This window comes from Toxorhynchites rutilus, chromosome 1 (assembly GCF_029784135.1).
Source record: "Toxorhynchites rutilus septentrionalis strain SRP chromosome 1, ASM2978413v1, whole genome shotgun sequence".
NCBI classification, from domain to species: domain Eukaryota; kingdom Metazoa; phylum Arthropoda; class Insecta; order Diptera; family Culicidae; genus Toxorhynchites; species Toxorhynchites rutilus.
In genome coordinates, this window is record NC_073744.1 from 103,797,138 (window position 1) to 103,918,537 (window position 121,400).

Sequence of the window (121,400 nt, forward strand, 5' to 3'; positions counted from 1 at the left end):
GACCAAATATGTTCCAATCAAGTGCTATTAACAGGTGGTTATCGAGTTGGCATTAACCACTGGTGGGCTTCCAGTATCGAGGAAAATGTGGAAATATCTAATCGTTACTGAAAATAATCTGCCAGTTCCTTTGGGAATTTTCAAAATATATTCATGTGATAGAGTTTAATTGAATGTTTTCTATCCATGTAACACTGTGACCAAATACATTTGGTTTTGTGGTTTTTCAATCAATCGCAATTAACAGGATAGCTTCAGAAGATTATTCTTCCCCATCAGTAGGATATTTCCGTATCCAATATTGTATGCCCCCGCAATCGATTATTGCTCAGTCGCCGAAAGTTCCGAGCTCAGAGAGTTCATTCCCCTCTAGTTTGCCTTCCAAATTGCCATCGTAAACCACACCTTCTCTCGATTCAATCACACACAAAAAGCATACTTAAGCGATATTCTGGTGGTGAGACACATTCATTTTTCGTGAGGACATCGACAAGACAACATCGTTGCCTAACGTGCTGGAGGAGGTGGACGGCGAAGGATCGACACATACACGCGCAGAACTCTTTCCGTTAGGATGCCATTCAGCATCGAGAAAGTTCCGGAAAGATCTAATCATTGCTGGAAAATAATCTGCCAGTTCCTTTGGGAATTTTCAAAATATATTCATGTGAAAGAGTTTAATTGAATGTTTTCTATCCATGTAACACTGTGACCAAATATGTTTCAATCAAGTGCTATTAACAGGTGGTTATCGAGTTGGCATTAACCACTGGTGGGCTTCCAGTATCGAGGAAAATGTGGAAATAACTAATCGTTACTGAAAATAATCTGCCAGTTCCTCTGGGAATTTTCAAAATATATTCATGTGAAAGAGTTTAATTGAATGTTTTCTATCCATGTTACACTGTGACCAAATACATTTGGTTTTGTGGTTTTTCAATCAATCGCAATTAACAGGATAGCTTCAGAAGATTATTCTTCCTCATCAGTAGGATATTTCCGTATCCAATATTGTATGCGCCCGCAATCGATTATTGCTCAGTCGCCGAAAGTTCCGAGCTCAGAGAGTTCATTCCCCTCTAGTTTGCCTTCCAAATTGCCATCGTAAACCACACCTTCTCTCGATTCAATCACACACAAAAAGCATATTTAAGCGATATTCTGGTGATGAGACACATCTTGGAGGCGAATGAACTGCAAAGTTTAAAGCCTCTTAAAAACAAAGAAACGAAATGAGACACATTCATTTTTCGTGAGGACATCGACAAGACAACATCGTTGCCTAACGTGCTGGAGGAGGTGGACGGCGAAGGATCGACACATACACGCGCAGAACTCTTTCCGTTAGGATGCCATTCAGCATCGAGAAAGTTCCGGAAAGATCTAATCATTGCTGGAAAATAATCTGCCAGTTCCTTTGGGAATTTTCAAAATATATTCATGTGAAAGAGTTTAATTAAATGTTTTCTATCCATGTAACACTGTGACCAAATATGTTTCAATCAAGTGCTATTAACAGGTGGTTATCGAGTTGGCATTAACCACTGGTGGGCTTCCAGTATCGAGGAAAATGTGGAAATATCTAATCGTTACTGAAAATAATCTGCCAGTTCCTCTGGGAATTTTCAAAATATATTCATGTGAAAGAGTTTAATTGAATGTTTTCTATCCATGTAACACTGTGACCAAATATGTTTCAATCAAGTGCTATTAACAGGTGGTTATCGAGTTGGCATTAACCACTGGTGGGCTTCCAGTATCGAGGAAAATGTGGAAATATCTAATCGTTACTGAAAATAATCTGCCAGTTCCTTTGGGAATTTTCAAAATATATTCATGTGAAAGAGTTTAATTGAATGTTTTCTATCCATGTAACACTGTGACCAAATATGTTTCAATCAAGTGCTATTAACAGGTGGTTATCGAGTTGGCATTAACCACTGGTGGGCTTCCAGTATCGAGGAAAATGTGGAAATATCTAATCGTTACTGAAAATAATCTGCCAGTTCCTTTGGGAATTTTCAAAATATATTCATGTGAATGAATTTAATTGAATGTTTTCTATCCATGTAACACTGTGACCAAATATGTTTCAATCAAGTGCTATTAACAGGTGGTTATCGAGTTGGCATTAACCACTGGTGGGCTTCCAGTATCGAGGAAAATGTGGAAATAACTAATCGTTACTGAAAATAATCTGCCAGTTCCTCTGGGAATTTTCAAAATATATTCATGTGAAAGAGTTTAATTGAATGTTTTCTATCCATGTAACACTGTGACCAAATACATTTGGTTTTGTGGTTTTTCAATCAATCGCAATTAACAGGATAGCTTCAGAAGATTATTCTTCCTCATCAGTAGGATATTTCCGTATCCAATATTGTATGCGCCCGCAATCGATTATTGCTCAGTCGCCGAAAGTTCCGAGCTCAGAGAGTTCATTCCCCTCTAGTTTGCCTTCCAAATTGCCATCGTAAACCACACCTTCTCTCGATTCAATCACACACAAAAAGCATACTTAAGCGATATTCTGGTGGTGAGACACATTCATTTTTCGTGAGGACATCGACAAGACAACATCGTTGCCTAACGTGCTGGAGGAGGTGGACGGCGAAGGATCGACACATACACGCGCAGAACTCTTTCCGTTAGGATGCCATTCAGCATCGAGAAAGTTCCGGAAAGATCTAATCATTGCTGGAAAATAATCTGCCAGTTCCTCTGGGAATTTTCAAAATATATTCATGTGAAAGAGTTTAATTGAATGTTTTCTATCCATGTTACACTGTGACCAAATATGTTTCAATCAAGTGCTATTAACAGGTGGTTATCGAGTTGGCATTAACCACTGGTGGGCTTCCAGTATCGAGGAAAATGTGGAAATAACTAATCGTTACTGAAAATAATCTGCCAGTTCCTCTGGGAAATTTCAAAATATATTCATGTGAAAGAGTTTAATTGAATGTTTTCTATCCATGTAACACTGTGACCAAATATGTTTCAATCAAGTGCTATTAACAGGTGGTTATCGAGTTGGCATTAACCACTGGTGGGCTTCCAGTATCGAGGGAAATGTGGAAATATCTAATCGTTACTGAAAATAATCTGCCAGTTCCTCTGGGAAATTTCAAAATATATTCATGTGAAAGAGTTTAATTGAATGTTTTCTATCCATGTAACACTGTGACCAAATATGTTTCAATCAAGTGCTATTAACAGGTGGTTATCGAGTTGGCATTAACCACTGGTGGGCTTCCAGTATCGAGGAAAATGTGGAAATATCTAATCGTTACTGAAAATAATCTGCCAGTTCCTTTGGGAATTTTCAAAATATATTCATGTGAAAGAGTTTAATTGAATGTTTTCTATCCATGTAACACTGTGACCAAATATGTTTCAATCAAGTGCTATTAACAGGTGGTTATCGAGTTGGCATTAACCACTGGTGGGCTTCCAGTATCGAGGAAAATGTGGAAATATCTAATCGTTACTGAAAATAATCTGCCAGTTCCTTTGGGAATTTTCAAAATATATTCATGTGAAAGAGTTTAATTGAATGTTTTCTATCCATGTTACACTGTGACCAAATATGTTTCAATCAAGTGCTATTAACAGGTGGTTATCGAGTTGGCATTAACCACTGGTGGGCTTCCAGTATCGAGGAAAATGTGGAAATAACTAATCGTTACTGAAAATAATCTGCCAGTTCCTCTGGGAATTTTCAAAATATATTCATGTGAAAGAGTTTAATTGAATGTTTTCTATCCATGTAACACTGTGACCAAATATGTTTCAATCAAGTGCTATTAACAGGTGGTTATCGAGTTGGCATTAACCACTGGTGGGCTTCCAGTATCGAGGAAAATGTGGAAATATCTAATCGTTACTGAAAATAATCTGCCAGTTCCTTTGGGAATTTTCAAAATATATTCATGTGAATGAATTTAATTGAATGTTTTCTATCCATGTAACACTGTGACCAAATATGTTTCAATCAAGTGCTATTAACAGGTGGTTATCGAGTTGGCATTAACCACTGGTGGGCTTCCAGTATCGAGGAAAATGTGGAAATAACTAATCGTTACTAAATTAATCTGCCAGTTCCTCTGGGAATTTTCAAAATATATTCATGTGAAAGAGTTTAATTGAATGTTTTCTATCCATGTAACACTGTGACCAAATACATTTGGTTTTGTGGTTTTTCAATCAATCGCAATTAACAGGATAGCTTCAGAAGATTATTCTTCCTCATCAGTAGGATATTTCCGTATCCAATATTGTATGCGCCCGCAATCGATTATTGCTCAGTCGCCGAAAGTTCCGAGCTCAGAGAGTTCATTCCCCTCTAGTTTGCCTTCCAAATTGCCATCGTAAACCACACCTTCTCTCGATTCAATCACACACAAAAAGCATACTTAAGCGATATTCTGGTGGTGAGACACATTCATTTTTCGTGAGGACATCGACAAGACAACATCGTTGCCTAACGTGCTGGAGGAGGTGGACGGCGAAGGATCGACACATACACGCGCAGAACTCTTTTCGTTAGGATGCCATTCAGCATCGAGAAAGTTCCGGAAAGATCTAATCATTGCTGGAAAATAATCTGCCAGTTCCTTTGGGAATTTTCAAAATATATTCATGTGAAAGAGTTTAATTGAATGTTTTCTATCCATGTAACACTGTGACCAAATATGTTTCATTCAAGTGCTATTAACAGGTGGTTATCGAGTTGGTATTAACCACTGGTGGGCTTCCAGTATCGAGGAAAATGTGGAAATAACTAATCGTTACTGAAAATAATCTGCCAGTTCCTCTGGGAAATTTCAAAATATATTCATGTGAAAGAGTTTAATTGAATGTTTTCTATCCATGTAACACTGTGACCAAATATGTTTCAATCAAGTGCTATTAACAGGTGGTTATCGAGTTGGCATTAACCACTGGTGGGCTTCCAGTATCGAGGGAAATGTGGAAATATCTAATCGTTACTGAAAATAATCTGCCAGTTCCTTTGGGAATTTTCAAAATATATTCATGTGAATGAATTTAATTGAATGTTTTCTATCCATGTAACACTGTGACCAAATATGTTTCAATCAAGTGCTATTAACAGGTGGTTATCGAGTTGGCATTAACCACTGGTGGGCTTCCAGTATCGAGGAAAATGTGGAAATAACTAATCGTTACTGAAAATAATCTGCCAGTTCCTCTGGGAATTTTCAAAATATATTCATGTGAAAGAGTTTAATTGAATGTTTTCTATCCATGTAACACTGTGACCAAATATGTTTCAATCAAGTGCTATTAACAGGTGATTATCGAGTTGGCATTAACCACTGGTGGGCTTCCAGTATCGAGGAAAATGTGGAAATATCTAATCGTTACTGAAAATAATCTGCCAGTTCCTTTGGGAATTTTCAAAATATATTCATGTGAAAGAGTTTAATTGAATGTTTTCTATCCATGTAACACTGTGACCAAATACATTTGGTTTTGTGGTTTTTCAATCAATCGCAATCAACAGGATAGCTTCTGAAGATTATTCTTCCCCATCAGTAGGATATTTCCTTATCCAATATTGGATGCATAAAACCTTGTGCCTCCAACGTAACGCTCTCGTTTTCGAAGTTCTCCAAATATTCATTCATTCAGAATGAATTCAGATTCAACTTCATACAAATGATCTCTAAATCAACGATAGTCCTACGTCACCCTTGCGGTTATATAGATATAACCCACTTCCTGTTTTTGAAAGGCAAATTGCCTATAATGAATATTTTCACATTCCTCGTCAGGACACACTCGTTAGTTGGCAGCGCATGTGGAGTGAAGATGAGTTCGGTCGTTGGTTACACACGATTATCCCTAAGGTTGGTTTAAGTGCTTGGTTTAAGGGATTGAATGTAGGTCGTGATTTCATTCGCATGATATCTCGGCTCATGTCCAATCACTACAACCTAAACGCGCATCTCTATCGCATTGGGCTCGCAGCAAACAAACTTTGTGATTGTGGCGATGGCTACCACGACATCGAGCATATTGTCTGGTCGTGTATCCGGTTCCATGCTGCTCGCTCTCAGCTCTCTAGAGCACTGAGAGCACAAGGCAGACAATCGGATATCCCCGTCCGGGATATCTTAGGTAGCCGTGATCCTGATCTTCTGCTTCATCTATACCTGTTCCTCAGAAACGCCGATGTCAACGTTTAATGATGTTTCCTTCGTTGTGTCCCCGTTTTATATCCCTCCTATCCGATCGATAAACTTTTACTTAGTCGCGGCAATACATACACATACTCTTTAAAGATGCACGGGCCGAAGGTTGTGCAGTCCACTGATGATTCAACAAGAGCCAAAGGTTGTACCGCTCATGACAACTCTACACGAGCTGATGATTGCGCCGGTTAGTGACCATTCTTTCCTGGATTCCTCGAGTCGAGAAGACGCACCACGCTAGATATGGGGTACATACTAGGGGGGCGTTGCTGATTAATGGTCAGCTGCATCCAAATAGGAAGTATCCCGTGTCGGTCACACGTACAGAGCATTGGAGACAGCAACATCCCAATTACGAGAACACTTGTAATACTAACATCGAGCCGACCGCGAGTAATCGGTTACATATTACTAACATAGATAATAAGAAAAACTGTTAAAATATTGAACTCCGGCCCCGTCAGGCTAACGCCATAGGAGCTTTGATAAAAATATATATTTTGGAAAAAAAACCCGTTCATACAACCTTTGGTTGTTATCCTGGCTTCAGTAAGGCAGCAGGCCATATTCCCAATTTTTTTCCATTGAGGTCCACAAGCTCATATGACGAGGCACCCTTCTTGTGCACAATTCGTGCTGGAAGAAATTGTGGATCATATTTAGCATTGTATTGGTCCGCGGCGCTAGATAAGGCCATGTTGCGGCGATACACGAGCTGTCCTACATCGAAACTTTTACTGAAGTTCCGATGCCGTAGGGCGTATCGTTTTCTCCCTTCTTCGTGAGCAATTTTGAGGTTCTTCTGAACCACCTCACGAATTTTCCCGAACATCTGTTCTTGATGGGACAATCGATCTTCAGAGGCAAGTTCATTATCTCCCAGCCAGCTATGATCTCTACCGGTAGCAAATAGCTCATAACCGTGAGTAACAAAATAAGGAGTCAACTTTGTCGCATAATGAATTGAAGTATTCAAAACCGTTTCAATTTCAGACAGGCGAACGTCCCAAAGTCTCTGGTCCTCCTTGACGTAAGTACGGATGGCTGTATTGACTGTCCTATTCACCCGCTCGACAGGATTTGCCTGCGAGTGGTATTTGGAGTTAAGCCAATGTCGGATCTGGTACTTGTCAAGTAGAGCTTTGAATTCTTTGGATAAGAAGCACGAAGCGTTATCGGTAATCATAACCTCGGGTTGAATTGCGGAAAAACCACTGATCTCGGAGCGTAGCTGAAAGTGACACACTATCGATTCGCCGGAAAGGACATAACATAACCCACTTGCTAAACAAGTCTACGACCGAAAGGATATATTGGTTTTGCTTCTTGCTCCGCGGCAGGGGGCCTATGAAGTCTAGAGCTATAATTTGCCATGGATGATCCGTCATTCGCTGTTCACCTAAGGGAGGAGCCATAGCTATATTTGGCGCTTTAGTTTCCTTGCAGATGGTGCATTTTTGAATATATTCACGTATATCCGCAACCAGATGATGCCAGAAGTATCGTTGACGAATTCTCGATAAGGTTTTGTCGATGCTTGTGCGAGAAATAGGCAATGATCCTCTCCTGGTTCTCTTGCATCTGGGTAAGGATTCCAGCTACCGCTACATCGCTTGCATCGGTCTGTATGGAGAACTCTTTAGTGAAATCAGGACTCAGGACTTTCTTTTATATTAATGAAGACTTTTTCGGCTAACTGATTCCATTTTAAAACCTTAGATTTTGTTTTTAACAATTCTGTCAATGGAGATGTGATACCACTGAAGTCGCATATGAATCGGCGATAATAGTTCGCCATGCCTAAAAATCGGCGCAACTTGGTAATCGTCGTTGGCCGCTCGTATTCGACAATTGCACGAATCTTCTCCGGGTTTGCTCGGAGCCCTTTTGTGGATAGTAGGTAACCTAAGAAGGAAAGCTCTTTCACGCAGAATTTGGATTTATCCAGGTTGATGGAGAGGTTGGCCTTACAAAGACGCCTAGCCACCTCCTTGAGTAAATTTATGTGTTGATCAAATGTTTCGGAAACAACCACCATGTCGTCTAAATACACGAAAACATGGGGTTCTAGTTCACCGTGTCCAAGAACCCTGTCCATCAAACGAGAGAGGATTGCCGGACTGTTGACTAGTCCAAACGGAAGGCGTGTAAAATGGAACATTCCACGTCCTTGGACGCTGAATACCGTATAGCGCCTGGAGTTTTTCTCTAACGGGATTTGAAGGAAAGCCTCGCTCAAATCTATAGTGCTGAGATAGTTCGCTTTAGAAAGTTGTCCCAATATGCGACCCAGATGCGGTAATGGATACGCATCGCGAGCCGTTCGTTCATTAATTTTCCGTGCATCTAGGCAAAGGCGAACCTTTCCTGAGGGTTTTATCACGGGAACCACGTTGGAAGACCAATCGGAGTGGGCTCTCTCAATTATTCCCCCTTTCAATAATCTATCTAATTCTGTCCCTACTTTTTGTTGTATTTTCGGAGACAAAGTATACGGGTATTGTTTAACGGATGGTTTTCCTTTCCATTCATCGGCAATTTCGATACGGTGTTCTAACAAGAGAGTAGTTGATAAATTATTTTTGTCAGCAACCTTAAACAACTGCTTGATGTGTTCTAAATTTTCTATTTCTTTACAGGACAATTTTATTTCATTTTCACTGGAGTTTTTCGATTCGGATTCAACCGTTGAACAACTTTGCACGGTAGGCTTGATATTATATTTCTGCCAAAAATCCATGCCTAAGATACAGTTGACCGACAAATGTTCGACTACCAGAGTGCGCACAATTTTGACGCGTCCATTAAAACTGAATGGGATGTCTAATTGACCGAGAATATCCAATTTCGTTCCATTAGCTGAACGAAGTAGAATCGGACGACTTAAAGATTTTAGTTTAGGTGAGCGGAGTTTTTGAAATATATTTTCGCTAATCAGTGTAAGTTGGCTTCCGGAATCTAACAATCCCTTCGTCTCGAGCCCGTAGATCATAATATCGGCGTAGGGGCGATTATCATTTACTTCAGAAATTGAAATTTTCAAAATATCAGGAGAAACAAAATGGTACATATCATTCGTCACTGGTTCCCAGAAACGAACATCGGTTGTGTTTGCAAGGATCGATTTTACGCCATTCAGTTGGACGATCGGCGATTTTCGATCGCCTGTAATGCGTTTTTTTTTGGCAATAAGGACAATTTTGCGTATCAAATCCTTTAAAACCACAAACCATGCATAGAAGGCCTCTATAGTTGCGGCACTGTTCTAGGGCGTGATTCGTTTCTCGGCAGTAACTCATAGCTTCGCGGAGGACAGTGAGAATCAATCAACATTGCTAGCGTTCGAGTTGGTTTCGATGGACCCTCTCTAGGGTTTTCCATTCTGAGATTATTATCGAATGAATTAAACTTTGTACCTTTTTTCTGGGTTTCATTATTCGTGAAGCGGCTTTCTTTTGATTTCGTGTTATTTGTTCTCGCTATCGGAACTTTTTGGGGAACTTTTGTAAAAGGATTTGGATGTTCGTGATTCGTCGGGGTAATTTCATCTACTGCGTTTGTTGTTTTTTCTGCACCAAATAACTTCGAGTATAGTGAAAAGTTGGATGCATCGATAATATGGCCAGCATCCAAAAGTTCTGGAAGACTATGTATGGGCTTCCAAAGAAGCGCTTTCTTATAGTCTATTCCTATATTTCTCTTGAGGACGTCAAGCTTTTCGGCATCACTCATAGAAACTATCATCGAACGGAACATGCTTTCCACGTCGTAATAAACTTCCTGGAATGATTCATTCCGTTGTTGTCTTCGTTGATATATGCGGGTTCGTACTAGTGAAACTAATTCGGGATGGGCAAAATTTACCAGTACCAGGAATTCATTCAGTTTAAGACAGTGTCTTAGAATATCAACAAATATTCACGAGTAACGAATATGATTTTATTTCAGTGTAAATGACTTTTTTTGACGTAGGACTACGTCTAACCGGAAGATATAGGGGGTGAAATGGAAATCTAGGCACTGAACAAGTAGGAAAAAATGCAAGATTTGGAACGCTTATAACTCGAGCATTTCTCAATAGATCGCAAAGGTTTTTGCATCAATTGATAGGAAATATATCTACGCATCTATCATAACGAATAACATTTCATTTTTCTTGAGATAAATAATTGAATAATTGTGAAATATCAAGCATTGTCAAAATGCACTATGTGCCCATTTTTGATTGGTCCATTTTGTGCTCCTGAAATCGTACCGACCAAAACGGGCAACCAGAGCAGCAGCGAAACAGAATGAAGCACGATTGGAAAGGAAAAAGAAAAAAATGAACGAAACATTGGTCGCAGTCTCACACATGCGTAATTCTCGAGCCAGCCAGTCAGCTTAAAAATCCCCGCTCCGCTGCCGTAACGATCCACGGTGCTTCTGACATTCAACCGAGATGGTCATGTTTTTAGCGCCCCTTTGAAAAGAGTAGCAAAAAATAGAAGTTTTCTCCTCACACAACTGGTTCTATGCTAAAGGAAATTCCTTGAGGCTCTAATCAGTCCTAAATAAAGTTTTTCTCGCAGGTGTACAAGACGAGGACAAGGAGGAGGCCACCGAATAGCCTAGACGGTTGGTGGCTTTCGATACCGGCAGTTTTCACTGCCCCTAGCGTCGGTCCCTGTTTTTGGCGCGTTTTTTGCAGCTCACTTATATATATCCCACATTATTATTACTGGTTACTTATCTCTGGTGGTGGTTTTTATTTTCAGCTGGTGTTTGATCCTGGACTGCAGAGTGGTGGTGTACCCACACTACCGTTTCTCCGGTGCGGGGGCGCACCCCCCCAGCAGCAGTACATAGTGTTAGTGATATTTATAACAGTTTTTCTTTAAACCTCATAGACATTATAGTAGTGTTTCATTGTATTGAAAGTAGTGTTTCTAGTGAAATTTAAAAACTTTTTTGAAACAAGCTCCGAAACTGTTGAGCCTTTTCTTTTTTTTATTCTGCATTAGTGCCATTTCTAGTGTGTATCTCTACATCAACCTTCCTGGCTGTACCTCCCGGGAATAGCCAGCCTTTACCATGGCTTCCAGCAGTGCCGGTAAGTCAACAAATCTTTATAATGGCGTGCCCACCACACGCACCTCTCCTCTCTGGGCTGACCCCCTATGCGGGGAGCTTCAAATTTTACTCCTCAAAGCATCAAATGATAACCCCCCAACCATCAAATCCGTTTGTAGTATCAAAAACCATCCAAGCTGTTACGGATCGCGATTTCAAGGACGCGAGACCACAGCGTGATGAAAACAATAAGTTGCAACACGTGATCCATATTCGTAACAAGGAATATGTAGATGCACTCCTGGGTCATTAATTGACAAAACCCCTGTGGAGATAACTTATCACCCTACCTTGAACCAACGCAAATGCGTGGTATCCTGTAGGGATGTGATTGATATGGCAGAAGCTGTACTTTTAAAAGAGGTTGCTGACCAAAGAGTTATTGCGATCAAACGAATTTCCCGTATGGACCCAACCAAGAAGGAATTAATTCCAACTCCAACCCTGATTTTGACCATCAGAGGTACTGTAATTCCGGAATATATTAACTTTGGCTTCATCCGCGCCCCCACGCGCAATTTTTATCCGAATCCGATGCAGTGCTTCGGCTGCTACAAATTCGGACATACTTCAAAAAAATGTAGAACCAAGATCCAATTATGCCGTAACTGTGGACAAGCACACCCAGAACTAGGCAATGAAGAAACAGCCAAGAACTTCATTTGCAACGCTCCTGCCTTCTGTGTAAATTGCAGTGGCAACCACCCTTCTACGTATAGAAAATGCCCTGCATGGGTCATGGAAAATAACATCACCAAAGTGAGAGTTGACCAAGGCATATCCTACAAGGAAGCCAAACTAAGCTTCCAGGCCAAGGTAAATGGATCCTCTTACGCAAGCAAAGTCCAAGAGAGACTTAATGTAGCCCAAAGTACAGGATGCAATCGCTGCAAGTGCAACTGCACGCAGCCCAACCCTACCCCAATCATCCAAACGGTTTCCACACCGATAGTTAACCAGCCAGACATTGAATATACCATCTCCACTTCCGATTCCCAAACTGATTCAGAAATTCCCATGGAAACTGAATCAGCAAAATTAAATAAACGTAAGATCAAAAATTCAAAAACTTCAACTTCAGATGATTTGAAATCATCTGAAGATGAAAATTTCCGCGTTAATGATAAAACAAGGAAAAGATATAAAAACCAACAACCAGAAATCTCTCAACCGGCCGCCCCACAACAGGCCGACCCTCAACCATCCACTTCATACAAAACAGTACCCAATACGAATCGAACAATACCAAATTATTTAAAATTTGACCATAGACTGAAGACCAAGACTTCCAAAGGTAACAAACAGTTCAATGGAATTTGCGTGGGCTTAGTAGGTCAATGGATGAAATTAAATTAATGTTAGCTGAGGAGAAACATCTCCCACTAACACTTGCATTCCAAGAAGCCAGAGTGACTAAGATTACACCCGATTTTAAACTTTCACTACAAGATAAATACAAGTGGTACTTCCGTGAGGGACTTACCTCACGCCAGGGTGGAGTATGCCTCGCTGTTTTGAGCCATCTCCCACATACCCTCATCCAAATTTCATCACAGTTACAGATATGCGCAATCCAACTCACGGGACCGTTACGGTTAACCCTCGCTTCTATATACATTTCCCCAACGCATAGTAACAGTAATTTGGAAGCAGAAATGAACAATGCCATTCAACAATTACCACACCCTTTCATAATCATGGGTGATTTTAACGCCACCATACTGTATGGGGTGGCCAAAGATGCAATTTAAGAGGTAAAATTATTTTAAAAATCCTTGAACAACTCAACCTCATCATCCTGAACGACTTCCAACATACTCGTATGGATGAACACTCTGGCTCTACTTCTTCAATTGATTTAACGATTACCTCATGGGACCTTGCGCCCAGAGTCAGATGGTGTGTCGATGATGATCTAAGAGGAAGTGATCATTTTCCCATTCACATCCGAACACTGACCAGTAATCCAAAAATCCTCCTGCGAAGGAGATGGTTGTACCAATTTGCCGACTGGGATGGTTTCGAATCAACCATTTCGCATCTGTTACCTGCACAGGGTAACTATTCAGTAGAGGAGTTTTCCCAAGCCGTTTTCGCAGCTGCGAAAGCTAATATACCCCGCACTAGTGGTATCTCCGGCCGGAAGGCAGTCCCATGGTGGAATAATGATGTCAAACAGGCCATTAAATCCAGAAGAAAAGCGCTAAGGAAGCTTAGAAGACAACTGGACGGTAGTGAGACAAACGTACTTGCCCTAGCTGATTTTCAATCTGCTAGAGCTAGAGCAAGGAAAATTATAGCGGAAGCTAAACAAAATAGCTGGCCTAAATTTCTTGATAGCTTTTGCCCTCAGACAACTTCTAGTGAACTGTGGAGCAAGGTTAATGCAATCAGTGGCAAAAGAAGATCGCGAGGCTATTCCATTACGATCAATGGTACCACTACCGATGATCCCGGAACCATTGCTGAACATTTAGCTGACCATTTTGCTAGTACTTCTGCCACCTCCAACTACAAAAGCGACTTCAAAGCTCGTAAAACTGTCGCGGAGACTACAGAGTTTCCCTCGGACTCAGGGGAACCTCATATTTACAATATCAGGTTCTCTATGAAAGAAATGTTGTGGTCCATTAGTAAGTCCAAAGGCAAATCAGCCGGACCAGACGAAATAGAATATAGCATGTTAAAACATTTACCTTTCCACGTCAAAACGTCGCTGCTCCAAATTTATAATAACCTTTGGGCTAGCAAATGTTTCCCCGACTCATGGAAGAAAGGCCATTCCCATCCTTAAACCGATGGAGAAAAAACCACTAGCCACTAGTTTTCGTCCCATCACCCTTCTCAATTGCCTAGGTAAGGTCTTCGAGAGAATGATCAAACGGAGATTGATGACGAACCTTGAAGAACGTCATCTCCTGGATCCTCGACAACATGCTTTTCGTCAAGGCAATGGTACCAATACGTACTTCAGCCAACTTGATCAACACCTTCACGTGATCACGCGAGACCACCTCCACGGGAAACTCGCTCTGTTGGACATATCCAAAGCCTACGATACAACCTGGAGATATAATATCTTGGACCAACTCCATCAATGGGGTATCGAAGGTAATTTGTTCGAGATAATTCGCAGTTTTCTACAAAATCGTAGTTTCAAAGTTCTTCTCGGAGGAGCCACTTCCACCAGTAAACTGCAAGAAAATGGAGTGCCACAGAGTTCTGTGCTATTGGTTGCTCTTTTCCTGATAGCGATGCAATCATTATTTGATGCCATACCCCAAAATATTGACGCTTTGCTATACGCAGATGATATTCTGCTAATTTCAAAAAACTCATTCCCAGAACTAGCAAGAAGAAGACTTCAGGAAGGAATCTCGTCTGTTAATAACTGGGCGAATTCCGTGGGATTTAGGATCTCAGCTGAAAAATCTCAAGTTCTTCATTGCTGCAACAATAAGCGTCACAGGAAAAAACTACGTTCTTATCTTCTGAACGGTAGTTCCATTAAACGAGTCAATTCTGCACGAATTCTCGGTGTAATGGTGGACAAAAAACTCACGTTCAATAAACATATTAAGAGTACAATATCGGACATTAAAAACCGCCTTAATTTAGTTAGCGTTATAAGCGGTCGAAGCCGAACAGGATCCCGCAAAACTATCTTCAACATTGGAAGAAGCTTAGTCTATTCCAAACTTACTTACGGTATTGAACTCTTCAGCCGTACCACTTGGAAAACGCTTGAAGAACTGAGGCCTAGCTATCAAAAGATAATAAGACTAGCATCAGGGGCCTTTAGAACTAGCCCAAGTAAAGCGTTACTCGCTGAGTCAGGCAATTTACCCTTCAAATTGTTCCTCACGAGATTCTACAGCACGCGCGCGATACGAACGCTTGAGAAACATCCAACAGTTGAATCCTCTCTTGTGAGAGTGAATAACTGGTTGCAGGATACATGCCGAACCACTCTTCCAACGATTGTACAAATTCCCATTATTAACCTTCGACCGTGGTATAAAAGGGAACCTCAGATTGATTGGTCAATTAAAAACTCTGTGCGAGCTGGTGAAAACAGCAGCATAGTTTTGGTCTTTTTCAACGACCACATCCACAATAAATACTTTATTCACCACAAGATCTTTACAGATGGATCCTTTGATGGTTTACAAGTAGGTATAGGCATTTTTGCTAATAACCTGCAAGTTAAGTTCCAACTCCCAAGTATCTGTTCGGTATTTTCAGCTGAATTAGCGGCACTTCTTATCGCTATATCAAAGTGCGAACACAACAGAAAGACGGTTATTTTCACCGATTCTGCTAGCGCGCTTCTTGCTCTTGAGAGCGGAAGTAGCAAACATCCATGGGTACTCGCAATTGAAGAGAAAACTGCCCAAAATGATATCACCTTCTGCTGGATCCCAGGTCACTGTGGAATCGAAGAGGCTGATCGCCTAGCCAAAGAAGGGAGAACATCCGAACCATGGAGCACAAGCGTCCCATCTGATGATATAATCAGATGGGTAAACTCATCTATGATGACGTGCTGGGAGAACGAATGGAACATCTGCAGAGATACTTTTTTGAGAAAAATTAAAAACACTACCCATCCTTGGATGGATAGAAACCAAAGATCTTTTCAAGTATGTCTAACACGTCTTCGTATTGGGCATACCAAATTAACGCACAGGTTCTTGTTTGAAAAAACCGAACCACCCATTTGTAGTACCTGTAACGTCAGGCTGACCGTAGAACATTTTCTACTTGTCTGCCCACGTTACAACCTTATGAGAACTAAGTTTCAGATAGCTGACAACCCAAGGACAGCCCTAGCAAGAGATAACTTGGAGGAGGACAAATTACTGCATTTCCTGAAGGAGACGGATCTTTTGGAGCTTATTTAACCACTATACGATTATTTGCTATATGTTACCGACTTAATCACATCATACATACTAACACCTAATGCTTGTGAGCTAATATATGTGTTACCAACGTATTACATATGTTAGGTCACACACATTTTATTTATCAAAAAAAAAAAATAAATAAATATATAAAATACAAAAACAAAAGACGGGTGGGTAATGTCGGGGACATAACCGGAGTGACGTAGGACTATACAAAGGGGACAGCTTTTGTTAAATATATATTTTAAATATATTGTTTTATTTTCTTCTCCTACGTGAATACCTACCTATCTACCTTAAAAATGGATTAGTTTACTGTTTACTCTTCATGAATATGTTGATGGTTCTGAAAAGAACCTTTGGTGTTGTGTTTTTGTTATCACTCGATATTCCCATCTTGTTCGGTTAAACCTTCCTGTTTAGCTATTGCGTTTGCCACTCGCCACAGCTTTCACAGTTGGAAAATTTCTTCCCATCCAGCTTGTGACATGTTGTTCAGTAAATTACATTTGATGCGACGTGCCGGAGAAACACTTTGCCACTCACTGAAACTAATTGTTGCCTTGATGAGCGCCGAACCGAAGCTGCTCTGTTCTTGATGCGGGTTTTCTGATTGTCGTGAGCAGCTTTGCAAGCCAACTCGAGCACTCCGACGGCCGAAACTCTATAATAGCTGTTAGGTATACTGGTGCTCCGGCACCAATCCGTTCGGCCTAGTTACCCTTGCCGAGCAATCAGTGAATGCGACCAACAGGGAACTGGAGACTTGCACGGTTCGAGTGAGACTTTGCCTTTCCCTTAACTTGTCCTCCTTTGTTACGTCCACGATGCCGATGCCGTACAACCACACGGGTTTACGGTTTGAAAGAAAATAAGATATTTTTTTGGGGTTCGTGTGTTTTATACTTTAGCGGTACACAGGATAGAGACAAATCGGCAGACTCAGCCAGAGGGGCGAGTCCAACGAGACGAACGAATGAGCGTTAAAAGGGAGCGATGGCAAAAAAATACATTCATTACGATTTGTTCGCTCGTTGGATTCACATGCAGGCTAAAAAGGGTCCTTTTCAGGATCACAAAATTATCTTCAATCTAAAGAGTTTATTGTTTTGTTATCACTCGATATCCCCATCTTGTTCGGCTAAACCTTGCTGTTTAGCGATTGCATTTGCCACTCGCCACAGCTTTCACAGTTGGAAAATTTCTTCCCATCCAGCTTGTGACATATTTTACAGTAAATTACATTCAATGGCACGTCGCATTACCACCACTCAGTATCGGATTGGAGGTAATTTTAACCTGTAATTGAACATTTGCGATGACAGTGGTACAGTGTCGACCTTCAATGTGGGGTCATAATTTGGACCCCGAACTCTATGTTTACAAAAATGTCCAACTAAATATGTCGCATTACTGGTCCGACCAATTAGCTAAATGTCGAGATAAGTGTAAATTACTGTACTTTCAATCTAGAAGCAATTTAAGAATTGGTGAAAATCAATAAGCTCAGAACAACTGCCAAATTCACATACTCATCATATCCTGGCAAACAAATTATAAAAAAATCAATTTGTGTTTTATTATTATTTTGGATATTGTTTTAGAAAGCATTGAACTGTATTTCCTAAACTCTTTTTTGGAAGGTTTAATGGCCCTGAAAAGCGCCTTGTTTTATGGAATGGTTCAAATTTAGAAAACTTAGTACTCGTGGTTTTGAAAAAAAGTCACAGGAGGGTTGTGTCCAAGACACGACCGCGTAGTTGACGTAGGATTCCGTTAGGCTGATTTTGGATATGTTTGAAGAATTACATTGTTAAACACTTCGAAAATGATTTGGGTCCGTTTTGACTGGTTGTTAGGTATTGTTTGTTCACTCCACCAGTGTCCATAACCGAGTGATAATGATAGAAGAATGGTGATTAGTCATTAGATGGTGCGTATCACGTACCAAAGCCGCCCTCTGTGGTCCTGGACGAGATGGCTCTTGTGTTATGTATGGATGAAATAAAGAAAAAAGCTGATCAATGTAATATAACATAATTATCATCATCGAACACAAGTTTTCTCACCAGAAAAAAAGTGTTACTTTAGTATAGAGAAAATATATTTGAAATGGAAAACGTAATTTCATCTATAATTTTTTTATTTTCTGAGTGTTTATTCAACCCATTTCCTTTTCGCTTTAAACCCAACGGAAAACGATGCTACATCCCTCAAGGTGATTGGGCTAATCGCCTTGAGGTTCAATTGGGGCTAACAGCACCCAATACGATATGTAGAGCATATGCGAAATCACTTTTTCGAATATTCCTTCATTTTTCCAATTTTGCTCGTCGTATGAACTTTTTTTGGGGGAAAAAAAATCGTTTCACATTTCAAGTCATTTTAACACAATAGCTACCATATACAATTTTACGCTTACAGTTGTGCTAAAAGTTTTAGAATACATGATCGGTCATTGATATGAAACTTCACGAAGCAACCAACATAAAAGTTTCAAATTTAAATTTTATTTATATTCTATCAAGCATAAGTTCTTTTCAGTTCATTGAAACATCATTCTTCAATCAACCCATCGATAGATTCTTATTGGATCGAAAATAACAAAGAAAACACTCGTTCATCACTCCCAACTTATTCGCCAGCACGTATGCAATCAGCAATGCCCACGCTAGTTACAATGAGCACTATCCATTTGTGCGCGTAATTAGTTAAACTATCGACCACGAGGGTATTTACATGCTGATTTCTCCCAGACACCTTGGATTTGAAATCTCTGTTAGGGAATACATGTCGGTGGGAAAAAAAGCTCCCCCTACTTTCATGTGTTTGCAATGTCGATTTCACCCAGGCAGCTTGGTTTTGATGTCTCTGTTAGGGAACCGCCACATGTGTCGTCAATTTCGACCAATCAGAAGTGGGTATTTCCATTAGGATAGGGGTTGAGATTTTACAACTGTTTATTAGTTAGTTTCATGACATATATTATTTTATTCAATGTAAAAAATTGTTATGGAGTGCCGAAATTGATTGACGCAAAAATTTCATCAATCCATCATGCAATGACTGAGCAATAAGCATTTGAAATTGGACAATTTTCACGGTGCGCTCGATTTTCAATTTTCAATTTGTACCCCAATATGTTCCCGAAAGACGTAATCCTACGTCAAAACCATTTCGAACGCCCTCGATGCCGCCTTGTTCTGGATTTGCCACCAAAGCAGTGTGTATAAAGAACAAACTTTTTTCTTCTGCTACCTGATGCCGTTTTGCGATTGCGTTTGCCACTCGCCACTCGCTGCAACTGCCTGTTGTCTTGATGTCCACAGAACCGAATGTGTTCTGTTCCGAATGCGGGTTTTCTTATCGTCGCGAGCAGCTTTATCACCTAACTCGATCACTTCGGCGGCCGAAACTATATAACGCCGGCTAGGTGGACTGGTGCACTGGTACTAACGCGCTCGGCCTAGCTACCCTTGCGGGGAACTCCAGATCAACACGGTTCGAGCCGGATTTTGCCTTTCCGTTCACTTTTCCTCCTTTACCATGTCCTGACATGGCTGCTTGGGTTGGTTTGTTGATGTGTTGTGATGCGAACCGATGTGGTGTACGGTTTGAATGAGAATGATCGTTACGGCAGCGGAGCGGGGATTTTTAAGCTGACTGGCTGGCTCGAGAATTACGCATGTGTGAGACTGCGACCAATGTTTCGTTCATTTTTTTCTTTTTCCTTTCCAATCGTGGTTCATTCTATTTCGCTGCTGCTCTGGTTGCCCGTTTTGGTCGGTTCGATTTGAGGAACACAAAATGGACCAATCAAAAATGGGCACATAGTGCGTTTTGACAATGCTTGATATTTCACAATTATTCAATTATTTATCTCAAGAAAAATGAAATGCTATTCGTTATGATAGATGCGTAGATATATTTCCTATCAATTGATGCAAAAAGCTACCCTTGCTGCGCAATTGGCGGATACACCTACGGCGAACTGCACACTTGCACGGTTCGAGTGGGACTTTGCCTGTCCCTTAACTTGTCCTCCTTTGTTACGTCCGCGATGCCGATGCCATACAACCACACGGGTTTACGGTTTGAAAGAAAATAAGATATTTTTTTGGGATCCGCGTGTTTTATACTCTAGCGGTACACACTCACAGGATAGAGACAAATCGGCAGACTCAGCCAGAGGGGCGAGTCCAACGAGACGAACGAATGAGCGTTAAAAGGGAGCGATGGCAAAAATATACATTCATTACGATTTGTTCGCCCTTTGGATTCACATGCAGGCTAAAAAAGGGTCCTTTTCAGGATCACAAAATTATCTTCAATCTAAAGAGTTTATTGTTTTGTTATCACTCGATATCCCCATCTTGTTCGGCTAAACCTTTCTGTTTAGCGATTGCATTTGCCACTCGCCACAGCTTTCACAGTTGGAAAATTTCTTCCCATCCAGCTTTGTGACATGTTGTACAGTAAATTACATTCAATGCGACGTGCCGAAGCACCACTCAGTGTCGCATTGGAGGCGATTTTAACCTGTAATTGAACATTTGCGATGGCAGTGGTACAGTGTCGACATTCAATGTGGGGTCATAATTTGGATCTCTATGTTTACAAAAATGTCCAACTAAATAAGTCGCATTACATGTCCGTCCAATTAGCTAAATGTCGAACTAATTGTAAATTACTGTACTTTCAATCTGGAAACAATTTAAGAATTGGTGAAAATTGAATAATCTGGAAAGTCCCCAACTCAGACTGCCAAATTCACATACTCATCAGATCCTGGCAAACAAATTATGAAAAAATCAATTTTTGTTTTATTATTGTTTCGGATAATGTTTTAGAAAGCATTGAACTGTATTTCCTAAACTCTGTTTTGGAATGTTTAATGGCCCTGAAAAGCGCCGTGTTTTATGGAATGGTTCCAATTTAGAAAACTTTTACTCGTGGTTTTGAAAAAAAAGACGGGTGGGTAATGTCGCTGACATAACCGGAGTGACGTAGGACAAAGGGGACAGCTTTTGCTAAATATATATTTTAAATATATTGTTTTATTTTCTTCTCCTACGTGAATTCCTACCTATCTATCTGAAAAATGGATTAGTTTACTGTTTACTCTTTATGAACATGTTGGGGGTTCTGAAAAGAACCTTTGGTGTTGTGTTTTTGCGTTTTTTTACAAACTTGATTCTTGATTTTTTTCTGAAGGCTTTGTACTTATTAAATGTTCAACGTCGGGCATCTTTCGGCGTATACACATATCGTACAATCAAAATGATGGCTGTGATAGGGAATGCATAGATGGTCATCAGCTCGTTCACTATCATATATTTCACTATTGAGCACATTACCGTACCTTAAACTGTGGTTTCGGAGACGAATGAATTGTAAGATTTGTAGTCTCCGCAAACAAAGTAAATAAAAATGAAAAAGAACTGAGATTTTGGAGACGAACTCTACGATCTGTCGAGAAATAAACGAGCTATAAGCGTTCTGAAAAACCAACAGTAAATACAGGGACGGATGACCTTCGGATTAAAGTCCTTTAAAATAAGAACAGAGCAGCAGGAAATACATAGCTCATCGTGTTGCTCCTTAGTTATTTCTCTATGCAATGCAGATATAACGTCAGTCAATTTTCAACATCAGTTATCATCAGTTATCTCTATAATCGCTGTTAGGTATACTGGCACCAATCCGTTCGACTTAGTTACCCTTGCGGAGCAATCAGTGAATGCGACCAACAGGAAACTGGAGACCTGCACGGTTCGAGTGAGACTTTGCCTTTCCCTTAACATGTCCTCCTTTGTTACGTCCACACGTCCACGTTGCTGCTTGTTTTCTTTTTATGATGTGATGCGATGCGATGTTAAACGATGCCGTACAACCACACTGGTTTACGGTTTGAAAGAAAATGAGATATTTTTTTGGGATCCGCGCGTTTTATACTCTAGCGGTACACGCTCACAGGATAGAGACAAATCGGCAGACTCAGCCAGAGGGGCGAGTCCAACGAGACGAACGAATGAGCGTTAAAAGGCAGCGATGGCAAAAAAATACATTCATTACGATTTGTTCGCTCGTTGGATTCACATGCAGGCTAAAAAGGGTCCTTTTCAGGATCAGAAAATTATCTTCAATCTAAAGAGTTTATTTTTTTTGTTATCACTCGATATCCCCTTCTTGTTCGGCTAAACCTTTCTGTTTAGCGTTCTGTTTAGCGACTTTCAATGTGGGGTCATAATTTGGACCCCGAACTCTATGTTTACAAAAATGTCCAACTAAATATGTCGCATCACAGGTCCGTCCAATTAGCTAAATGTCGAGATAAGTGTAAATTGCTGTACTTTCAATCTAGAAGCGATTTAAGAATTGGTGAAAATCAATAACCTCAGAACAACTGCCAAATTCACATACTCATCAGATCCTGGCAAACAAATTATGAAAAAATCAATTTGTGTTTTATTATTATTTTGGATATTATTTTAGAAAGCATTGAACTGTATTTCGTAAACTCTTTTTTGAAAGGTTTAATGGCCCTGATAAGCGCCTTGTTTTATGGAATGGTTCCAATTTAGAAAACTTTGTACACGGGGTTTTGGAAAAAAAAACCATTTCGAACGCCCTCGATGCCGCCTTGTTCTGGATTTGCCACCAAAGCAGATTGTATAAAGAACAAACTTTTTTCTTCTGCTACCTGATGCCGTTTTGCGATTGCGTTTGCCACTCGCCACTCGCTGCAACTGCCTGTTGTTGTCTTGATGTTCACCGAACCGAATGTGTTCTGTTCCGAATGCGGGTTTTCTTATCGTCGCGAGCAGCTTTGCCAGCTAACTCGATCACTTCGGCGGCCGAAACTATATAACGCCGGCTAGGTGGACTGGTGCACTGGTACTAATGCGCTCGGCCTAGCTACCCTTGCGGGGAATTCCAGATCAACACGGTTCGAGCGGGATTTTGCCTTTCCCTTCACTTTTCCTCCTTTACCATGTCCAGACATGGCTGCTTGGGTTGGTTTGTTGATGTGTTGTGATGCGAACCGATGTGGTGTACGGTTTGAATGAGAATGATCGTTACGGCAGTGGGGATTTTTAAGCTGACTGGCTGGCTCGAGAATTACGCATGTGTGAGACTGCGGCCAATGTTTCGTTCATTTTTTTTTCTTTTTCCTTCCCAATCGTGCTTCATTCTATTTCGCTGCTGCTCTGGTTGCCCATTTTGGTCGGTACGATTTGAGGAGCACAAAATGGACCAATCAAAAATGGGCACATAGTGCATTTGGACAATGCTTGATATTTCACAATTATTTAATTCTTTATCTCAAGAAAAATGAAATGTTATTCGTTATGATAGATGCGTAGATATATTTCCTATCAATTGATGCAAAAACCTTTGCGATCTATTGAGAAATGCTCGAGTTATAAGCGTTCCAAATCTTGCATTTTTTCCTACTTGTTCAGTGCCTAGATTTCCATTTCACCCCCTATATCTTCCGGTTAGACGTAGTCCTACGTCAAAAACCATTTCGAACGCCCTCGATGCCGCCTTGTTCTGGATTTGCCACCAAAGCAGTTTGTATAAAGAACAAACTTTTTTCTTCTGCTACCTGATGCCGTTTTGCGATTGCGTTTGCCACTCGCTGCAACTGCCTGTTGTCTTGATGTCCACCGAACCGAATGTGTTCTGTTCCGAATGCGGGTTTTTTTTATCGTCGCGAGCAGCTTTACCAGCTAACTCGATCACTTCGGCGGCCGAAACTATATAACGCCGGCTAGGTGGACTGGTGCACTGGTACTAACGCGCTCGGCCTAGCTACCCTTGCGGGGAACTCCAGATCAACACGGTTCGAGCGGGATTTCGCCTTTCCCTTCACTTTTCCTCCAATCAAAAATGTCCAGACATGGCTGCTTGGGTTGGTTTGTTGATGTGTTGTGATGCGAACCGATGTGGTGTACGGTTTGAATGAGAATGATCGTTACGGCAGCGGAGCGAGGATTTTTAAGCTGACTGGCTGGCTCGAGAATTACGCATGTGTGGGACTGCGACCAATGTTTCGTTAATTTTTTTCTTTTTCCTTTCCAATCGTGCTTCATTCTATTTCGCTGCTGCTCTGGTTGCCCGTTTTGGTCGGTATGATTTGAGGAGCACAAAATGGACCAATCAAAAATGGGCACATAGTGCATTTTGACAATGCTTGATATTTGACAATTATTCAATTATTTATCTCAAGAAAAATTAAATGTTATTCGTTATGATAGATGCGTAGATATATTTACTATCAATTGGTGCAAAAACCTTTGCGATCTATTGAGAAATGCTCGAGTTATAAGCATTCCAAATCTTGCATTTTTTCCTACTTGTTCAGTGCCTAGATTTCCATTTCACCCCCTATATCTTCCGGTTAGACGTAGTCCTACGTCAAAAAAACAGGAAGTGGGTTAATTCTATGGTATAACCGCATGGGTGACGTAGGACTATCGTTGATTTAGAGATCATTTGTTTGAAGTTGAATCTAAATCTATCCTGAATGAATGAATAAATAAATATTTGGGTGGCTTCAAAAACGAGAGCATTACGTTCGAGGCTCAAGGTTATATGCATCCAATATTGGATACAAAAAACCTTGTTCTGAAGAATAATCTTCAGAAGCTTTCCTGTTAACTGCACTTGATTGACAAACCACAAAACCAAATGTATGTGGTCGCAGTATTATATGGATAGAAAAAATTAAAATAAACTCGCTTGAATGTAATTTTCAATTCCATGGGGAACTGGCAGATTATTTTTCAGCAACGATCATTTCTTTCCAGGTTTCTTCTCGATAACCAGCAAACGAAAAGAGTTGCGCGCGTGTATGTGTGTGTTTGTGTGGCGGCTGCTTCAATGTCTTCCCGAGGAACCGTATTTCAATGCTGATTTCGATGCTCTCTTGGTCACCTTTTCTTCTCCTTCTGATCGATCGGCTTTTCTGCGCTCCCTCACAGTTAAAACAAACTGATTGCATTTCAGGTCAGGTCAGGCCAGGTAATGAATCCCTCGATCCCTCGCCGTTCAGCTCGTTCTGTAACGATGTTGTCTTGTCGATGTCCTCAGGCGTCGTGCACAAATTACGTAACGCTAAAAATCCGGATCTTGAACCCCCTTTCCCCCCCCCCTTACGTAACGGAATTTCCTATCTCTAATAAACAGAAAGTAACGCAACATCTACCCCCTCCCCCCTTATCGCGTTACGTAATTTGTGCACGACGCCTCACGAAAAATGAATGGGTTTCACCACCAGAATATCATTTAAGTATGCTTTTCGTGCGTGAATGAATCGAGAGAAGGTGTGGTTTACGATGGCAATTTGGAAGGCAAACTAGAGGAGAATGAACTCTCTGAGTATGAAAATTTCGGCGACTGAGCAATAATCGATTGAAAATTATATAATTTTCGCGATACGAAACATTTTCCGTTGCGCGCACATACAATATTGAATACGAAAATATCCTACTGATGGGAAAGAATAATCTTCCGAAGCTTTCCAGCTAATTACACTTGATTGAAAAATTACGAAATCAAATGTATTTGGTCGCTGTGTTATATGGTTAGAAAACATTAAAATAAACTCTTTCGCATGAATGTATTTTTCAATTCCTAGGGAACTGGCAGATTGTTTTTCAGCAACGATTAGATCTTTCCGGAATTTTCTCGATGCTGTATGGCATCCAAACGAAAATTCTCGTTTCAGTTTGGCCTGCAAAAAACTTTTCTGAACTCTAATCCATCAAATTTGGAGCCCTGAAAAGGGCCGTTGATTATATGCTAAGCTAATATAGCACCCTCTCCTTGGATTCGACGGGCCAGCTGAATGTCCTTGGGCATGATGTGACGCGTTTTGCGTGGATAGCACACAAATTTGTATCTTCGAATAAGCCTCCTGCAGCGTCATAACTGCGGAACTTTGGGAGCGCAAGTCGGTTTTGAAGTCCTGAGCAATTTCACGAACCAAATGCTGCAAAGGTAGCTTGCGGATCAGCAATTCGGTCGACTTCCGATAGCGATGAATTTCACGCAAAGTTCCCGGTCGATAGCGATGTGGCTTCCTCACCTATCCTGCGGCTGGTGCGCTTATCCGAGCTGCTTTCGTGTGCCTTAACACCGAAAGACTAACGAGCTGTCTGCTTGGTCCCAAACAAACGAGTCGTCACGGTGCAAGAGTAGAGTAAGAAATGAACGAAAGCAAGGGAAGTGTCATTTTATAAAACATAAAAGTATCGAATGTAAACCCCACCCTCTTTATTATATAAGCTTACTGTATACTTACGAATATAATAAGGGTGGGGTTTAGATTCTATACTTTTATGGTTTATAAAATGACGCTTCCTTTGCTTTCGTTCATTTCTTACTCTACTCTCGCACCGTGAGGACTCGAGCTCGTTAGTCTTTCGCAGACAGCTCGTTAGTCTTTCGGTGGTAAGGCACATGAAAGCAGCTCGGATAAGCACACCAGCAGCAGGATAGGTGAAGAAGCCACATCGCTATCGACCGGGAACTTTGCGTGAAATTCGTCGCTATCAGAAGTCGACTGAATTGGTGATCTGCAGCTACCTTTGCAGCATTTGGATCGTGGAATTGCTCAGGACTTCAAAACCGACTTGCGCTTCCAAAGTTCCGCAGTTATGACGCTGCAGGAGGCTTATTCGAAGATACCAATTTGTGTGTTATCCATGCAAAACGCGTCACATCATGCCCAAGGACATCCAGCTGGCCCATCGTATCCGAGGAGAGCGTGCTATATTAGCTTAGCATATAATCAACGGCCCTTTTCAGGGCTCCCAATTTGACGGATTAGAGTTCAGAAAAGTTTTTTACAGGCCGAACTGAAAGGAGCATTTAGCGAAAATCGTGGTGTCGATGATAATTCGATACCGATAGGTGCCATGGATATGGATTTCATAATGAAGAATATGAAATATATGACATGATGTAGTGAATATATCCGAAGAAATCACTTTGGTGAAACTGCATTATAAAATTATTTGTGTACGAATGCCGCAATCGATAGTCGACTCTAATTTGCGCTGGGTAATTTCCTCGGAGGACTCAATTCCTCCTTTGAGCATTAAGAAACTCTTTCTGGTAAAACGAAGTGGTATGAATCACATTATTTGAATGATAGAATGAAGAAGTTTTCTGCCAATTTCCTTCAACCTCCAAACATATCTTTCTCCCGTTTGTCGTTTTCGTGTTCGCTAATCTTTTCTCACAACACCCATTTCTCGTTTGAGAAATTGTTGAGTAAACATTGTTTGCCAGTGCGCGTAGAGCGGGAATTCCTAAAGATTTATTGCACCTCTAATAAATTGCCGAAAGACGTGGTCTTAGGTTGATCGCACTTGATTGAAAAAATCCAAAACGAAATGTATTTGGTCGCAGCATTATATGAGTAGAAAGCAAATAATCGCTCGAAAATGACTTGATTTTAGCGATGATGTTTCACGTTTTTCATGTTACGCATCCAATATTGGATACGAAAGTTTTCCACTGATGGGAAAAAAATATTCAGAAGCTTTCCTATTAATTGCGATTGATTGAAAAATCACAAAACCAAATGTATTTGGTTGCAGTGTTATATGGATAGAAAACATTAAAATAAACTCTTTCGCATGAATGTATTTTTCAATTCCCAGGGGAACTGGCAGATTATTTTTCAGCAACGAGAATTCCGCGCGTGTATATGTGTGTGTGGCGGCCGATGTTTCAAGCGGAACCGTGGCATCACTCTCCTCCTGATGGATTCCCTTTTGGCCTTAGGTGCACATACAGGCTCTTGGTGACACCGTTCTTTAGCGCTTTCATGATAAACGAAAATAGCTTCACAACACAGCGACAACATGCTCCAATCGCTGTTCAATCATAACTGAGGGGGTTTACGAGCAGCGCTCGCTTATATACCGATTGGTGATTTCAATAGCCTGTTTTGAAAGCAATTTTAAGATTATTGAAACAAGTTTTTGGATGAAAAAGTAACAAGTATATGACGCGTAGACCTTTTATCTTTCGAATGAAGTGTTTATCATACCATTTCGTTCAGTTATTTAATAGCTATTTACGCTCAAAATCTCGGTCTCCGGCTTTCATTTTCGAAACTTTGGTTTTACACCCCGGTATAAAAATGAAAGACGTAGTCCTACGTCAAAAAATTTGTTAGATATGTAGTTGGATATCACAAATCAAACACACCCACACACACACACTTAGACACCCACTCACAACAAAATACACAGATTTTGATTTTGACGTAGGACTACGTCTAACCGGAAGATATAGGGGGTGAAATGGAAATCTAGGCACTGAACAAGTAGGAAAAAATGCAAGATTTGGAACGCTTATAACTCGAGCATTTCTCAATAGATCGCAAAGGTTTTTGCATCAATTGATAGGAAATATATCTACGCATCTATCATAATGAATAACATTTCATTTTTCTTGAGATAAATAATTGAATAATTGTGAAATATCAAGCATTGTCAAAATGCACTATGTGCCCATTTTTGATTGGTCCATTTTGTGCTCCTGAAATCGTACCGACCAAAACGGGCAACCAGAGCAGCAGCGAAATAGAATGAAGCACGATTGGAAAGGAAAAAGAAAAAAATGAACGAAACATTGGTCGCAGTTTCACACATGCGTAATTCTCGAGCCAGCCAGTCAGCTTAAAAATCCCCGCTCCGCTGCCGTAACGATCATTCTCATTCAAACCGTACACCACATCGGTTCGCATCACAACACATCAACAAACCAACCCAAGCAGCCATGTCTGGACATGGTAAAGGAGGAAAAGTGAAGGGAAAGGCAAAATCTCGCTCGAACCGTGTTGATCTGGAGTTCCCCGCAAGGGTAGCTAGGACGAGCGCGTTAGTACCAGTGCACCAGTCCACCTAGCCGGCGTTATATAGTTTCGGCCGCCGAAGTGATCGAGTTAGCTGGCAAAGCTGCTCGCGACGATAAGAAAACCCGCATTCGGAACAGAACACATTCGGTTCGGTGGACATCAAGATAACAGGCAGTTGCAGCGAGTGGCGAGTGGCAAACGCAATCGCAAAATGGCATCAGGTAGCAGAAGAAAAAAGTTTGTTCTTTATACAAACTGCTTTGGTGGCAAATCCAGAACAAGGCAGCATCGAGGGCGTTCGAAATGGTTTTTTTCAAAACCACGAGTACTAAGTTTTCTAAATTGGAATCATTCCATAAAACAAGGCGCTTTTCAGGGCCATTAAACCTTCCAAAAAAGAATTTAGGAAATACAGTTCAATGCTTTCTAAAACATTATCCAAAATAATAATAAAACACAAATTGATTTTTTCATAATTTGTTTGCCATGATCTGATGAGTATGTGAATATGGCAGTTGGTCTGAGCTTATTGATAGTTGGGGACTTTCCTGATTATTCAATTTTCACCAATTCTTAAATTGTTTCCAGATTGAAAGTACAGTAATTTACAATTAGTTCGACATTTAGCTAATTGGACGGACATGTAATGCGATTTATTTAGTTGGACATTTTTGTAAACATAGAGATCCAAATTATGACCCCATATTGAAAGTCGACACTGTACCACTGTCATCGCAAATGTTCAATTACAGGTTAAAATCGCCTCCAATGCAACACTGAGTGGCACTTCGGCACGTCACATTGAATGTAATTTACTGTACAACATGTCACAAAGCTGGATGGGAAGAAATTTTCCAACTGTGAAAGCTGTGGCGAGAGGCAACAAATCGCTAAACAGGAAGGTTTAGCCGAACAAAATGGGGATATCGAGTGATAACAAAACAATAAACTCTTTAGATTGAAGATAATTTTGTGATCCTGAAAAGGACCCTTTTTTAGCCTGCATGTGAATAAAACGAGCGAACAAATCGTAATGAATGTATTTTTTTGCCATCGCTCCCTTTTAACGCTCATTCGTTCGTCTCGTTGGACTCGCCCCTCTGGCTGAGTCTGCCGATTTGTCTCTATCCTGTGAGTGTGTACCGCTAGAGTATAAAACACGCGGACCCCAAAAAATATCTTATTTTCTTTCAAACCGTAAACCCGTGTGGTTGTACGGCATCGGCATCGTGGACGTAACAAAGGAGAACAAGTTAAGGGAAAGGCAAAGTCTCACTCAAACCGTGCAAGTCTCCAGTTCCCTGTTGGCCGCATTCACTGATTGCTCCGCAAGGGTAACTAGGCCGAACGGATTGGTGCCGGAGCACCAGCATACCTAACAGCGATTATAGAGTTTCGGCCGTCGGAGTGCTCGAGTTGGCTTGCAAAGCTGCTCACGACAATTAGAAAACCCGCATCAAGAACAGAGCAGCTTCGGTTCGGCGCTCATCAAGGCAACAATTAGTTTCAGTGAGTGGCAAAGTGTTTCTCCGGCACGTCGCATTAAATGTAATTTACTGAACAACATGTCACAAGCTGGATGGGAAGAAATTTTCCAACTGTGAAAGCTGTGGCGAGTGGCAAACGCAATAGCTAAACAGGAAGGTTTAACCGAACAAGATGGGAATATCGAGTGATAACAAAAACACAACACCAAAGGTTCTTTTCAGAACCATCAACATATTCATAAAGAGTAAACAGTAAACTGATCCATTTTTCAGGTAGATAGGTAGGTATTCACGTAGGAGAAGAAAATAAAACAATATATTTAAAATATACTCGATACTGGAAGCCCACCAGTGGTTTATGCTAACTCGATAACCATCTGTTAATAGCACTTGATTGAAACATATTTGGTCACAGTGTTACATAGATAGAAAACATTCAAATAAACTCTTTCACATGAATGTATTTTTAAATTCCTAGAGGAACTGGCAGATTATTTTCCGGATCTTTCTCGATGCTGAATGGCATCCAAACGGAAAGAATTCCGTGCGTGTATGTGTGTGTGTAGCGGCTGCTTCGATGGTCACCTTCTCTTCTCCTGAAGGATCGGCTTCTCTGTGCTCCCTCACAGGTTCAAACAAACTGCCTGCGTTTCAGGGCAGATCTCGATCCTTCGCCGTCCAGCACCCTCAGCAACGAAGTTGTCTTGTCGATGTCCTCACGAAAAATGAATGCGTCTCACTTTTTTTTTTTTTTTTTACTTAAATTCTTTTTATTTCTTAATTTGGTTTACATTTTAATATAATACTACATTTCAAGTGATCAACCTAGGGTTCTACATCTTTAAGTTGCAATGTCAAGTTCTGTAATGATTTTCATCATACACATTATCCGATTGTTTCATATTCCTATTGTAAAATCATGCCTAAACTATTCTAGTTTTTTTGTTACCTCTTTTTTTATACCTAAATCTAACTTATAAGATACCCTCCCCAAATTATTTACATTGTCCCAACTTAAACTACTTATCTAACTGGAAATAAATATATCTACCCTAATCCAAAGCCGTTACCTTGAAAGGTAACGACTAGAAAGTCAGGTAGCCTAATCATACAGATTTTGTATTATTCCGTGTATTGAGAGAGCGCAACTCTGTTCAAATTTCATGCAATTATTATTGATAATTTCATCCAAGGTTTTAATCCCGGCCAGTTGATGTATCTCCGAATTTCGCGTTCTGGGAGAAGAGTTTAGAATCATACGAAGAATTTTGTTTTGTATGCGTTGAAGTTTTAATTTGTGTGTTGGAGCACAGCACTCCCAAACGGGCATCGCATATGCGATAACTGGAAATATTATTTGTTTATATACTGCAAGTTTATTCGTTAGAGATAATCGAGAGTATCTATTGATCAGGGGATACAATGACCTGATTAAAATGTTGCATCTTGTGTCTGTTTTGTCAATGTGTGCTCTGAAGGTAAGCTTTCGATCGAAAGTTAGACCCAGATAGACTATTTCTGAAGACCATTCAATACTATTGCCATTAAGACTGACTGTCATATTTTGAGGAGGAACAAGCTTTGGAGTGTTCTTGTGGGGAAACAATATGACTTGTGTCTTTGCTGCATTTATGCATATTTTCCAATTATTGAAATATCCAGACAAAGCGTCTAATCCTCTTTGAAGTTTAAATCTTAGTTCTGTAATACTTCTGCCCTTGTAAATGATGGCAGTGTCATCTGCAAATAATGACAGTTTCCCATCAGATGGGAGAGCGGGAATATCTGAAGTGTAGATATTGAAAAGAATTGGTCCCAAGATAGATCCTTGAGGAACACCTGCATTCACGATGAATTTCTCTGACGAAATATTGTTTATAGAAACATTGAATGCTCTATCAGAAAGATAATTTTTGATAATTTTTATCAAGTATGTAGGAAAACCAATGTTCTGAAGCTTGTAAATGAGACCATTATGCCAAAAATTATCAAATGCTTTTTCAACATCAAGAAGTGCCATGGCAGATAATTATGAAACTGACTTGTTTCGTCTGATTATATTGTATACTCTACGAAGCTGGTGAATGGTAGAGTGGCCTTTTCGGAATCCAAACTGCTCATCCAAAAATATATTGTGCTCGTCTGCAAAAGCAAGAATGCGCGTTAATATAAGTTTTTCGAATACTTTCGAAAATGCTGAGAGAAGGCTAATTGGTCGATAGCTCTTTGAAGAAGAAGGATCTTTTCCGGGTTTTAGTATCGGGATCACTTTTGCCAACTTCCAACTCGAGGGGAAGTAACTAAGTGATAGACATCTGTTGAAGACAGAAGTCATAATATCATATAAGTTGTTACTAAGATGTTTCAACTCAATGTTAAATATACTATCGAAGCCGGGGGCCTTCATATTCTTCAACGAGCGTGTTAGATATGAAGTAGAATTTTCCAGAAATGTAGAAATCTAGTAACCTAGCAGCTTAACAATCTAGCCATCTAGTAATCTTGCGATTTGTGCACCCTAGCAACCCAATGTTTTTCGCTCCTATAGCAATTTAAACAGGTTCGAAGGACACTTCTTACAGCTCTCCGGCCATGCAATGGCCAGAATTCATCCCTGAGAACTGCGAGGGTTACGTTATTGCCACCATGGGCAAGCTTCTTATGGTGGTGCATAATTAGCAGTTTTGTGAACGGGTGAAAACCTGGGATGACCATTTGATGTTGAATGTTGTAGGGTTCAGAAGATAGCTGTAGCCGGCCACCAACTCGAATCACACCTTCAGGATCCAGAAACGGACTGAGGAGCCGAAGTTTGGAATGTTTCGAAACTGGAAGTCCTTTGCGCAGAGCCTTTAACTCATCGGGGAATGATTCTGATTGCACTAGTTTCGTCAGATACAACTTAGTAACGTGTAGTTCCTTGACGAGAAGCACTCGGTCCGGGATTCGAATATTCTTTGAGCGTGTATTTTGGATGAATCGGAATGCCCATCCCACCACATTCAGCAACATATTGTATGATGAGAATCGCAGGAACAATTCGTGGGGAGCAGAAGTTTGGAGAGTCAGCACAGCTGCAGTACGTTGTTCCAATTCTTCCACTGGGAGCTCGGTGCGCGGGAGATTTTGAGTGGGCCACACTTCCTTGGGTCCGTGTAGCCAGCTTGGTCCGTGAAGCCATTTGTCACAGGTGACTAGTTCGTCAGCAGGGAAACCGCGGGACAACAAATCAGCGGGATTTTCGATCCCTGCAACGTGCAGCCAAGGGAATCCATGGGTTGTCGCTTGTATTTCAGAAAAAACGGTTGGCAACAGAAGTTTTCCAGGTCCGCGGTGGCGCCTTCATCCACTGCAGGACCACTGTTGAGTCTGACCAGAAGTACTTCCTAGAGGAAATCTGATCAAGAGCAGCAACTACTTTTTCAAACAAACGGGTAGCGAGGAGAGCTGCGCACAACTCGAGCCGGGGAATGCTGATTGGTTTCAATGGGGCTACCTTCGATTTGGAAGCCAGCAAACTCACTTTGACGTTGCCATGGGCGTCTTCGGATCGGATGTAAATACATGCTCCATATGCAGCTTTTGATGCGTCTGCAAATGTGTGGTATTCGGCGACTTGATAATTCCGAATGAATGCATTTCGATCAATCCGAAATTTTGAAAGAGTGGGAAGTTGTTGGCAGAATATTTACCACTTACGGTGAAGATCTGGAGTAATTTCATCATCCCATTCTAAGGACAGAAGCCAGAGTTGTTGCATTAGGATCTTTGCTTGAACGATGACGGGGGACACGAGCCCAAGTGGATCGTACAGCTGGGCAATCGTTGACAACACTTCCCGTTTAGTTGGTACCGGATTTATTACGTTGACGGCAATATTAAAACGCAGTTTGTCGGTCTCTGGTTCCCAGCAGATGCCGAGAGTTTTAACTGTTTCCTCGGGATCGAACTTCATGGGAGATCGGGTGCCTTGGAGTTCTTCAGGAATTTCTGATAACACTTCGAGGGAATTGCTAACCCATTTTCGCAAACGAAATCCACCTCGCTTCAGTAGTTTCATCAAATCATTTTGCAGTTGAATAGCTCGTTCCACAGTGCTTTCGCCGGAAATTAAATCGTCCACGTACACGTCTTTTCTCACTACTCGGCTGGCCTCGGGAAAATGTGCACCTTCATCTTCTGCCAATTGCTGCAGAGTTCGGGTCGCCAAGAACGACGACGGAGCAAGACCGTACGTAACGGTGGAGAGTTCGTAAGCTTTGATGGGTTCAGTGCTGTCGAATCTCCAGAATATTCTCTGGAGTGGGCGATCGGTTGGATGTAGCAAAACCTGGCGGTACATTTTTTCAATGTCCCCCACTAGCGCAATTGGAAACTGTCGGAAACGCAGAACAATAGTGAGCAATTCGTCTTGAACGACTGGTCCGACAAGGAGGGCTTCGTTGAGAGAATGTCCGGAACTCATTTTCGTTGAGCCGTCAAATACGACACGAACTTTTGTCGTCGAACTGTCCTCTTTTACGACTGGATGGTGGGGAAGATAGCAAGCATCTGGGCGATCTACATCTTCATTAGGTACTTCCTTCATGTGCTTAAGAGCTATATATTCCTTGATGAAATCATGATACTGCGGTTTGAGATCTGGCTTTTTCTCTAGCATTCGTTCTAACCAACGGAATCGTTGAAGAGCTGTCAATTTTGAGCTTCCAAACATTTGTTTGAATTGAGGATGTCTGGGCATTCGTACGATGTATCTACCAGACTTTTCCCGAGAAACGGTTTCACGATAAAAATTCTCACAATTCTGCTCATCTACAGAATAGTTCGTTCCGCTTACCTCTTCAAGTTTCCAAAAACGTTCTAACAGATCTTCGATCGACGGGATTTGAGCCACATGACAAGTTACTGTTTCTCTTGAATCGCCGTGCTCCATTTGACCAGTTACGATCCAGCCAAAGACGGTTTCTACCAGCATGGGAAGATTATGGGTCAAATGGATTCGTCCATCACGCAAAAGAGTGTAAAAATGACCTGCGCCAATTATGAGGTCGATTCTTCGGGAAATATTAAATTCAGGATCGGCTAACAAAATTGATTTCGGGATTTTCCAATGGACAGCAGAATATGAAACTGCTGGGGTATGGCTGGTGACTTTTCGTAGGACGAGAAAATCCATTTGCTGCTTGAAATCGTTCACTCTGGATCGAAGCTCAGTAGTCACCTGGTGCTTAGCGCTCGTGAGGGTGCCATCTACACCCGAGATGGGGACGTTGACTGTTGTGCGTGTAAGATGCAACTGCTGACACAACCGTTCACTGATGGCATTTGGCTGCGAACCTGTGTCCAACAAAGCTCGAGCCAAGTGTTCTTGTCCATATGTATCTACGATTATTAGAACCACGGTAGAAAGAAGTACACTTATTTTGTTCCCTTCTACAGCTGCGTTGGATGTTACTATTTGAGTATTATTGTCGGCAGCCAGAGTCTCGGTGGTGGCAATGGCAGTTACTATGCGGGAGGGACCAGGCATGGGCTTGTTTCCCAACAAGATTGTCTCTGACTTAGGTTCCGGATGGGATTGAGTTTCGATATAGCCGGGGTGTATCATCGAGTGGTGCCGCTTAGTACAATGTTTGCACACAAACTTTGAGCGACAAGCACGAGCAAAATGGTCGCTACGAAAACAATTACCACATAACTTTTTGTCGTTTACGACCCTTAGACGATCTTGAACATTCATTTCGTTGAATATGGGACATTTCATTAGCAAATGCCTCTGCTTCTCACAGGCAGGGCACATCGGATAGACTTTGCTGTCAGTTTCACTCATAGCATTGGAACTGACACGGGTAACATTTTTCTTTTTGATTCCAGAATTCGGATTCTCGGTTTTTGATTGAGATGGATTGGGGCGGTTGATCATAATCGTCTCCAGTACTCGAGTCCTTTTCTGCAGGAACTCAACCATTTTTTCGTAGGCCGGATTTTCATCTGATGCGATTGATTCCTCCCATGCGCTGTGGGAGGCGTCATCTAATTTGTCTACCAGCAGCTCTATCAGAATGGAACTAAATTGTTCGACAGGTTCTCCTAATTGCTGCAGTACCTTGGTGTGCCGTTGAAAATCATCAAGAATGCGGTGGAGCGCCTCCACTGAATTATTCGAGATTTTTGGGTATTTCAGGAGCGCTCGTATGTGCTTCTTCCGTAATAGACGCTTATTGGAATAACGCTTGACAAGCGTGTCCCAAGCAACAGAGTAGTTCGCAGCCGTGATGGTGATTGATTGAATGAGATTCGCTGCTTCTCCCTTTAGAGCAGCGCGGAGATAGTGAAACTTCTGCACACTTGATATCTCCGTGGACGAGTGTATCATGGAAAGGAAAGTGTCATGGAAGGTGAGCCAACCATTAAAATCACCATCGAACTCAGGCAGCGTGATCGTCGGCAGTTTAACGTTCAACAGCGGGGTGGGAAATGGTAATCGAGGGGGCATAGCTTGAGTAGAGGTTGATGCCACAGACGATTCATGAGTGGGGCGCTTCGCCAACAAACCAGCTTTCACTTGAAAATATTTTTCCTCGATATTGGCTCGCATTTCGACATTTTCTAGTGCAAAGTTTTCATCATCGTCCAGCTCTTCGTACTGTGATTGTACTGTTTCGAAAGACTCCATCAACTTATCGATACGCTCCAAACGTAGTGGAACTTCGTGGCCATGTTCATCAGGATCAAAATTCCGTAAAAATGTCTCCAAACGGGTAATCGAGTCAATAATGTTCTTCCGCTTCAGCTCGACATCTTGACGGTAGCTCCGAATACAAATGGACAGCTAAAACGGTCGAAAAAGACCCAGCAGTACCGAAAAATTGAGTAAATCTTATTGGAACGGTACTCACCTTGTACCTCTTCCAAAGAGGCCTTGTATGATTAATTCTATCAGCAACTAACGGGAAATAACAGGTTGAGATAACTGGACAATGGGCAGATATACACGGGTAATGTGGGTGGCAGCATTAACGAATTTTTCCAATTTCGTTAGAAGTTCGGGCAACGGGGTTTATCTCTGTTAATCTTCTTGATATCGTGCGGATACCGGATGCTCTGGGTAGTGTCGGTTTTCAGGTTATGTGACCGTACGTCTTCTTGTTTGCGGGGCGAATTGTGTGACCTGTATCCTGGTCACGGCACCAAAATGATGGGGTTGAACACTAATGGGGCGGGATTTCTACAACGGGTTAATCACTGGGATTTCTTCGTGCAAATGGGGGACTCCAATCTCGATCGCTAGATGGACCGCAGATGGTTTCGACGGGGAACACTCGGGGAACACTCGGGGGACACTCGGGGGACACTCGGGGAACACCTCTATTACAGCAGTAGCGTTGAACAACGAACGACTCGTTGAACTATTTCGGGATATTCATAAAAAAACTCACGGAGTTTTTAACAAAACTTCAGTCCCTTTAATACGTCTTCCATTCTTGAAGGTTCGATACAAAGTAACAAACTGGGTGAAAAAACGTTGCTATAGGAGCGAAAAACATTGGGTTGCTAGGGTGCACAAATCGCAAGATTACTAGATGGCTAGATTGTTAAGCTGCTAGGTTACTAGATTTCTACATTTCTGGAAAATTCTACTTCATATCTAACAGAGCGTATAACCGAGATAACCTCTTCAGTGGAGATGATTTCATTCTCTTGAGGTGCAGAATGGATATTGCCAATATCCCTTACAGTATCATTCACCGAAGCTTCAAATGGACTTGTAATGTCCTGGCCAAGATTGTGTGAACTAGCGAAATGGTTGCCAATTGCATTAGCCTTTTCGGCAGGTGTTATCAATCGTTCTGAATTATCAGGTTGAAGAAGAGGAGGAATAGGATTAGACTTGGTCTTGAGGATTTTAGCGAGCCTCCAAAATGGCTTGGAGTTGTTCGGAAGTTTACTAATATCTTTTGCGAATTTTTTGTTACGGAGACCAATCATTCTGGCCTGGATAACCTTGGTTAACTGATTATACTGTCGTTTCCTCTCTCGAATACCAGTACGTTGGTACTGCCTTCGATAGAGGTTTCGAAGTCTAATCAAATGTTTAGTAATTGGATCAATTTGAACAGAGTCACTCACCTGAATCATTTCTGGGATGTGGTTTTGGCGAGCCTGAATAACTGCAGTTCTAATAGAGCTGACTGTTGCTTCGATATCTTCGGGAGATTCAAGAAGCTGATCGAAATCAATGTTGTTGTCAATAAGCTGCTGAAATTCCACCCAATTCGCACGGTGATAGTCCCGTCTACATTGTGGCCTCCTGACTACGACATTCACTCCCAATTCAACCATCACTGGGAAGTGATCCGAACTCAACTCGTTAAGGGCAATAGGATCACCGATGTGGCGATCCATGTTGGTAATAAAGAAATCAATGATGGAATGTACTCCAGAACGAGAAATTCGAGTGGGGGTTGCTGGACTAAGAATCCTGTAGTGCCCACACTGTAGATCATCGTTTAGAGTCACTCCATTTTGATTCCACCTTTGGTTTCCCCAGGACTGATGTCGAGCATTAATGTCCCCGCCGAAAACGTATTTCGACTGCCTTCGTGTTAGCTTGATGATATCGTTTTTAAGAAGCAACGCCGAGCCATCTCTGATTGACGTCTGCTTGGGATAGTAGACCGCAATCACGATAATAGGCCCAATCGATGTTGTGATTTCCGCTCCTATAGCTTCGATGATGTTGAGTTTCAGAAGTCGATATCTGAAGTCGATATCTGATGTTATTTCTGATGGCTAGGGCAACACCTCCTCCACCAGAACTAGTACGATCCATTCTCAATAGACGATAATTCGGAACCCGAAGGTTAACATTCGGTTTAAGAGGCGTCTCGGTAATGATAGCTACGTCGATGCTGTTTGTCACTAAAAAGTCAGTGAATTCGATGACCTTACTCTTGAGAGAGCAGGCATTCCAATTAATTAGCCTGAGAGATGACCGATCCATGGTTGTAATAAAAGTGTAGCATGACTTGCACTTGTTCCTGTTGGTTGCGACAACTTCTAGTCTGTCGATCTAGTTCAAGAAACAGGGTTGTAAGTTCCTGCATGCTATAAAGCTCCTCAGTAGAAGAGGAATGGGATGAAGGTTTTGGTGTAGGTGGTAAACCAATAGCCGCAACCTTACTATAGCTCGGTTGCTCCTTTTTTGGCTTTTCGCTAGAAGAGGCCGTTTGGGGGCGACCTGTAGGAAGTGGAAGAGGAGGAAGAACAGGAATCGTGCGAGAAACCATTGGAGGGAACTCTTTGTCAGTAAGTTCTGGAACCTTCTTCCTAGTAGCTTGCTTCCGGATACGTTTAAAATCCGCACGTTTTGTGCAGCTACGGCTGGTGGCTTGGTGACTTTCGCCACAGTTAACGCACTTGCGAGGTTCTTTTTCTGGAAGGCTTGTTAGGTGGTCTGCAGCACACTTGCCACAGCGAGTTTTCATGTGACAGTTTCTTGTTCCGTGTCCGAAACCAAGGCAATTTGAACATTGCGTTACATCTCGATGTTGAGGCTTGTATCGGTCCCATTGTACCGAGATGTTGAAGATCTCACTGATTTCTTTTAGGCGAGTTATGTTGGCTGATCCTTTCTTGAAGTGGATCAGATATAAGACATTGGAATACCCATTGTCTGGTGTTTTATGCCGAGTCATCCGATATACAGCCAACGGCTGAATATTGTATGATTGTTCCAGATCTTTTTTAATATCCTCCAACTCAATAGCAGGAAGACCTCGCAACACCACCTTAAATGGTTTTTCAGACGGCGTATCGTGAGTGTAAAACTCATGATTTTTTGATTTCAGGTATGATCCAATTATTTTATATTGGTCTAGGTTGGGACTAGTGATTTTAATCCCGATGCTGCATATTTTAAAAACTGGCTGCAATTTCAGCGCCAGCAGTTCCGATCTCAAAGTTCCTATTGGCGTTTTGCAAAAGTTTTGGAAAGGATGGATCAATACTTATACACTGCTTTCGGGGCCACATGTATATATTAAACAGTGGTCGGTAAATGGCTGAATACAGCGAACATAGAACTCATTATGATGATCCATTTATGATGGTAGCCTATGATTCAGCAACTCCTATCTCTACCTCCCCGTGGTACCGACTGGGATACGAGCAACCTTCGGAAAGATCGAGTAACCAACCTCGGTGGGACCTTAGGTCGTATGCAGACAGAGAAGGGGGCACTCGGGCCCCAAAGCTTAAGGTGTGTATACGATCCGTGCCGATAGTTGAATGGTGGAAGGGGCGATACAAATATGAAGCCGCGAACGGACCCTGTGGGGTATCGGGGCAAACCTCACAGTAATGTTGCCCTTGCTGTGGTATGGCAGGGTAGTCCACAGTCGACCATATATTTTCCCTAGCGACTCGTGGGAACCACATGAAAAGCAAAACCAACCCAATGCGAAGATCGAAGCGTATTCGTCACCCTAAGAAGTGTCCTTGTTGTGCGAACTCAGTGGCATCGTCGTCCTCATCGTCATCATCGTCCTCATCATCATCGTCCTCATCATCATCGTCCTCGTCCTCGTCCTCATCGCTATCCCCTTCTCCGGTTATAGATATAAATCCGGATGAAGAATCGAAGAGCGAGCAGCAATGGTCTGACCACCCATTAGCACCGTCATCGCCATCCGAAAGGACACATAACCCACTGTACGAAGAATCGAAGAGCGAGCAGAAATGGTCTGACCACCCATTAGCATCGCCATCGTCATCCGAAATGACACAAGACCCACTACACGTGGAATCGAATAGTGAGCAGCGCCATCGTCATCTGAAATGACACAAGACCCACTACACGTGGAATCGAATAGTGAGCAGCAATGGTCTGACCACCCATTAGCAACGCCACCCTTATCAGTATCATGGGAACCACTAGCATCGTCATCCAGAGTGATGCTAGAGCAACTACCCCAGTCCCCTTCTGTAGACATAGAGTCGTTTGATACACAGCAGACGATCCAATTAGACTCTCCGAAAGAACTCAGAGTTGTCCTAGAGCCGATAGATGCTAGTCAATATGATATACAAACCATAAGACTATCTAGAACTGAAACAAGAACGTTCATCTTGCACCACTACGACATGGGTGATTCAGTGTCGGACACCCTCTTGGCATTGAATTCCACATATGGACAAACTGTTACTCGTAGAACGGTTACGATGTGGTACAAAAGGTTCGATACCGACAGGAACTGCGCGGATCGTCCACGCAAAGGCCGTCCGAAGGCAATCGATAACACAGCAACACTGCTTGCTGATGTGAAACAAAACAGCCAGCAATCTACGAGGTCTATGGCCCAGAAATACAACTGTTCGGCAGCGACTGTTATGCGATCGTTGCATAAACTAAACTATGTGCCCAGAAGAATGGGATACCACCCACACAGGCTAGACCCAGTCAACCTTGCAAAGCGGGTGAAACTAGCCCAACGACTATTCAGACAAAGTGAACGAGACCAGGGTATGCTCGATAATTTGGTCACTTGTGATGAATCGAAGATACCCATGTTTGCGCCTTACAGAGGCATACTACATTAGATCGAAAAAGGCGCCATGGCGAAGACAATCGCCAAAGACAGGATGAATCGCAAGTGGAACATGCTCTGTGTGTTTTGGGATCGACGAGGCATTATACACTGGGAATTGCTAGACAAGGGTGTATCTGTTAATCGTAAACGATATCAGAAGCAGCTGGAAAAGGTGGCTGGTATACTGGGAGTGAGTAAACATAGGCCGGTACCCCTACTACACGATAACGCTCCGTGCCATAGGGCACATGAAACGATAGATAAGGCGAGGAGCCTGGGATTTAACATATTGAACCATCCTCCTTACTCACCAGACATCAGTCCATCGGACTACCATTTATTCAGGTCATTGAGTAATAAGCTTAGGAATAAACTCTTCAAGACTAAGGATGAGATGAGCGCATTCCTAAAAGAGTTCTTCGAGAGCAAGCCTCCTACGTTCTATGCCCGAGGCATAGATTCCCTACCTGCGAGGTGGAAGCGGGTCATCAAGTACGGTGGTAAATACTGCTTCTAGGTCAGTGTTATGTCATGTATGTTGTGTGGGCTTCCCTAAATGTGTGGGGCTTCTCTCTTTTTTATTAAATTCCCCTGCGCCTTAATCTATGCAACACGCATTACATCTGGTTCTAAGTCCCAGAAACGAGGTCATAAGTCGAAAAAATTCTAAGTCCGAACAATATTCTAAGTCCAAGAAATATGTTCCCGGATCGCCCCCCATCGGAATCCGATCCACACCCGGCACTGGTACTGATTACGGTGTCCCAAGTTGCCCCGATCGAACGAGGTGTCTCTGCTAGCGGTATAAGCTGTGCACCATGTCCTGGAATGCAAAGTAGCATGTTTTGGAAAAGTACCCCCCCCCCCCCCCCAGCACAGCACAGCACAACAGTTTGTTCAATTTCTCACTGCGCGACCCAGCACGCAGTACGTGTAACAATGCCCCATCAGCATCGGCGCGGCACAGTGGCTTGTGCAGTCTTGCCCTTGCGATGCGCTATGTGATGGGCGGGTGCGTCGTGTCCCGTAAGAGAGAAGTCCCACCGTGGTAGCTTAGTGCTGCCCGTGCTGGCGGCTTCTCTCTTTTTTCATTAAATCGCATTGCGCCTGGTAGTATGCAATCGTGCGTGTGTGTGAAATCATCCCATGGCCTGGAATAACAACTGTCAAGTGTTGTCCCCCAGCACAACACAGCACACAACAGTCTGCGCGAGCCAACCCCCGCAGTACGCAATGTGTAAAACACTGCCCCGCCGACAATAACACTAAGTCTCAGAAAGCGTCCAAATCCCCCCAGCATACAGCACGCAACAGTTTGTTTTATTTCTCACCCGCAGTACGCAGTGTGTATAACATCGACATCGGCGCGTACATGACTATTGAAAAAAAAAACACGTTCACACATTGGTCACACATCATCATCTTTACCTACGGATCAACTATTGGAAAAAAGTTCAACTATTGAAAAAAGTTCAACTATTGAAACAAATAACCAACTATTGAAACAACCAACACCTTAGGCACGGGCCAAGTACAAGTACGAGTTCAATAGTAGGGTTACCCCCCATCGGAATATGACCGACACCCGGCACTGGTACCGATTGCGGTGCGTGAACATTTCCCGACCCAGCATGGTGTCTCGGCTAGTGGTACAAGTCTATCCAAGGCACCCCTATAACGATGCCCCCAGTGCGGTATATACCCATGCCGAGGCAACGTTGGTATGACCATGTTTTACACTATTGTGGGGAAAGTTGGTGAGTGAAAAGTTTGAGGCATAACTTGCGAAGCTTGTTTGGATGTTCGGTAGTACGATGCCGTACGGGTGGGGTCAAGTTACTGTCGGTAGGGTCGTACGTCTATCGAATCCAGTGAGTCGGATGACAACCATCAAGGGGGTTAACCTCGGCGGTGAGCCTCTTCTGACTCTAGTAGCTGGTCGGCACCCGGAAGGGTAAACCTTTTGAGCTTGTATCGAATTCAGTGAGTTTCGTGTGTCGAACCCCTACCCTCATTACGGGGTGAAACGTACGTACTCCAGTGTGTGGTGTCGTGTCGTGCGTTGAACGTCGAAGGGGCATAAGGCGATTGTGGCTTTCTCGTGTGCCATGCGAACCCTGTGCAGTACGGTGTGTCGAGCATTGAAATACCTCCCATGTAAGACGCATCGCATCAGTGCAGCTAGTAGCACCACACGGGTAGTTACCGCTCTCTCGCTCCGAGTTTTTTTTCTCCCTTGTTATGCCTCCTCAGCCTATGCTGTAGGTATGCAGTAGGGGAAAAAAGACGGGTGGGTAATGTCGGGGACATACCGGAGTGACGTAGGACTATACAAAGGGGACAGCTTTTGTTAAATATATATTTTAAATATATTGTTTTATTTTCTTCTCCTACGTGAATACCTACCTATCTACCTTAAAAATGGAGTAGTTTACTGTTTACTCTTCATGAATATGTTGATGGTTCTGAAAAGAACCTTTGGTGTTGTGTTTTTGTTATCACTCGATATTCCCATCTTGTTCGGTTAAACCTTCCTGTTTAGCTATTGCGTTTGCCACTCGCCACAGCTTTCACAGTTGGAAAATTTCTTCCCATCCAGCTTGTGACATGTTGTTCAGTAAATTACATTTGATGCGACGTGCCGGAGAAACACTTTGCCACTCACTGAAACTAATTGTTGCCTTGATGAGCGCCGAACCGAAGCTGCTCTGTTCTTGATGCGGGTTTTCTGATTGTCGTGAGCAGCTTTGCAAGCCAACTCGAGCACTCCGACGGCCGAAACTCTATAATAGCTGTTAGGTATACTGGTGCTCCGGCACCAATCCGTTCGGCCTAGTTACCCTTGCCGAGCAATCAGTGAATGCGACCAACAGGGAACTGGAGACTTGCACGGTTCGAGTGAGACTTTGCCTTTCCCTTAACTTGTCCTCCTTTGTTACGTCCACGATGCCGATGCCGTACAACCACACGGGTTTACGGTTTGAAAGAAAATAAGATATTTTTTTGGGGTCCGCGTGTTTTATACTCTAGCGGTACACACTCACAGGATAGAGACAAATCGGCAAACTCAGCCAGAGGGGCGAGTCCAACGAGACGAACGAATGAGCGTTAAAAGGGAGCGATGGCAAAAAAATACATTCATTACGATTTGTTCGCTCGTTGGATTCACATGCAGGCTAAAAAGGGTCCTTTTCAGGATCACAAAATTATCTTCAATCTAAAGAGTTTATTGTTTTGTTATCACTCGATATCCCCATCTTGTTCGGCTAAACCTTGCTGTTTAGCGATTGCATTTGCCACTCGCCACAGCTTTCACAGTTGGAAAATTTCTTCCCATCCAGCTTGTGACATATTTTACAGTAAATTACATTCAATGGCACGTCGCATTACCACCACTCAGTATCGGATTGGAGGTAATTTTAACCTGTAATTGAACATTTGCGATGACAGTGGTACAGTGTCGACCTTCAATGTGGGGTCATAATTTGGAACCCGAACTCTATGTTTACAAAAATGTCCAACTAAATATGTCGCATTACTGGTCCGACCAATAAGCTAAATGTCGAGATAAGTGTAAATTACTGTACTTTCAATCTAGAAGCAATTTAAGAATTGGTGAAAATCAATAAGCTCAGAACAACTGCCAAATTCACATACTCATCATATCCTGGCAAACAAATTATAAAAAAATCAATTTGTGTTTTATTATTATTTTGGATACTGTTTTAGAAAGCATTGAACTGTATTTCCTAAACTATTTTTTGGAAGGTTTAATGGCCCTGAAAAGCGCCTTGTTTTATGGAATGGTTCAAATTTAGAAAACTTAGTACTCGTGGTTTTGAAAAAAAGTCACAGGAGGGTTGTGTCCAAGACACGACCGCGTAGTTGACGTAGGATTCCGTTAGGCTGATTTTGGATATGTTTGAAGAATTACATTGTTAAACACTTCGAAAATGATTTGGGTCCGTTTTGACTGGTTGTTAGGTATTGTTTGTTCACTCCACCAGTGTCCATAACCGAGTGATAATGATAGAAGAATGGTGATTAGTCATTAGATGGTGCGTATCACGTACCAAAGCCGCCCTCTGTGGTCCTGGACGAGATGGCTCTTGTGTTATGTATGGATGAAATAAAGAAAAAAGCTGATCAATGTAATATAACATAATTATCATCATCGAACACAAGTTTTCTCACCAGAAAAAAAGTGTTACTTTAGTATAGAGAAAATATATTTGAAATGGAAAACGTAATTTCATCTATAATTTTTTTATTTTCTGAGTGTTTATTCAACCCATTTCCTTTTCCCAACGGAAAACGATGCTACATCCCTCAAGGTGATTGGGCTAATCGCCTTGAGGTTCAATTGGGGCTAACAGCACCCAATACGATATGTAGAGCATATGCGAAATCACTTTTTCGAATATTCCTTCATTTTTCCAATTTTGCTCGTCGTATGAACTTTTTTTGGGGGAAAAAAAAATCGTTTCACATTTCAAGTCATTTTAACACAATAGCTACCATATACAATTTTACGCTTACAGTTGTGCTAAAAGTTTTAGAATACATGATCGGTCATTGATATGAAACTTCACGAAGCAACCAACATAAAAGTTTCAAATTTAAATTTTATTTATATTCTATCAAGCATAAGTTCTTTTCAGTTCATTGAAACATCATTCTTCAATCAACCCATCGATAGATTCTTATTGGATCGAAAATAACAAAGAAAACACTCGTTCATCACTCCCAACTTATTCGCCAGCACGTATGCAATCAGCAATGCCCACGCTAGTTACAATGAGCACTATCCATTTGTGCGCGTAATTAGTTAAACTATCGACCACGAGGGTATTTACATGCTGATTTCTCCCAGACACCTTGGATTTGAAATCTCTGTTAGGGAATACATGTCGGTGGGAAAAAAAGCTCCCCCTACTTTCATGTGTTTGCAATGTCGATTTCACCCAGGCAGCTTGGTTTTGATGTCTCTGTTAGGGAACCGCCACATGTGTCGTCAATTTCGACCAATCAGAAGTGGGTATTTCCATTAGGATAGGGGTTGAGATTTTACAACTGTTTAATAGTTAGTTTCATGACATATATTATTTTATTCAATGTAAAAAATTGTTATGGAGTGCCGAAATTGATTGACGCAAAAATTTCATCAATCCATCATGCAATGACTGAGCAATAAGCATTTGAAATTGGACAATTTTCACGGTGCACTCGATTTTCAATTTTCAATTTGTACACCAATATGTTCCCGAAAGACGTAATCCTACGTCAAAACCATTTCGAACGCCCTCGATGCCGCCTTGCTCTGGATTTGCCACCAAAGCAGTGTGTATAAAGAACAAACTTTTTTCTTCTGCTACCTGATGCCGTTTTGCGATTGCGTTTGCCACTCGCCACTCGCTGCAACTGCCTGTTGTCTTGATGTCCACAGAACCGAATGTGTTCTGTTCCGAATGCGGGTTTTCTTATCGTCGCGAGCAGCTTTACCACCTAACTCGATCACTTCGGCGGCCGAAACTATATAACGCCGGCTAGGTGGACTGGTGCACTGGTACTAACGCGCTCGGCCTAGCTACCCTTGCGGGGAACTCCAGATCAACACGGTTCGAGCCGGATTTTGCCTTTCCCTTCACTTTTCCTCCTTTACCATGTCCAGACATGGCTGCTTGGGTTGGTTTGTTGATGTGTTGTGATGCGAACCGATGTGGTGTACGGTTTGAATGAGAATGATCGTTACGGCAGCGGAGCGGGGATTTTTAAGCTGACTGGCTGGCTCGAGAATTACGCATGTGTGAGACTGCGACCAATGTTTCGTTCATTTTTTTCTTTTTCCTTTCCAATCGTGGTTCATTCTATTTCGCTGCTGCTCTGGTTGCCCGTTTTGGTCGGTTCGATTTGAGGAGCACAAAATGGACCAATCAAAAATGGGCACATAGTGCATTTTGACAATGCTTGATATTTCACAATTATTCAATTATTTATCTCAAGAAAAATGAAATGTTATTCGTTATGATAGATGCGTAGGTATATTTCCTATCAATTGATGCAAAAAGCTACCCTTGCTGCGCAATTGGCGGATACACCTACGGCGAACTGCACACTTGCACGGTTCGAGTGGGACTTTGCCTGTCCCTTAACTTGTCCTCCTTTGTTACGTCCGCGATGCCGATGCCATACAACCACACGGGTTTACGGTTTGAAAGAAAATAAGATATTTTTTTGGGGTCCGCGTGTTTTATACTCTAGCGGTACACACTCACAGGATAGAGACAAATCGGCAGACTCAGCCAGAGGGGCGAGTCCAACGAGACGAACGAATGAGCGTTAAAAGGGAGCGATGGCAAAAATATACATTCATTACGATTTGTTCGCCCGTTGGATTCACATGCAGGCTAAAAAAGGGTCCTTTTCAGGATCACAAAATTATCTTCAATCTAAAGAGTTTATTGTTTTGTTATCACTCGATATCCCCATCTTGTTCGGCTAAACCTTTCTGTTTAGCGATTGCATTTGCCACTCGCCACAGCTTTCACAGTTGGAAAATTTCTTCCCATCCAGCTTTGTGACATGTTGTACAGTAAATTACATTCAATGCGACGTGCCAAAGCACCACTCAGTGTCGCATTGGAGGCGATTTTAACCTGTAATTGAACATTTGCGATGACAGTGGTACAGTGTCGACATTCAATGTGGGGTCATAATTTGGATCTCTATGTTTACAAAAATGTCCAACTAAATAAGTCGCATTACATGTCCGTCCAATTAGCTAAATGTCGAACTAATTGTAAATTACTGTACTTTCAATCTGGAAACAATTTAAGAATTGGTGAAAATTGAATAATCTGGAAAGTCCCCAACTATCAATAAGCTCAGACTGCCAAATTCACATACTCATCAGATCCTGGCAAACAAATTATGAAAAAATCAATTTGTGTTTTATTATTGTTTTGGATAATGTTTTAGAAAGCATTGAACTGTATTTCCTAAACTCTTTTTTGGAATGTTTAATGGCCCTGAAAAGCGCCGTGTTTTATGGAATGGTTCCAATTTAGAAAACTTTTACTCGTGGTTTTGAAAAAAACCATTTCGAACGCCCTCGATGCCGCCTTGTTCTGGATTTGCCACCAAAGCAGTTTGTATAAAGAACAAACTTTTTTCTTCTGCTACCTGATGCCGTTTTGCGATTGCGTTTGCCACTCGCCACTCGCTGCAACTGCCTGTTGTCTTGATGTCCACCGAACCGAATGTGTTGTGTTCTGAATGCGGGTTTTCTTATCGTCGCGAGCAGCTTTACCAGCTAACTCGATCACTTCGGCGGCCGAAACTATATAACGCCGGCTAGGTGGACTGGTGCACTGGTACTAACGCGCTCGGCCTAGCTACCCTTGCGGGGAACTCCAGATCAACACGGTTCGAGCGGGATTTCGCCTTTCCCTTCACTTTTCCTCCAATCAAAAATGTCCAGACATGGCTGCTTGGGTTGGTTTGTTGATGTGTTGTGATGCGAACCGATGTGGTGTACGGTTTGAATGAGAATGATCGTTACGGCAGCGGAGCGAGGATTTTTAAGCTGACTGGCTGGCTCGAGAATTACGCATGTGTGGGACTGCGACCAATGTTTCGTTCATTTTTTTCTTTTTCCTTTCCAATCGTGCTTCATTCTATTTCGCTGCTGCTCTGGTTGCCCGTTTTGGTCGGTATGATTTGAGGAGCACAAAATGGACCAATCAAAAATGGGCACATAGTGCATTTTGACAATGCTTGATATTTCACAATTATTCAATTATTTATCTCAAGAAAAATGAAATGTTATTCGTTATGATAGATGCGTAGATATATTTCCTATCAATTGGTGCAAAAACCTTTGCGATCTATTGAGAAATGCTCGAGTTATAAGCATTCCAAATCTTGCATTTTTTCCTACTTGTGCAGTGCCTAGATTTCCATTTCACCCCTATATCTTCCGGTTAGACGTAGTCCTACGTCAAAAAGCGTGCGCTCGCTCGCTCGTCTGTGTGTGTTGGATCGTTTACATCAATGTGGTGCAACTACCTCGTGATAAGCGAGCGTGGACATGTGCACAATACCCCCTCTCACGCTTTTATGCGTTTATGCGTGCTAGTACTTGTATGGGAATCTTTTGGCTATTGTATGGCTATCGTGTATGCGAACGAGGAACGAATTTACCGAGGATGAACGTTGTGGTGATGTTGTGCGAAGTTAATATACACCCCTATCGAATTGTTTGCGGGCCGGCGTGCCGCGCATCCATCAGTAGATAGTGATAGTGAATTCTGGTTGATCCTACCAGTAATATACGCTTGTCTCAAAGGTTAAGCCATGCATGTCTAAGTACAAACAGATTTAATGTGAAACCGCATAAGGCTTAGTATAACAGCTATAATTTACAAGATCATACAACTAGTTACTTGGATAACTGTGGAAAATCTAGAGCTAATACATGCAAAATGCAGGGACCTCGCGGAACCTGTGCAATTATTAGGCAAACCAATCGTCCCCCTTCACAGGGCCGTGACGCTTGAGTTGAAATCTGGATAATTCCGCTGATCGTACGGTCTCGCACCGACGACGGATCTTTCAAATATCTGCCCTATCAACTATTGATGGTAGTATAGAGGACTACCATGGTTGCAACGGGTAACGGGGAATCAGGGTTCGATTCCGGAGAGGGAGCCTGAGAAATGGCTACCACATCCAAGGAAGGCAGTAGGCGTGTAAATTACCCAATCCCGGCACGGGGAGGTAGTGAAGAGAAATAACAATATGAGATTCTTGAATGATGTCTCATAATTGGAATGAGTTGAGCATAAATCCTTCAACAAGGATCCAGTGGAGGGCAAGTCTGGTGCCAGCAGCCGCGGTAATTCCAGCTCCACTAGCGTATATTAAAATTGTTACGGTTAAAACGTTCGAAGTTCATTCTTGTCCAGCACGGGTGCTACTCCTAATGTTGGCAGTAGGTCACTGGTATTGCTGCGACTATAAGACTGGGTTCACATACACGGTGGCACTTTGTGCCCTTTATCGGGTGTGGTGTTTCCACCTGCCCAGCTGCGATTACCTTGAACAAATTAGAGTGCTCTAAGCAGGCCACACAACGGCCGAGAATGATCTTGCATGGAATAATGGAATATGACCTCGGTCCTAATGGCTGGTAAAGCCAGGGTACAGCGCAATCCAGTGCCAATTATTGGCCCTTCAGCTTCCCCCTGGAACTCCTATCCTTACCTCCCCGAGGTACCGGCTGGGGTATGAGCAACCTTAGGAAAGATCGGGTAACCAACCCCGGTGGGATCTCGGTGGGTACGCAGACAAGGAAGGGGGAAAACGGGCCCCAAAAGTTAAGGTGTGATGCGACCCGTGCCGAGAGTGGTGGAAGGGGCGATATAAATGAGAAGCCGTTAACGGAGCCTGTGGGGCACCGGGGCGCACCCCACAGTATGCAGCCCTTACCGTGTTACAGCAGGGCACTGACGCGGAGGACCCCACCTTTCCCTAGCGACTCGTGGGAATCACATGGAGAACAATAAACAAAACCAACCAAAACAAAAAACTGTATCGACGATGAGCGGAGTAGGAGGTAAAACTTACCTCAGCCTTACGGCAGAAAAAACCGATGGAAAGATAACAAGAAACCCCTTCTTGATATCAAAAACGCTATCAAAACTAACAAAAGACATATTAGAAATAAAGTACATAAAAAGAGACACAAGCTTTCTGATTTTTCTAGAGAACAACAGAAACGCGGAAAAGCTACTAATGCTTAAAAGCTTAGTAAACGGAGAAAAGATAAAAGTAGAATACCACAAGAACCTGAACATTTCAAAATGTGTGGTCTACAGCGAAGAAATGATGGAAATGGAAACGAAAGAGATACAAGTTGAGCTAGCAGACCAAGGTGTGCTAAACGTACACAGAATCACTAGGAAAAACGAAAAGAGAGAAAGGGTTAACACTCCTCTTCTTATCATTACGATCAATAGATCAGAGCCTCCGGAGCATCTGAAATGTGGTTTACTAAGACTTAAAACTAGACACTATTTCCCGAAACCAATGCAATGTTTTAAATGCTACAAATATGGGCATACACAGAAGAAATGCCAAAGAGAAGAAGCAAGGTGCAAAAAATGCACGAAAGACCATATCAACGCATCTTGTGAAGAACCACCATATTGCATCAATTGCAAAGGGAATCATGGGCCTGGCGACAGAAACTGCCCATTTTACAAACGAGAGAACGATATACTAAAAATTAAAGTATCAAGAAACATACCATATGGGGAAGCAAAAAGAACGTACGTAAACACACAAAGACAAACAAAAAGTTACGCTGATGTAGCCAAAAGCCAAGTTCAGCAAAGATTGGTGGTAAACAATGAGGTCATAAACGAGAATAACGCTCTTAAGGCCCAGATCCAAGAACTGAAGCAACAGATAGAAGAATTGAAATCAATCATTACAGAGATGCAGAAGAACAACATGATAAACAAAATTGTTCAAAACGAAGCCGATCTGATAAAACCTTCAACCAGCCATAGCGCTACTGAGGGCATGAGAACGAGCGAACCTAATAACAAAGCGAACAAAAAACAAAAAAAGAGGAAAGAGAAAAGATCCTCTGACTCCTTGCCTCCGTCAAGGAAAAACAAGAAAAGCGGAAACTTTTCCGATTCCGAAATGTCACAAAGTGACACAACGGAGCTATAGTGAAACTTTTAATATTCCATAATGAGCTATCACAAATTCACAAACGAAACACTAATACTACAATGGAACATCTTTGGCTTCCGAGGCAGACTACACGAGCTACAGCTACTAGTAAACGAACACTATCCATCCATCATTGCACTTCAAGAAACAATGGTACCCAAAATACCGCAAAATGTACTAGGTGGTCAATATGACTGGAAAGTATACAATGATCACAGTCACCCAAACAAAAACGGGGTTGCATTGGGAGTACTCCACGACTCACCTCATAAGTGGATAGATGTAAGTGGGATCGATAAGGTGCAAGTCGTAGCAGTAACTATACACCTCCCACTAAAACTTACGATCGCAAACATATACATATCGCCACACTATACAAGCATCGAATATGAAAGGGCCATAATTGCAGAAATAACACACATTGCGAGACAACTCCCACAACCGTACATACTAGTGGGCGATTTCAATGCCCACAACGAAAATTGGGGATCATACAAAAACGATACAAGAGGCAATCTCCTCCTTGAGGAGACAGATAAACATCGATGGAAAATACTAAACGAAGGTAATCCGACTAGGATGCACCCAACCTCTGGTAAACCATCGGCAATAGACCTGATGATAGCCTCGCATAATTTGCCCAACAGCTATTTATGGAGAACTGACGAAGACACAAGAGGAAGCGACCACTTCCCTATTTTACTACAAAAACATAGCCAAACAATAGTACTTCCTACAAGAAGGAAAAGATGGGTAACAGAAGCAGCTAACTTGAACAAATATGAGAGTGAAATAGAACGTGCCTTAACAGGTATTGAAAGTATAGACCCCATGGGACTAACAGATATCATAACAACTGCGGCTAGCAAAAGCATGAGGAAAACAACCGGCTACAAGCCAAAGAGAGAGGTCCCATGGTGGACCTGCGAAGTACACCAAGCCATAAAAAGCCGTAAAAAGGCACTCAGGAAGTTGAAGAACTCCAACCCTTCCTCACCTGAATACCAGGAAAACGCGAAAAAGTTCAGAATAGAGAGAGCAAAAGCAAGAACCATAATAAAGGCGGCAAGAAGAAAGAGCTGGGAGGAATACCTAGCAAGGATCTCCCCAAACACAAGCAGCTCCAGCATGTGGGCTAAAGTTAGAGCATGTAAAGGAGAATACAAATGTGAAAGAATAATAATGAATATTGACCAAAAAATAACAGATGACAATAACATCATAACAGAAGAACTTGCCAAGCACTTCACTAAAGTATCGTCAGATGAGGTCTACGAGACCTCCTTCAGAAACTTCAAAGAGAACGAGGAGAAAACAGTGGATATAAAAATAAGTGTAAATAATGAAATTTACAACAGAAGCTTCGACATGAAAGAACTCCTATGGGCACTGAACAGTGCCACAGGAAAATAACCAGGTGAAGATAATATAACTTATCCACTACTACAAAATCTTCCAATTAAGGGTAAAGCTATACTACTAAAAACACTTAACGAAGTATGGCATACCGGCAAAATACCAAGAAAATGGAAAGAAGGTATTATCATACCCATTCCCAAAGTAGGCAGCAACACCATGAACCCAGATGGATATAGACCTATAACCCTCCTTAGTTGTGTGGGAAAAACATTAGAAAGAATGGTCAACAGATGACTCATTGATGAGCTAGAGTACAGAAACCTGTTAAACGAAAGACAACATGCTTTTAGAAGAGGCAAAAGTACAACCACCTACCTAGCACACGTCGAGAGTATTATTAATACAGCCACAAGGCAAAATGCCCACCTAGACATGGTCTCGCTGGACCTGTCCAAAGCATTCGATAGGACGTGGAGACTACCAATCTTAAAGCAAATGAAAGTATGGGGTTTTGACGGTCGCATTCTGAGCTTCGTTAAAGACTTCCTGACCGATAGGAAAATTAAAGTGTTTTGCAAAGGAGCATTGAGCTCATCTAGAACCCTACAAAACGGCATACCGCAAGGTTCAGTCATCTCAACAACGCTATATTTAATAGCTATGGAGTCCCTCTTCGAAAGGGTATCATGGTCTCATGGACGTGTCTCTGGTGGTATACGCAGAAGACATTACACTTATTAACTACGGTGAAACGCCAGGCTGGAATAGAAGGAAAACTCAAAGAGCGATCAACCACATACAATGTTGGGCCGATGAAAGGGGATTCAAGATTAATCCCCTGAAATCAAAACTAGTACATATATGCAGAAGACGACACCATATAAAGGCCCCCTCGCTCCATCTGGGAGAATGCATAATCCCCCAAGATATAAAAATGAAAGTACTGGGAGTAACAATAGATTCAAAATTAACCTTCAGACAACACTTCGAAGACGTTAAGAGAACAACACAAGGTTATATAAGAGTAATGAAAATAATAGCAGGAAGGTTCAAACCTAGCAACAGATATACCCTAATAAAGGTAGTAAACGCTACAATATTAGCCAAAATATTACATGGAGCTGAGCTGTACTCAAGAGCAGGCGATAAAGCTACTAAAGCTCTAGAATCTGTATACAACGAAGGAATCAGAATAGCATCAGGTGCTTTTTGCACCAGTCCAGTACTATCAATTTATGCCGAATGTGGAGAGCTCCCTCTCAAATACCAAATCACTAGAAACATTTGTACAAAAACATATCAACTGAAAGACAGGCTTACATCAGACCAATGGGAAACCCTCCCTCTATTGGAAAGAGCAAACTTCAGCTTTAAACAGCTTACAAATCAAGATCTACCTGGAACCGTAACAAGTGTACCAACCAAACAAAGAACATGGGTACACCAATGTCCAATTATTGATTGGACAATAAAAGCCAATACTAAGGCAGGATGCCCAAATAACGTCGCAAAAACGAATTTCAGAATGTACACATACAATTACCCAGGAAGAAGCCTAATATACACTGATGGTTCGAAAACAAAAAATTATGTGGGGTATGGTATAACGATCCCCAACACAAACGTGTGCATAAACGGTAGACTACCAAAACAGTGTAGCATATTCTCCGCTGAGGCATATGCTCTCCATAAGGCAACCCAGGCTGCCAGAGAAGGTTCAATAATATTCACGGACTCGGCAAGCTGTCTGGCTGGGCTAGAAAGTGGTAACTGCGACCACCCATGGCTGAAGCAGGCCAAAGCAACAGCTTGGGAAAAAGGTATAAGGTTTACATGGATTCCCGCCCATACTGGGATTGAAGGCAACGAGAAAGCGGACTTTTTAGCCAACGAAGGTCGATCCAAGCCACTTGAAGACAGAACCATACCTAAGGAAGATGCCATCAGGTGGATCAAAGAAGCAATAAAGGACGAATGGAACAAAACCTGGTTCCACTGCAGAGAACAGAAACTCAGGAAAATTAAAGGCAGCGTAGAAAAATGGACCGAAGCAGACAACCCTAGGGACCAGAAGTTGCTTACTAGGCTCAGGATAGGCCACACCTGGATGACGCACAGCTCAATCATGAGCCAGAGACACCAAGATGGACCCACGTGCGAAACTTGTGGAACAGCTTTAACAGTAGAACATATCCTTGTGGAGTGTAGAAAGTACGACACTGAAAGACGGAAACATGGACTAGGAGACAACATCCAAATAATTCTGAAAAATAGCACTGAGAACATAAAAAGAACGTGTGATTTCATAAGAGACTGTAATTTGACTAATATGATCTAAGTTAGGGGCTAGAGATAGGCCCACCATATCACGAATACTCAAAAAATGAAAAAGAGTGAACAGAGCAAAAAACGCCCGCTCAAAGTGATGGTGAACAGGAGTATAGGGAATATAGGGAATAATGTAAAAGAGATAAACTTAGGCGAATGACAGAGCAGCTAGTTACTGTAGAACAAATGTTAAAGCCTAATAAACAAGATATACAAACACACACCTCGGTCCTAATATTCATTGGTTTGTAACCGGATCCGGAGGTAATGATTAACAGAAGTAGTTGGGGGCATTAGTACTACGGCGCGAGAGGTGAAATTCGTAGACCGTCGTAAGACTAACTAAAGCGAAAGCATTTGCCATGGATGCTTTCATTAATCAAGAACGAAACTTAGTGGATCGAAGGCGATTAGATACCGCCCTAGTTCTAACCGTAAACTATGCCAATTAGCAATTGGGAGACGCTACTGTATGGTGCTCTCAGTGGCTTCCGGGAAACCAAAATCAGGTTCCGGGGGAAGTATGGTTGGAAAGTTGAAACTTAAAGGAATTGACGGAAGGGCACCACCAGGAGTGGAGCCTGCGGCTTAATTTGACTCAACACGGGAAAACTTACCAGGTCCGAACTTATTGAGGTAAGACAGATTAATAGCTCTTTCTCAAAACTAAGGGTAGTGGTGCATGGCCGTTCTTAGTTCGTGGATTGATTTGTCTGGTTAATTCCGATAACGAACGTGACTCAATCAAATTAACTAGAACGCTATCAGCAGTCAGACGTAGAAGCTGTCGTCCGGTTGCGATGTGTGCGTGTGGGGTTGGCTTTCGGGTCGGCTTCCGCGCGCGCTCGCTGGCGCAGTGTAGTATGACCTGATGACACGTCAACTCATCGAGGTTGACTTCTGCTTAATGGAACAACTTGTGTTAAGCAAGGTGAGATTGAGCGATAACAGGTCCGTGATGCCCCAAGATGTTCTGGGCTGCACGCGCGCTACAATGTGGGCAGCAGCGTGTACCCTATTCCGAGAGGAACGGGAAATCACTGAAATGCCCACGTAGTCGGGGTTATGGACTGAAACGGTCCATATGAACTTGGAATTCCCAGTAAGTGCTGGTCACTAGCCAGCGTTGATTACGTCCCTGCCCTTTGTACACACCGCCCGTCGCTACTACCGATGAATTATTAGGTGAGGCCTTTGGAGGCGAGTAATTTGCTGGCTCCTCGAGGGCTGCATCTGACACGCTGAAGTTGACCGAGCCTGGTTATTTAGAGGAAGTAAAAGTCGTAACAATGTTTCCGTAGGTGAACCTGCGGAAGGATCATTATTACGTCTTATGATGACCTTTGTCGAACAGAAGACCGAACGCGTTGGGGTCTTGGTACATAGACACGCGTTACCCAGTGGTTGTTTTGCGAGGACTAGGAGTGGCGCCGTACTCGTACCTTTGTTGTGCGAACGTACGTTCCCATTAAAAATGCTCTCCTGGCGAGTCCGTTATGTTTCAATTCATACAACAAACCCTTTCATCTCGGTCTTCAGATCGATAAAAGGATTTACACTCCCTTACTGCACTAAAGGTATTACTACTTGGATGAAGGGCCGGGGCCTTCGAACTTTCATCCTATTGTAGGGGCCATACCTTGCAGTGTGTGCGCGGCTCGAAACTACTAGACCCGGCGTTATAGAAGGTCTCAAAATGAACGCCATCCTCTCATCTGTTGGACTAGGTGCGGTGTCTCGTACTTCGCATGTGCGCATATGAACGTACAGATGCCCCCTAGCGAGTCCCCATATTAGTGAGGTGGAAATGGAAGGAAAGGGTTGATCGTCTCGGTCTTTGGATCGATGATGGGATTCCCATTCCTTACTGCACTAAAGGTATTACTACTTGGATGAAGGGCCGGGGCCTTCGAACTTTCATCCTATTGTAGGGGCCATACCTTGCAGTGTGTGCGCGGCTCGAAACTACTAGACCCGGCGTTATAGAAGGTCTCAAAATGAACGCCATCCTCTCATCTGTTGGACTAGGTGCGGTGTCTCGTACTTCGCATGTGCGCATATGAACGTACAGATGCCCCCTGGCGAGTCCCCATACTAGTGAGGTGGAAATGGAAGGAAAGGGTTGATCGTCTCGGTCTTTGGATCGATGATGGGATTCCCATTCCTTACTGCACTAAAGGTATTACTACTTGGATGAAGGGCCGGGGCCTTCGAACTTTCATCCTATTGTAGGGGCCATACCTTGCAGTGTGTGCGCGGTTCGAAACTACCAGACCAGTCGTGTGGGAAAGTCTCAAAACATAAGCCACACCGTAGCGGTTCGAAAAAGCTAAAGGTTAAGCCGATCACACGGTCTTTGGACCAATGATGACAAAATACGTCCCAAGTGATGAAATCCGGCGTGATGTTCATTCTGCAAGTGCGATGGGTTCTAAGAACCTAGGAGTGGCCTGTACATCGTATGTTTACATGCGAACGTACTCTCCAAGTGTGTGTTTCAAATTTCAACCCGTGTTTCAATTTCAATAAATCCATATACAACAAACCCTAGGCAGGGGATCACTCGGCTCGTGGATCGATGAAGACCGCAGCAAATTGCGCGTCAGAATGTGAACTGCAGGACACATGAACACCGACAAGTTGAACGCATATTGCACATCGTACAATCATTGTGCGATGTACACATTTTTGAGTGCCTATATTTACCAATTTAACTATATGCGCTGCTTAGGTAGCGCATATGCGTAATGGTGTTTTTCGGCCTTCAGTGGTGGAAAAACATTGAAGATAGTCAAACGTGCGAAGGCCCCGGCGCACGGCTTGATGAACACACGTCACAAGATGAAAGTCTTTGTGTGTTCCATCTTCTCCATACATGAGATAGTTCTTATAGGCCTCAAATGATGTGTGACTACCCCCTCAATTTAAGCATATTACTAAGGGGAGGAAAAGAAACTAACAAGGATTCCCTGAGTAGCTGCGAGCGAAAAGGGATGAGCCCAGCACGTAGAGGTGATGCGCGTTTGCGTGTCCACCGTGTTGCGTGGCACCTGGACACCTGAGACCTCCTACAAACGATAGGTTTACAGGCTGGGAGTTGCGAGTTGCAGAGAGGTGTACATTTCGATCCTCTCAGACTACCCTTGCTTGGAGGTTGGCCTTGTACGTGTACGGTTGTTGTGTTTAAAAGAGAAGTCCTTCTGTAGCTTAGTGCTGCATGTGGTGATTTCTCTTTTTTTTATTTAAACATTTTCGGGCGCTTGAAGGTCCATGCCGAGTGTCGGAGATAGGCATGTGGATGGGGTACGTGTACGGTTGTTGTGGTTAGAAGAGAAATCCTACTGCAGCTTAGTGCTGCATGTGGTGACTTCTCTTTTTTTTATTAAAAAATTTTCGGATGCCTGAAGGCATGTGGATGGGTCACATTCGACTGCAACGTGGTGCGTGAGCGATGATATGTGCGGGTAGTCACACTGATCGCGCATAGGATGGTTTCTATTGATTTGTTTCAAAAGAACCTTCCTCGAGGTGCACGAACTTTCTCAACACTTGAGATGCCTTATGCTAGACATAAGATAGGCATGTGGATGGGTCACATTCGACTGCAACGTGGTGCGTGAGCGATGATATGTGCGGGTAGTCACACTGATCGCGGATAGGATGGCTTCTATTGATTTGTTTCAAAAGAACCTTCCTCGAGGTGCACGAACTTTCTCAAAACTTGAGATTTCTTATGCTAGACATACGATAAGCATGTGGATGGGTCGTATTCGACTGTAACACGGTGCGTGAGCGATGATAGGTATGGGTGGACATATCATTCGCGTGTAGGATAGTAGATGCTGAGCAAATCATAAACTTTTGAAACAGCCCAATATATCTCTCGATGTTGTAAAATAAGGTGGTACTTTCACCTTTTTCTCAACATTTACTTCCCTGGTAGTTGGTTCCTCCTCGGTATGGCCATCCAATAAAGCATAGCGGTTCCTTTCTAATATTGGCTCCTTGCCGGTGTCCGATCGATGTCGTTTGTTGGTGCCATGTGGTATGCCTGGGTCGGTTGACCGGGTTTTCCCCATTGTTGTAGTCCTCAAGGGCAGACAGGTAGTTGATAAATCGCAGGTAGACAATCTGAAAAGAGAAATAAATAGCTTTTTAAAAATCAGGTAATGAATGGAGCTCCAAACACGTCCGTCTCTGTCGACGGTCGGAGTGGAATGAATGCGTCTCACCACCAGAATATCGCTTAAGTATGCTTTTTGTGCGTGATTGAATCGAGAGAAGGCGTGGTTTACGATGGCAATTTGAAAGCCAAACTAGAGGGGAATGAACTCTCTGAGCTCGGAACTTTCGGCGACTGAGCAATAATCGATTGCGGGCGCATACAATATTGGATACGGAAATATCCTACTGATGGAGAAGAATAATCTTCAGAAGCTATCCTGTTAATTGCGATTGATTGAAAAATCACAAAACCAAATGTATTTGGTCAGTGTTACATGGATAGAAAACATTAAAATAAACTCTTTCACATGAATGTAATTTTAAATTCCCAGAGGAACTGGCAGATTATTTTCAGTAACGATTAGATATTTCCACATTTTCCTCGATACTGGAAGCCCACCAGTGGTTAATGCTAACTCGATAACCATCTGTTAATAGCACTTGATTGAAACATATTGACGTAGGACTACGTCTAACCGGAAGATATAGGGGGTGAAATGGAAATCTAGGCACTGAACAAGTAGGAAAAAATGCAAGATTTGGAACGCTTATAACTCGAGCATTTCTCAATAGATCGCAAAGGTTTTTGCATCAATTGATAGGAAATATATCTACGCATCTATCATAATGAATAACATTTCATTTTTCTTGAGATAAATAATTGAATAATTGTGAAATATCAAGCATTGTCAAAATGCACTATGTGCCCATTTTTGATTGGTCCATTTTGTGCTCCTCAAATCGTACCGACCAAAACGGGCAACCAGAGCAGCAGCGAAATACAATGAAGCACGATTGGAAAGAAAAAAGAAAAAAAATGGACGAAACATTGGTCGCAGTCTCACACATGCGTAATTCTCGAGCCAGCCAGTCAGCTTAAAAATCCCCGCTCCGCTGCCGTAACGATCATTCTCATTCAAAGCGTACACCACATCAGTTCGCATCACAACACTGTGGAAATATGCATCGCCTACCACTACACACATCCGAGACAACTGTGCGCACTTTCGTGCACTGTATACCTTGCGTCTACACCGAACGAGAGAGGCAAAGCAGTGTCCATATTTCATTCTAAATCTACCACTCCCCGCGATAAGTCGTATTTCTATTTTCCTTAGAATAAACGAGTGTAAACGTATTTCTCGCGTGTTAATTTATTTCTGCTGGTTCCACTCCGAATCCATTACGCTATTTCCCTAACTTTGCCGTCAGGTTATGGGCCCAGAAAGGATCGGTGTGAAGTTTTTGTGATCGTTTGGTTTTTAACGGTGCAATTTTTACGAGAAGCGGAAAATAAAAAATGGGTGGGTTATATCTATGATATTACCGCAAGGTTGACGTGGGACTACCTTAGCTTAGTAATCATTTGTTTGTATTGATTAAATTTTTGATTGAAAAAAACAATTTCCGAATTCAATTGAATTCAATATATTCGCGTTGTGAGAAAAAATTTGAATAAATGCAATGTCTCTAGTGTCTACACGATCTTACCAGGTACCTAAGTTTAGAAGACCGTGTTAGGGAAACGCATTCTAGTCTGTACAAAGGTGAGCGAGTACAAAAGTACTCGCAGTTTGCATGTATTTTCAATGCCGATTTCCCCAGACACCTTGGTTCAGAAGTCTTTATAGGTAATCAGATTTCAGTCGGAACAAAAATACTCCCGACCTGCATGAATTTGCAATCCCAATTTTCCTAGACACCTTGGTTTTGAAGCCTGAGTTGAGGAAACATATTTTAGTCGGAACAAAAATGCCCTCGACTTGCATGTATTTGCAATGCCAATTTTCCCTCGCTTCATGGATTTGAAGTCTGTGTTAGGGAAACACATTTCAGTCGGAACAAAAATGCCCCAGAATGCATGAATTCGCAATGCAAATTTTCCCAAGCTCCTTGGATTTGAAGTCTGTGTTAGGGAAACACATTTCGGTGGGAACAAAAGCTCCCCCTACTTTCATGTATTTGCAATTCCGATTTCCCCAAGGCTACTTGGTTTTGAAGTCTGTGTTGGGGAAACCGTAGAGCGGGCCAATCAAAACGAGGTAGTAAGGGCGTTTAGATAACGCTTAACATTTTACAGTTATTCAATTCTTTACCTAATGGAAAATAACACATTACTAATTGCGATAGATGCGTAGAAATATTCCCTATCAATTGATGCAAACATCTTTCCGATTCAGTAGAAAATGTTCGAGTTATAAGCATTCGAAATCTTGCATTTTTTCCTGCATGTTCAGTGTTTATGTTTTCATTTTACCCCCCATATATTCCGGTAAGACGTAGTCCCACGTCAATATCGCGAAAGGCTCGTGTTCGGACGGGCACCATTTTGTGAAAAGTGAAAACGTGTTCAGACATGGTGGATGCAAAGTTTGCAATTCCCAAGCTCAATGGGACGAATTGGGCTACTTGGAAAGTGCGCGTGGTAAACTTATTATGTCGAGAAGACTTATGGGACGTTATCGCGAGTGATATTCCCGTTGAAGAAAACCGTACTGTGGCGTGGAAAGCGTTCGATCGTAAAGCGAAAGCGACGCTAGTGTTGTTACTCGAAGATAGCCAACTTCCCCTGGTGAAAAATTGTGTTCACGCTCGCAATGTTTTTGATGCGCTGAAAGCATATCATCAGAAGACTTCCCGTTCAGTGCGCGTTTCGGTATTAAAGAAATTGTGTTCGACTAACCTCGTGGAGCGCGGTGACTTGGAGCAGCATTTGCTCGAGATCGATGAATTGTTCGATCGGCTGGACGCTGCCGGAACGACACTCGATTCAGACACGAAAATTTGTTTACTTCTTCGGAGTTTGCCTCCTTCTTTTGATGGACAAGTGACAGCTCTCGATAGCTGATCTGGTGATGACATTTCGTTAGACGTAGTGAAGTCCAGGTTGACGGACGATTACCACCGACGGCTAGAACGTGATAACGTTATATCGGGTAGTTCGCGAAAAGGGGAAAGAGCGATGCGGTCTGCCGAGAGCAATTCCGAAAAGGAGACCCGGATTTGCCACTTCTGTAAGAAAGTTGGCCATCTGAAGCGAAATTGCAGGAAGTTCGAAGCTGCGAAGAAAAGCGAAAGTGCGAAGGCTAAAGTGGTCCAGAGTGACAGCAAAGGCATTGCCTTCACTGTGAGTGGCGAGAAAAATCTAATGTGGGTGATTGACAGTGGTGCAAGTGCACATATGACAAACGATAAAACGTTTTTCGCATCTCTGAAAGAGTTCGATGGTGGGTGGATAACCCTCGCCGACGGGAAGAAAACGCAAATCCTCGGCGAAGGTAGTGGTGTTGTGTACGGAATTGATGGCAACGAAGAGCCTATCAGAATCGACATTGGTGAAGTGAAATACGTTCCTGGATTGTCGACCAGCTTGATTTCAGTGGAAAAACTGGCGCAGAACAATTTGGAAGTGTGCTTCAATAGTAATGGCTGCCGAGTAATTGACTCGAAGAGATCTGTCGTAGCGACGGGTGTTCGTTACGGTGGTCTGTACCATCTTCGTCAAACCGACAAACCAACCATTATGAAAGAAGACAACCAAGGATGTCTAGCATTCGGGAAGACCGAGAGGATGAGCCGTCGGTCGAAGCATATCGACACCAAGTAGAGGTTCGTTCAAGAACTGTGTGAGAACAATCAGATTGAGTAGGAGTACTGTCCAACTGAAATTATGGTGGCAGACATCATGACCAAGCCTTTGGGACCCCAGAAGCATAAGCAGTTCTTTCAGATGCTGGGGTTTGTAAGGGACGTGTGAAGCGGATACCCGATGAGGAGGAGTGTGGAAATATGCATCGCCTACCACTACACACATCCGAGACAACTGTGTGCACTTTCGTGCACTGTATACCTTGCGTCTACACCGAACGAGAGAGGCAAAGCAGTGTCCATATTTCATTCTAAATCTACCACTCCCCGCGATAAGTCGTATTTCTATTTTCCTTAGAATAAACGAGTGTAAACGTATTTCTCGCGTGTTAATTTATTTCTGCTGGTTCCACTCCGAATCCATTACGCTATTTCCCTAACTTTGCCGTCAAACACATCAACAAACCAACACAAGCAGCCATGTCTGGACATGGCAAAGGAGGAAAAGTGAAGGGAAAGGCAAAACCCACTCGAACCGTGTCGGTCTGGAGTTCCCCGCAAGGGTAGCTAGGCCGAGCGTGTTAGTACCAGTGCACCAGTCCACCTAGCCGGCGTTATATAGTTTCGGCCGCCGAAGTGATCGAGTTGGATGGTAAAGCTGCTCGCGACAATAAGAAAACCCGCATTCAGAACACAACACATTCGGTTCGGTGGACATCTAGACAACAATAGGCAGTAGCAGCAAGTGGCGAGTGGCAAACGCAATTACAAAACGGCAGCTGGTAGCAGAAGAAAAAAGTTTGTTCTTTATACAAACTGCTTTGGTGGCAAATCCAGAACAAGGCGGCAACGAGGGCGTTCGAAATGGTTTTTTTCAAAACCACGAGTACTAAGTTTTCTAAATTGGAACCATTCCATAAAACAAGGCGCTTATCAGGGCCATTAAACCTTTTAAAAAAGAGTTTACGAAATACAGTTCAATGCTTTCTAAAATAATATCCAAAATAATAATATAACACAAATTGATTTTTTCATAATTTGTTTGCCAGGATCTGATGAGTATGTGAATTTGGCAGTTGTTCTGAGCTTATTGATAGTTGGGGACTTTCCTGATTATTCAATTTTCACCAATTCTTAAATTGTTTCCAGATTGAAAGTACAGTAATTTACAATTAGTTCGACATTTAGCTAATTGGACGGACATGTAATGCGACATATTTAGTTGGACATTTTTGTAAACATAGAGATCCAAATTATGACCCCACATTGAAAGTCGACACTGTACCACTGTCATCGCAAATGTTCAATAACAGGTTGAAATCGCCTCCAATGCGACACTGAATGGTGCTTCGGCACGTCGCAATAAATATAATTTACTGTAAAACATGTCACAAGCTGGATGGGAAGAAATTTTTCCAACTGTTAAAGCTGTGGCGAGTGGCAAACGCAATCGCTAAACAGAAAGGTTTAGCCGAACAAGATGGGGATATCGAGTGATAACAAAACAATAAACTCTTTAGATTGAAGATAATTTTGTGATCCTGAAAAGGACCCTTTTTAGCCTGCATGTGAATCCAACGAGCGAACAAATCGTAATGAATGTATTTTTTTGCCATCGCTGCCTTTTAACGCTCATCCGTTCGTCTCGTTGGACTCGCCCCTTTGGCTGAGTCTCCCGATTTGTCTCTATCCTGTGAGCGTGTACCGCTAGTGTATAAAACGCGCGGATCCCAAAAAAATATCTCATTTTCTTTCAAACCGTAAACCAGTGTGGTTGTACGGCATCGTTTAACATCGCATCGCATCACATCATAAAACGAAAACAAGCAGCAACGTGGACGTGTGGACGTAACAAAGGAGGACAAGTTATGGGAAAGGCAAAGTCTCACTCGAACCGTGCAGGTCTCCAGTTCCCTGTTGGTCGCATTCACTGATTGCTCCGCAAGGGTAACTATGCCGAAAGGATTGGTGCCGGAGCACCAGTATACCTAACAGCGATTATAGAGTTTCAACCGTCGGAGTGCTCGAGTTGACTTGCAAAGCTGCTCACGACAATCAGAAAACACGCATCAAGAACAGAGCAGCTTCGGTTCGCCACTCATCAAGGCAACAACTAGTTTCAGCGAGTGGCAAACGCAATCGCAAAACGGCAGCAGGTAGAAGAAAGAAAAAGTTTGTTTATACAGACTGCTTTGGTGGCAAAACCAGCCACCGTAAAACACCGCGCTTTTCAGGGCCATTAAACCATTCAAAGAAGAGTTATTAAAAGTTTTTCACAATACCAATGCATTCTAAAGTGACATAATATGACATATAATATAAACTGTTTTGTTTTGTTTATGCTTGTTCTTGAACTTATTGGTGGTTGGGGTTTTATAAATTGATCATTCAGTTTTCACAAACCCATGTATGGTTTCCGAATGAAAAGTGGCTTCAAATTACAACACATTGTATGCAGGATGGCATTAACGAAATTTCTCGGTAGCAAGAACTGCTTTCTTTAGTTGATAACTGATGTTAAAAATTGACTGACGTTACATCTGCATTGCATAGAGAAATAACTAAGGAGCAACACGATGAGCTATATATTTCCTGCTGCTCTGTTCTTATTTTAAAGGACTTTATTCCGAAGGTCATCCGTCCCTGTATTTACTGTTGGTTTTTCAGAACGCTTATAGCTCGTTTATTTCTCGACAGATCGTAGAGTTCGTCTCCAAAACCTCAGTTCTTTTTCATTTTTATTTACTTTGTTTGCGGAGACTACAAATCTTACAATTCATTCGTCTCCGAAACCACAACTTAAGGTACGGTAATGTGCTCAATAGTGAAATATATGATAGTGAACGAGCTGATGACCACCTGTGCATTCCCTATCACAGCCATCATTTTGATTGTACGATATGACTTCTGACCCCTCAGGAATAAAACTTTCTGATCGTTCGACCACAGAGACTCCCTCAATGACGTCATGCTCGTGAGGACTGATGATGTTATGCCCGAGGTTGTGAGACGACACAAACTGTTGCACAAACGCATTCGTTTTTTCTATGGGTGTTAATAAAATGTTACCTTCATGTGGACCTCCAGATGAGAAAAGCGGAGACACAGGCTTTGGTTTCTTTTTTAGAACTTTAGTCAAAGACCAGAAGGGTTTCGAATGAAGAGGAATTTGACGGAGTTTATCACGAAATTCTCTATTTCGAAGCTCTCGAATCCTATCCTGGATTACCCTAGTCAGATTGGTATACGTTATCTTTTTGTTCCGATCGCCAGTACGCTGGTACTGACGTCGATACATATTTCGTAAACGAATAATGTGTTTGGTTGTGCTATCTATTTGGAGAGAGGTACTCACCTGATGTTGTTGAAGCGGAACCGCCCTGTCACGAGCTGTGGTAATCGCTCGTTGAAAGGATTCCAGCGCCAGGTCAATATTCTCCGGAGAATCTAAAGGCTGATTAGGAGTGATGTTGTTATCAACAACATGTTGGAACTCGCCCCAATTTGCTCGGTGATAGTTTCGTCGGGAATGATTGGCCACCGTATCAACAGAGGCACCCAACTTAAGCACCACCGGGAAGTGGTCGGATGACAGTTCCTCGAAGACGAGTGGATCCTCGGAAATGGCCATGTTGGTCAGGAAAATGTCCAGAATAGAGTGAACTCCCGATCTGGAAATTCTTGTTGGACTGTTCGGCGCCAAGATATTGTAATAACCACTCTCCAAGTCCTCCGCAAGGATGATCCCGTTCCGGTTTTGCCTTCGGTTACCCCAAATCGCATGCCGAGCATTCAGGTCTCCTGCGATGATGTATTTCGCCCGCCACCGTGTAAGCTTGGCCAAGTCGTTCCGTAGCAGTGCGGCTGAACCGTCCCTGATGTTGACTTGCGTAGGACAGTATGCCGCAATGATGATGATTGGCCCAATCGATGTACGAGCCTCGATACCGATGGCTTCGATGGTTTTGAACTGAATGTTCGGCAGCAGGCGGCAGTCGATGTTTCGTATCACAGCAACGGCCACTCCTCCTTTATCTGCACTGGTTCTGTCGAGTCTTAGGAGCCGAAACTCCGGAAGAAAGATGTTGATTTCCGGTTTAAGGTGCGTCTCGGTGATGACAGCAACATCGATCTCCTTGTTATTGAGGAAATCTAGTAGCTCGATATGCTTGCTTCTCAGCGAGCAAGCGTTCCAATTTGCAATGCTGACAGCTTCACGGGACATATTTGCTAATCAGTGAATAAGCCGCTTGCAGCTGCTCAGGTATAGTTTTGCAGGTACGCATTATTGTGATGACTTCTGACACGAGAGTTAGCATTTCCTGTGTGGTGAATAGCGTACTGTCCGTGGTTGCACCAGCGGCCACATCAGCGTATGACATACGAGGGAGTGCCCTTGATTCGGTTGAGTGGCAGCAGCTGCGAGGCGGGGCTGTGCTGAACGACGATTGCGAACTGCTTCATCGATTTGATTAGTAGCAGGAGATGTATTGGTGTTACGCTGACTGTTGAGGGGAAGCGGGTGTAAATTTGGGACCTGATGGCGTTGCTGGAAAGCTGGATACTCCGCATCCGAGGTAATCGGTGGGGGACGAACGTTACGCTTGCGTCTACCAGGCTGGTTGGATGTTGTCGCCTTTTGTCGGATGGTCGATATCGCTTAGGGCATCGATGGTCTCGCTTAGGGCAGAATCGGTCGGATGCTTGATGTTCACCGTCACAATTAGCACACTTCGACTTTTGGTCATCAGCCAGACCACAGGACGGATGGAATGATTCCCAGCACATTTACCACAGCGAGCCTGCATGAAGCAATTTTTGGTACCGTATCCGAACCTTTGGCAGTTCGTGCACAGTGTGACATCTCGGTGCTGGGGACGATACAGCTCCCATGATACAATGACGCGGAATAAATCACTGATGTTTTTGAGCGAGCTGATGTTGGTGGTGCCCTTGGCGAAGTGTACTAGGAACAGCTGGTTCCACGTGTTGTTGTTTGGGCGACGAGTCATCGCGAAGACGTTCTCCGGTTTCAAACCAAGATTGGATAGCTCAGTTTTAACTTCCTCCGGGCCGACAGGCGGTAGTCCACGTAAAACCACCTTCAGAGGTTTCGCCGCTTGCATATCGTGTGTGTAAAACTGCACGCCTTCGGTTTTCAGGTAGGCCCCGACTTGTTGATACTCCTTTAGGCTGGAGCATACGATTTTGATGCCCACGCTACACAGCTTGAATCGCGGCTTGATATGTTGTTGGGAAAGCTCAGACTCGAGTTTCACTAAGTCCATCCTAGATGTGAACAGCGGGGGAACGCGCTCCTTTTTGATGACGGCATCGTTGCTTCCAGTGTCCTCTGGGAGCACCGAATATTGGTTGGTCTGTAGCAGCTGATTTGTTTCTGCATCCGCTGGGGCAGCGGACTGAGTCCGGACCTTTTTCGAAGGGCCGTCTGTGGCTGAAGTACTGGAACGCTGACGCCCCATATTCCTTTTCTTGGCGATATCCACCAAGCACGCCAAAGCGTGTGACGACGATTCCACCTCCAATGCGGGTAAAAAAAAGAATGGAAAAAAAAACAAAAATTAAAAACTACCTGTCTTTAGCTATAAGCGAGAGTGGCAAAAATCACGTGTTGTCGAAACGAATGACATACACAGAATGAATGCGTCTCACTTTCACTTAAATTCTTTTTATTTCTTAATTTGGTTTACATTATAATAAAGTACTACATATCAAGTGATCAACCTAGGGTTCTACATCTTCATATTGCAATGTCAAGTTTTGTAATGATTTGTATCATACACATTATTCGATTGTTTCATATTCCTATTGTAAAATCATGCCTAAACTTTTCTAGTTTTTTGTTACCTTTTTTTTACCTAAATCTAACTTATAAGATACCCTCCCCAAATTATTTACATTATCCCAACTTACACTACTTATTATTTTTTTTTTTTTCCAATTCGTTTATTTGTATGGCTCAATCGCATAAGCTTTGCGGAGCCGCTAACTCAAGTTTTGTTTATACAAAAATTTCATCTTAAATCTATGTTTAGTAGGTTTCGACCGATTACTCGCGGTTTACTCGAGGTTAGAGGGGCAACAATTTTTGTGGGACGGGTCAGGTTAGGGATATGGATATGAGGTATCATTGTCTCAACCGAGGGTTGCCGCACGCACTGTAGCATTGTGCATAATGACCAGGGATAGCATCTGGTGTTCGACTAGCTGTCGAGGGTGGGCGACGGTGAGATGAGGGGACAATACAAACAAACTAATAACGAAAAAGAAAAAAAACACAAAAGCATTAAATTCTTATACTAGACCGTTTCACAAACATATAGATCAACTGCATATAGCAGATGTCGCGAGTTCCCAACACGTCTCTAACAGGAACATAGGGTTGTCTTCCTTGGACCTCAAGGGCATTCAAAAGGTACTCTCTGGCTGCGTAATTATCCGTACATTGCCAAACTGCGTGATCGATGTCATCGTAACCGTTTCCACACCGACAGACATTGTTTTGAACAAGATTTATTCTGTGGAGGTGCACATCTAGCGAGTAGTGGTTGGACATAAGTCTACTCATTACACGAATGAAGTCACGACTTACGTCCAAACCTTTGAACCACGCTCTCGAAGAAACCTTTGGAATAATTGAATATAACCACCGCCCAAGACTTCCAGTGTCCCAATCGGTTTGCCAACTCAAGAGGGAACTCTGACGCAGTAATTGGAAAAATTCATCGTATGAAATCTGTCTATCAAACAATTCGCCTTCCTGGGCACCCACCTTTGCTAGAGTGTCCGCCTTCTCATTGCCAGGAATTGAGCAATGAGAGGGGACCCATACAAAGGTTATCTTATAAGATCTTTCGATCAGTGCACTCATCTGCAGCCTCACTTTTGTGAGGAAATAAGATGGGTGCCTACTAGTTCTCATCGACTGGAGAGCCTCAAGCGAACTGAGACTATCCGAGAAAATGAAGTAATGGTCTGCAGGCTTGTTGGAGATCATCCCCAATGCGAAGTCGATTGCTGCCAGCTCAGCAACATAAACGGAACAAGGTTCCTGCAGTTTACGGAAGGCGCTCGAATTTTCATTGAAAACACCGAAGCCAGTGGATCCATTGAGGCGAGACCCTTCAGTGAAGTATCTTTTCATGCAATTGACTTTTGAGTACTTTCGGTTAAAAATACGGGGAATGTAAGTTGATCGAAGCTGATCTGAGATTCCAAGTATTGCTTGTTTCATCGACAGATCGTATTCAATTGAGGAACTGCTGATGGTGAAGTGAGCACGGTCTGGAGTAAACGATGGAAGACAAATATCTGACGAAATATAGTGGTGGTAAATTCTCATAAACCGAGATTGTATATTTAGATGAAGAATTTTTTCAAAGTTTTCAATCAAAAGTGTGTTCGTGACTCCGCATTTCACCAGTATTCTGAGAGAAAGTTCCCAGAATCGGTTCTGTAGAGGAGTTACTCCTGCCAGAACCTCGAGACTCATGTTATGCGTTGAGTGCATACAGCCAAGAGCTATACGCAGACAATGATATTGAATTCGTTCCAGTTTTAGAAGGTGACTTTTAGCTGCTGAGAGAAAGCAAAAAGAGCCATACTCCAGAATGGATAGAATAGAACAGAACAGAACAGAATGGATAGAATAGTATGTTATAGTGTTATGAGATCTCCCGGATTAGCTCCCCACCACGTGCCGCAAATCGAGCGGAGGAAGTTGACCCTCTTTTGACATTTTTGCTTCAAATACGTAATGTGGGTATTCCAAGTGCATTTTGAATCAAACCAGACACCAAGGTACTTGAAAGTCAATGATTGGGTAATGCTTCTGCCCAAAAGCTTAAGTTGCAATTGGGCTGGGAACCGCTTTCGAGTAAACACTACCAGTTCGGTTTTCTGCGGCGAGAATTCGATCCCTAAGTTCCTTGCCCAAGAAGACAAGTTATCTAAGGAATTTTGCAATGGTCTTTGCAAATTTTCGGCATGGAGACCTCTGACGGAAACCACATCATCATCTGCAAGCTGTCTAAGCGTGCATTGTTCTGCCAAACAACTGTCAATATCTTTCACATAAAAATTATAAAGAAGGGGGCTCAGACATGAGCCTTGGGGTAGACCCATATAACTATTTCTGGAAGTTGTCAGTTGTCCAAGGGTGAAGTTCATTCGCTTTTCTGACAACAAATTGTACAAAAAGTTATTCAAAATTCCAGGAAGTCCACATCTGTCCAGATTGTCTGACAGAATTTCTATGGTAACCGAATCAAAAGCTCCCTTAATATCCAAGAATACTGAAGCCAATTGCTCCTTGTGCGCAAAGGCCAGTTGAATATCTGTAGAAAGCAACGCTAGACAATCGTTTGTTCCTTTGCTCTTGCGAAACCCAAATTGTGTACTTGATAGCAAATTATTTGTCTCGATCCATTGATCGAGTCTTCGAAGGATCATTTTCTCCAACAATTTTCTAATGCACGAGAGCATAGCAATCGGACGGTATGAGTTATGGTCAGACGCTGGTTTGCCAGGCTTTTGAATTGCTATTACTTTGACCTGTCTCCATTCGGGTGGCACAATGTTGTTTTCTAGTAGGGTATTGAATAAGTCTAGCAAGCGTCTTTTCGCGATATCGGGAAGATTTTTTAGAAGAACGAATTTAATCATATCGCTTCCGGGTGAAGAGTTGTTCGATGAAAGAAGAGCCATAGAAAATTCCAGCATTGAGAATGGTCCGTCCAGAGGTCCACTGCTCGGAGACGTTTCTCGAAGAGTATGTTGGGCTGGAACTGAGTCTGGACAGACCTTTTTCGCGAAATCGAATATCCATCGGTTGGAGTATTCTTCACTCTCGTTGGTAGATGAGCGGTTACGCATGTTGCGAGCTACCCTCCACAAGGTACGTATTGAGGTTTCACGAGAAAGACCTTCAATGAAATTGCGCCAGTAACCGCGTTTTTTTGCTTTAATTAATTGTTTCAGCTGTATTTCAAGCTTTGAATATTCCTCGAAGTGTGTGGATGTTCCATGTCTACGAAAAGCTTTGAAAGCATCAGATTTTGACGTAGGACTACGTCTAACCGGAAGATATAGGGGGTGAAATGGAAATCTAGGCACTGAACAAGTAGGAAAAAATGCAAGATTTGGAACGCTTATAACTCGAGCATTTCTCAATAGATCGCAAAGGTTTTTGCATCAATTGATAGGAAATATATCTACGCATCTATCATAACGAATAACATTTCATTTTTCTTGAGATAAATAATTGAATAATTGTGAAATATCAAGCATTGTCAAAATGCACTATGTGCCCATTTTTGATTGGTCCATTTTGTGCTCCTCAAATCGTACCGACCAAAACGGGCAACCAGAGCAGCAGCGAAATAGAATGAAGCACGATTCGGAAGGAAAAAGAAAAAAATTAACGAAACATTGGTCGCAGTCTCACACATGCGTAATTCTCGAGCCAGCCAGTCAGCTTAAAAATCCCCGCTCCGCTGCCGTAACGATCATTCTTTGTGTGGACACCGACTGGACAACATCGTTGCTGGACGAGCTGGACGGCGAGGGATCGAGTGCCTTTCTCAAGGCAAGAGGGCGGAGGTGGTAGCGCTGGAGTAGAGTAGAGTTTTCAAAGGGCCTTTCTCAAGGCGAGAGACGAATGAACTGCAAAAGTTTAAAGTCTCTATAATACAAGACCTTCCTTCCTTCCTTCCGTAACGATCATTCTTTGTGTGGACACCGACTGGACAACATAGTTGCTGGACGAGCTGGACGGCGAGGGATCGAGTGCCTTTCTCAAGGCAAGAGGGCGGAGTTGGTAGCGCTGAAGTAGAGTAGAGTAGAGTTTTCAAACGGTCTTTCTCAAGGCTAGAGACGAATGAACTGCAAAAGTTTAAAGTCTCTATAATACAATACCTTCCTTCCTTCCGCAACGATCATTCTCATTCAAACCATACACCACATCGGTTCGCCTAGCAGGCGACATATAGTTTCGGCCGCCGATGTTATCGAGTTAGCTGGCAAAGCTGCTCGCGACGATAATAAAACCCGCATTCGGAACAGAACACATTCGGTTCGGTGGACATCAAGACAACAGGCAGTTGCAGCGAGTGGCGAGTGGCAAACGCAATCGCAAAACGGCAGCAGGTAGCATTAGAAAAAAGTTTGTTCTTTACACAATCTGCTTTGGTGGCAAATCCAGAACAAGGCGGCATCGAGGGCGTTCGAAATGGTTTTTTTCAAAACCACGAGTACTAAGTTTTCTAAATTGGAACCATTCCATAAAACAAGGCGCTTTTCAGGGCCATTAAACCTTCCAAAAAAGAGTTTAGAAAATACAGTTAAATGCTTTCTAAAACATTATCCAAAATAATAATAAAACACAAATTGATTTTTTCATAATTTGTTTGCCAGGATCTGATGAGTATGTGAATTTGGCAGTTGTTCTGAGCTTATTGATAGTTGGGGACTTTCCTGATTATTCAATTTTCACCAATTCTTAAATTGTTTCCAGATTGAAAGTACAGTAATTTACAATTAGTTCGACATTTAGCTAATTGGACGGACATGTAATGCGACTTATTTAGTAGGACATTTTTCCAACTGTGAAAGCTGTGGCGAGTGGCAACAAATCGCTAAACAGGAAGGTTTAGCCGAACAAGATGGGAATATCGAGTGATAACAAAACAATAAACTCTTTAGATTGAAGATAATTTTGTGATCCTGAAAAGGACCCTTTTTAGCCTTCATGTAAATCCAACGAGCGAACAAATCGTAATGAATGTATTTTTTTGCCATCGCTCCCTTTTAACGCTCATTCGTTCGTCTCGTTGGACTCGCCCCTCTGGCTGAGTCTGCCGATTTGTCTCTATCCTGTGAGTGTGTACCGCTAGAGTATAAAACACGCGGACCCCAAAAAAATATCTTATTTTCTTTCAAACCGTAAACCCGTGTGGTTGTACGGCATCGGCATCGTGGACGAAACAAAGGAGGACAAGTTAAGGGAAAGGCAAAGTCTCACTCGAACCGTGCAGGTCTCCAGTTCCCTGTTGGTCGCATTCACTGATTGCTCCGCAAGGGTAACTAGGCCGAACGGATTGGTGCCGGAGCACCAGTATACCTAACAGCGATTATAGAGTTTCGGCCGTCGGAGTGCTCGAGTTGGCTTGCAAAGCTGCTCACGACAATCAGAAAACCCGCATCAAGAACAGAGCAGCTTCGGTTCGGCGCTCATCAAGGTAACAATTAGTTTCAGTGAGTGGCAAAGTGTTTCTCCGGCACGTCGCATTAAATGTAATTTACTAAACAACATGTCACAAGCTGGATGGGAAGAAATTTTCCAACTGTAAAAGCTGTGGCGAGTGGCAAACGCAATAGCTAAACAGGAAGGTTTAACCGAACAAGATGGGAATATCGAGTGATAACAAAAACACAACACCAAAGGTTCTTTTCAGAACCATCAACATATTCATAAAGAGTAAACAGTAAACTAATCCATTTTTCAGGTAGATAGGTAGGTATTCACGTAGAAGAAGAAAATAAAACAATATATTTAAAATATATATTTAACAAAAGCTGTCCCATTTGTATAGTCCTACGTCACTCCGGTTATGTCCCCGACATTACCCACCCGTCTTTTTTCAAATACAATTTTGTGCATTCATCGTCCCAGCCAGGAGTGGCTGGTTTTCTTTTAAACGGAGCACTTGGAACTTTTCTTTTTGTGCTTCCAGTGAGCTTTTATACATCAAATCGACAAAGAATCGATATTCTTCCAATGGTGGAAGTATATCTATTGATTCGACACCGATTGTTACCGCCGTTGCAAATTTTTGCCAGTCGATGTTCCTTGTTAGATCAAATGGAACTCGAGATGGTTCAGTGGATTGCGGGCTACACTTGATTGATATACTGATTGGCAAGTGATCGCTACCATGGGGATCATTGATGACCTTCCACTGGCAATCCAATGATAACGAGCTTGAGCAAAAAGAAAGGTCGAGACGACTTTCTCGAGCCGGAGGTTTTGGAATTCGTGTCGCTTCACCAGTGTTCAAGATAGTCAAGTTGAAATCGTCACATAAATCGTAAAAAATAGCCGCTCTGGCGTCATCATAAGGATCACCCCACCCAGTACCATGAGAGTTCATATCACCCAGAATTAGAACTGGGGATGAGAGAATCGAGACAAGATTCCAAAGATGACTACGGCTAATGTTAGTATTTGGAGGAACGTATACTGAAGCTATGCAAAGTTCTTTACTCTTTGCAGTTATTTGACACGCGACAATTTCGACGTCTGATAGAGCTGGGAGAGGAATTTTATAGAAAGAGTAGCACTTTTTGATCCCCAAAAGTATTCCTCCATAAGAATCATTTCTATCCAGGCGAATAATGTTAAAATCGTGGAAGTTGAGTTCAGTGTCAGAAGAAAGCCATGTTTCAAAGAGGGCAAATATATCACAATCATAATTTTGAAGTAAAAATTTGAACGAATCTAGTTTTGGCACTAGACTACGGCAGTTCCATTGTAGCACATTGATCATATCTTCTACTACGCTAGGGGAATTATCCATCGAATGATATGATTGATGCAAGGAGGGGCCATGAAGCAGTCAATTGCTTAAGATAAGACTTTAAAGATGGAAGCAAGGCAGAAATAAAGCTTCTGAGGGGGTCTTGAATTTTTAACGTGTTTAGTATGAAGTCCACAATGTCCGAAAAACCTATCAATCCTCGATTAGACGCGAATTTTCTACGAGAAGTTCGAGGAGCAGCGTTTTTATTTCTCTCTTCTCTGGGTAATGACGTAAAATCATTGCTGCAACCAGGAACTGGCTGAGAAGGAGCCTTCGGATTCGTTTTTTTATTACTATTACCCTTGGAATTAGACAATCTTCCGAGGGTCACTTTAGGTTTCTTACGGTGCACCGTTGGTGAAGAGAGCTTTCTTTTTGATGATTCATCCTTTATTGAAGATTCTGGTGCAGCCGTAATATGACCCTCATCAGAATCAGAGTCCGATTCTTGAGATGACAAAACCGAAAATTGGTTTTCATCTTGAGCGGCTGATGCGGTCTTTAGCATTTCAGCATAAGTCCGCTTGGAGCGTCCAGCGATAGAACGCTTCACTTTATCGGAGTGCTGTTTGTACCTCGGGCACTCCTGTAGAGGGTGAGGATTCTCGCCACAGTGGATACATTTTTCCACTGTTTGTGTGCAAGAATCCTCACTATGTTTCTCGCCACATTTACCGCAACGAAATTTGTTGCCGCAGTGGCTAAACGAGTGTCCCAACTTTTTACAGTTGGTACAATTATAAACCCGTGGTACAAACAGGCGCACTGGGAAAAAAATATTTTCTACTTTCACATAGTTTGGGAGAACAGAACCTGCGAAAGTAATCCGAAAAGAGTGCGAGGGCTTATAAACTTTTTTGTTTTCTTCCAAAGATGCTGAATGCAGGTTTCTAACATCCAGGATCTTTACAAGATCACCTATCATCGAGTTTTTGAAAGAACCCGAAGCTTTTTTCAATTCATCGACACTCAGACTCGCGTCGGTTACTACGCCTTCTATCTCCACCTCTCGAGAAGGGATGTAGATGTGATATTCCCTGTTAAAAGCTTCATGGTCAACAATCTTGTTGGCCACATCAAAAGTCAGTGCTTCTACACGCAGTTTATCCGGTCTCTCTTTATGTATCGAGACGCCCGAAAATTGACGCAGCAAATCTCTTGAAATATCAAGAGTTCTCAACGATTTTCCCTTGGGCCGAAAGAAAACAACCCATGGTCCCTTTGAGGTCGATTGATAATAGCGCGTCCGCGCAACAATGGCATCGGTAGATGTCATAACGGTTGCGCAAACGGTGCGCAACCGTCTATGAAAAAAAACACACACGCACGCGCGCTCAAAAACTCAACTTAAAACTAACTTAGACTAATAATTAACTTAAATTTAAGAAAAATATATAAATATATATATATCTCAAAAAAAAAAATTCTTCCAAAAAAAAAGACGGGTGGGTAATGTCGGGGACATAACCGGAGTGACGTAGGACTATACAAAGGGGACAGCTTTTGTTAAATATATATTTTAAATATATTGTTTTATTTTCTTCTCCTACGTGAATACCTACCTATCTACCTGAAAAATGGATTAGTTTACTGTTTACTCTTTATGAATATGTTGATGGTTCTGAAAAGAACCTTTGGTGTTGTGTTTTTGTTATCACTCGATATTCCCATCTTGTTCGGTTAAACCTTCCTGTTTAGCTATTGCGTTTGCCACTCGCCACAGCTTTCACAGTTGGAAAATTTCTTGCTATCCAGCTTGTGACATGTTGTTCAGTAAATTACATTTAATGCGACGTGCCGGAGAAACACTTTGCCACTCACTGAAACTAATTGTTGCCTTGATGAGCGCCGAACCGAAGCTACTCTGTTCTTTATGCGGGTTTTCTGATTGTCGTGAGCAGCTTTGCAAGCCAACTCGAGCACTCCGACGGCCGAAACTCTATAATCGCTGTTAGGTATACTGGTGCTCCGGCACCAATCCGTTCAGCCTAGTTACCCTTGCGGAGCAATCAGTGAATGCGACCAACAGGGAACTGGAGACCTGCACGGTTCGAGTGAGACTTTGCCTTTCGCTTAACTTGTCCTCCTTTGTTACGTCCACGATGCCGATGCCGTACAACCACACGGGTTTACGGTTTGAAAGAAAATAAGATATTTTTTTGGGGTCCGCGTGTTTTATACTCTAGCGGTACACACTCACAGGATAGAGACAAATCGGCAGACTCAGCCAGAGGGGCGAGTCCAACGAGACGAACGAATGAGCGTTAAAAGGGAGCGATGGCAAAAAATACATTCATAGAGGCGAATGAACTGAAAAGTTTAAACCCTCTTAAAGCCAAAAAGAAGAAGTAGAAGAAAATACATTCATTACGTTTTGTTCGCTCGTTGGATTCACATGCAGGCTAAAAAGGGTCCTTTTCAGGATCACAAAATTATCTTCAATCTAAAAAGTTTATTGTTTTGTTATCACTCGATATCCCCATTTTGTTCGGCTAAACCTTTCTGTTTAGCGATTGCATTTGCCACTCGCCACAGCTTTCACAGTTGGAAAATTTCTTCCCATCCAGCTTGTGACATATTTTACAGTAAATTACATTCAATGGCACGTCGCATTACCACCACTCAGTATCGGATTGGAGGTAATTTTAACCTGTAATTGAACATTTGCGATGACAGTGGTAAAGTGTCAACTTTCAATGTGGGGTCATAATTTGGACCCCGAACTCTATGTTTACAAAAGTGTCCAACTAAATATGTCGCATTACATGTCCGTCCAATTAGTTAAATGTCGAGATAAGTGTAAATTACTGTACTTTCAATCTAGAAGCAATTTAAGAATTGGTGAAAATCAATAAGCTCAGAACAACTGCCAAATTCACATACTCATCATATCCTGGCAAACAAATTATGAAAAAATCAATTTGTGTTTTATTATTATTTTGGATATTGTTTTAGAAAGCATTGAACTGTATTTCCTAAACTCTTTTTTGGAAGGTTTAATGGCCCTGAAAAGCGCCTTGTTTTATGGAATGGTTCCAATTTAGAAAACTTAGTACTCGTGGTTTTGAAAAAAACCATTTCGAACGCCCTCGATGCCGCCTTGTTCTGGATTTGCCACCAAAGCAGTTTGTATAAAGAACAAACTTTTTTCTTCTGTTACCTGATGCCGTTTTGCGATTGCGTTTGCCACTCGCCACTCGCTGCAACTGCCTGTTGTCTTGATGTCCACCGAACCGAATGTGGTCTGTTCCGAATGCGGGTTTTCTTATTGTCGCGAGCAGCTTTGCCAGCTAACTCGATCACTTCGGCGGCCGAAACTATATAACGCCGGCTAGGTGGACTGCTGCACTGGTACTAACGTGCTCGGCCTAGCCACCCTTGCGGGGAACTCCAGATCAACACGGTTCGAGCGGGATTTTGCCTTTCCCTTCACTTTTCCTCCTTTATCATGTCCAGACATGGCTGCTTGGATTGGTTTGTTGATGTGTTGTGATGCGAACCGATGTGGTGTACGGTTTGAATGAGAATGATCGTTACGGCAGCGGAGCGGGGATTTTTAAGCTGACTGGCTGGCTCGAGAATTACGCATGTGTGAGACTGCGACCAATGTTTCGTTCATTTTTTGACGTAGGACTACGTCTAACCGGAAGATATAGGGGGTGAAATGGAAATCTAGGCACTGAACAAGTAGGAAAAAATGCAAGATTTGAAACGCTTATAACTTGAGCATTTCTCAATGGATCGCAAAGGTTTTTGCATCAATTGATAGGAAATATATCTACGCATCTATCATAACGAATAACATTTCATTTTTCTTGAGATAAATAATTCAATAATTGTGAAATATCAAGCATTGTCAAAATGCACTATGTGCCCATTTTTGATTGGTCCATTTTGTGCTACTCAAATCGTACCGACCAAAACGGGCAACCAGAGCAGCAGCGAAATAGAATGAAGCACGATTGGAAAGGAAAAAGGAAAAAAGAAAGAAACATTGGTCGCAGTCTCACACATGGGTAATTCTCGAGCCAGCCAGTCAGCTTAAAAATCCCCGCACCGCTGCCGTAACGATCATTCTCATTCGAACCGTACACCACATCGGTTCGCATCACAACACATCAACAAACCAACCCAAGCAGCCATGTCTGGTCATGGTAAAGGAGGAAAAGTGAAGGGAAAGGCAAAATCCCGCTCGAACCGTGTTGATCTGGAGTTCCCCGCAAGGGTAGCTAGGCCGAGCGCGTTAGTATCAGTGCATCAGTCCACCTAGCCGGCGTTATATAGTTTCGGCCGCCGAAGTGGAAAAACTGCTCGCGACGATAAGAAAACTCGCATTCAGAACAGACCACATTCGGTTCGGTGGACATCAAGACAACAACAGGCAGTTGCAGCGAGTGGCAAACGCAATCGCAAAACGACAGCAGGTAGCGGAAGAAAAAAGTTTGTTCTTTATACAATCTGCTTTGGTGGCAAAACCAGAACAAGGCGGCATCGAGGGCGTTCGAAATGGTTTTTCTTAAAACCACGAGTACTAAGTTTTCTAAATTGGAACCATTCCATAAAACAAGGCGCTTTTCAGGGCCAATAAACCTTCCAAAAAAGAGTTTAGGAAATACAGTTCAATGCTTTCTAAAACATTATCCAAAATAATAATAAAACACAAATTGATTTTTTCATAATTTGTTTGCCAGGATCTGATGAGTATGTAAATTTGGCAGTTGTTCTGAGCTTATTGATTTTCACCAATTCTTAAATTGTTTCTAGATTGAAAGTACAGTAATTTACACTTATCTCGACATTTAGCTAATTGGACGGACCTGTAATGCGACATATTTAGTTGGACATTTTTGTAAACATAGAGTTCGGGGTCCATATTATGACCCCACGTTGAAAGTCGACATTGTATCACTGTCATCGCAAATGATCAATTACAGGTTAAAATTACCTCCAATCCGATACTGAGTGGTGGTAATGCGACGTGCCATTGAATGTAATTTACTGTAAAATATGTCACAAGCTGGATGGGAAGAAATTTTCCAACTGTGAAAGCTGTGGCGAGTGGCAAATGCAATCGCTAAACAGAAAGGTTTAGCCGAACAAGATGGGGATATCGAGTAATAACAAAACAATAAACTCTTTAGATTGAAGATAATTTTGTGATCCGGAAAAGGACCCTTTTTAGCCTGCATGTGAATCCAACGAGCGAACAAATCGTAATGAATGTATTTTTTTGCCATCGCTCCCTTTTAACGCTCATTCGTTCGTCTCGTTGGACTCGCCCCTCTGGCTGAGTCTGCCGATTTGTCTCTATCCTGTGAGTGTGTACCGCTAGAGTATAAAACACGCGGACCCCAACAAAATATCTTATTTTCTTTCAAACCATATACTCGTGTGGTTGTACGGCATCGGCATCGTGGACGTAACAAAGGAGGACAAGTTAAGGGAAAGGCAAAGTCTCACTCGAACCGTGCAGGTCTCCAGTTCCCTGTTGGTCGCATTCACTGATTGCTCCGCAAGGGTAACTAGGCCGAACGGATTGGTGCCGGAGCACCAGTATACCTAACAGCGATTATAGAGTTTCGGCTGTCGGAGTGCTCAAGTTAGCTTGCAAAGCTGCTCACGACAATCAGAAAACCCGCTTCAAGAACAGAGCAGCTTCGGTTCGGCGCTCATCAAGGCAACAATTAGTTTCAGTGAGTGGCAAAGTGTTTCTCCGGCACGTCGCATTAAATGTAATTTACTAAACAACATGTCACAAGCTGGATGGGAAGAAATTTTCCAACTGTGAAAGCTGTGGCGAGTGGCAAACGCAATAGCTAAACAGGAAGGTTTAACCGAACAAGATGGGAATATCGAGTGATAACAAAAACACAACACCAAAGGTTCTTTTAAGAACCATCAACATATTCATAAAGAGTAAAAAGTAAACTAATCCATTTTTCAGGTAGATAGGTAGGTATTCACGTAGGAGAAGAAAATAAAACAATATATTTAAAATATATATTTAACAAAAGCTGTCCCCTTTGTATAGTCCTACGTCACTCCGGTTATGTCCCCGACATTACCCACACGTCTTTTTCTTCTTCCTTTCCAATCGTGCTTCATTCTATTTTGCTGCTGCTCTGGTTGCCCGTTTTGGTCGGTACGATTTGAGGAGCACAAAATGGACCAATCAAAAATGGGCACATAGTGTATTTTGACAATGCTTGATATTTCACAATTATTCAATTATTTATCTCCAGAAAAATGAAATGTTATTCGTTATGATAGATGCGTAGATATATTTCCTATCAATTGTTGCAAAAACCTTTGCGATCTATTGATAAATGCTCGAGTTATAAGCGTTCCAAATCTTGCATTTTTTCCTACTTGTTCAGTGCCTAGATTTCCATTTCACCCCCTATATCTTCCGGTTAGACGTAGTCCTACGTCAAAAACAAAATACTAATTTGCGGTGTCCGAACAACCTTGAACACCCCTATTCGAAGCTATACAACACCGCACGCTACGAGGTAAACACAATAGCGTGACGGCAAAAGTTGTTGTTGATTATACTTCTCTATGATGAAATCGATGCCGCTGGAACCAATTCACAGATCGCCGGTCCGGCGTTGCCGGAGAGGTGCTGCTTCCTCGCTGTTCCGGGTATTAACGGCACTTATCTTGCCACGAACGGTCAAAGAAAAAAAAAACCAAAGGCACTTTGGCGGAGGGGAAAAAAAACTTCACCAGCTTCGATTTGTAGCAGAGACGCGAACAATAAGCGTCCGGCTCTTTCAACTATCGATTGAGGAATGATACACTACTTATCTAACTGGAAATAAATATATCTACCCAAACCCAAAGCCGTTACCTTGAAAGGTAACGACTATGAAGTCAGGTAGCATACTCATACAGATTTTGTATTATTCCGTGTGTTGAGAGAGCGCAACTCTGTTCAAATTTCATACAATTGTTATTGATAATTTCATCCAAGGTTTTAATCCCGGCCAGCTGATGTATCTCCGAATTTCGCGTTCTGGGTGGAGAGTTTAGAATCATACGAAGAATTTTGTTTTGTATGCGTTGAAGTTTTAATTTGTGAGTTGGAGCACAGCACTCCCAAATCGGCATCGCATATGCGATAACTGGAAATATTATTTGTTTGTATACTGCAAGTTTATTCGTTAGAGATAATCGAGAGTATCTATTGATCAGGGGATACAATGACCTGATTAAAATGTTGCATCTTGTGTCTGTTTTGTCAATGTGTGCGCTGAAGGTAAGCTTTCGATCGAAAGTTAGACCCAGATACACTACTTCTGAAGACCATTCAATACTATTGCCATTAAGACTGACTGTCATATTTTGAGGAGGAACAAGCTTTGGAGTGTTCTTGTGGGGAAACAATATAACTTGTGTCTTTGCGGCATTTATGCATATTTTCCAATTATTGAAATATCCAGACAAAGCGTCTAACCCTCTTTGAAGTTTAGATCTTAGTTCTGTGATACTTCTGCCCTTGTAAATGATGGCAGTGTCATCTGCAAATAGTGACAGTTTCCCATTAGATGGGAGTACGGGAATATCTGAAGTGTAGATATTGAAAAGAATTGGTCCCAAGATGGATCCTTGAGGAACACCTGCATTCACAATGAATTTCTCCGATGAAATATTGTTTATAGAAACATTGAACGCTCTATCAGAAAGATAATTTTTGATAATTTTTATCAAGTATGTAGGAAAACCAAAGTTCTGAAGCTTGTAAATGAGACCATTATGCCAAACATTATCAAATGCTTTTTCAACATCAAGAAGTGCCATGGCAGATGATTTTGAAACTGACTTGTTTCGTTTGATTATGTTGTATACTCTACGAAGCTGGTGAATGGTAGAGTGGCCTTTTCGGAATCCAAACTGCTCATCCAAAAATATATTGTGCTCATCTGCAAAAGCAAGAATGCGCGTTAATATAATTTTTTCGAATACTTTCGAAAATGCTGGGAGAAGGCTAATTGGTCGATAGCTCTTTGAAGAAGAAGGATCTTTTCCGGGTTTTAGTATCGGGATCACTTTTGCCAACTTCCAACTCGAGGGGAAGTAGCCAAGTGATAGACATCTGTTGAAGACAGAAGTCATAATTTCATATAAGTTGTTACTAAGATGTTTCAACTCAATGTTAAATATACTATCGAAGCCGGGGGCCTTCATATTCTTCAACGAGCGTATAACCGAGATAACCTCTGCAGTCGAGATGATTTCATTCTCTTGAGGTACAGAATGAATATTGTCAATAGCCCTTACAGTATCATTCGCTGAAGCTTCAAATGGACTTGTAATGTTCTGGCCAAGATTGTGTGAACTAGCGAAATGGTTGCCAATTGCATTAGCCTTTTCGGCAGGTGTTATCAATCGTTCTGAATTGTCAGGTTGTAGAAGAGGAGGAATAGGATTAGACTTGGTCTTGAGAATTTTAGCGAGCCTCCAAAATGGCTTGGAGTTATTCGGAAGTTTACTTATATCTTTTGCGAATTTTTTGTTACGGAGATCAATCATTCTGGTCTGGATAACCTTGGTTAACTGATTATACGTTTCCTCTCTCGAATACCAGTACGTTGGTACTGTCTTCGATAGAGGTTCCGAAGTCTAATCAAATGTTTAGTAATTGGATCAATTTGAACAGAGTCACTCACCTGAATCGTTTCTGGGATGTGGTTTTGGCGAGCCTCAATAACTGCAGTTTGAATATAGCTGACTGTTGTTTCGATATCTTCGGGAGATTCAAGAGGCTGATCGAAATCAATATTGTTGTCGATAAGCTGCTGGAATTCCACCCAATTCGCACGATGATAGTCTCGTCTACATTGTGGCCTCCTGACTACGACATTCACTCCCAATTCAACCATCACTGGGAAGTGATCCGAACTCAACTCGTTAAGGGCAATAGGATCACCGATGTGGCGATCCATGTTGGTAATGAAGAAATCAATGATGGAATGTACTCCAGAACGAGAAATTCGAGTGGGGGTTGCTGGACTAAGAATCCTGTAGTGCCCACACTGTAGATCATCGTTTAGAGTCACTCCATTTTGATTCCTCCTTTGGTTTCCCCAGGACTGATGTCGAGCATTAATGTCCCCGCCGATAACGTATTTCGACTGCCTTCGTGTTAGCTTGATGATATCGTTTTTAAGAAGCAACGCCGAGCCATCTCTGATTGACGTCTGCTTGGGATAGTAGACCGCAATCACGATAATAGGCCCAATCGATGTTGTGATTCCCGCTCCTATAGCTTCGATGATGTTGAGTTTCAGGCACGGCAAAAGTCGATATCTGATGTTATTTCTGATGGCTAGGGCAACACCTCCTCCACCAGAACTAGTACGATCCATTCTCAATAGACGATAATTCGGAACCCGAAGGTTAACATTCGGTTTAAGATGCGTCTCGGTAATGATAGCTACGTCGATGCTGTTTGTCACTAAGAAGTCAGTGAATTCGATGACCTTACTCTTGAGAGAGCAGGCATTCCAATTAATTAGCCTGAGAGATGACCGATCCATGGTTATAATAAAAGTGTAGCATGACTTGCACTTGTTCCTGTTGGTTGCGACAACTTCTAGTCTGTCAATCTAGTTCAAGAAACAGGGTTTCAAGTTCCTGCATGCTATAAAGCTCCTCAGTAGAAGAGGAATGAGGTGAAGGTTTTGGTGTAGGTGGTAAACCAATAGCTGCAACCTTACTATAGCTCGGTTGCTCCTTTTTTGGCTTTTCGCTAGTAGAGGCCGTTTGGAGACGACCTGCAGGAAGTGGAAGAGGAGGAAGAACAGGAATCGTGCGAGAAACCATTGGAGGGAACTCCTTGTCAGTAAGTTCTGGAACCTTCTGCCTATTCTGTGTTTTATCAGTAGCTTGCTTCCGGATACGTTTAAAATCCGCACGTTTTGTGCAGCTACGGCTGGTGGCTTGGTGACTTTCGCCACAGTTAACGCACTTGCGAGGTTCTTCCTCTGGAAGGCTGCAAATGCTTGTTAAGTGGTCAGCAGCACACTTGCCACAACGAGTTTTCATGTGACAGTTTCTTGTTCCGTGTCCAAAACCAAGGCAATTTGAACATTGCGTTACATCCCGATGTTGAGGTTTGTATCGGTCCCATTGTACCGAGATGTTGAAGATCTCACTGATTTCTCTTAGGCGAGTTATGTTGGCTGATCCTTTTTTGAAGTGGATCAGGTACAAAACATTGGAATACCCATTGTCTGGTGTCTTATGCCGAGTCATCCGATATACAGCCAACGGCTGAATATTGTATGATTGTTCCAGATCTTTTTTTAATATCCTCCAACTCAATAGCAGGAAGACCTCGCAACACCACCTTAAATGGTTTTTCAGACGGCGTATCGTGAGTGTAAAACTCATGATTTTTTGATTTCAGGTATGATCCAATTATTTTATATTGCTCCAGGTTGGGACTAGTGATTTTAATCCCGATGCTGCATATTTTAAAAACTGGCTGCAATTTCAGCGCCAGCAGTTCAGACCTCAAAGTTCCTATATCTCTCGATGTTGTAAAATATGGTGGTACTTTCACCTTTTTCTCAACATCTACTTTCCTGGTAGTTGGTTCCTCCTCGGTATGGCCATCCAATAAAGCATAGCGGTTCCTTTCTAATATTGGCTCCTTGCCGGCGTCCGATCGATGTCGTCTGTTGGTGCCATGTGGTATGCCTGGGTCGGTTGACCGGGTTTTCCCCATTGTTGTAGTCCTCAAGGGCAGACAGGTAGTTGATGAATCGCAGGTAGACAATCTGAAAAGAGAAATTAATAGCTTTTTTAAAAATCTGGTAATGAATGGAGCTCCAAACACGTCCGTCTCTGTCGACGGTCGGAGTGGAATCATTATGCGTCTCACTACCAGAATATCGCTTAAGTATGCTTTTTGTGCGTGATTCAATCGAGAGAAGGCGTGGTTTACGATGGCAATTTGGAAGGCAAACTAGAGGGGAATGAACTCTCTGAGCTCGAAACTTTCGGCGACTGAGCAATAGTCGATTGCGGGCGCATACAATATTGGATACGGAAATATCCTACTGATGGGGAAGAATAATCTTTAGAAGCTATTCTGTTAATTGCGTTTGATTGAAAAATCACAAAACCAAATGTATTTGGTCAGTGTTACATGGATAGAAAACATTAAAATAAACTCTTTCACATGAATGTAATTTTAAATTCCCAGAGGAACTGGCAGATTATTTTCAGTAACGATTAGATATTTCCACATTTTCCTCGATACTGGAAGCCCACCAGTGGCTAATGCTAACTCGATAACCATCTGTTAATAGCACTTGATTGAAACATCTTTGGTCACAGTGTTACATGGATAGAAAACATTCAAATAAACTCTTTCACATGAATGTATTTTTAAATTCCCAGAGGAACTGGCAGATTATTTTCCGGATCTTTCTCGATGCTAAATGGCATCCAAACGGAAAGAATTCCGCGCGTGTATGTGTAGCGGCTGCTTCGAGATCTTCCCAGGGAACAGTTTGTGGCATCACTCTCCTCCTGATGGATTCCCTTCTGGCCTAAGGTGCACAAACAGGCTCTTGGTGACACCGTTCATTCGCGCTTTCATGATAAACGAAGAGCTTCACCACAACAGCGACAACATGCTCCAATCGCTGTTCAATTAGAACTGAGTGGATTTCCGAGCGGCGCTCGCTTATATACCGATTGGTAATTTCAATAGCCTGTTTTGAAAGCAATTTTAAGACTATTGAAACAAGTTTTTGGATCAGATAGTAACAAGTATAGAACGCGTAGACATTTTATCTATCGAATGAAGTGTTTATCATACCATTTCGTTCAGTTGTTTAGGAGCTATTAACGCTCAAAATCTCGGTCTCCGGCGTAACGCTTTCGTTTTCGAAACTTTGATTCTACACCCCGGTATAGAAATGAAAGACGTGGTCCTACGTCAAAAACTGAGGTTTTGGAGACGAACTCTACGATCTGTCGAGAAATAGACGAGCTATAAGCGTTCTGAATAACCAACAGTAAATACAGGGACGGAAGACCTTCGGATTGAAGTCCTTTAAAATAAGAACAGAGCAGCAAGAAATACATTGCTCATCATATTGCTCTTTAGTTATGTTTCTATACAATGCAGATGTAACGTCAGTCAATTTTCAACATCAGTTATCAACCAAAGAAAACAGTTCTTGTTACCGAGAAAATTCGTTAATGCCATCCTGCATACAATTTGAAGCCACTTTTAATTCGGAAACCATGTATGGGTTTGTGAAAACTGAATGATCAAGTTGAAAGACCCCAACCAATAAGTTCAAAAACAAGCATACCCTAAATAATTCAGTTCATATTATATGTCATATTATGTCACTTTAGAATGCATTGGTATTGTGAATAACTTTTAATAACTCTTCTTTGAATGGTTTAATGGCCCTGAAAAGCGCCGTGTTTTACGTTGGCTGGTTTTGCCACCAAAGCAGTCTGTATAAACAAACTTTTTCCTTCTTCTACCTGCAGCCGTTTTGCGATTGCGTTTGCCACTCGCTGAAACTAGTTCGCCGAACCGAATGTGCTCTGTTCTGTAGGCGGGTTTTCTTATTGTCGTGAGCAGCTTTGCAATCCAACTCGAGCACTCCGGTGGCCGAAACTCTATAACCTCTGTTAGGTATACCGGTGCTCCGGCACCAATCCGTTCGGCCTAGTTACCCTTGCGGAGCAATCAGTGAATGCGACCAACAGGGAAATGCAAACCTGCACGGTTCGAGTGGGACTTTGCCTTTCACTTAACTTGTCCTCCTTTGTTACGTCCACACGTCCACGTTGCTGCTTGTGTTGCTTTATTGATGTGATGCGATACGATGTGAAACGATGCCATACAACCACACTGGTTTACGGTTTGAAAGAGAATGATATATTTTTCAGCGGGTCCGCGCGTTTTGTACTTTAGCGGTACACGCTCACAGGATAGAGACAAATCAGCAGACTCAGCCAAAGGGGCGAGTCCAACGAGACGAACGGATGAGCGTTAAAAGGCAGCGCTGGCAAAAAAATACGTTCATTACGATTTGTTCGCTCGTTGGATTCACATGCAGGCTAAAAAGGGTCCTTTTCAGGATCACAAAATTATCTTCAATCTAAAGAGTTTATTGTTTTGTTATCACTCGATATCCCCATCTTGTTCGGCTAAACCTTCCTGTTCAGCGAATGTGTTTGCCACTCGCCACAGCTTCCACAGTTGGAAAATTTCACCCCATCCAACTTGGGACATGTTGGGTCATAATTTGGACCCCGAACTCTATGTTTACAATTAAATATGTCGCATTGCAGGTCCGTCCAATTAGCTAAATGTAAATTACTGTATTTTCAATCTAGAAGCAATTTAAGAATTGATGAAAATTGAATAATCGGGAAAGTCCCCAACCATCAATAAGCTCAGAACAACTGCCAAATTCTCATACTCATCATATCCTGGCAAACAAATTATGAAAAAATCAATTTGTGTTTTATTATTATTTGGGATAATGTTTTTGAAAGCAAACTGTATTTCGTAAACTCTTTCTTGGAAGGTTTAATGGCCCTCATAAGCGCCGTGTTTTATAAAATTTTTCCAATTCAGAAAACTTAGTACTCGTGGTTTTGAAAAAAACATTTCGAACGCCCTCGATGCCGCCTTGTTCTGGATTTGCCATCAAAGCAGTTTGCATAAAGAACAAACATTTTTCTTCTGTTACCTGCTGTCGTTTTGCGATTGCGTTTGCCACTCGCCACTCGCTGCAACTGCCTGTTGTTGTTTTGATGTCCACCGAACCGAATGTGTTCTGTTCTGAATGCGGGTTTTCTCATCGTCGCAGCATGGCCAGCCAACTCGATCACTGTTCTGTCTGTTCTGTTCTTATTTTTAAGGGACTTTAACCCGAAGGTCATTCGTCCCTGACTCGATCACTTCGGCGGCCGAAACTATATAACGCCGGCTAGGTGGACTGGTGCACTGGTACTAACGCGCTCGGCCTAGCTACCCTTGCGGAGCAATTGGCGGATACACCTACGGAAAACTGCAGACCAACACGGTTCGAGCGGGATTTTGCCTTTCCCGTCACTTTTCCTCCTTTACCATGTCCAGACATGACTGCTTGTGTTGGTTTGTTGATGTGTTGTGATACGAAACGATGTGGTGTACGGTTTGGATGAGAATGATCGTTACGGTAGAGGAGCGGGGATTTTTAAGCTGACTGGCTGGCTCTAGAATTACGCATGTGTCAGACTGCGACCAATGTTTCGTTCATTTTTTGACGTAGAACTACGTCTTTCATTAAGGGTGCCAAATCAGAAAACAGGTCACGTTTTTATGAAATAAAGTTAACGTTAATAACTATTTTTGCCGCGAACGGATTTTGGCGATCTACATAGTAAACGAATCGGAAATTCCCTAAGATTTGTTTAATATGCTATACATTAGAATCTCCTGGTTCGTAAATGGTAAAAATACATGAAAACTTTAAGCGTTTCAATTTTACCATACATTTGTTCTGTCCATTTGTGTGCTTTTCCGAACAGAGCTGTCAATAACGAGCAACTAATAGACGAGCAGCGAAGGGGAAATCGTAGGATTTAAAGTCTCCGTGAACAAAGAAAAAGAAGAACAATGAAGGGGAATACTTGCCTAGAGTATAAACAGTGGTTCTCACTGAGGCAAACTTTCAAAAGTGTTCCCTCGCGCTGGACGTCGACGTCCCCATGAATCAAGCCGCAGGCAAAACGCGCTCTGGCGCAAGTGGTAGCAGCAACGGGAAGCGCTCCCGGTCTACAAACGTCGCCGAACAATCGGGCGAATCCCCTGATCCGTCGGCTAAGAAGCTGCTGGCGAACAATCGATATGCTGTTCTCGAGAATGGTGACGAACCGAAATTAGGAAAAAAGGAGAAACTGCCGCCGATCTATGTGAAAGGCTTCCCGGAGGGGCTTCATGCTCGAATTGCCTTTTTCATCGAGAAGGGTTTGAGGTGCACCATCCGTTTGCCACTCGCTGAAACTAGTTCGCCGAACCGAATGTGCTCTGTTCTGTAGGCGGGTTTTCTTATTGTCGTGAGCAGCTTTGCAATCCAACTCGAGCACTCCGGTGGCCGAAACTCTATAACCTCTGTTAGGTATACCGGTGCTCCGGCACCAATCCGTTCGGCTTAGTTACCCTTGCGGAGCAATCAGTGAATGCGACCAACAGGGAAATGCAAACCTGCACGGTTCGAGTGGGACTTTGCCTTTCACTTAACTTGTCCTCCTTTGTTACGTCCACACGTCCACGTTGCTGCTTGTGTTGCTTTATTGATGTGATGCGATACGATGTGAAACGATGCCATACAACCACACTGGTTTACGGTTTGAAAGAGAATGATATATTTTTCAGCGGGTCCGCGCGTTTTGTACTTTAGCGGTACACGCTCACAGGATAGAGACAAATCAGCAGACTCAGCCAAAGGGGCGAGTCCAACGAGACGAACGGATGAGCGTTAAAAGGCAGCGCTGGCAAAAAAATACGTTCATTACGATTTGTTCGCTCGTTGGATTCACATGCAGGCTAAAAAGGGTCCTTTTCAGGATCACAAAATTATCTTCAATCTAAAGAGTTTATTGTTTTGTTATCACTCGATATCCCCATCTTGTTCGGCTAAACCTTCCTGTTCAGCGAATGTGTTTGCCACTCGCCACAGCTTCCACAGTTGGAAAATTTCTCCCCATCCAACTTGGGACATGTTGGGTCATAATTTGGACCCCGAACTCTATGTTTACAATTAAATATGTCGCATTGCAGGTCCGTCCAATTAGCTAAATGTAAATTACTGTATTTTCAATCTAGAAGCAATTTAAGAATTGATGAAAATTGAATAATCGGGAAAGTCCCCAACCATCAATAAGCTCAGAACAACTGCCAAATTCTCATACTCATCATATCCTGGCAAACAAATTATGAAAAAATCAATTTGTGTTTTATTATTATTTGGGATAATGTTTTTGAAAGCAAACTGTATTTCGTAAACTCTTTCTTGGAAGGTTTAATGGCCCTCATAAGCGCCGTGTTTTATGAAATGTTTCCAATTCAGAAAACTTAGTACTCGTGGTTTTGAAAAAAACATTTCGAACGCCCTCGATGCCGCCTTGTTCTGGATTTGCCATCAAAGCAGTTTGCATAAAGAACAAACATTTTGACGTAGGACTACGTCTAACCGGAAGATATAGGGGGTGAAATGGAAATCTAGGCACTGAACAAGTAGGAAAAAATGCAAGATTTGGAACGCTTATAACTCGAGCATTTCTCAATAGATCGCAAAGGTTTTTGCATCAATTGATAGGAAATATATCTACGCATCTATCATAACGAATAACATTTCATCTTTCTTGAGATAAATAATTGAATAATTGTGAAATATCAAGCATTGTCAAAATGCACTATGTGCCCATTTTTGATTGGTCCATTTTGTGCTCCTCAAATCGTACCGACCAAAACGAGCAACCAGAGCAGCAGCGAAATAGAATGAAGCATGATTGGAAAGGAAAAAGAAAAAAATGAACGAAACATTGGTCTCACACATACGTAATTCTCGAGCCAGCCAGTCAGCTTAAAAATCCCCGCTCCGCTGCCGTAACGATCATTCTCATTCAAACCGTACACCACATCGTTTCGCATCACAACACATCAACAAACCAACCCAAGCAGCCATGTCTGGACATGGTAAAGGAGGAAAAGTGAAGGGAAAGGCAAAATCCCGCTCGAACCGTGTTGATCTGGAGTTTCCCGCAAGGGTAGCTAGGCCGAGCGCGTTAGTACCAGTGCACCAGTCCACCCAGCCGGCGTTATAAAGTTTCGGCCGCCGAAGTGATCGAGTTAGCTGGCAAAGCTGCTCGCGACGATAAGAAAACCCGCATTCGGTACAGAACACATTCGGTTCGGTGGACATCAAGACAACAGGCAGTTGCAGCGAGTGGCGAGTGGCAAACGCAATCGCAAAACGGCATCAGGTAGCAGAAGAAAAAAGTTTGTTCTTTATACAAACTGCTTTGGTGGCAAAACCAGAACAAGGCGGCATCGAGGGCGTTCGAAATGGTTTTTTTCAAAACCACGAGTACTAAGTTTTCTAAATTGGAACCATTCCATAAAACAAGGCGCTTTTCAGGGCCATTAAACCTTCCAAAAAAGAGTTTAGGAAATACAGTTCAATGCTTTCTAAAACATTATCCAAAATAATAATAAAACACAAATTGATTTTTTCATCATTTGTTTGCCAGGATCTGATGAGTATGTGAATATGGCAGTTGTTCTGAGCTTATTTATAGTTGGGGACTTTCCTGATTATTCAATTTTCACCAATTCTTAAATTGTTTCCAGATTGAAAGTACAGTAATTTACAATTAGTTCGACATTTAGCTAATTGGACGGACATGTAATGCGACTTATTTAGTTGGACATTTTTGTAAACATAAAGATCCAAATTATTACCCCACATTGAAAGTCGACACTGTACCACTGTCATCGCAAATGTTCAATTACAGGTTAAAATCGCTTCCAATGCGATACTGAGTGGCGCTTCGGCACGTCACATTGAGTGTAATTTACTGTACAACATGTCACAAAGCTGGATGGGAAGAAATTTTCCAACTGTGAAAGCTGTGGCGAGAGGCAAACGCAATAGCTAAACAGGAAGATTTAACCGAACAAGATGGGAATATCGAGTGATAACAAAAACACAACACCAAAGGTTCTTTTCAGAACCATCAACATATTCATAAAGAGTAAACAGTAAACTAATCTATTTTTCAGGTAGATAGGTAGGTATTCACGTAGGAGAAGAAAATAAAACAATATATTTAAAATATATATTTAACAAAAGCTGTCCCCTTTGTTTAGTCCTACGTCACTCCGGTTATGTCCCCGACATTACCCACCCGTTTTTTCTTCTGTTACCTGCTGTCGTTTTGCGATTGCGTTTGCCACTCGCCACTCGCTGCAACTGCCTGTTGTTGTTTTGATGTCCACCGAACCGAATGTGTTCTGTTCTGAATGCGGGTTTTCTCATCGTCGCAGCATGGCCAGCCAACTCGATCACTGTTCTGTCTGTTCTGTTCTTATTTTTAAGGGACTTTAACCCGAAGGTCATTCGTCCCTGACTCGATCACTTCGGCGGCCGAAACTATATAACGCCGGCTAGGTGGACTGGTGCACTGGTACTAACGCGCTCGGCCTAGCTACCCTTGCGGAGCAATTGGCGGATACACCTACGGAAAACTGCAGACCAACACGGTTCGAGCGGGATTTTGCCTTTCCCGTCACTTTTCCTCCTTTGCCATGTCCAGACATGACTGCTTGTGTTGGTTTGTTGATGTGTTGTGATACGAAACGATGTGGTGTACGGTTTGGATGAGAATGATCGTTACGGTAGAGGAGCGGGGATTTTTAAGCTGACTGGCTGGCTCTAGAATTACGCATGTGTCAGACTGCGACCAATGTTTCGTTCATTTTTTGACGTAGAACTACGTCTTTCATTAAGGGTGCCAAATCAGAAAACAGGTCACGTTTTTATGAAATAAAGTTAACGTTAATAACTATTTTTGCCGCGAACGGATTTTGGCGATCTACATAGTAAACGAATCGGAAATTCCCTAAGATTTGTTTAATATGCTATACATTAGAATCTCCTGGTTCGTAAATGGTAAAAATACATGAAAACTTTAAGCGTTTCAATTTTACCATACATTTGTTCTGTCCATTTGTGTGCTTTTCCGAACAGAGCTGTCAATAACGAGCAACTAATAGACGAGCAGCGAAGGGGAAATCGTAGGATTTAAAGTCTCCGTGAACAAAGAAAAAGAAGAACAATGAAGGGGAATACTTGCCTAGAGTATAAACAGTGGTTCTCACTGAGGCAAACTTTCAAAAGTGTTCCCTCGCGCTGGACGTCGACGTCCCCATGAATCAAGCCGCAGGCAAAACGCGCTCTGGCGCAAGTGGTAGCAGCAACGGGAAGCGCTCCCGGTCTACAAACGTCGCCGAACAATCGGGCGAATCCCCTGATCCGTCGGCTAAGAAGCTGCTGGCGAACAATCGATATGCTGTTCTCGAGAATGGTGACGAACCGAAATTAGGAAAAAAGGAGAAACTGCCGCCGATCTATGTGAAAGGCTTCCCGGAGGGGCTTCATGCTCGAATTGCCTTTTTCATCGAGAAGGGTTTGAGGTGCACCATCCGCCGTTGTGCGGAGGGCTTCAAGTTGATGGTTCCTGCCATGAGTCACTACAAGGCCGTGTTGGAGATACTGAAACAGCGGAACTGTGAGTATTTCTCTCACGACATCGAGGCTGAGAAACCGTTCAAGGTGGTGCTCCGCGGTCTCCACGATATGGACGCTAACGAATTGTCGGCTGAAATCGAGAGAAACGGAATCAAGCCAGTTCAAATTTATAAAATGAAGCGGTACGACCAGACCCGCACGTATCGTGACCAACTTTATCTCATCCATTTCGCCAAGAACTTGACATGCCTGAAGGACCTCCAGAATATCCGAGAGCTGTTCCATATCGCGGTTGTGTGGGATCGTTACAGACCGGTTCACAGAGACGTTACCCAATGCTCGAATTGTTTCATGTTTGGGCATGGTACACGAAACTGCCACATGGCATCCCGCTGCGTTAACTGCGGCAAAACCCACGACGCTGATGCATGTGAACATATGGAAGACGGTGTCCCTGTCTGCGCGAACTGCGGAGCTGGTCACAATCCCACCAGCAGTGCGTGTCCGAAGAGGGCAGAGTACATTGAGATCCGAAAGCGTGCCTCCGTCAATAACCAACCAGGACGAAAGCGCAACCCACGTCCACCAGCAGTCAACGACGTGCCATTTCCCGCGCTTCAACAACGCCGTGCAGCTCCAAATCTGTCCCCTCTTCCACTCAACAATCTACGAAATCGTGGTGAGCCCGCCGCCCCCATCGCAAGCAACCAAGTGATCCCTAGCGGCTCTTCAGTGCAGAATCGGCTCATGGACGCAGCGTCGCAGCAGAATCAAACCCCCCTCCCGGGTCTGTCGTACTCACGTGTAACATCCGGCACGACCGCCGAGGGCGCACCTTTGAATGATAAGGAGCTCGTTCTGCTAGTCTCCGAGGTCATTAGGATTCAACGTACATGCAAGACATTGAATGAACAGCTTGAGGCTGTTCTCGCCCTCATCTCCAAGTATGGACCGTAACATCTTACGAATAGCAAATTGGAACGCTTGCTCGCTCAAGAGTAAAGCCATTGAGCTCGTTGAATTTCTCAACGAGAACGAAATTGACGTAGCTATTATCACGGAAACACACCTTAAACCCGATATAAATGTCTTCCTTCCTGATTTCCGCCTCGTGAGGCTCGATAGAACCAGCTCTGTGGGTGGTGGCGTGGCCATCGCACTCAGAAGAAATATTTGCTGTCAGCTGCTTCCAAGCTTCGAGCTGAAGATCATCGAGGCCGTTGGGGTGGAAGTTTCAATCCCAGTCGGTCCCATTACTATAGTCGCAGCTTACTGCCCCAAACAAACAAACATACGGGACGGCTCGGCAGCATTTCTTCGAAACGACATCATTCAACTGACTCGGCGGCGGCAGCAGTTCATCATCGGTGGCGACCTAAATGCGAAGCATCAAGCGTGGGGCAACACCCGCTGTAACCGAAACGGTATGATCCTGCACGATGACTTCCAAGAAGCAGAGTACACCATTCTAAGCCCGGATGGTCCCACTCGTTTGAGCCGATCCGGTATCCACGCAACCATCGACATATTTATCTCAAACACGACAAATATCTCGGAGCCTGTCGTCTACCAAGAGCTCAGCTCTGATCACTATCCGGTGGCGATTGAAGTAGGATCATCCGTCAACAGATTCCTGGCTTCGAGACGCAACTACCATCGCGTCGACTGGTCGCAGTTCCAGCAGTGCGTCGACATCGATATCGATTATGACATTGTACCTGAGTCAACCGACGACATCAACCGTTCCCTTCAGGCCATAGATGAGGCGATCTCCCGGGCCAGAGACCGACACGTTCCGGCTTCAAGAGTGGTGAGTAACTCCCTGAATCTAGACAGGTTAACTAAAAATCTAATTAGACTTCGCAACACTATCCGTCGCCAGTATCAACGGACTGGTCTCCTCCACCTGAAGGCTAATTGCAATCGTCTAAAGAAAATCATAAATGCCAGGATTGTGAATCTCAGTAATAAACAATTTTCAGATCATCTTCGCTCGCTCCCAGATTGTGCAAAACCGTTTTGGAAAACTGCCAAGCTCCTTAAAAATAAACCGCGACCCATTCCTCCACTCAAATCACCGGATTCGTTCCCGTCTCTGCTAATTACATCTGCCGAAAAAGCAAATGCGCTTGGTCAACACTTCGTGGATTCTCACAATCTTGGTCGCTCCATGGTGAGTCCCCACGAGCCTATCGTCGAGGAGGTTCTGGTTAGTGTCGCTGATACCCCCATCGTTCTACCCGAGGAATCGAGAATAACGGCTGATGAGGCGATAGCTGCGATCCGTAGTACAAGAAACATGAAGGCCGCCGGGTTTGACGGAGTGCTCAATCTCGAGTTAAAAAACTTGAGCGTTGGTTTCTTCTAGCACTTGGTATCGATTTTCAACAAGTGCTTGGAGCTTGGCTACTTCCCGTCTCGCTGGAAACTAGCCAAAATAATACCAATCCACAAGCCTGGTAAAGACCCTACCAGTGCCAAAAGCTATCGCCCCATCAGCCTCTTGTCGTCAATCTCAAAGCTGTTTGAAAAACTGGTTCTTAGTCGATTACTAGAGTTTGCAAATCAGAATAACATCTTCCTCCGTGAGCAGTTTGGGTTCAGGAAAGGTCACTCCACTATCAGCCAGCTTGCGCGTGTCACGAACATCATTAGGCGGAACAAGTCCATGTCCAAAACATCTGCCATGGCATTGTTGGACGTCGAAAAGGCGTTCGACAATGTCTGGCACAATGGTCTTGTGTTCAAGCTACGACGTTTCAACTTCCCGATCTTCCTTATCAAGTTCATCGGGAACTATCTCTCGGATAGGACTTTTCAGGTCTCTCTAAACAACACGCTCTCCGATATGTTCAGCGTCATAGCGGGAGTTCCGCAGGGTAGCCTCCTAGGTCCTATCCTGTTTAACATCTATACATCTGATGTTCCTCCCCTACCTGGTGATGGCGTGCTGTCGATGTTCGCTGATGACACCGCTATCATCTACAAGGGTCGAATGATACGTCCGTTAACTAGAAATTTGCAGAGTGGCCTGGATGTTCTTTCTGACTACCTAAAATCATGGAAGATATGCATCAACGCGGCGAAAACACAAGCCATAATATTTCCACACTCCAAATCACCACGACTTGTTCCGCCTAATGACGTGAAAGTCCACCTCAGCAGCACTCCCATAAATTGGTCGAATGATGTAGTCTACCTGGGCCTCACCCTGGACAGGAATTTGAACTTCGCTTCCCATGTGAACAAAACATCCACGAAGTGTTCCAAGCTTCTCAAGTCGCTTTACCCGCTCATCAATCGAAAGTCTACTTTAACGCGGAAAAATAAACTTGCGATATACAAGCAGATCGTTTTACCGGTGATTGAGTATGGTCTGCCAATCTGGGAGAGTTACGCCAATAGCCACCACCGTAAACTTCAGGTCATCCAAAACAAGATCCTTCGAATGATCCTGGACAGTCCACCTAGGACACGAATTTCAGAGATCCACCGGTTGTCTGGTCTTCAGGTGCTGGAAGAGCGAAAAAATATAATCCTGACTAGATTCAGGGAGTCTTGCCAGCGGTCCCCGCACGTATTCATTCGGGACCTAGTCCCATAGTTTTATTTATTTTTGTAGTTAGGTAGGTTATCAAATTTTTCCCAATTAAAAATTTTATATTTCCCTCCTTCCGGGTTCATATGTAAATTAGATTACAAACGATGCATTGTTATAAACATTCATAAAAACAAAATTCAATCTGAACGAAGTTGCCGGGCCCAAAAGGCTGATCAATTGACATGTAAACTAAAAATTGTACTAGATTTAAGAATACTTGAATAAATATCTTTTAGTAGTAAAAAAAAAAAAAAAAGCAAACTTTCATTCGGCATCGGACTGTTGAGCAATCCAGTTCACTTTGCTTTCGCTGCGCTTCGATCTAAGATTGGACCCCACCTGTGGTAATCCAACTTGGATATCGTCGTGTGGTTTTTTCATTTCGTTTTTGGCGTTGTTCGCATCGTGTGTTTTTCTTTCTGCGTCATAAATTGGACGCTTCGCGTAATGTGTGATGAGCAAGAAGAAGAGGAAGGCTGGCTCAAGCACAGCAAAAAGCGAACGTATTGCCAGGGGCAATCAAATTTCGAGGCAAGCGTCATCTAGTGAAGCACGCGATGTTGGTGCAGTGAAAAGCGCTCGCACTGAACCGTGTCTTCGCGAGTGTGACACCGCATCGAACAACAGCGAAGTATGTGATTTCGGTGCGTCGGTCGAAAATGAAAACGCCTTTACCCAGGCAGCAACCAAAATCAATCTCGCCCCGCTGGTGGTGAAGGCGGTCGCTCTAGACGAACTCATCAGCGAATTCGCATCGATGGGTGTTACAGCAAAGTACAAGCCGTGTGGCATAATTCAGTATTTTTCCAAGCAGTTAACATTGTTTGTTTTTCGTCATCATAAGGGCTTCGTTGGTGCCTTTGACATTGCATGAATGCATTAAACTGACTTTATAGCGAAGCAGGCATCAAGTTTGTGCGCCAATAAATCATTTGGGGAATACCAAGCATCTTGAATGTCGTACTGGAATGTTATAAGTTATTTGGGTTCGTGAGCCAGTCGCAAACTGCCTTCAACTAGGATTGCGCTAATTTTGATCATAATAAAGCAATGCTACTGTTTTCGAGGTTGTTGATAGTAACAAAAAGAGTTTATTTAGCATGTTTAGACACCAAGAAAGTAAATGTCGTTCTGGAATGTTGTATGTGATTAGATTTCGCTTGCTAGTAGCAAAACTTCCTCCACTAAGGGTGGCAGCTGCGCTTATCTCGAGCATGAGAAAGTAATGCAACTTTTTTCGAGGCCAGTAATATAAACAGAATCGTTTCTTTTGAGAATAACGCAAAATGTTGAGAAGTGTCAATATTCTCAGTAGTTTCAAGCCACCGATATATGGCTCTGAATGCGTGCTATAGCGAACGCTTGTTTGGCGCTTGGTTTACGTTGTACGAACGATGCCTAGAGGTGTAATTCCACTGAGGCAATACTAAATAACATGTAGCATGATATTTGATACTTGCATGTGTTGTCATTGTTGTTGTTTCCTCGCAGCGCCAAAGACATATTGATGTAGTTATGAGATGTGGAATAATGGTGCTGGTGCAACATGTATATTGACTGTAGCCGAGTCTATGTCAATTGCGAAAAAGGCCACCGGAATAGCGTTCGACGTAAATTTTCAATACATTGACATGATATTAATTGCGACATATGATCAGCTAGTGTATTGTTCTGCGAGGGCAAGAATGAATCATGAATGAATTATAGTCAACTGATTCTACAATGAAAAAACATTTCAGAGATTATTCTACTAAGCAGTTGTTTCTAAAATTTCACAGCACTATAGAATAATATCCGAAGGTATAAACAAGCGACTTATATAAAATAACAGCGTAGTTCTATGTCAACAATGCGGTTGTATCTTGGACACAACCTCCTATAACTTTTTTCTTTTGCCTTTCCAATCGTGCTTCATTGTATTTCGCTGCTGCTCTGGTTGCCCGTTTTGGTCGGTACGATTTGAGGAGCGCAAAATGAACCAATCAAAAATGGGCACATAGTGCATTTGGACAATGCTTGATATTTCACAATTATTCAATTATTAATCTCAAGAAAAATTACATGTTATTCATTATGATAAATGCGTAGATATATTTCCTATCAATTGATGCAAAAACCTTTGCGATCTATTGAGAAATGCTCGAATTATAAGCGTTCCAAATCTTGCATTTTTTCCTACTTGTTCAGTGCCTGGATTTTCATTTCACCCCCTATATCTTCCGGTTAGACGTAGTCCTACGCCAAAAATGTTCCAATAAAATTTCAACGGTAATGAAACCAAGGAAAAATAGACACCCCTAATTCCAACGTTTGCCGATTTGGTTAACACACAGATGAACAATTGTGTAAATCGAGCACAGATGGTAGAAGGAATGATAGGAGGACAAAAGAAAAATAAACTTATACTTGCCGCTGCTGTGTGGCGTGTGTGATGAATCTATCTGAATTGTATCCCCAGCGTCTCGGTCGCGCACCACTTTGAGCTTCGCTCTACTCGCAAGCGCAACCGATGAAAAAAAAATCACAGTCTAATTCAATGTGGAAAAAAAAACACCTTTGTTGGATCGTTTCGAAAACTTGTCCGATCTACTTGCAAGTTGTCGAACGAATGCGGCAACTATGAAAGGCCTCATTCGTTGAAAGCATTACGCAGATTCCTCGGAATGTGTAATTATTACAGAAGATTCTTGGCTAACTTTAGCGAAGCGAAGCGGTCTCTTGAAAAACAATCCAAAATCCATTCATTGGAATGATAAGTCGGAAGCCGCTGTGCAACTCACCTTCTCGAGCGTTAATCCAAGAATGAGGAGATGTGGAGGAAAGTCGCTCACGAGTGTGTGTGTGCGCGAGGACGAGTTCGGCTCGATGTATGTGTTAAGACATTGTCCGTTCTGCCGCTGTTTGCTCACACGATAGCAACGGGAGACAAGTTCTGAATTAAGTTCTATTTACTCTATATGCCACACATCTCCCTCTCTCTAAAAAAAAAATGATGTAAATAAACGAGTCAGTAAATCCAAATAAAAGGATTCCTATCCCCCATTTTTGCAGTCACTGAAGTGTCTTACCCTATCTTACCGCAATACGACTTTGCACCGTTTTTTCGGTTCGTTTCCAAATTAGGTGGTGTAATTAGTGGTGATGTAATTGTATGAGTCCACAATTTGCAATTCGCCTTTAGACATTTGACGGTAAACAGCGAGAGGAAGAATGAAAATAAAAACAACACGGATTGTAATAGCTGATTTACACATTGATCAGTAATTGGCGCCAGTTACTTGAACGTCAACGGCACGCCATATTTAGATCACCAGTTGACTGGTGCTGTGCGTTTATACACATTTTCAGCAACTGGACAGCTTGGCTGTCACTTTATCCTCGATGACGAATGACAGTGGCGACATCTGGTGGCGATAACCATTTTGGGAGGCAAATTAATCTTTATCGGTTTTGTAGGCCCGGAAGCAGTTTTAAATTGTCAAAATTTGTATGAAAAATTCTACTTCTTGTTAATTTACTAATTAAAACACGTCGTACTGAACCTTCATCAGCTGTTTTTATATAAATTTCCTGATATTTCCATGATTTCATTGTCTATTATCATTTTCGCTTCACAAATCGAACACATGAAGCACAATGCCGTCAACGCGAATGGAGATTCTTCCATGTATACGTTGAGGGAATTCAATTTGATGTTCCTTGTACCGTCAAACCATCCAGTGTTGGCAAATATACAGATTTATCCGGAAAGGTATATTTTTTCAGTTTTTTTTATTTTGTTCTGTACAGTAAGATCACAGATTTTTCTCATAAAGTACCGATAGGAACTGTTTTTAAACGGTTTTATTTAGCTTGCCCTGTAATTTGTATGTTTGTATGTTTGTACGTTTATATGTTTGTAACATGTTTGTCTGTAGTGCATTACCACATCGATAGAAATTTGACCGATTGATCTGAAATTTGGAACACACCTTTATCTCTGCAGTCATTATAAAACTGAGAATTTCATGATTTTAAAACTCCAAGATGGCTGCGGCTACAAAATGGCGGATTACATATTCTCCCAAACTCCTTCAATATGGGTATCAAATGAAAGGGCTTGGCTAGTAGAACACAATTATTCATGAGGAATGCAAATCCAAAATGACGGATTACATATTTTCTCAAAACCCCATCAATATGGGTATCAAATGAAAGGGCTTGACTAGTAGAACACAGTTATTCATGAGAAATGCAAATCCAAAATGGCCGCCACCACAAAATGGCGGATTACATATTTTCTTTAAACCCGATCAATGTGGGTATCAAATGAAACGGATTGACAGTTATTTATGAAAAATGCGAATCAAAAATGGCTGCCACCACAAAATGACGGATTACATATTTTTTCAAAACCCCATCAATATGGGTATCAAATGAAAGGGCTTGACTAGTAGAACACAGTTATTCATGAGAAATGCAAATCCAAAATGGCCGCCACCACAAAATGGCGGATTACATATTATCTTTAAACCCGATCAATGTGGGTATCAAATGAAACGGATTGACAGTTATTTATGAAAAATGCGAATCAAAAATGGCTGCCATATGGGTATCAGATAAAAGAACTTAACTAGTAGAACACAGTTATACATGAGAAATGCAAATCCAATATGGCGACCACTACAAAATGGCGGATTACAGATTTTATCAGAACCCCATCAATATGTATATCAAATGAAAGGAATTGGCTAGTAGAAGACAGTAATTTTTGATAAATGCAAATCCAAAATGACCGCAGTCCCCAAACAACTAATTACTTTTTAAATGGTTTCATTCAGCTTGACCTGTTTGTATGTATGTTTGAATGTTTGTAGGGTTGCACCATATTAATAGAAAATTGCCCCGTTCCTATTGACTGATTAATCTGAAATATGGAACATACTTTTAATTCTACTGCAATTATCAAACTACGTATTCTATGACCATGAAAAATTTATTTTGGCCTTCGCTAAAAATGGCTGAATGACTTGGCATGAAGAACACGAAACATAATAAACAACATAAATTCAAAAAGGTCGCCGCCACTAAATGGTCGAATATGTATTTTTCGCAATTCCCTCAATATCGGTATCAAATAAAATGATTTGACTAATAGAATACAATAAATCATGAGAATATTCCGAAGAAAATTAGGTAAGAAATAAACGTTGGATTTCCATTATCCATTATCCATTATCTCATCATTGCCCTAGATCAATGAAAGAACGGATGTGATAATTACTAACAGCTACTTGTCAAATTATTTTCTAGCTCTTAGTACATTAAACCGTTTAACTTAAAAATGTTTTTTTACTTATTTTATTTCCTAGTTTCTCTACATTAAAACCATTAAAAAAATTTATGTTTTTTCAATTTTTGTTTCTTACCTAACTTTCTTCAGAATATTTCGATGGTGTACTGTATTCTATTAGTGAAATCATTTCATTTGAGACTAATATTGAGGGGATTGCAAAAAATACATAGTGGACCATTTTATGGCGATGAGCTTTTCGAAATTATGTTGTTCATAGTGTAGTGTATTCTCCAAGTCAAGCCATTCAGCCATTTTTTAGCGGCGGCCAAATCAAATTTTCCATGAACATGGAATACGCAGTTTTATAATGACAGTAGGACGATGTGACAGCAAAAGTTTTGGATCGAGGTGCTTCGGGTGTGATGTCAATCACATGTTTTCGACCGAGGACGATGGGGGAGCAAAATTTTGTCTCGAGGTGCTTCGGTGGTGTTGCCAATCAGGTGTTCTCGACCGAGGACGATGGGAGAGCAAAAGTTTTGGATCGAGGTGCTTCGGGTGTGATGTCAATCACATGTTTTCGACCGAGGACGATGGGAGAGCAAAATTTTGTCCCGAGGTGCTTCGGTTGTGTTGCCAATCAGGTGTTCTCGACCGAGGACGATGGGAGAGCAAAAGTTTTGGATCGAGGTGCTTCGGGTGTGTTGCCAATCAGGTGTTCTCGACCGAGGACGATGGGAGAGCAAAAGTTTTGGATCGAGGTGCTTCGGGTGTGATGTCAATCACATGTTCTCGACCGAGGACGATGGGAGAGCAAAAGTTTTGGATCGAGGTGCTTCGGGTGTGATGTCAAGCACATGTTTTCGACCGAGGACGATGGGAGAGCAAAAGCTTTGGACCGAGGTGCTTCGGGTGTGATGTCAATCACATGTTTTCGACCAAGGACGATGGGAGAGCAAAATTTTGTCTCGAGGTGCTTCGGTTGTGTTGCCAATCAGGTGTTCTCGACCGAAGACGACAGATGATGTCAATCACATGTTCTCGACCGAGGACGATGGGAGAGCAAAAGTTTTGGATCGAGGTGCTTCGGGTGTGATGTCAATCACATGTTTTCGACCGAGGACGATGGGAGAGCAAAAGCTTTGGACCGAGGTGCTTCGGGTGTGATGTCAATCACATGTTTTCGACCAAGGACGATGGGAGAGCAAAAGTTTTGGAAAGAGGTGCTTCGAGTGTGATGTCAATCACATGTTTTCGACCGAGGACGATGGGAGAGCAAAAGCTTTGGACCGAGGTGCTTCGGGTGTGTGTGCGATTAAAAGTATGTTTCGATGTTTGTTGAGGTTTTTCATGATCTACTGTGTTCTACCAGTCGAGCATCTTCATTTGATACCCATATTGATGGGCTTTGAGAAAAACATGGCGCCATTTTATGAGGGCGGTCATTTTGGATTTGCATTTTTCATAATTCTCCATAAATTTGTGAAAATATGTAATCCACCATTTTGTAGTGGCCGCCATTTTAGATTTGCATTTTTCATAAATAACTGTATTCTACTAGTCAAGCCCTTTCATTTGATACCCATATTAAAAGGGTTTTGAAAAAATATGTGAACCACCATTTTGTGGTGGCGCCCATTCTAGATTTGCATTTCTCATGAATAACTGTGTTCTACTAGTCAAGCCCTTTCATTTGATACCCATATTGATGGGGTTCTGAGAAAATATGTAATCCGTCATTTTGTAGTGGCCGCCATCTTGGATTTGCATTTTTCATGAATAACTGTATTCTACTAGTCAAGCCCTTTCATGTGATACCCATATTAAGGGTTTTGAGACAATATGTGATCCGTCAATTTGTGGTGGCGGCCATTTCGGGTTTGCATTTCTCATGAATAACTGTGTTCTACTAGTCAAGCCCTTTCATTTGATACCCATATTGATAGGGTTTTGAGAAAATATGTGATCCACCATTTTGTGGTGGCGGCCATTTTGGATTTGCATTTCTCATGGATAACTGTGTTCTACTAGTCAAGCCCTTTCATTTGATACCCATATTGATGGGGTTCTGAGAAAATATGTAATCCGTCATTTTGTAGTGGCCGCCATCTTGGATTTGCATTTCTCATGAAAAACTGTGTTCTACTAGTCAAGCCTTTTCCTTTGATACCCATGTTGATGGGATTTTGAGAAAATATGTGAACCGCCATTTTATGGTGGCGGCCATTTTGGATTTGCATTTCTCATGAATAACTGTGTTCTACTAGTCAAGTCCTTTCATTTGATACCCATATTAGAAGGGTTTTGAGAAAATATGTGATCCGTCATTTTGTGGTGGCGGCCATTTCGGATTTGCATTTCTCATGAATAACTGTGTTCTATAGTCAAGTCCTTTCATTTGATACCCATATTGATAGGGTTTTAAGAAAATATGTGATCCGTCATTTTGTGGTGGCGGCCATTTTGGATTTGTATTTCTCATGAATAACTGTGTTCTACTAGTTAAGCTCTTTCATTTAATACTCTTGTTGATGGGATTTTGAGAAAATATGTAATCCGCCATTCTGTGGTGGCGGCCATTTTGAATTTGCATTTCTCATGGATAACTGTGTTCTATTAGTCAAGTCCTTTCATTTGATACCCATATTGATAGGGTTTTGAGAAAATATGTGATCCGCCATTTTGTGGTGGTGGCCATCGTGGACTTGCATTTCTCATGAATAACTGTGTTCTACTAGTCAAGCCCTTTCATTTGATACCAATATTGACCGGGTTTTGAGAAAATATGTAAACCACCGTTTTGTGGAGGCGGCCATTTTGGATTTGCATCCCTCATGCATAACTGTGTTTTACTAGTCAAGCCCTTTGATTTGATACCCATGTTGATGGGGTTTTGAGAAAATATGTAATCCGCCATTTTGTAGCAGCCGCCATCTTGGATTTTTAAAATAATTAAATACCCAGTTTTATAATGACTGCAGAGATAAAGGTGTGTTCCAAATTTCAGACCAATCGGTCAACAGGAAGGGGGTTAAATTTCTTTCAATGTGGTAAAGCGCTACAAACATGTTACAAACATACAAACATACAAATTACAAGCAAGCCAAATAACACCGTTTAATAATTGTCTTCACCATAGCCGAAAAAGATTTTTCCCCTTCCAGTACAAATAAATATATGGCACCACTGAAACTGCCTGGCATTTCGATTTCACACAAATGTCTAATATGACGCACTGTTTGGGAGAAATTGTCATTTATCTATTGGCGCCAGTATCTAGAAAATTTTCTATTCGCTGGCGTGGCCAATTACTTGTGCGATACTTGCGCAAGTAACTGGAGCCGGGTGTTTACATGGCTCTAATAACTAGACTCTAGTGATTGGATTCTTCTACTAGCGCGTTGACTGGCACCGTCTAAATCAGCCTTAAGTATGTAATGAGCCTGATTCTCGAATACACTTCACGAATTGTTCAGTGAGTAAATTATTCTATTGTACAGCTACAGAACTTCAATTGATCCCGAACATCAGCCGTGTAAAACGATACATTCCGTTTTCTGTGAGAAAGGTTGTAAGATCCCTTGATTCTTCGCTTAGTTCCAGATGATAGAACGCATTTTCCAGGTCCAATTTCGTGAAATATTTTGCGCCATGAAGTTTAACTCGCATTTCATCTACCAGGGGCAGCCTGAAGTACTCTCGGTTTATGGCCTTGTTTGGCGCCCTCATGTTAACCACGAGACGGAAGTCTGACTTGCCTTTCGCCACGGCAGACATGCCACTTATCCAGAGCGGCGCTTTCGATACTCGATTATCCCGCTTTCTTCCATCTCATGTAATCGGTTGCGGGCGGCCTCCCTAAAGGCTGCTGGGACATTATAATATGCGTTCTTTGTCGGGGGCGATCGACTTATTCACGCTAAATTTGACTTGCACTCCAGACATCTTAGGGAAGTTATTACTATTTACGCTTTCAGTGTTGTTAACAGTTTTGCCCACATGCAAGAGCTTCAAATCATGAGCAGTGGAACGGCCTAGCAGCGATCTCGCACCGTCAGGAACGACATGGAATGTAGCATTTACCGATGGTTTTGTTGTTCCTGGTACTTCGATTGTGGCTTTGAATGTGCATTCTATCAACATTGGTTTAGAGGAAGCATAGGCATGTAGCTTTTGCTGAGGTTGTTGGGCGATGTGAAGTTTCGCCAGGCCCATGTCGTATTCTCGTTTTAAGTGTAGCCAATCAATACCACCAATGACGTTAACGTCGGCTCCAGAGTCGATAAGGAAGCCAATAGGATTTGTGAATCCTACACTGCAACCGACTATTGCTTCCTCCAAACTAAGGGCACTAATATTCTGCTGTTTGTTGACGATGCGTTCTTCGCTTAAGGATTCGATTTCGAGGAGCTTTATGATCTGCTGAACGGTACGTTCTGTTCGACAAGCGACTGCAAAGTGTCCTCGTTTACCACACTTATCGCACGTTCTGGATAAGGCGGGACACTGCGGATTCCGATGAAAAGCGTTGCTGCATCTTGGGCAAAGTGACCGATGACCTTGTGTTGGCGGGAATGATTGGTCCTCTCTCGATTGCAGTTTAAAATTGCGTTTTTCTCTTGACGGGTTCGACCGACGGTCTGATATTCGTTCAATATACGTGTTTGTTCGCCGATATTTAGCGTTTGAGTACACATGATCTTGGAAAGTGTTCAACCTCTTCCGATCAGCTCCATATCTCTGTCCTATCTGTAGTATGCTATTATCGAGTGCATGGTCAGTCGTTTCTGCGTCGTATGCTTCGTTTCGAGTAGCTGATTGCACGATAAAATTTGTGTCATATCCATAAGTACGTGCTGCTCTCACCAGTTTCTTGTTCCTCAATCCTTCAAGGGTTCGCACGAATCGGTTCTGATCGCTTGAATTATAACCACACAGCTTTACGTTTTTCATGAGCCGGGCATGGAATGCAACAGTAGATTCGTCACTTCATTGCCTCATCTTCATAAATGACTGATGTTCGGCAACCGTATCCGTCATCGAGCGCAATTGATTCTCGATGTTTTTCACAAAAGTTGAGTAACAGTCTGGCTCACCTAGACTGGATCGTAGATTAGCAGCTTTGACAATTGCCTGTAGTGCATGTCCAAGCGATAAATATAGCAACTTCAATTTATAAATTGGGTCGTTTGCGTTATGCAAAGACACCGCAACTTCGAAGTTTTCAATGAAACCGAACCATTCGGCCCACATTTTGTTGGGGCGGGCGCCGCTAGGGAAAGCCTTGATGTGTTCCGGACGTATGGTCGTATGTGAACCCTGAGTGCTTGAGCTCTGATGGCTAATGTTCCAGCTCTGTTCAGCTTCAGTATGCACTGGCTGTGAAGGATTGGTACTGGAAACAGGATGTTGTAATAGTGCGATAGCTTTGGATAGGTCGACTAGCACTTTCTCGATTCCAGATTATGCTCGCTATGGAGATCCTCATTAACTTCCATCGATCGAACATATTCACCGTTGTTTGCCATTTTTGTGCAGCTTTTCGGATGATTTGTTTTGGAGATTTCGAATTTTTTTTTGCCTGTAATTTCTGACACAATTATTAATCACTGATAGATTGCTAAAGCTATTCAGTATTATTAATAATGATGTATTTGTTCCATAACAACAAACAGAAAAAAATGAGTTTCTGCATTTTTCTCGCTTTGCATTATTAGCAAGCAAATTTAATATTACGTCGTAAATATGTCACCCTTCTAAACTCGAGTACACCGCGAGTAATCGGTTTTCCACCTTACTAACCATAGATGTAAGAAAATTGTTTATATATATAGTTTTAAAATTATATTTAAGAATTCGGCTCTTTTAAACTTAAGTTACTGAGCCTGCAAAAATAAACGAATTAATAAAAAAAAAAAAAATGTCGTCTTTTTGAAACGACTCTAGCAGATTTCTTTTTGACATCAGGAAAAAATAGCATCGTTTCGAAACGATTAAGCAAGCATTCTCAACATTTTTAGAAATGGCGTCGTTTTGAAACGACTCTAGCAGATTTATTTTAGCATAACACATAAAAATTAGCATCGTTTTGAAACGATCTGAGCGGCAGCAGTTTAACCTTCAGGTTTGGCAATGCATAATTACGCGGTTGTCCCAATCCGCTTGCTAAATGTGACTTTTATTCACAAATTTATGAGCTTGCGCATGAAGATTCCGTTCGCTTTAAAATAATTAAATCGCAGGATCGCCAAATGTGCAACTCACCTTCTCGAGCGTTGATCCAAGAATGAGGAGATGTGTAGAGATGTGCCATCCGCTCATGAGCTGTTCATTCGAATCGCTTCATCATAGTGAGCGGATTCGGATCGGCTCGCAATCAAAACAACGCAGCTCATCAGCTCATTACGGAGCTGGAGAGCTGATGAGCTGTTGAGCTGTTGAGCTGATGAGCTGCTGAGCTGTTGAGCTGATGAGCTGCTGAGCTGCTGAGCTGTTGAGCTGATGAGCTGTTGAGCTGATGAGCTGCTGAGCTGTTGAGCTGATGAGCTGCATAGCTGTGAAACGCAAAAGCAGCAGAGAGTGTGAATTTTGAGACGCGGAAGAATTTTTCGTCTCCCGCGCTTTATGATATGACGTCAGTTTGTTTTCGTGTGTCCCTCTTCGTTCTTTAGCTTTAGCAGAGATGCCAGAGAGGAAAAAGGTTTTGACATAGGACTACGTCTTTCATTTCTATACCGGGGTGTAAAACCAAAGTTTCGAGAACGAAAGCGTTACGCTGGAGACCGAGATTTTGAGCGTTAATAGCTCTTAAACAACTGAACGAAATGGTATGATAAACACTTCATTTGAAAGATAAAATGTCTACGCGTCATATACTTGTTACTTTTTCATCCAAAAACTTGTTTCAATAGTCTTAAAATTGCTTTCAAAACAGGCTATTGAAATCACCAATCGGTATATAAGCGAGCGCCGCTCGTAAACCCACTCAGTTATGATTGAACAGCGATTGGAGCATGTTGTCGCTGTTGTGGTGAAGCTAATTTCGTTTATCATGAAAACGCTGATGAACGGTGTCACCAAGAGCCTGTTTGTGCACCTAAGGCCAAAAGGGAATCCATTAGGAGGAGAGTGATGCCACGGTTCCGCTTGAAACATCGGAGCAGCCGCCACACACACACACACATACACGCGCGGAATTCTCGTTGCTATCATCGTTGCTGAAAAATAATCAGCCAGTTTCCCTGGGAATTGAAAAATATATTCATGCGAAAGAGTTTATTTTAATGTTTTCTATCCATATAACACTGCAACCAAATACATTTGGTTTTGTTATTTTTCAATCAATCGCAATTAACAGGAAAGCTTCTGAATATTTTTTTTCCCCATCAGTGGAAATTTTCGTATCCAATATTGGATGCATAACATGAAAAACGGAAAATGTTTCACATCGCGAAAATCAAGTCATTTTCGAGCGATTATTTGCTTTCTACTCATATAATGCTGCGACCAAATACATTTCGTTTTGGATTTTTTCAATCATGTGCGATCAACGTAAGACCACGACTTTCGGCAATTTATTAGAGGTGCAATGAATCTTTAGGAATTCCCGCTCTACGCGCACTGGCAAGCAATGTTTACTCAACAATTTCTCAAACGAGAAATGGGTGTTGTGAGAAAGGATTAGCGAACGCGAAAACGACAAACGGGAGAAAGATACGTTTGGAGGTTGAAGGAAATTGGCAGAAAACTTCTTCATTCTATCATTTAAATAATGTGATTCATACCACATCGTTTTGCCAGAAAGAGATTATTAATGTTCAAAGGAGGAATCGAGTCCTCCGAGGAAATTACCCAGCGCAAATTAGAGTCGACTATCGATTGCGGCATTCGTACACAAATAATTTCATAATGCAGTTTCACCAAAGTGATTTCTTCGGATATATTCACTACATCATGTCATGTATTTCATATTCTTCATTAAGAAATCCATATCCATGGCACCTATCGGTAACGAATTATTATCGAAACCACGATTTTCGCTAAATGCTCCTTTCAGTTCGGCCTGTAAAAAACTTTTCTGTACTCTAATCCATCAAATTTGGAGCCCTAAAAAGGGCCGTTGATTATATGCTAAGCTAATATAGCACGCTCTCCTCGGATACGATGGGCCAGCTGGATGTCCTTGGGCATGATGTGACGCGTTTTGCATGGATAGCACACAAATTGGTATCTTCGAATAAGCCTCCTGCAGCGTCATAGCCGCGGAACTTTGGAAGTGCAAGTCGGTTTTGAAGTCCTGAGCAGTTCCACGATCCAAATGCTGCAAAGGTAGCTGCGGATCAGCAATTCGGTCGACTTCTGATAGCGATGAATTTCACGCAAAGTTCCCGGTCGATAGCGATGTGGCTTCTCTACCTATCCTGCTACTGGTGCGCTTATCCGAGCTGACTTCGTGTGCCTTCCACCGAATGACTAACGAGCTGTCTGCGAAAGACTAATGAGCTCGAGTCCTCACGGTGCGAGAGTAGAGTAAGAAATGAACGAAAGCAAAGGAAGCGTCATTTTATAAACCATAAAAGTATAGAATCTAAATCCCACCCTTATTATATTCGTGAGTATACAGTAAGCTTATATAATAAAGAGGGTGGGGTTTACATTCGATTCTTTTATGTTTTATAAAATGACACTTCCCTTGCTTTCGTTCATTTCTTACTCTACTCTCGCACCGTGAGGACTCGTTTCATCGGGACTAAGCAGACAGCTCGTTAGTCCTTCGGTGGTAAGGCACCACGAAAGCAGCTCGGATAAGCGCACCAGCCGCAGGAAGCGTGAAGAAGCCACATCGCTATCGACCGGGAACTTCGCATGAAATTCGTCGCTATCAGAAGTCGACCGAATTGCTGATCCGCAAGCTACCTTTGCAGCATTTGGTTCGTGGAATTGCTCAGGACTTCAAAACCGACTTGCGCTTCCAAAGTTCCGCGGTTATGACGCTGCAGGAGGCTTATTCGAAGATACCAATTTGTATGCTATCCATGCAAAACGCGTCACATCATGCCCAAGGACATCCAGCTGGCCCATCGTATCCGAGGAGAGCGTGCTATATTAGCTTAGCATATAATCAACAGCCCTTTTCAGGGCTCCAAATTTGATGGATTAGAGTTCAGAAAAGTTTTTTACAGGCCGAACTGAAAGGAGCATTTAGCGAAAATCGTGGTTTCGATAATAATTCAATACCGATAGGTGCCATGGATATGGATTTCATAATGAAGAATATGAAATACATGACATGATGTAGTGAATATATCCCCATATCGAAGAAATCACTTTGGTGAAACTGTTTACCGTTTGTCGTTTTTAAGTGTTGGGAAAGGGCATTATTTTTGCTGAGTAAATTCCAAGAAAAAATCCATTCCTTCTTTAAGCGTGATTCATTCTGCTTCGGATCAACGGAACAGTGATAATCATTTCATACAAAAGATAAAATGTCCAAGAGTTATATGATTGCTATTTATTGAGTCGGAAAATTGTTTCAATAGCTTAATGATAGCTTCGAAAACAGGTTATAAAATGACGCTTCCTTTGCTTTCGTTCATTTCTTACTCTACTCTCGCACCGTGACGACTCGTTTGTTTGGGACCAAGCAGATAGCAGGTTAGTCTTTCAGTGGTAAGGCACACGAAAGCAGCTCGGATAAGCGCACCAGCCGCAGGATAGGTGAAGAAGCCACATCGCTATCGACCGGGAACTTTGCGTGAAATTCATCGCTATCAGAAGTCGACCGAATTGCTGATCCGCAAGCTACCTTTGCAGCTTTTGGATCGTGGAATTGCTCAGGACTTCAAAACCGACTTGCGCTTCCAAAGTTCCGCGGTTATGACGCTGCAGGAGGCTTATTCGAAGATACAAATTTGTGTGCTATCCATGCAAAACGCGTCACTTCATGCCCAAGGACATTCAGCTGGCCCGTCGAATCCAAGGAGAGGGTGCTATATTAGCTTAGCATATAATCAACGGCCCTTTTCAGGGCTCCAAATTTGATGGATTAGAGTTCAGAAAAGTTTTTTGCAGGCCAAACTGAAACGAGAATTTTCGTTTGGATGCCATACAGCATCGAGAAAATTCCGGAAAGATCTAATCGTTGCTGAAAAATAATCTGCCAGTTCCCTGGGAATTGAAGAATACATCCATGCGAAAGAGTTTATTTTAATGTTTTCTAATTATATGGCGAACACAGCGACCAAATACATTTGATTTCGTAATTTTTCAATCAAGTGTAATTAGCTGGAAAGCTTCTGAAGATTATTCTTTCCCATCAGTAGGATATTTTCGTATCCAATAATGGATGGATAACATGAAAAACGGAAAATGTTTCGTATCGCCAAAATTATATAATTTTCAATCGATTATTGCTCAGTCGCCGAAATTTTCATACTCAGAGAGTTCATTCTCCTCTAGTTTGCCTTCCAAATTGCCATCGTAAACCACACCTTCTCTCGATTCAATCACGCACGAAAAGCATACTGAAATGATATTCTGGTGGTGAAACCTATTCATTTTTCGTGAGGCGTCGTGCACAAATTACGTAACGCGATAAGGGGGGAGGGGTTAGATGTTGCGTTACTTTCTGTTTATTAGAGATAGGAAATTGCGTTACGAAAGGGGGGGGAGGTTCAAAATCCGGATTTTTGCGTTACGTAATTTGTGCACGACGCCTGAGGACTAGAGATGGGCAAAACAGTTCACTTTGATGAACGGTTCAGTCACAAACCGTTCATCTAAGTGAATCAGTTTTTTTGAACAGTTCTTTCGCTCTTTCGTTCAGCTGTATTCAGAACAACATAAAATATTAGCTGGAACCCAACATCTATAGACAGCTATTCATATATATCGTTGGATTGGATAGTGTACGTATGGGATTTATATTTTTGAAATTTAGTGGGGAAAGATAGGGTGCTTCTTCTTTAAAAGTCGCAAACTGTATGTGAAAATATGTTTATCGAACGACAAAAGTATAAGTAATAATTTAATGCGAACAAAATATGTGCAATTTTTCATATTTTCTGTATGGACAACACACAGATTCCATGTAAGATCATATTTCATTCAGAGGAAAAATTCAGCAACTATTTCTACTAACAAAAGATGCACACAGATTCCATGTAAGATCATATTTTATTCAGAGGAAAAATTCAGCAACTATTTCTACTAACAATCAATTAATAAACAATCACGATAACACGTACACGCAATAGGCCAAACAATAGATTGAAAGCAACGAAAAAACTTTCTTCTCAACTTGCCCTCACTATGATATTTTATGTTTACCTTGAATCGCCCCAGCTTCCCCTAGATTTTTTTCTGATAATCAGGAAGTTTCGCGGAATTGAAGAAAATACATTGAATTGAAAATATACAGCTTCGCCTTTAAAACTACGAAAATCTAATTTAATTTTTAACCCAAAATTGAGTATACATCAACAAAATAAACCTTGGGTTACATGCATTTTGCTCGTAAATAACAATATCGTTTTATTTTTCTTACAAGCATTCTCGTTCTATTTATCCATTCCGTCCAGCGCAAATCAGTTCAGCTGCAGGCTTTCGTTCGCAAACAATTTGCCCGCAAACACTTCGTTCTCGAACAGTTCGTTCTCAAACAGTTCACTCCCAATCAGTTCTTTCTCATACAGTTCACTCGCAAACAGTTCGTTCACAAACAGTTCACTCTCAATCAGTTCACTCTCAAACAGTTCACTCACAAACCGTTCTTTCGGAATCAGTTCGTGGGGAGAACTACCGTTCTTTGAAAAAGAACGACCGTTCGTTCACTCTTTTCGGCGAACTAGTTCTTTCGTACCGTTCGTGAACGGTTTGCCCATCTCTACTGAGGACATCGACAAGACAACATCGTTACTGAACGAGCTGAACGGCGAGGGATCGAGGTATTCATTACCTGGCTTGACCTGACCTGAAATGCAATCAGTTTGTTTTAACTGTGAGGGAGCGCAGAAAAGCCGATCGATCAGAAGGAGAAGAGAAGGTGACCAAGAGAGTATCAGCATCGAAATACGGTTCCTCGGGAAGACATAGAAGCAGCCGCCACGCACACACACATACACGCGCGCAACTCTTTTCGTTTGCTGGTTATCAAGAGGAAACCTGGAAAGAAATGATCGTTGCTGAAAAATAATCTGCAAGTTCCCCTTGGAATTGAAAATTACATTCAAGCGAGTTTATTTTAATGTTTTCTATCCATATAATACTGCGACCACATACATTTGGTTTTGTGATTTGTCAATCAAGTGCAGTTAACAGGAAAGCTTCTGAAGATTATTCTTCAGAACAAGGTTTTATGTATCCAATATTGGATGCATAAAACCTTGAGTCTTCAAAGTAACACTCTCGTTTTTGAAGTCACCCAAATATTTATTTATTCATTCATTCAGGATGGATTTAGATTCAACTTCAAACAAATGATCTCTAAATCAACGATAGTCCTACGTCACCCTTGCGGTTATACCATAGATATAACCCACTTCCTGTTTTTGTTTTGAAGATATTCAATCGTTCCATTAAATTTTTCTTACATCGCCAAACAAAATAATAAAAATTATTATATGCTTGTAAATGGAATTACTATATTATATTGTTATTTAAACATGACTGTTCAAACGCATAAATTTATTTCCGCGTGCTGAATCAGAACAATTCAGAAAACTACCCGCCATAAATGCTGATGATTGATAATGGTCCTTTTGTTACCTTTGTCATGGCGAAGAATTGCTTCTCGTTGCGCCTATTAATGGATTTATTTTTATAACCTTGGATGCAAAAAATAAATATCTCGCTAGTTTTATCAAAAAACGTTGTCTCAGCCAGTATTTCTGAAGGCATTTTATTTGGCTACTTCTGGTTCTTCTGTTGTTTAAGTTCAGCATATCCTAAGCATCTTCTATGTTGGATTTCAGCATTCAATATTTGTTGTATATTATATTATTAGAATCCATATTAAATTTAGTTTGTGTACAATTACAAATTAAATTCGTTTATTTTTTTGATTTCCATCTATTAAGAAAATGAACACTATAAAATGTCCCATGGTAGTTATGCAATTGTGTGGACAGCCGCAAAATTCAATTGAGCTGAAGAGCTGTTCCGAATGAGCAGCTCACTTGTATGAGCTGGACGGCTCTGAGCCGCTCACCATCATGAGCTGATTTGCCCATCTCTAGAGATGTGGAGGAAAGTCGCTCACGAGAGTGTGTGTGCGCGAGGACGAGTTCGGCTCGATGTATGTGTTAAGACATTGTCCGTTCTGCCCAAAGTACGTAGAATAGAAGGTAAGTGATATTACTTGTGTATACACACGGAGCGCGCATGTGTTACACACACAAAGAAATTAGTAATAAATAATCTTCAATTTGTTCGATGTTCGGAAGTTTTTTCAATATTTTGACGTAGGACTACGTCTTTCATTTCTATACCGGGGTGTAAAAACAAAGTTTCGAGAACGAAAGCGTTACGCTGGAGACCGAGATTTTGAGCGTTAATGGCTCTTAAACAACTGAACGAAATGGTATGATAAACACTTCATTTGAAAGATAAAATGTCTACGCGTCAGATACTTGTTACTTTTTCATCCAAAAACTTGTTTCAATAGTCTTAAAATTGCTTTCAAAACAGGCTATTGAAATCACCAATCGGTATATAAGCGAGCGCCGCTCGTAAACCCACTCAGTTATGATTGAACAGCGATTGGAGCATGTTGTCGCTGTTGTTGTGAAGCTAATTTTGTTTATCATGAGAACGCTGATGAACGGTGTCACCAAGAGCCTGTTTGTGCACCTAAGGCCAAAAGGGAATCCACCAGGAGGAGAGTGATGCCACGGTTCCGCTTGAAACATCGGAGCAGCCGCCACACACACACACACATACACGCGCGGAATTCTCGTTGCTATCATCGTTGCTGAAAAATAATCTGCCAGTTCCCCTGGGAATTGAAAAATACATTCATGCGAAAGAGTTTATTTTAATGTTTTCTATCCATATAACACTGCAACCAAATACATTTGGTTTTGTTATTTTTCAATCAATCGCAATTAACAGGAAAGTTTCTGAATATTTTTTTTCCCCATCAGTGGAAATTTTCGTATCCAATATTGGATGCATAACATGAAAAACGGAAAATGTTTCACATCGCGAAAATCAAGTCATTTTCGAGCGATTATTTGCTTTCTACTCATATAATGCTGCGACCAAATACATTTCGTTTTGGATTTTTTCAATCAAGTGCGATCAACGTAAGACCACGTCTTTCGGCAATTTATTAGAGGTGCAATGAATCTTCAGGAATTCCCGCTCTACGCGCACTGGCAAACAATGTTTACTCAACAATTTCTCAAACGAGAAATGGGTGTTGTGAGAAAGGATTAGCGAACGCGAAAACGACAAACGGGAGAAAGATACGTTTGGAGGTTGAAGGAAATTGGCAGAAAACTTCTTCATTCTATCATTCAAATAATGTGATTCATACCACATCGTTTTGCCAGAAAGCGATTATTAATGTTCAAAGGAGGAATCGAGTCCTCCGAGGAAATTACCCAGCGCAAATTAGAGTCGACTATCGATTGCGGCATTCGTACACAAATAATTTTATAATGCAGTTTCACCAAAGTGATTTCTTCGGATATATTCACTACATCATGTCATGTATTTCATATTCTTCATTAAGAAATCCATATCCATGGCACCTATCGGTAACGAATTATTATCGAAACCACGATTTTCGCTAAATGCTCCTTTCAGTTCGGCCTGTAAAAAACTTTTCTGTACTCTAATCCATCAAATTTGGAGCCCTGAAAAGGGCTGTTGATTATATGCTAAGCTAATATAGCACGCTCTCCTCGGATACGATGGGCCAGCTGGATGTCCTTGGGCATGATGTGACGCGTTTTGCATGGATAGCACACAAATTGGTATCTTCGAATAAGCCTCCTGCAGCGTCATAGCCGCGGAACTTTGGAAGCGCAAGTCGGTTTTGAAGTCCTGAGCAATTCCATGATCCAAATGCTGGCTTCTCCACCTATCCTGCAAATGGTGCGCTTATCCGAGCTGACTTCGTGTGCCTTACCACCGAATGACTAACGAGCTGTCTGCGAAAGACTAACGAGCTCGAGTCCTCACGGTGCGAGAGTAGAGTAAGAAATGAACGAAATGATGATGATGATGATGTTGAATTAAAGAGGCTTTAAACTTTTCAGTTCATTCGCCTCTAGCCTTGAGAAAGGCCTTGGGTTTTTTTTTTTAAATCAAATTTCGCGCATGCTTCCTCTGCTCTCGTTTCCGGTGAATCATGTATATAGTGTAATAATTGTATAACATATGCTGGAAGAGAAGTACGTTAGTAATGGGAGGCATATTTGGTCACCTGGTAGTAGAAATAAGAAATAATTATATCAAACACGCTGAAAGAAAATAAAATGAGAAATGATGTCTAGCCCAGGAAGCTGAAAGTGAATTATATGGTAATTAAAAGATGTTAATTGACTTGTGTGCCATCCACGCAAAATTTGAATTCGTATGTCGGAAAAGAGCCTTTTTTTTTTACAAAAAATTAAAATCTGTGTATTTTGTTGTGAGTGTGTGTCTAAGTGTGTGTGTGGGTGAGTTTGGTTTGTGATATCTAACTACATATCTAACTAATTTTTTTTTTTTTTTGGCAGACTTATCTCACTTCTTAACTAGGCGAACCTAGCCAGAATTTTCACCTGCCCCCGGGCTTCTGAATGCCAAAGGGGGACTAGGCTCTGCGGAATGCACGTATCTGCATGCTCGTGCTGTTTTAGTCCTGACCGAGGAATTGTCGGACAATCGCGCAGGTGCTAAGGATGACCGACTTTTGGATGCCGGCCAATTCCTTCTCGATGTTCAACACCTTTAGCGCTTCCAGAAGTGTCTTCGGGATAATTCCAGTTCCAGAGAGAACGACTGGAACAATTCTTGGGACCTCCCTTAGCCCCCACAGTTCCTTGAGCTCCACGGCCAATGGTCGGTACTTGCAGATTTTGCGACCGTGGGTCTCCTCCAGATTCTGGTTCAGTGGAATAGCGACATCGATGATGGTGACTTTGCGGTCGCTCTTGTCGTAAACCATTATATCTGGGCGGTTGTGGTGGATCGAGAGGTCGGTC

General features: G+C 42.2%; 2 protein-coding genes and 1 non-coding gene across 3 annotated transcripts; 1 reads left to right on the forward strand and 2 right to left on the reverse strand.

The window, feature by feature from the left end:
• Window positions 1-6,753: 6,753 nt before the first annotated feature.
• Window positions 6,754-7,404, reverse strand: LOC129761256 (uncharacterized). Its single transcript, XM_055758971.1, has one exon. The coding sequence runs from the start codon at window positions 7,402-7,404 to the stop codon at window positions 6,754-6,756; it is 651 nt and encodes a 216-aa protein (XP_055614946.1).
• Window positions 7,405-14,182: 6,778 nt separating this feature from the next.
• LOC129761257 (uncharacterized) lies at window positions 14,183-63,720 on the reverse strand. Its single transcript, XM_055758972.1, has 6 exons — window positions 63,542-63,720; window positions 37,857-38,019; window positions 34,310-37,442; window positions 33,914-34,201; window positions 33,191-33,858; window positions 14,183-14,362 (listed from the first exon to the last, which is right to left on the reverse strand). The coding sequence occupies exons 1-6, from the start codon at window positions 63,718-63,720 to the stop codon at window positions 14,183-14,185; spliced, it is 4,611 nt and encodes a 1,536-aa protein (XP_055614947.1).
• LOC129763745 (5.8S ribosomal RNA) lies at window positions 59,178-59,332 on the forward strand. The gene has a single exon (XR_008741024.1). It is a non-coding gene; the product is annotated as a 5.8S ribosomal RNA (ribosomal RNA).
• Window positions 63,721-121,400: the final 57,680 nt, after the last annotated feature.

Bases quoted from the DNA above. Each gene is read 5' to 3' on its own strand.
- LOC129761256 (XM_055758971.1), bottom strand. From the start codon at position 7,404: ATGATTACCGATAACGCTTCGTGCTTCTTATCCAAAGAATTCAAAGCT.
- LOC129761257 (XM_055758972.1), bottom strand. From the start codon at position 63,720: ATGTCATCACCAGATCAGCTATCGAGAGCTGTCACTTGTCCATCAAAA. The intron at 37,443-37,856 runs GTGATTAACCCG...CGACCGTTTTAG, and splicing joins ATTTGCACGAAGAAATCCCA to CTGTCCATTTGTATTCGGAG. The intron at 34,202-34,309 runs GTAAGTGGTAAA...ACACATTTGCAG, and splicing joins AATTACTCCAGATCTTCACC to ACGCATCAAAAGCTGCATAT.